The sequence below is a fragment of the Vipera ursinii genome (genome assembly GCF_947247035.1).
Source record: "Vipera ursinii genome assembly, chromosome: 1".
In the NCBI taxonomy this organism is placed as follows: domain Eukaryota; kingdom Metazoa; phylum Chordata; class Lepidosauria; order Squamata; family Viperidae; genus Vipera; species Vipera ursinii.
In genome coordinates this window covers 200,545,514-200,684,952 of record NC_139512.1, presented here as the reverse complement: position 1 = coordinate 200,684,952, position 139,439 = coordinate 200,545,514, and the positions used below count along the sequence as shown (strand labels likewise).

The 139,439-nt window shown below is 39.4% G+C and overlaps 3 protein-coding genes across 6 annotated transcripts in view; 1 reads left to right on the top strand and 2 right to left on the bottom strand.

Annotated features, from left to right (window-relative positions):
- Positions 1-17,771: 17,771 nt before the first annotated feature.
- Positions 17,772-78,607, bottom strand: TASP1 (taspase 1). Of its 3 annotated transcripts, none has more exons than XM_083369834.1 (14): positions 78,259-78,599; positions 76,944-77,157; positions 76,325-76,392; positions 74,003-74,071; positions 67,272-67,392; positions 65,799-65,883; positions 63,982-64,061; positions 59,469-59,575; positions 50,614-50,733; positions 48,223-48,301; positions 41,762-41,872; positions 29,192-29,302; positions 28,148-28,221; positions 17,772-20,874 (listed from the first exon to the last, which is right to left on the bottom strand). In XM_083369834.1, exons 2-14 carry the CDS (start codon positions 77,083-77,085, stop codon positions 20,782-20,784), a joined length of 1,260 nt encoding a protein of 419 aa, XP_083225960.1. In that variant the 5' UTR covers positions 77,086-77,157; positions 78,259-78,599; the 3' UTR covers positions 17,772-20,781. The 3 variants fall into 3 exon arrangements, 2 of the variants coding, with proteins under 2 accessions (XP_083225960.1, XP_083225961.1); XM_083369835.1 differs by having other exon boundaries at positions 78,285-78,302; XR_014493322.1 differs by lacking the exons at positions 17,772-20,874; positions 28,148-28,221 and adding an exon at positions 31,131-31,220 and having other exon boundaries at positions 29,260-29,302; positions 78,259-78,607.
- Positions 78,608-91,682: 13,075 nt separating this feature from the next.
- Positions 91,683-137,151, bottom strand: ESF1 (ESF1 nucleolar pre-rRNA processing protein homolog). Of its 2 annotated transcripts, XM_083379592.1 has the most exons (14): positions 137,085-137,151; positions 133,426-134,041; positions 129,665-130,044; positions 125,834-125,947; positions 124,900-125,000; positions 120,962-121,114; positions 119,505-119,619; positions 116,097-116,253; positions 113,022-113,183; positions 104,478-104,599; positions 99,376-99,469; positions 96,082-96,149; positions 93,384-93,533; positions 91,683-92,284 (listed from the first exon to the last, which is right to left on the bottom strand). In XM_083379592.1, the coding sequence occupies exons 2-14, from the start codon at positions 134,003-134,005 to the stop codon at positions 91,997-91,999; spliced, it is 2,484 nt and encodes an 827-aa protein (XP_083235718.1). In that variant the 5' UTR covers positions 134,006-134,041; positions 137,085-137,151; the 3' UTR covers positions 91,683-91,996. The 2 variants fall into 2 exon arrangements, with proteins under 2 accessions (XP_083235718.1, XP_083235717.1); XM_083379591.1 differs by lacking the exon at positions 137,085-137,151 and having other exon boundaries at positions 133,426-134,147.
- Positions 137,152-138,545: 1,394 nt separating this feature from the next.
- NDUFAF5 (NADH:ubiquinone oxidoreductase complex assembly factor 5) overlaps positions 138,546-139,439 on the top strand; it is a 22,614-nt gene continuing 21,720 nt past the window's right edge. Inside the window, exon 1 of the mRNA XM_083369894.1 lies at positions 138,546-138,900. Within this exon, the coding sequence (XP_083226020.1) occupies positions 138,649-138,900 (252 nt within the window). The 5' untranslated portion in view covers positions 138,546-138,648. The remainder of the gene's footprint in view (positions 138,901-139,439) is intronic.

Here is a 139,439-nt window from a genome sequence, read left to right as displayed (position 1 = left end):
AATGCATCACATACAGAAGGGCCTCTGAAAAAAAAATGTTCCAGAACCTTATTAAGACCATCTTCCAATAGGCTTTCACCGGCCGCCCATTCGTTCCCAGACTCAGCTGAAAATAGTGGCAATTACTTTTGAAGACCTTAAACCGGGTGGGGAAAACCTATAGCCTCTCGATACAATTAGACTACCATTTTCCTATCAGGAGATGAACAGCGTAGAAGTGTAATAAAATAAAATGTAAATAAATTAGCAGGGTTCCCTCAGCAATGGCTCATCGATGGATTTAAGTGGCAAAAAAAACCCCTCTAGGATGATGGGTTCTCTTCTTGTTTGCTTCTAATCAGGCTTTTCCTTCATTTTAGTTCATTTTCTGCCTAAATCAAGCCAGATTTGGGAGGGGCTCCTTTCGTTTGCCTGATTAGAACAAACGCATTAGTAAAAACCATTGTTCTATTGACAAATAGGGAATCGCAGTAGATAGTTTCCTAAGTAAATTTAGGATCAGCTGGACAGTTATCATAATACAGCTAAGTAGCATTTAAACGGAGTAAAAAATACTATGTAAGAGAGAGAGAAAAAAATCCTCAAAGCCAAATTAGGTACAGTTCACTAATGATGGAAGGACCCAGATTGTTGGGGGCAATAAGCTGACTTTGTAATAATGCCGCTTGGGGGGGGCCCAAAAGCCCTAATAAGCAGGCATATACATAGAATGAAGGCTATTGCTAAGCACATTGGTTTGTGCTTACATTGTAAGCCGCCCTCAGTCTTCGGAAAAGGGCGGGATATAAATGGGATTAAAATAAAATAAAAAATAAAAATAAAGAATCTAGTAACTTTTCCCATCAGCTAGGTTAAGATCAGAACATATCTAGAAAAATGGTAGGTTCATTTCGTTTTGGAACAAATATACCGGTAATAACATTCTATAAACTCTTTTTTACGACCCTATAATCCCTTAATTTGGGATAGAGTCGAGGTGACTGGATGGGGATGAGCATTTATTGGCCGGATGCCCTTCCTAATGCCACACAGAGTTTGCAGCAGATATTTTTTCTTTGCGCCCTCAGAGAAAAATATCTGCCGCTATGTAATATTGAACTCTCAACCTTCCAAGTGGGAGGCAAGCTTCTTCACACTAGGCAACCACGCCACTCTAAATATAACATTCATTCAATTGCCTAGATTTTTACATTTTCTGTTACACTTAAAGGGTGTAAATATTTCCCTCCCTTGAGTTTTGCAAGTGGGGGCATGGAGCATCAACAAGTGGGCTTTTTTTCCCCCTTATACCAATTAGAAAAACAATTGCTGCATTTTCAAATCCTTCCACTTTCTTTTGTGGAGAATCTACTAATGCATAACATAGAAAAATCCATCCTCAATTCCTCATTAAAAGAAATTCCAACAGGCAAAGAGAAGTGTAATTTGCAAAATTATCCACAAAGGCAAACACATTTTTTATGAAGAATGTCAAAGTTCTCCCTTTGCCTAAAATTTGCTTGAATACGGATAGCTGCCACATCTTTCTGGTATTTTTCCCCCCCTGCCAAACGTCACCCCATTCCTTCATTTAAAACAAAGGGGTGTCTTCTAGCAATAAATGGCTCCAACCTCAATGCAGAATTTACATTCTGGAATGGTTCCTGAATGCTAGAGGTGCAGGATTTAGCTCCATCAGCAGGAACTACCTTCATCTCCCGCCCAGATGTTCCTTTGCACAAAACAAGCCATTGGGCATCACCATTAGCCCTTGTGCCTTTAGCAATGGTTCAAATGAGCCAAAGTAAGATCAGCCAAAAGCATTCAGCTTAAGTGTAATTTGGAACTCGCAAACACACAGTTCTGACATTATCAAAACTGTTTATTAACTACATTCTACCAGTGTTTCTTAATTTCACCTGCTTTCAATTTTGGTCTCTCAACTAAATAAAGGTAAAGGTTCCCCCGCACATGCGTGCTAGTCATTTCCAACTCTAGGGGCCGGTGCTCATCTCCGTTTCAAAGCCGAAGAGCCAGCGCTTGTCCGAGGACGTCTCCGTGGTCATGTGGCCAGCATGACTAGACGCCAAAGGTGCATGGAACGCTGTTACCTTCCCACCGTAGTGGTCCCTATTTTTCTACTTGCATTTTTATGTGCTTTCTTACCCATAATGAGATTTTATCTCGGGACCATGGAGTTTCAGGACAGAGAGTATGAAAAATGTTTCAATGGCCAAAAACACAATGTTTACCAGATTGCTACTAATTACCTACAGTGAGGGGGGGAAAGTATTTGATCCCCTGCTGATTTTGTAGGTTTGCCCACTGACAAAGAAATGATCGGTCTATAATTTTCATGGTAGGTTTATTTTAACAGTGAGAGACAGAATAAGAAGAAAAATACAGAAAAATGCATTTCAAAAAAGTTCCAAATGTGTGCAAACGTGGTGGCCAACTACAAGAAACGTCTGACCTCTGTGACTGCCAACAAGGGTTTTGCCACCAAGTACTAAGTCATGTTTTGCGAAGGGGTCAAATACTTATTATTAAAATGCAATTTATCACTTTTTTCAAATGCGTTTTTCTGGCTTTTTTGTTGTTGTTGTTATTCTGTCTCTCACAAAATCAGGAGGTGATCAAATACTTTTTCCCCCTCGCTGTACCTGTTGATAATCTCAAAGTACTTAAGTGACTGACAAAAACTTACTAGAGGCTGTGGCTGATTTTGCTTGGCCAATTATTATTTAAAGTGAATCAAATCAAACCAATGATTGTTAACTATACCGTAGTTACTTTAAAAGACAATATGAACATAAGAATCCAAGCCAAACAGCTGGCTTCATCACCCTGCCCACCTAGGATTGCTGATTCCACTTGAAATGAGTCCAGATCTCCCCCCCCCCACTAAACTAGACTCGTGATCCTGACAACACTCCTACTGGGACTGCCAGCAGCTATGTTTTCATTCATATGCAGATTGCAGGGGGCAGTCTTTGATCTGGACACATGGCACATTTGTTGTGACTCAGGGCCAGCCTGTGGGTCCGACAGCCGGGTCCGATGTATCGGAGGACTCAGATGTGGGGGAGGAGGGAAACGAACCGGCTGATGATGATTTGGAGACTTTGCAGAGTCCTCAGCCGGGAACCTCTTCTCAGCTGTGTGAGCCCGAGAGTGCGGAGGATGATGACCCACAGCTGGCCCTGTTCAAGGACGCCCGACGCAGGAGGCAGACGAGCAGGGACAAACAAAGAAAGGCTATGAGACTCCTCGGGAGGAGGCACAGGGAGATCACGCCCTGAGCTCTCTATAAAAGAAGTGTTTGGGGAGGGGCTGGTTGCTGAAAGCAACTTTTCCGTTTGAGAAGTCAAGCTCTTGTATTCTTGTAACAGTGTAATTAAAACTTGGCAGAAGCCTTTTGGTCTTGGACGCTTTCCAGACTCTTCTTTTGATTAGGGGTGCGAGAAGAGGGCTGGTTCAGAACAGTTTGCTTTCAGCCACCCACCCCTTAATACTACGATGGAGCAGCTTCTTGCCGAGAATGCCCAGCTCAACCAGCAACTCACCTTGCTGGCCACTCAGGTGGCACAACTGCAGGCTCAGGTACATGCTGCCCCCCCACCCAGGAGGAAATGTCAGATAGCTATGCCGGATAAATTTGCTGGTAAACCAGAACTGTTTCCTGCCTTCCTGGGACAATGCCAGCTTTATATCAGCGTGAGAGCAGCTGATTTCCCCACTGACCGAGATAAGGTGGGATTCGTATTGAGCCTTCTGTCGGGAGATGCAGCTCGTTGGGGCACGCCTCTGTTGGCACAGCCTAGCCCTTTGTTGGATAACTTTGGGGGGTTTTGTGACCGTATGCGCCTCATGTACGAGGACCCGATTAAGGCGCAGACGGCCACCCGACGCCTGAAAGCTTTGAGGCAGGGTCAGCGCCCTCTACAGGCCTATATCAGCGATTTCCGGCTGCTTAGCCAGGATTCCGCCTGGAATGAGGCTGCGCTCGTGGATGCCTTTCAGGATGGCTTGTCAGAGGAGATGTTGGATGAGCTGGCCCGCGTGGACATTCCCTCAGACCTGAATGGGCTGATCCATCTTTGTCTGCGGATCGATGCCCGGCTGCAGCAGCGTAAGAGTCGCCGTGCCACCCCACAGACCCCTGCCGCCCCTGTTGTGCGTGAGCCCCCAGTCCAGAGGGAGGAGCCAATGGAGCTGGGTGCCGCCAGGTCCCGTCTATCGGTGACGGAAATGGACAGACGACGATCGGAGGGGTTGTGTTTTTACTGTGGGGACCCTGGACATTTGGCTGCTTCTTGCCCGAAGAAGCGTCAGCGGGCGTCAGTGACCAAGCCTGCCCCGAGAAAGTCCCCTGCTTTGCTATCGGGAAACGGCCCGAGCCCGATCTAGACGGTGTGAAAGATCGGGCGACCCACAACATCCACACCGAGCGACGTTGTTCCGACGGTGCCTGTGAACCTCCACGGCATTTGATTTTGGAGGCACGACTGATCCTTCCTGGCAAGCCAGAGGGGATTCCGGTCCATGCCTTAATTGACTCTGGGGCTACCACTAACTTTATGGATTCGGCCTTTGTGGCCAAATGGGCTGTTCCCCAGTGTCCAGTGGATCCGCCCATGCTTGTGGAGACCATCGATGGTCGAGTGCTCCTGTCCGGGCCTATCACGGCCGCCACGCAACCCGTGTGTATGGCCATCAGTACCCATGTGGAGGCCATTCAGTTCTACGTCACTTCGGATCTGCACTTCCCCGTGGTCTTGGGACTGGCGTGGCTCCGGGCGCATGATCCACAGATCTATTGGTCTCAGAACTTGGTCACCTTCCCAAGTTTGCAGTGCGTGGACCACACCCGCCATATCTGTGCCGGCCAGGTGGAGGGTTCCCCAGGGGTTTCCTTGCCTCCCGAACTGTCCGACTTTGCTGATGTGTTCAGCGAGTCAGAGGCGGACCAATTACCCCCGCACAGGCCCTACGACTGCTCCATTGACCTAGTCCCTGATGCGCCTCTCCCAGTGGGGCGTTTGTACTCCATGTCGGAGCCCGAGTTGGCTGCATTGCGGGACTTCCTGACGAAGAACTTGGCTCGTGGTTTCATCCGGCCCTCGTCCTCGCCAGTGTCTGCGCCCGTGCTCTTCGTCAAAAAGAAGTCGGGCGAGTTACGGCTTTGCTGTGACTACCGGAAACTCAACGCTATCACGGTGCGTAACCGCTACCCGCTGCCCCTCATCCCCGAGCTCTTGGACCGACTCCGGGAGGCTAAGATCTTCACGAAACTGGACCTGCGTGGAGCTTACAACCTCGTCAGGGTTCGGCCGGGTGATGAGTGGAAGACGGCGTTTGGTACTCGCTATGGACATTTCGAGTACACGGTGATGCCGTTTGGCCTGACCAACGCCCCCGCTGTGTTTCAGCATTTTATGAATGACATCTTTCGGGATCTGTTGGACCAGTTTGTTGTGATTTACCTGGACGACATCCTGATTTACTCCCCGTCGCGTGAAGCGCATCATCAGCATCTCCGTCAGGTCCTGCAGCGCCTCCGGAAACATCGGCTGTTTGCCAAGTTGGAGAAGTGCCAGTTCTACCAGGTGACCATTGATTTCTTGGGTCACCGCATTTCTCCTGAGGGCATCGCCATGGAACCGAGTAAAGTTGAGTCGTTGCAGAGTTGGCAACCCCCGCGTCGCATGAAGGATATTCAGCGACTTCTTGGATTTGCCAACTACTATCGGACATTCATCCCTGGCTTTGCTGCCTTGACAGCCCCCCTCACCCGGCTCCTGCAGAAGAAGACTCGGTTCCAGTGGAACGCCCCCGAACAACAGGCGTTCCAAGCTTTGAAGGACGCCTTCATGAAGGAGCCCATCTTGAAGCATCCTGACCCGCAACGGCCGTTTGTCGTGGAGGCGGACGCCTCCGACATTGCCATTGGGGCCGTGTTACTCCAGGCAGCGACGCCCAACGGTACCCTTTTCCCTTGCGCGTATCACTCACGGAAATTGAATCCCTCGGAGCGCAACTATACCATCTGGGAGAAGGAGCTGCTGGCCATCAAGGCGGCGTTCGAGGCTTGGAGGCATCATCTGGAGGGGGCGCGGCATCAAATCGAGGTCCGGACGGACCACAAGAATCTGGAAAGCCTGCAGACCGCTCGGAATTTGAACCAACGCCAGATCCGGTGGTCCCTCTTCTTTGCGAGGTTTGACTTCCGGGTGCGGTACATACCAAGCGGGCACAACCAGAGAGCGGATGCTCTGTCCAGGAAGCCCGAGTACACCCGAGTGGAAGACAAGCTTCCGCCCAGGACCGTGATCCCCGTCGAGTCTTTTGCTGCGGTGCGGGAGCCGGTGGATATACGGGCTCGGATCCGGGAGGCGCAGCAGCAGGAGGCGTGGGTGGCTCAGCGGAAGGAAGAGGTGGGGCCAGATTCGCCTTGGTCGGTCACGGATGGACTCCTGTATTATTGTGACCGGCTCTATGTTCCAGGAGGGCCACTCAGGGGACTCGTCCTCAGCCAATGTCATGATAACCCGGCTGCGGGGCATTTTGGCCTGTTCAAGACTCTGAACCTGGTCTCCCGTACATTCTGGTGGCCCCGAGTCCGACACGATGTCCAGTCTTATGTCACCTCCTGCGTCCCATGCAGGCAGGCCAAGTCAGTGACAGGGGCCCCGCCTGGTTTACTGCAGCCTTTGCCAACGCCCAAGAGACCCTGGGGGGCTGTGTCCATGGACTTTCTGACGGATCTACCCCCATCCTCCGGCTTCACGACAGTGTTTGTGGTGGTGGACATGTTGACCAAGATGGCGCACTTCATCCCCTGTCGCGGCTTACCGTCAGCTCGCGCCACTAGTCGCATGTTCATCCAACAGGTGTTCCGGCTGCACGGCCTTCCCGATAGAGTCGTCTCCGATAGGGGGGCCCAGTTTACAGCCCGCTTCTGGCAGGAGTTGATGCGGGCGTTGGACATTAAGGTTTGCCTCTCGTCCGCGCATCATCCTCAGACCGACGGGGGTACCGAGAAGGTCATCGGCATTTTGGAGCAGTATCTGCGCTGCTACGTTAACCTGCAGCAGGACAATTGGGTGGACTATTTGGCCATAGCCGAGTTTGCCTTTAACAACTCGCAGCACACCTCCACGCAGATGACACCGTTCTTGGCCAATGTGGGTTATCACCCTCGGTTTTTCCCCCTTTCTCCCGTGGACTCACCGGAGCCGGCAGCGAACGAATTCATGGCGGAGTTACAGGCGATCCATCGGTTGGTGCGACGGCAGCTGGAGAAGGCCAAGGCCGACTACAAGAGGTTCGCCGATCGGTCGAGAAGGGATACGCCTCCATTATCGGTGGGGGATCGGGTCTGGCTGTCCACCAGGAACCTACCATCCACTCGGCCGGCGAGGAAGCTGGACCACCGTTACCTTGGACCATTCCCAGTCGAGGCCGTCATCAACCCGGTCGCCTATCGTTTAACTCTGCCACGTTCCCTGCGCGTGCACCCCGTCTTCCATCGGTCCTTGTTGGTCCCCGAACAACCGGCTTGTCCACTTCGCCAAGCGGAACCTCCCCCATCAGGACCTCGTGATGGCGACAGCACCCCCGAGTACGAGGTCGCCAGCATCAGGGATTCCCGCTGGCTGAAAGGTCGCTTCCAGTACCTGATCGAGTGGAAAGGGTACGGGCCGGAGGACTTCACATGGGAAGACGCGACCGCCGTTCATGCCCCTGCGTTGGTGACTGCGTTTCACGAACAGTTCCCATCCCGACCGCATCCGGATCGGCAGACCCGGGGGAAGGGCCCTGCGGTGCGGGATAGTGTTGTGACTCAGGGCCAGCCTGTGGGTCCGACAGCCGGGTCCGATGTATCGGAGGACTCAGATGTGGGGGAGGAGGGAAACGAACCGGCTGATGATGATTTGGAGACTTTGCAGAGTCCTCAGCCGGGAACCTCTTCTCAGCTGTGTGAGCCCGAGAGTGCGGAGGATGATGACCCACAGCTGGCCCTGTTCAAGGACGCCCGACGCAGGAGGCAGACGAGCAGGGACAAACAAAGAAAGGCTATGAGACTCCTCGGGAGGAGGCACAGGGAGACCACGCCCTGAGCTCTCTATAAAAGAAGTGTTTGGGGAGGGGCTGGTTGCTGAAAGCAACTTTTCCGTTTGAGAAGTCAAGCTCTTGTATTCTTGTAACAGTGTAATTAAAACTTGGCAGAAGCCTTTTGGTCTTGGACGCTTTCCAGACTCTTCTTTTGATTAGGGGTGCGAGAAGAGGGCTGGTTCAGAACAACATTTTAAAGGTTGGTTTTAATATTTTGAGAAAAATGGCTTTGTTTTCACCAATGAGCTCTGGACAGCACTAGTATATGTACTTGTTAAAACTATACTCCGAACAAAAAGTGGGGGAGGCCGTGACCATCCGCCCTTACAAGATTTTTTTAATCACTCAGTAATAATTCACTTTGCCTGTGAAATAAGGTGTGCGCCTTTTATAAAAATAATTCCTTCCCCCCCCCCCCGTTTCTTATGTTCACCAGTAAATTGCATGGATGTTCTAATTCAGGGCTTTTCAACCTTTTCACCCATTGTACCATTTTTAGGATATGACAACATCCGAGTACCACGTCGCCTACCAAGGTGTCAAAAACTTGACCAAAAAAAAAAAGAAGGAAAAAAGTGATGAAGTACAGGTAGTCCTTGACTTACAACAGTTTGCTTAGTGACTGTTCGAAGTTACAATGGCACTGAAAAAAGTGCCCCCCAAGCCACAGCCGAACAAGACACCTGCCTTCCCGCTCGGCGGTGCTCTTCCTCCTGTCTGAGGTTTTCATTGTTGTGAGCATTTCTGTTGAGGATTGGCAGCGGGGTGGGTGGGGGTGGGGTGGTTGGTTTTTATTCCCCCCCCCTCTGCTGGGTGGTTGCAACAGGTTTTGGTCGCTTCACATGACCCTGGGACACTGTGACTGTCATAAATATGAATCAGTTGCCAAGCATCTGAATGTAAATTACAAGACCCTGGAGATGCTGCAACATTCCAGCTGATTGGCGCTTCTTCTGGGCTCAGCAGACGTGCTAGGATCAGCGCCGAGCTCCAGCTGGAGCCTGGCACTGATCCTGGAGCTTCCACTGAGCCCTGACAGCCCTGAAGAAATGCTGATCCTGGCGCTTCCGCTGAGCCCTGACAGCCCTGCACCTCCAGCCATCTCTTGCTCAGGCTTGTGTGGTGCTGCCATTCCCCTCCCCCGCTACTACTTTTCTAGGATGGTCGCATACCACCTGCCAGGTGCCAATGTACCACAGGTGATACCCATACCACTGGTTGAAAAGCCCTGTTCTCATTGATAACATGCAGGCAATAATAGTTTGCTGGCTTGCAAAATATTTATTTTAGGATCCTTCCTTTATTATTTTTTTAAACAAAAGATGGTGAGCATATTTAATATTCCTTCCTCCTCCTGTTTTCCTCACAACAAGCCGGTGAGGTCAGCTGGGCTGAAAGTGACTGTCCCAAGGTCATCTATCTGACTTTCCTGGCTAAGGTGGGACTAGAATTTGCAGTCTCCCAGTTTCTAGCCTTAACCACTAGGCCAAACTGGCTTTAGAGTCAAGATCCTACTTGTCTAGAATGTCAAAAGTATATTTGGGTAAAACTGGGCATTAAGCTTGTGGCATACTGGTCAAAATGAAACTGAAATTGCCTGGTAATATGTTTTTAAAAGGTAGTAAGGATGGTCACCTAGCTCCTGTTTTACGATTGAGTGTTACATTGAGCAAAGCTACAATGGCCAGTGAAGTTCACCATTAATTACTGTTGATAACTATGGCATATTGAAGACTCTGAATGTAAGAAATACCTAGTAAAAACATAAAGTAACGAATGAAAGAAAAATAAGTAGAAATTAAAATAAACAGAAGAAGCAACAGAGAGAGTATTGATGCTTTTGAAGTCTGACATTGGAGAAAACTGCTGAGACGTCTTTGGGAAAACAAAATGGATCATGAAATAATTTAACCCAGTTTTCACTCAAGGCACTAACGATCAGGCTCAAATAATCCTGCTTTAGACATAGTATACAAAGACCTAGCTCTCTGAAGGCTTTAATGCTCAGAAAGTTGGAAAGAAAGAGAAGAGGATGATCAGCAACAAGGTGGAATAAGTCAAATACAGTGGTGATGGGTGGCGCATCATTAGAAGATCTGAAGAACCTGATCATCATGGAGAAAATCTATATAATCAGTAAGAATAAACCTTTTTTCCCCCTCACTCTAATGAAGGAACTACTTCCCCCCCCCCCCCATGAACCAAATGTGGATTCATTAGTTGTGATAGGAATTGACTGACTGGCTTATTGTCAGTCTAACATCATAGGCTCAGAGAGTGACCAGCCCAAATTCACTAAGCTGGCTTTCGTGCCTAATTGCAGGACTAGAAAAGTCTCCTCATTTCTAGCTTTGTGCCTTAACCATTAGACGAAACTGGCTGTCAGTGATGATGTCAGCTTAATGGTATACAATCAAATTGGGAAGAAAATCAGTTAAAAGGCGAAAGGAAGGCTTTCAGGACTCTAGCCAGACCCACGACTGTGTGATCCTCTAGGCCAGGGGTAGGCAACCTTGGCTCTTTTATTTATTTATTTATTTATTTATTTATTTTAATTCCATTTATATCCCACCCTTCTCCGAAGACTCAGGGCAGCTTACAAGCTTAGCAGTAGCCTTCATTCTATGTATATGCCTGCTTGTTAGGGCTTTCACACACACCCCAAGCAGCATTATTACAAAGTCAGCTTAATTGCCCCCAACAATCTGGGTCCTCATTTTACCTACCTCGGAAGGATGGAAGGCTGAGTCAACCTTGAGCCTGGTGGGATGCGAACCTGCACTAATTGAAGGCAGCTGGTGTTACTTAAGGAGACATTAGCCCACTGCTCCACCAAGGCTGTCTTATGACTCGTGGACTTCCCAGAATTCTGGGAGTTGAAGTCCACAAGTCATAAAAGAGTCAAGGTTGCCTACCCCTGCTCTAGGCTCCCCGCACAAGGCCACAGAGCCATGTTTTGACTTCTTTTCAGAAGACCAGGGGAGTCGGAGTCTGCCTCACCTTTGGGGGTAAGAATATTTCACAGTGAAGGGGCAATGGCAGAGAAGGTTCTCTTCCTAGAGTCCACCAGTCGACGTTCTTTAACTAATGGGGTCTGCAACACACCTTCCCTACTTGACCCAGTGGGATGGGACAATGTAACGTTACGACAAAAGCGTGAAAGAAGTCATGAATATAACAGCGATGGGAGATTCTCAATGTGGTACAGGCCACTATTTGGTAGCATCAAAGATTCACTGGGGGGGGAGGGGAATGACTAGGACAGGACATGATAGGGAATAAGAACAAAACAGCGTAAGAACTGCATGAAGAGGTAGTACAAATCCTGTATCTAAAAGAAGAAAATTGCTGAAACAGATTCTCTCAACAGAATAAGTAGAAAGTGCACGTAAGGCAAGATGATGTTGAAGCTGTTGAGAACCAAGTAGAATAACAGAATGGGAAGGAACGTGGAGGTCTTCTAGTTCAAATCTCTGCTCAAGCCGGATACCCTGCTCCTTGGTGGAGCAGTGGGCTAATGCCTCCTTAAGTAACACCAGCTGCCTGCAATTAGTGCAGGTTCGAGTCCCACCAGGCTCAAGATTGACTCAGCCTTCCATCCTTCCGAGGTAGGTAAAATGAGGACCCAGATTGTTGGGGGCAATTAAGCTGACTTTGTAATAATACTGCTTGGGGGGGGGGGCGAAAGCCCTAATAAGCAGGCATATACATAGAATGAAGGCTACTGCTAAGCTTGTAAGCCGCCCTGAGTCTTCGGAGAAGGGTGGGATATAAATGGAATTTTAAAAAAAAAATTCAGATCAACAGTTGTCTAATCTCTTCTTAAAAACCTCCAGTGACAGAGAGCCCACAACCTCTGAAGCAAAAACATGACATAAAGGGGCACATAAATTTGTCATTACTAATGAAAAAGGATGTTTGATTATGAAATGATGAAGTGAAGAGGCACCGTGGTAAGTGAAAAAAGGATATAGGAATATAATTGTTGGGGGGAAAAATCAGGAAAAGACAAAGCTGTAGTGTAAGTTAAATAAAGTTTTAAAAAAAGGTAAAGCAGTTACAAAGAACATGGTGGGGAAAAAAAAGAGCAGCAAAGATTAAAAGAAGCAAAGAAAAAGCAGAATGTCAATGACTGCAGAATGGTTTAACCAGAATAAAAACATTGTTTTGGAAGTAGGTGGAAAGGTCTATAAAAGTTGCTACCCTGCAGAGTTAATGAAAGAATAGAAATGATGAGCTTTATTTTATTAACTTGTACATTGCTGAAGTCAGACACTTAACTGTCGTAGGTGCCAAGAAAAGCATTAAGTAAAAACAGTGTACTTAAAAAAATCCTAGTAAATTAAAAATAACCAGCCATAAAAATATTAACAATGATCTATAGGTAGTCCTTGACAACGACCAAAATTGAGCCTGCAATTTTTGGTCAGAAATCACTGTGGTCACTAAGTCAGTCATCATGTGACCTGACTCAATTTTGCAAATGTGTTTATGATGGCCTTTAAGCAAACAATATGATCATTAAGCAAACCAGCCTCATTAGGCAAATTCAGCATATCCAGCAGGCATTGTTTGCTGTTTTCTGCCGGAAAACAGCAAAAAGTCATAAAACATGGTCTTGTGACCATGGGACACTACAACCAGTTATAAATGTGAGCTGGTTGCCAAGCCCCCCCCCCAATGTGATCACGTGATCATGAGGGAGTGTAGTAGTCATAACTGAGGACAGGTCCTAACTTTTGAGTCTATCCTAACTTTGGTGATTGAGCAATTGGTCATTAAGCAAGGACTAGCTCCATCTATTGATTTATAGATCTCTAAAGTTGTTCTGAAATGGTTTGCCATTGTCTCATTCCTAAGATTGAGTGGGTGGGCAACCAGGAAGTGCAGGCCAGTTGGTGAGAGCTGTGGGTAGATGTGGGGTTGCTGTGAGTGGACATGTAGTATGGAATACAGGTGGGTAGGGGTACTTTGGACAGGTGCACTGTACAGGGTAGTAGGCAGGGGGTGCTATGGGCAGGCATGTACTAGAGTACCGGTGAGCAAGGGGTATTGCAGAGTACAAGATCCCGAGGCTTTCATACTCTATAGTAGGATTCCTCAAGAGAAAAAAATGGTAGAGACTTAATGGAGCAATTTACAACCTTCCCTGCTTTCTTCCTGCTGACTTTGCTTGTGGGAAAACAAGGGAGGTTGCAAAAGGCAATCATGCATCTGCAGAATGCTGCAACTGTCATTAAGTGCAAGCCAGTTGCCAAGTGCCCAAGTCACGATCACGTGACCGCAGGGGTGTTGTGATAGCCAGAATTTCGAGGACCAGTCATAAGTACCACACATTCAGTGCCACTGTAACTTTGAACAATCGTTGAATGAGTGGACGTAGCTTGAGGATTTCCAGTAATAATTTGAGGTGAAAACTAAGAGAGGTAATGCTGCAAGGGCTATTCTAGTGATAAGTATGGAATCATAGTGATATGTCCAAGAACAGAGCTGAAACAAATTATAAATATACTAGCATCCCCACAAAATAAACTGATGAAAAAGACAATATAAATGCCGAGAGAAAGCTGACAAATTGTAAGGCTGAGAATATACTGTAGATGGTACAATTGGGGAAATGTTAAAATTTGATTGCGGTTTGCTCATGGAGAGCCATCTATTTGTTTGTGAAGACTTCACCGCCCGTAAAAATTGGGAAAATGCTGTGACTGTTTATATAGAGGGAAAAACAAGAGTGAACAACTTCAGGGGGGGGATTAATCTATTAAATTCGACTCAGAAAGTGTTTGCAGAAGTCTGATGGAAAGAATATGAAAAATGATAATGAATAAAACTTAAGGCATGTCTTACTGCTTTCTGCCAGGCATGAAAAGGGAAGTTTTTGCTCTCCCTGAGAAATGTATTGAAAGTTGACTGCATATTAGTTGATTTAGAAAGAGCATATGATAAAAAGCAGACATGAATTCTATAATGCTTTGAGCAAGTTTGAGGCTAAAGACTAGTTGTTGAACCTGATGATTGGTCTACAATGAAATAAAATATACCTAAAGATTAATGGAATGCTTAGGAAATGTTAACATTAAAGAAATGGAATGATGTATGATGTTTCCTTGGTTTTTTAGGTACGGTACTTATGTATATATGTGTAAGAAATGGGGATCTTGGAGAGCTGTGTTGATGAAAGGCATAAGTGTGGATGCACCTTAATATGCAATCAAAGTTGTTTCATCGGTGAAGAACCTGTATGATTTGCAGTGAATTGTACCATGAAATGAGGACACTGAAAATAAAGATACTTGTAGCAGACCCAAGTTGACATAGAAAATAGAGTGAACAATTGTATGTTAGACATAGATAAGATAAAAATTAGAACAAGCAGATGAATTTATGTATCTTGGAGGACTGCTTGCTAAACATTTGAATAAAGTAAACACTCTTCCAGAAACTATTATTTAATTTATTGGAAACCAGCATAGGACAGTGGTTAAGATGCTGGATCAAGGCCGGGGGGGGGGGGGAATTCAATTTAAGGATTAATCCAAATTATCATTCTGCATAATTGACACTCTTCTTTAAAAAAAGGAAGATCATTTACTTCCTGGTTATGAAATAAATCTTCCAATGGTTCATATAATGCCATGCCAAGATTTACTTCTAGAAAACTGCCTGAATTGGTGCAACCTGGAGGAAGAATGGAATTCTCTGCAGTGTTCCGTGTCTGGAGAGGGAATGTTTTTCAAATGCTTAGTGGACAGTTTTGCCAACCCACAAGCAGGAAGTACGTGCTATTTTTAAATAATATTAAATAATCGGTGAAAAATATGCAGGGATCATATTCAACAATGTCCTAGAAGGGGCAAAGAGGGACTGCTACTAAGTTTAACTTGTTGCAACTAGCCAAGACTGATGATAGAGCAAAAAGAGGCCACATAGTAAAATTTGGCTTAAAGAGAGCAATTTGCATCCTAAACATTGCTATTTCTAGACAGCATCAACACCAAAACTAAACTATATTTAGGATCTATGTGTTTTATGTTGTGCAGATTCCGGAAAATTAAGATAGGTTTTATTTAACCTCATTAGAAGTTTCCATTTTTTTCCCGTGTACTGTACTGTATAAGACGCTATTTTTTCCTGCAAACACCCTGTTCAAAAATCAGATGTGTCTTATACAAGTGCAGCGTCTTATACATGGAAAAATAATGGTAACCTCCGCATCCCTGTGTGGGTTGCCATGCCGCCTGGTGCAGGTGTCAAGCCCCTGTGGGCTTGCCACTAACAGGAGGGGGCAGGGGGCAAGATCGTTGGCCAGCCAAACATCTGGATTTGCCAGCTCAGCTGTCTGGCACTCTGCCGAACAGCTGATCAGTGAGGAGAAACTCGCATGCCAGATCGTCTTATACAAGGGCGTGTCTTATAGACGGAAAAATATGGTATGTGTTTGCCTTAAAATTTAGTGACTGCCTGAATCTGCCCACAGAATCAGGATGATTCAAATCTCCAATCCTACGCAGATTGTTGTAGTTAAATGCAGTTTGAGTCTAAATTAATTTTGCCAGACTTAATGCTTTCCAGAAAAGCAAGGTAAAGCCAGTATTTCAATTTGGCTAAACTTTATAAATCACTTTTAATATCTGTACACAGAGGATGCTGTGTAGGAGTTGAAAATGTATAATTGGCTTACTTTATTATATTAAAGCGGGTGCCTCTGCTTTTATAAAGAAATAATGAGAATGTCTTTCAAATACATCTGACTCCAGATGTGACTTTGAGCTTTATGCAACCATCCCCATTAAGGGAAGATAATGTTCTGAAGGGGAAAGTTCAACTGAGGACAGACAAATGTGTTTTAACAGATTTGTTTCCCCCACTAAATTCCATTAATCTTTATTTTTTAGGATTTAGCCAGAGTAGAATCATCTGGTATGTAGTTACTGTCTCTCCCCCCTCCCCTTTACTTCTAAGCAAAACTGATTCTAAATGAAAATATGGCTCTCATTAATACAAAATGAATACTGGAAAGGACCCAAGTTTGAAGAATGTTTTTCCCTTAACTAAGAAGCTTTTGCCAAACTGCCCATCCTCATCCCTTAATTAAGAAGCTTTTGCCAAACTGCCCATCCTCATCAATTTAATGGATTAAAAATCTGGCCACATTGGCTGGTAATTTTGGAAGTTACCATCGGAGTATGTCTAAAGATAACAATCTATCATTGGTGCCAATCAACACAACTGATTCTCAGCAATGCATCCACACTGTTATCAATACCTACTCCACAGATTGTAAACCTCCTTGGAATATTACTCTTTTTGACACTTCTGTATCCATGGACCAACCGCAGAATCACACATCAGCTTCTATATTTTAATTCTTATTCATCATGCACTGATTGCCTCAAACTCTGCTTCAAGATAAGGTGTTGTTTTAAAGTGACAAGTATACAACTACTCTCTTAGGAGCACAGCACAGAGTTTCAAAACAACATCTTAACACTGGAATATCAAAAACATTTCAGAGGTAATTGTATGCTGTCAGAGCCCTTAGCAGTTGTGGATGTCAGGAAGATTATATACTTCTGCTTTCTCTCCAGGGCCTTGTCAAATACTTCAGTTAATTATCATTCTGAAAAAAAAAACACCTTTTCTTCAAGAGACACAGTAGTAAATGATTAGCTTTCATTCAACTGGCTTTCTTCCCTCTGTTTTCAGCAACTGGTTCCCCTTCCATTGCGGTCTTCTTCTCATAGTCATTACACTCTGGTCAGACTGAACCACCCTCAGGTTGGCTACTGGTTTTCTAAAGGGCTGTGAACACTGGCATTTTAATCCTTCTCTATGTTCCTTTGCCAGTTTTATATTTAATCCTTCCTCCTTTAGCAGACATGAGAACCAGTATGATTTTCTTGATTTCTTCTCTGGCTGGGTATAAGTAAGCAAGCAGATCTGTTTTTTTTTTCATACAAGTGGTTTCCTCAGCGAAAATGCAAACTGTTTTTGTCCAGATCAAAAACGGAGAATGATGTCCCTTTGGAACCGGGACAGACTTGAGGCCAACTTTTTAGATGAAGCATTTAAAGGATGGTGTGAAAACTAAAATGTAATTTCTCCAACCTCCAAATGTGCTGAGATTCCAACTTCCAGAACTCTCTATGGAATTTCAGCTTCCAGCTAGACAGAATTCACAGCAAATGCTAATTCGGTAAATTGCAGCTTACCAAGTTGCATTCTAGTGGCATACATCAAGTCAATAAATGTTATGATGAAATTTTAAAATTGCATTGACTTACTACGGTATGTGCTGGATCGGATAACTTGGTAATTCTATTGCAGAAGCTGGTTGCAATACTAATGGAATTCCAGGCTACAAATTATACAGAAAAGAGAATATAGTATTTTGGAGTAACATGAAATAACTGTTTTGCTCTAAAAGTTTACCAGAATATAATGATAGTACAGAATAGGTAATACTCAGGACTGGTCTGCTTTGTTATTAACATTCTCTGAGCTAAATTTATGGGTTGCAAATATTTCATTACCATCTTCATCAGGGCAGGACATTTGGCGTGTGAGATTCATTGGTTGGGAAGATTGATATAATCTCAAAACATGCAGAAAACAAAACATCTTTTTTTCTGTGCATCAACATCCCACAAATTATACTCACTGTTAAAATATCATTTTAAACAGTATTTTAAAACACTATCATCCATCATTTACATTTTAAAAACTTTAATATACATTCCATTTCCTTAGAATTCCATATTATTTTTTTAATGTTCACATACAATTTTACTGTAGATAAAATAGCATAGATTATATTCTTGTTAAAAAAAAGTAACAGAATATTACATCTCCAACCTGTCTACTGCCTCTACCAGTGTAATGGTTTGATTACCCTAAATCAACAGTTCACAATGTGTATTTACATGCAACTTCACATATTGTCATTCTTATAGCATTTCAATTTTCAAGTACAATTTTTCATTGAATGACATGCTATTAGAGACTGTGTGGGTCCCTTCTGTTGGAATTCATTCATCTTTGATATTTCTGTCTTGTTCTTAACATTAAATGACAATCCCTGGGGGTCTATGACAGTTTGCCATGGCCAACTCACCATGGCCAATTTGCCATGGACAACTCACCACAGGACAACTCAGTGCGGGATGAGAGTTACACTAATATCAAAGAAATGGTGGAATAGAATCATTAAAGAAAGGATGCAAAAGGAGGGACAGAATGAAAGGTGAATGACAAAAATTAAAATAATTTTTATTTATTTAAAATAATTAATTAGAATTGTTAAAGTGTCCTGCTGCGAGTTGTCCCACCGTGACAACTAATTTTTACTAATTTTCCAATTGAAGCTCTATGTATCACAGCACCACAGCTTCTCTTACCTAAATTCACATCCTGAAGGAGGGTTTAAAATTACTAGTTTCATTTCCTCATTAGCAGAAATTGAACTTTTACAACCTTTATACTGATTTATCTTTCATTTTTTTTCAAAATGTCTCAAGATCAAATATTTTAGTTCAATGTTGAATAATCTGTTTACTAATGAGCAGAGGGGGATAGGATCCTATCACCTACATTTGGTAACTTTTTCTGCTACACATACATTCCTTTTTCAAGGATATTTACGTGATACTATAAACACATCAGATTATCTACCTTGAAGTGTAATTTAATGACATAGTGCTCAAAACAGATGACTATAACATCCTAGTAGTAACATGTACATTTTCAATATTTTTATGACAGTGAATAAAAAAATATTTGCCATTATGAGAGTAGAAATATCATCAAAGTAAGAATCTGTGGTTGGATTGAGTTTCCTACGGTGAGTTGTCTTCATATAATGTGTTACTGGGCAAGTGATAAAGTCACGATGCAAGAATCAAGCAAATACAGTATGTGTCATAGGTAAGGGCTACTATTAGGAAAATCCAAACTATGTGCATAGTAAATTAAGTAGCATAACATATAATTCTCTCCCTGTCTGCCATCTACATATTTCTAAGGGTGTGTTAAACTAACTACTTTCTTTTTGATCAATATTAAAATAGACACAATAAAGGATCAATCTTTTTTTCTTCTTCAAAAACTGGCTTTTCTCAAACTATAAATAACTACTTCCTCTGAAGCATGAATGATTGAAAGAATGAGTGGCACGGCTGTAATGTACACTTTCAAATGAGTCTAGTGATAAGATACTGAATTTATGGACATACTGTGTCTCAGGACAGCTATTTGTGGCAACAATTTGTAGCCATCTGTGCCTCTGCTGAAATGACTAGAAACCATAGTGAATTGTATTGCTTAAAAAAAAATCAGATATCAACCATAAAATGAGTTCACCTTTTTTACGAAATTAGAAACAGTTGTAAACAAAATTTTCTTCTAATTATATTGAACTGTTCAGTGATGCTTCAGTTAGAGAAGACAAGTACAGTGCAGATGTTTAACAACAGTTTGGAGGTTGTTGAGCAAGTACTTCTGTTGTTGTTGTTCGTTGCGAAGTCGTGTCCTACCCATCATGACCCCACAGACAACAAAGTACTTATAAAGAGTGCCTATATCATCTCCTGGTAATATTCAAATAGCTCATTTGCTAGACTTTTTTTTTAAGGGATTGTCTTACAGCCATTACACCCAAATACATATCGGAAGAAACCTGAAGATCCTGAAACAATTTCGGAAAAATCTAACCATATTTACAACATACATTATATGAAAATATGTACCATCCATAGATTCTGGCTGCATAAATTATTTAAAAGGCCACTTGTAACACCACTTACATTACATGTAAATTTAATTGCACACATGCATACCCATTTACTTTAACTTTGGAATTTAAGGAACAGAAGAAAGATAGAATTAGGTTCCTCTACATCACCACTTTAATACGTTTTGTATTATCCAGTAATAGTTTATTTCTATATTATTCTCTCATAATATATTTAAACCAAAGAATAGCACTAACTCTTTCAATAAATGTTGTTCTTATGTACATCCCAATATGCAGTTATAACAAAGTAAAGACTTCATGACTGTACGTTACCTTTACAGAGCCTTTCATAATACATAAAAGCTTTAAGCTATGTAACATTTAAGCCAAAATAAGTACCAAAACTGAATAACTGAACATAAAAAAGTCTGGCTGTAACCTAGACTTTTTCACTGGAATCAATCCCTCTTTGCTAGAAAAAAAATATTATATCCCATTGGAAAATCAGGGTATGCTTAAGTAATCACAGGACCATCCTGAGACTATCAAATAGTGTTGAGTACATTCTGACACTTGTTTTATTTCGACTCACTTTGTAGTCTGTATGTTCTCAATATAACATCTGTGATCAGCATACCTTCTATTTTTTAAAACCATTTCTTTCTGGGACCTTATTGTCTTACAGACTGATCCAAGTAGCTCATAAAATCTTTTCTAACGTTAAAATATTTCACGCAAGTGAGAACCGAATTTCTTTTCTCCTGGGAGATGTGTTCTCATATACATTCAAACAAAATTTTAGAATCTAAAGCTACAGCAGCACTTGTTTCAAGTTAGGGTGCATGTGGTTGCAATAAAGTATATAAAATAATAGAAATCTCACTCTCTCTTAAAACACAAAGGATCTTATTATACAAATAGCATTTGTGCTGACCCCGTGACATAGTGGTTCAGTTCACTGGGCTTTCCAATCGACAAACTCCTCCTTCAATTGCTACCGACTGTCCTGCCACAGCTCCATGTGGAAGCCTTGAAATGTGAGTCTGTAAAGAAATATGTGAGAATTTGAGAGCTTAACAAGTAAAGCTGGACAAAAAAAACCTGATTAACAAGAATGAAATAATAAGCCTACATTCTTAAATATGCTGCAAGTAATTGCCACCATTCTACTCAAAGTGGCTGAGACGAGGCTGCGTTACAATTCTAGATGCACCTGAAGGACAATTGACTATTTGGAGGAATAGGGGACTAGGGTCACCTTGTGAGTGACTTATACTGACAAATGAATTGGCAAGACCATCTCAGCCTGTTGTAGTAAACACAAACCAGCTTCTGATATCATGGTGATGGAATGCCTACAAGGAGATACATAAGAGGCACCCTGGTAGTTAAGGGAGAACAGGGTCATTATGGAAGTGCTTCTTGAATCCAGGGGAATGGGGGAAGCATGAGATAAAAGACTCAGAATAACCCCACCATAGTTGCACTAGATATAAGTTGTGCAGGAAAATTATACTGCTATATCTCCCTACTAGCGAAACAGATTTTTCCAGAAATCCAAATGGTACTTGTTTTCTGACTTTGCCAATCCTTCAGAGCTTGACAATTCTTCTGAATTGTGTTCCTTTAAGAATTTTCCAATGGGTTTTTTCGTCGTATCAGAAGTAGTGTCAAGAAACTGATGCCAGGTGACTATTCTTTAGCAAGTAGGTCATTGGCTTACAAAGTCCCATAAAATTCCAATTTGACTCTCCAGGTTTTGAAGTCAGTGCCATCTAATTCCAGAGAAATATTGAATCCTTTTTAACACTGCCTGAATTCAGTGTTGGATTAGATGAGGGAAAATAAGATGAAATTTAATCCAAACAGAATGAAGATTCCTTTGGTCAACAGAAAACTAGATTAAGGGATTGGAGTTCAGCTTGTTCTGGATAGGTTTGCATTTTCCCCTGCAAAAAGAGGACATGGCCAAGGAGTGCAATTTGATCCTCAGCCCTAACTTGATAGATAACTAAGGAATTACGACAAAGAGCATAATTGCATCTGGCATGCAAACTATAACCATTCCTGGGCTGGTCTCATTGCATAGTAGTTACCCATAACCAAGTTGCTTTCTGTCTTGAGTGCTGCAATGCATTCTTATATGGGCTACTCCTGTAAAGTATCCAGAACTTGCAATTGGTAAAAAAAAATATGTAGGAATGAGACTGTGAGATTTCAGGGCAACATAATAGCAACACCAAAATATCAGCACTGGTTGTGAGATGTTTTCAAGTGCAAATTAAAATGTTAAACTTTGCAGCCCTAAATGATTGCCTGATGCACCACCTATAGAATATAGAGGGAATGGCCATGAGGGACAGGAAGAAGAGCCACCACAAAGGCAATGGTCAGATAAAAGGAGCCTGAGATTGGGGCAAGAATGTAACATGATTAAACATTTTGGACAGTTCACATGAAGGTGAAGGAAAGGAGTGGAAGCACATTCAGACTTGGAAGATTTTGTTACTATAGCTTTACCATATAAGTTGTATTAACCTACATATCATTGGTTTTCTAGTTTGGTCCATCTTGAAAGGATGACATAACCTTTCATGTTACAAATCTGTCCAGACATTAAGATCTCTAGAAAGTCCTTCTGTCCTAGAGAGCAAAAATTGCTCCTGCTATCAGAAATTATGTACTGTGTATAAAAAACAGCTCTCCTCTCTAGGGAGGATGCTATGGAATGCGTTCTCCCTAGAACCTACTGCTTCCTAAAATTTGTAAAAAAAACACAAAACAAAACACAACAACAACACACCACGTCTTTAGAGGTTAATGCCTTCATTGTCTGCATTTTGTTCATTTCATTAATTTTGCTTATTGCGCTTCTTGTAAATTTGTGTGCAATTAGAAATTGCAATCCTTCTAAGGGCTCATTTTAAACATAAAGTTGGCAAATAAATAAGAAATATACATGCATTTGAAATCAAAAGGATAAATTTAAGGCGCTGATCTATATTTCCTATTCATTAATACAGAATCTTAAGATTTTAGAATTGAACGACGATTGTTCAATAACTATGTAACGTTATAGCTGATTAAAAGCTGAACACACACACCACACAAGTTGTTGTAAGCAATATTAAAAAAAACCAATATTGTTATAGAATTATAAACGCAGGTATGACTTGGATGGAATTTTATGGAATTTTCTACTATAAATGTCTATTTTTCCTAAGCTACAACAATATGCTAAAAGAATGCAAGTTTTCATCAAAAGTAAGCACTGGACAAAAAAGTTACACAACACAGTGCAACTTGACAGTTCTAACGCCATATGGCAAATGTAAACCATGTATTCTCCATATTTAAAAAATATGTTTACTACTTCAGACAAGTGTTTTGGCTGACTTCTGCAGAAGTGCAACACACATCCATATAAACCAATGCCAATGCATTGCTGAGAGATGAGGCACTACGTTACCTGCGAACTGACAGAAAAACAAAGACTTTTGGTGGTTAGCTGTTTAATTGTAGCATAGTGACATTGGGGCATTACCCATAAATACCAGCAAATGAAAGTACTCCAGAACATCTTGCACTTAAGGCATTCAAAGAACACTGAGGAAAACATTTCCGATGTTTTGATAACACAAATGCCCTTCAGTGATAAACTACCAATAATAAATTACCAGTTAATAATAGAGAGTACTCATCAAGCCAATCTCCGGTAGAAAACCTCCAAAATTAATGATCTATGCATTGTTGTCGTTCAGACATTTCCTTTTTCACCTAGTTCTAGAGTAGGAAGCAACTTTATGAATCATTTATGCTAGCACTCTGTTCACTATATGATCCACCATTGCACGTCTGACAGACCATGCTCCAGGGTCCATATGAAACCCTCTAGTCAAGTGAAAGGGAACTTAGCACATCATGTGGGATCCTGCAACAATACCTGACAGTTTATGTGATCTGGAATTTCCTCTTGATAAGGACTTCCTCCTCTGCATTTTTAACCTTTTCTGATCCTTCTCTGAGGTCAAAGCAAAATCAGTCCACTCCTGTGTAATAGCTCTTCTGATATTTGAAAACTGCTATGGTATTTCAGCCACTTTTTCTCTCGTGTAACTAGAACCACATCCTTTAGCCTTCTTCATAGGGTTTAGTTTCCCTAATTCTAATCAGCCAAAGCTTGATGATTAAACGTTACTGAACCCTGGGCCATGGGGCCCTTACTGGATGTGGACATTTTGCCCACATCTAACTTTGGTGCTTACATTACAGTTCTTCTTTTCATGGAAATGCCCATGTTCTCACATATTTTGGTGATTATTCAATCTTCAGTTGTTTGTAGGGATACGCAGCTCTCCATTGCAAACACAGTGGCATAGAAAGTTGTCCTCCATTTTTTCAACAGTCTAATATTAAAATTGTTTTGAAGAATGGAAAAATATACACATTTCACAACATAAAACAATTAAAAACTACGGACAGATTCAGCATCCGTGGCATTAGCTCAAAGGATAAGGAACATGTTTAAAATTGGCTATTATATTTAAGAAACCCACCAGTTTTAGCAACTAAGCACTCAAAAATTAGATTCTAAATGAATTAGTTTAGAACTTGAAATTCTAGAGAATTTGGAAAACCAAATATAAAAATCCAAGGGGAATAAAAGAAGTGAATATGATACTCTTAACATGGATTTTAGAAATTTATCTTATTTTTGACTAAACAAGAGTTCTATAGTTGAAGCAGAAAGTATAAGTTATAAATAATACACATTTAGAAATAACCACCATTAGAATTAGTGAAGTCGTTACTGAATAAATACAGTTAAGACTGAAACTCAAAGAAAGTATTAAAGCAGAGATAAAACTGAGTTAGCTCCATTACGATGAGTGATTCTCCTTCTGGCAACCATGTAAAGCATTTGAGAAACAAAAGAGTGCGTACCCCACAATAATAAGTACTTCCATTCCTACCACCCATACATAAACCCACAATGAAATTATACCACAAATTCTTCCCTCAAGTGCTCACTTAAGTCTCTCTATAATCTCCAAGAAGATCTGAATGCAGATTTTTCTACATTACTTTTTCAATATGGTTTCAAAGAAACACACTGCTAATTTTAGGAAGCATCACATTGAAAGACAGAAATGGTACAAAAGAGTTAAATTGAACTGTGGCCCAAAATAACATTTCTACAAGCAAATGGATTCGTTCCTTCCAACCGGCCATTTTTCATCTTCCTCCTCAAAATGTATGTTAAGACTGCCTAAATATGGTTGATGGAAAAGATACAATAGTTACACTTACAAACCCTGTGAGTTATTATTTTAACTGAAACCATGATTGTGAACGATTTTATAAATTAAGCAACTCTTGATGCCGTCTTCTGTTACATTTTCCTGGAAAGCAATTATTGCCAAGGGATAAACTGCCAACCATGGTTAGTCAAAGACAAAGAAAGCAGGTACTTGAAAATAAAGTGCCAGTATGGTAAGCATTCAAGAAACAGAAAAATCAATAAACCTGTGAAGTGCAATTTGTTAATTGACACATACAAAAATTACTAGATTTCCCCCCCCCTAAAATTCCCCAGTGAGTTCCAGAATGTAATATACATTCTTCTAAGTTACATAGAAGAAAAAATTAGCTTGGCTAATAACTCCACGACATCTTAGTACAATACCTAAATATCACTTTAAGAATAAAAATTCCATCTGCTGAATTTTCAGACATCCAACAAGTACTTGTCTAAGAAACTTGAGAGGCGTTAAAGAGTATAATAGATATATATCACCTATACCACAGGTCTGCAACACGTGGCTCCGGAGCCGCATGCGGCTCTTTCAGCCGTCTCCTGCGGCTCCCAGTCCTCTGCCATGTGCAGTCCAAAAAAAAAAAAAAGTTGGACTAAAAAAGTTCAATCAATTCAAATATGCAGGGTAGGTGCATATCTCGCCTTGGCTCCACTCTTCAAACCCTGTTCTGCGCATGCGCGCATGTACGCGCATGTGCACACATTTTTTGCGGCTCCCAGTTTTTCCTTTTGTGAGGGAACTGGTTCTGAGTGGCTCTTTCACTGTTTCAGGTTGCTGACCCCTGACCTATACAGATGATAGAATCAAATAGATTCCTAATTATATTTAAATAGGAACGTTTTTTCAAATATAAATCACACGCACTAAATACAGTTGGGTGAGAGATACAGGCTCATCATCTGTTTCACAGTAAGTATGTGTTAGTTGCAATGGAATTAGTGTTTTAAAAACAATGATTGAGCACTATTACGGGCAGTCGGCATGACGCTTCTGTTTTATCCTGATATACTCACTTTCTGTCTTTTTGTCTGTGTTTTTTTTTAAAATGGCACAGTGTAAGTTGAACCTTCCTTGTTATCACTAAGTTTTCACACCTTCCAAGATCATAGAATTCTACCTTTTTCCAAGAGCATCTTATTTGTTGATCTCCGTGGGGGCCAAACATAGCATTTGTGGCTCAAGAAAACATTTGCAACCACAGGTTCAAAGAAAGAGAAGGGAGAGGGATTAACACTGCTGAGGGAAGGTCGTAAACATAATTTAAAAGTGAACCAAGAAGAGCAGCTGCATCTTTCAGCCCAATCAACTTGGCCAGCTGGAGAATTTGCCAGCAGTATGAAAACAATGCACACCAGATGTCCAATGAAAGATCGACAAGTAAGAAAATAAAAGATCTCTGGGCATAACCCTGAGCTATTAATCTTTTTAGCATCAAGGTCGCAGTGGGCACCATCAAAACAGATACAGCTTCAGCAGTTGCATTACTTCGAATCTAATATTTAATGTAGCTCTGTGCCAATAAGGTATTAATGCTTTTCTCCCACAGCATATAAAACCCCTATCACGCTCTGAAATTAATGTTGTTTTCTTTTAAATGTAGATGTGTACCATGAAATACTGAATGAAATCATAAAGGGGGAGAATGTGATTTGCAAGCTTTGTTTTCCGAGTTTATGAGAAATAATTTTAAAGGACCTCAGCTAAGAATACCAAAAATGGCAGTGCCTGTATGAGAAGCGATAAACAGTTAGTCCTTGATTTGCAACAGTTTGTTTAGTGACCATTTAAATTTACAACACTGCTGAAAAAAGTGACTTATCACCATTTTTCACACGACCATAGCAGCATCCCCGTGGTCATGTAATCAAATTTCAGATGCTTGACAAATGACTTGTACTTATGACATTTGCAGTATCTGGGTTCATGTGATCACCTTTTGCGACCTTCTGACAAACAAGGTCAATGGGGAACAACTGTGGCAAGAAAGGTTGTAAAATGGGGCAAAAGTCACTTAACAATTATCTCGCTTACCAACAGAAATTTTGGACTGAATCGTGGTCATAAATTGAGGACAACCTGTATTATAGTGTAACACTGCAAACTAACAAGGCAATTACAAATGGCCAAATTGAATAATTGGAAACTGAAGTGATTCTAGTTTGTAGCTTTAGTAATTTGAACGAGAGCTTGCAAATCTAAAACTGTGCCTTAGGCATGCCCACAATCTGATGATGCTGAACTACATCTTCAGCATATACAGTATTAGTTATGCTGGGACTGCTGGGAGTTGTGGTTGGCAACATCTGGAGGCCATATATTGTGCATCCATGCTATAAGGAACCTAGCCACAATGGCCTGCTTAATGGGCCATTCAGTGGACAAGTTTATTTTTCTTAGCCATTTTGAAAGCAAGTCTGTTTTTTTTTCTTCACCAATCCACTGTTTCGTCCAGCTCATTAAAACTTCATGACCTCAATTTCACCTCAGTTATGCATCTACTTTTGATAGCATTTCCTCCCTCTCATGCAAAGCATAGTTTGTGGTCAAAATTCTGGAGTAGTTTGAACTTGAGCAAGTAGTAATGGCAAACAAAAAGTTTTCTGCACAATCCTTTTAGTGTAACCTTTTTAGCTATTCATTTTCCATTTGTTTATTCTAGCTATTTCAATTATGCTATCGAAAACAGGCCAGTTCAAACATCATGGTTTGGCAACTTGGAGCATTCTGTGGGCACAACCATGAAAGAAAGGAGAAACAGCATGAGCCACTTGGCAACTTACAGACATAAACCATAGTTTGGCCGTGCTACCTGAGTTGCACAAGAGTTTCTGTGGCCACGGGAAGCCACATGACAAATTAAACAATGGAATTAACTTTTCTTCAGCTACTTTATTTTTACTTCAGTATAGGAATAACTTAAAAACCAGCCTGGTGAATAAAGTAAGGAATTCATTTTTAAGTGGCAACTAGTTTTCACAAGTTATTCTTTGTGGATTACCTTAGCTTTTCCATCCTGTGCTGACATATATCCCACACACATGCTTTCTGTTGTATGACTCCACAGGAACTCTACTGTGAGGAGAAAAAAAGTGTTTATTTACTAACTGAAGTATCCTGTCAATTTTCCCAATAAATTGCTTAAAAATAAGAAACAAGAGCCTCTTATTCTTTGAAATAAAACGGATGCTTGTTTGAAAGGTGTACGAAAGACATCCAATTTACTAGAGAGAGAAATATGTGAACTGGACTATTGGCTAAAGAAAATCCCCGTAAGTTCCATGTTCCAGTGCTTGAATGCCAGAAACACCAAAGCTACTTTTGCTTCCCTGTGCCATCCAAGGCAATTTTTAGACAGCGAGGAAATGTTTCTGCTGTCTGCATTAGCAGCTGTGGAGGGCCAAGTCCTTATTTGCTGGAAGGAAAAGAACTCATGGCTCCTTTTTTTAAATGAGAACTTGCCCAAAAATCATCATGCTGTCCCTCCTTCTATTTCTCCGCTATAAAGAGGGAATGATTTTTATCCTAGAAAAGTGATTCAAAGTTATCAGTCTGCCCCAGTCAATGGTTATGTGCGAGCGGCAGGCGAGCATGCGCACACAGCTCCATTTGCGCAAGCGGCGGGCACACCCGCCCACCGCTCGCACAAATGAACTTATGTGTATGTTCTCACCCGCCTCTTCTGTGGCCCAGTTCCAAACAGGCTGCAGCCTGCTAGTGGGACGCAGCCCAGGGGCTGGGGATCCTTGAGCTAGGAGAATAGCAAATGTCTCCAGAAGGCCTTGGTAATATTCAATACATTAGCTTATACAGTACCTCCCATTTAGTATTCTGTTCTCCACCCCCCGCTTCATACCTATTTCAGAAACCGAGACGTAATTAAAATGTAGTAAAATTTCTTCAGAAAAAAAATTAATAGGCTATCAATTGGTAAATATTTAAATTACTGTTTTTATTTTGGTTTTTCAAGTCATAGATATATAATCTAATTATTATATTTAATAATAACTGGATAACTTATTCAAAGCTTACTTCTCATACTTACCTAATAGAGACTGTTTATCCTGTGAGGAGTTAGGCTCTGTAGAACACCTACAAGAGCGGAGAACTATCACTCCTCCCAGAACACCATCTTCGTTGGCTAAAAAAGGTGAACCTATGGAGAATTGGGAGGCAAGGAGAGAATCATGGAAAATTAATCTTATTTCTTTTTTTTTAAAAAAAATGGATGCTGGCTGTCTCCCATAATATGTAAGAAATATAACCACCTGCAATGGATCAGACGGAAAGATGCCCTTCCTCTCACTGATTTTTTATTTTTTATTTTTTTACATCAGATAATTGCAAAAATGAAACTACTGCTAACTGACCATACATTTTCATCGTGTAGTAGTTCTAAGATATTTCAATATGGCCCAAAATTCATCTTGTCGTAACAATGTTTGATAAAAATATAACAAAATTTTGTCTTTTGTTTTCCTCTGTGTTTAATTTGCCTATTTCAAAAGTATACATCAAATACTGTCAGTTACTATAGTATCAAAAAAACCAAGCTTCTCCTGTCAAGATGTGCTAAAGGATATGGTCTTCAGAGGAAGATGATAGTTACTATACCACAAAAAGGACAATTCATATGAAGTTAAACAATAGGCTGTAATATACTGGGCCTACTATGTGAACTTTAAAGAAAGCTGTCCAAAGCCACTGCTATTTGTAATACTGTGCCCATTATGCTGAGAAATCCCTTTAAAATGAGCAAAACACAACTGGTTAACAAATGTTCCTTTCAAATTTGAAACATCCTTTTAAAAGGTGCTACACCAGAAGTTGTAATTAATTTTAAATTAGCCAGCTAAAACCTATGCATACCAGTTTTTATTTTTGGTTCAGCTTCAAATTAATGTCATATATTTTAAAATGTGGAAAGAATTTCATGGTTACGCCACAAGATTAAATGCAAATGTAACAAGTCAGTTAAGGGCAGAGAGTCTTTGATCGCACATTTGTTAAATATATATTTGCCCACATATCAAGCAACAATAGTGGAAGACTATATTTATATATTCCACTGATTTTAATGACACTTTTAAATCACAACCAACTTCAGCTGCATTGATTAATTTTACCTGCAGTGGTTAGATTGAAAGATGCCCTTTCACTCACAGTGTGAGTGCTTTTTTTTAATCAGATAACTGCAACAATGAAATTATTGCTAACTAACTATACATTTTTGTCCGGTTGTACTCATAGTTTTAAGATAGGCAATACATTTCAATATGATCTAAAAATCATCTTGTGTCAAAATTATATTTTTTCTTATGTTTGTTTTCCTCATGTTTAATTTGCTTTAATCACTGTATTTTTTATACTATAGTGTCAGTGATGTATTTTTTCTTTGCTACACAAACAAAACAGTCTGTTCTATGTTATTTACTTACAACAATAGTAGAAGGATGTGTTAAACATTTGACTTTCATCTCATGTTGCTGAGCAAGGAAACATTTCATCATTTTACAACCGTAAAATGTGCATTTAAGAGGACAGGAAAAAGAGGCTACCAGAAGGCCATGGCAGAACATGAGAGAATAAGGACCAAAACAACGTTGTATGGAGCTTAGTGAAACCCAGCAGCAATTCAAAAGTATTTTATTAACCTGCTTTTTCAAATATACTCAGTTTCTAGTAAAAGCAGCATTTAAACATTTCAAAAGTTATAAGACAATTATTTCATCCACATTTGTAAGAAGTCCCATAAGTCAGGGGTCCCCAAATCCCGGTCAGTGGATTGGTAACAGGCTGCAGGTAGCACACAAAACCAGGCACTCTCCAGTCCGTGGGAAAACCCTGGTGTCCAAAATGTTGGGGATCTCTGCCATGGGTTTTAGAACAACTAGGTTTCCCCCAAAGGCCTACTAGGCAATTGCTTCTCCACTATCCGTACTTAAATAGCTTATGAACTGAATACAGTAAGGTGTAACTGTTACCCAGTGATATTTTCTTTCTGCTCCTCTGCAGAAATACATATACAGGTAGTCTTCAAGTTACGAAGGTAATTGGGACTGGAATTTCCTTTGCTAAACAGCGGGGTTGAAAAGTGCAATGTCACACAATTGCATTGCTTAGTGACAGAAATCCCAGCAATCCCCATTGTTACCTTTAACCAATCCCCACTGATCATTAGCCAACGTCCATCCCAATCCAAGTCATTTCTGGCTTGGTCCCTCCTAGTCCTGAGCCTCAAAATGTAACAGGCTACCTCTTTTTTAACTCCCACTTACCTATCTTCCCCCCCCCCCGCTCTACCTGTGCTCTTTTGGCCACCCTCTGAGCAGCTGGCCATAGTGGTGACGGCAGCACCAATGGTGCTGGAACTGAAGAGACGTTTGAGGCCTTTAGCAGTCCCAGCCAGCTGCCTCTGCCATCCCTCAACCCTCTACTTGATGAATGGGCTGCCAAGAATATGAATTTTGATCACATCACCCTGGGGTGCTGCAATGGCTGTAGCTTAGAGGCCATTTGCTCAGTGCTGCTATAACTTCAAGTGGTCATCAAACAGATAGAGGTTAAAGAAAGATGACCTGTAATCAATTTTAGAAATAATCACTGAACATTTTTGGAAATAATCTCATTCTCCTCTCCCCCTGAAGAACAGAAATGCAATAGAGGTAGACTCTGGTCTAAGGAGATCATAAACACTATTTCTGAAGTTAAGCTACTAAACATTTCTGGATTGCATTATACACTATTAGACCAATGAAAAGAAGGACACTCAGATTACCTTGGTAATGTTGGAAAGGATATTTAGTATTTATGTAATAAATACATAATCTTTGACAGCCAGTTTGGCACAGTGATTAAGGCATCAAGCAAGAAACCCAAAGACTGTAAAGTTTTGTTCCCCATAGCAAACTGCAAGGACTAGTCCATCAGGAGCCATCAGGAGTCAACACTCACTTAAAAGCTCAATGTATATAAATATAAAAAATGTATCTACCTCTGAACTCTGTATTACTTGACTTTTGCAAAGCTTCTAAGCATATTCAAATCTATTAACAAGGAACCTGACGCATGAGTATTTTTTTCATCATGCAAATGTTCCACACTAATTCATACGCAAGAGATTATCAAAAATGTTTTTGCAAAACAGTGCATGCATTATTAAAAAAAGCTGACGTTTTTAAAAGTTTGAAAATACTTTACATGTAGTTTTAAAGAAGTACACATATTTCAATTTGTTAGGCTCCCAAATCAGCCTGCAAATAGAATAAACATTTACTGAGAAACTTGCATTCCACAAACTTGGCTGAATTTGAAAGGAATAGATGAGGTATAAAATCCTCTGTTTCTGTCCGAAAGATACTTATGTTTACAGAACACTATTTTCATTCTACATCAGTGTGTGTATTCCATCTTTTATCTTTATTAAACCAAAGGTACCTACATAAAAACAGTGTAATTCATGTATTCCGCTTCCAATCCAACCACTACTTAAGTCAAATGTCCTGTTAGCTATAAAAATAAGATGAAGAAAACACAGCTGCTACTAGGGTGGTCTTTCATGCACTTTTTAATAAAATTCTGAATATCCATTCAGGTATTCCTAAGTAAGAAGGAATATTTAAATGTCTCTCTGGGAAGTTGTATTTTGCAATAATAAGTAGATAAGAAATAAGACTCTGATGATAAAGAGAACCAAAGTCATAATGTTACGAGCAGGCTATTAACCTACTTTATTCATCAGAGATGTAAAATTTATACTATAAATTACAGTTCAAGCAACTACTGTATCAATAAAAAAAATCAATATTTAGAATATGCCCAGCATTTTTGCATTACCGTTTAGGTGTACTTTTGCAAAATGTGGTGTTGATTTTGAGATCCGACAGCTCTTAACAAACCCCATGCAGTAGATGTAGGATTTTTTGGATACAGATGGCATGTCTTTAAACACATTAATATTGATTGATGTTATGCATAAAATAACCTTTTTTTAACATTTCAGTTGTTTTAACTGTTTACCACTTCTATAATAGAGCTCAGGGGTCCAAACTCGCCGCATCACGTGACATGTCACGATGTATCATGACTTTTTTCCCCTTATCGAAGCTGGGGTGGGCATGGCTTCCACATGACGCATCCAGCCCGCGAGCTGGCAGTTTGACACCCATGATCTAGCTTACTAAAAAGGTACTGTTGTATCTATATAGATTGAATTATTTCTCTTCAATTACTTTTAAAGCTAGTCCTTGGCTATCCAAAATGTGATCACATGACCACGGGGACATTGCCAGGAGTGGCTGTACGTCACGTTTCAGTTCCATCATAATTTGGAATGGTAGTTATACAAACAGTGGTAAGTTGAAGACTACCTATATTAAAAACACGCTAATGTTTTACAATTAGGACAGAGAACAGCTATTTTATCTATAGACTGATAAATTAATTACTATTATGATAGTAGATAAAATAGAGATTACAGATGAGAATATTTCATAGATTTTAGATCATTAGAACAAAAAAAGAGAATCAAAACCACATTTAAAAAGCATATTTAGATAAAATAATTCACACATTCATATTATACATTTTAATTGTTCTTAGCTCTTCTGCCTAGAAAACTATTCCCTCTTTTTAAGGAATATTTTCTTTTTACAAACTTTTTACACAAAATGGAAGTAAAGCATGTGAGAGTAAATGGAATGCGTTGGGAATGATTCAGTGCTGAATAGGGTAAGGCAACGATGTATAGTGTCTCCTTATTATTGTATAAATCTGTATATGAAAACATGAGAAATGTTAAAGCATTTCAATGCTGTTAGAAAAGTAGTATATCTTAGGCAGTCTATCACATAGAACAGGGGTGTCAAGCTCAATTTCATTGAGGGCCGCATCAACACTGTGGTTGCCCTCAAGGGGCCGGGTGGGTGTGGCCTGGGTGGGTGTGGCCTACTGGGTGGGCGTAGCTAGAGTGCGTATGGCCTACTGGGTGGGCATGGCCAGCTCTACATCTTTCGCATCAAGGGTGCCTATGGGGGCTTGGGCAGGAGTGCCAAGGCAGTGGGGGCCGTTCCCTCACTGTTTCCAGGATGGCTTCGCGAGCCACATGAAACCACTTCGTGGGCCCAATCTGGCCCCCGGGCCTTGTGTTTGACATGTCTGACGTAGAATAAATGTTGGGTGAAAAGTAGAATTATGTAGCCCACTTTGTTGAACGGAAATGAGAATTGGTATATCAGGAGAAATGTTAAAGTAAGCTGAATTCAAAGGGACTAGGGAATTTAGATATACTGTATACCAAGAATGAACAGATTTTGTGAACCGAACACAAAAGTACATTCACTTCACAACAGTAAAAAAATTACGGATTTTAATTTTGTTCATATCAAGAGAATGTAAAATAATCAAACTGCAAAACATACAAAGGAGAGGAAGACTGAGAAAGTCATGGTTGAATAGAGGTAATAAGATTCTCAAAAAGAGACAGATTTTTTTTTAAAAAAATAATAATGTATGAATTGGTAAAAGTAGGGATAATTTGCAAGGATAGAAAATTATGGAGCAATATATGAATACTGTTGATGTAAAACAAGATTTAGTTCCATTTCCTTTTCTTTTCTCTATTGCCTTTTGTTTATTACTTCGTATTCTGCACTTTGAATAACCCTGCTTATTCTGAAAGTGAATAGGATAACAGATGTCTATGTATATATACTGCTCAAAAAAATAAAGGGAACACTTAAACAACACAATGTACTGTATTTAATAGTAGGATGTCTTATCTTCTGTTCCCTTTATTTTTTGGAGCAGTATATATTGTACTGGTGGTGAAAGGAAAGTCCGATGCTGTAAAGATGTTTTCTCCATAGGAACCTGGAATGTAAGATCCATGAATCAAGGAAAGCTGGACGTGGTCAAACAAGAGATGACAAGACTGAACATCGACATCTTAGGTATCAGCGAACTAAAATGGACAGGAATGGGTGAATTTAATTCAGATGACCATCAGGTATACTACTGCGGACAAGAATCCCTCAGAAGAAATGGAGTAGCCTTCGTAGTCAATAAAAGAGTAGGAAAAGCAATACTGGGATACAATCCTCAAAATGACAGAATGATCTCAGTTCGAATCCAAGGCAAACCATTCAATATCACAGTAGTCCAAGTCTATGCCCCAACCACCAGTGCTGAAGAGGATTAAATTGACCGGTTCTACGAAGCCCTACAGCACCTTATAGAACTAACACCAAAAAATGATGTCCTTATCATCATGGGGGATTGGAATGCTAAAGTAGGAAGCCAAAAGATAACTGGAATAACAGGCAAGTTTGGCCTTGGAGTACAAAATGAAGCAGGGCACAGGCTGATAGAATTTTGTCAAGAGAATACGATGGTCATAGCAAACACTCTTTTCCAACAACCCAAGAGACAGCTCTACACATGGACATCACCAGACGGTCAACACAGAAATCAGATTGACTATATGCTCTGCAGCCAAAGATGGAGAAGCTCTATACAGTCAGTAAAAACAAGAACAGGAGCAGACTGTGGCTCAGACCATGAGCTTCTCCTTGCAAAGTTTAGGCTTAAACTGAAGAAAGTAGGGAAAAGCACTAGGCCACTCAGGTATGAATTAAATCATATCCCTGTTGAATATACAGTAGAGGTGACAAATAGATTTAAGGAATTAGATCTGATAGACAGAGTGCCTGAAGAACTATGGACAGAGGTTCGTGACATTGTACAACAGGTAGCAACCAAAACCATCCCAAAGAAAAAGAAATGCAAGAAAGCAAAATGGCTGTCTGAGGAAGCTTTGCAAATAGCTGAGGAAAGGAGGGAAGCGAAAGGCAAGGGAGAAAAACATAGATATGCCCAATTGAATGCAGAATTCCAGAGAATAGCTAGAAGAGATAAGAATGCCTTCTTAAATGAACAGTGCAAAGAAATAGAAGAAAACAATAGAATAGGGAGGACCAGAGATCTTTTCAAGAAAATTGGAGAGATGAAGGGAACGTTTAATGCAAAAATGGGCATGATAAAGGACCAAAATGGCAGGGACCTAACAGAGGCAGAAGAGATTAAGAAGAGGTGGCAAAATTAGACAGAAGAACTATACAAAAATGAGCTTAACGACCCTGAAAATCACAATGAGGTGGTCACTGACCTCGAGCCAGACATCCTTGAATGTGAAGTGAAGTGGGCCTTAGAAAAGCTGAGCAACAACAAAGCTAGTGGAGGTGACAGTATTCCAGCTGAGCTATTCAAAATCTTAAAAGACAGTGCAGTAATAAGTGCTACACTCAATTTGCCAGCAAATTTGGAAAACTCAACAGTGGCCACAGGATTGGAAAAGATCAGTTTACATTCCAATTCCAAAGAAAGGCAGTGCCAAAGAATGTTCAAACTATCGCACCATTGCACTCATTTCTCATGCTAGTAAAGTCATGCTTAAAATCCTACAAGCTAGACTTCAGCAGTATGTGGATCGAGAACTACCAGAAGTACAGGCAGGATTTCAAAGAGGCAGAGGAACTAGAGATCAAATTGCCAACATACGCTGGATCATGGAGAAAGCTAGGGAGTTCCAGAAAAACATCTACTTCTGCTTCATTGACTATGCTAAAGCCTTTGATTGTGTGGATCATAACAAACTGTGGCAAGTTCTTAAAGAGATGGGAGTACCAGACCATCTTATTTGTCTCTTGAGAAACCTATATGTGGATCAAGAAGCAACAGTGAGAACTGGACACGGAACCACTGATTGGTTCAAAATTGGGAAAGGAGTCCGGCAAGGCTGTATACTGTCACCCTGCCTATTTAACTTACGGTATATGCAGAGTACATCATGAGAAAGGCAGGGCTAGATGAAACAAAAGTTGGAATTAATATTGCCGGAAGAAATATCAACAACCTAAGATACGCAGATGATACCACTCTAATGGCAGAAAGTGAAGAAGAACTAAAGAGCCTCTTGTTGCGGGTGAAGAAGGAGAGTGCAAAACTTGGGTTGAAACTTAACATTAAGAAAACCAAGATCATGGCATCTGGCCCTCTCAATTCCTGGCAAATAGATGGGGAAGAAATGGAGGTAGTGACAGATTTTATTTTCCTGGGCTCCAAGATCACTGCAGATGGGGACTGTAGCCAAGAAATTAAAAGACGCTTGCTCCTGGGGAGGAAAGCCATGGCAAATCTACACAGCACACTAAAAAGCAGAGACATCACCCTGTCAACAAAAGTGCGTATAGTCAAGGCTATGGTCTTCCCAGTTGTAATGTATGGCAGTGAAAGTTGGACCATAAGAAAGGCTGAGCGCCAAAGAATTGAGGCCTTTGAACTCTGGTGCTGGAGAAGACTCCTGCGAGTCCCTTGGACTGCAAGGCGATCAAACCGGTCAGTCCTACAGGAGATCAACCCTGACTGCTCTTTAGAAGGCCAGATCCTGAAGCTAAAACTCAAATACTTTGGCCACCTAATGAGAAGGAAGGACTCACTGGAGAAGAGCCTAATGCTGGGAAAGATTGAGGGCAAGAGAAGAAGGGGACGACAGAGAATGAGGTGGCTTGATGGAGTCACTGAAGCAGTAGGCGTGAGCTTAAATGGACTCCAGAAGATGGTAGAGGACAGGAAGGCCTGGAGGAATGTTGTCCATAGGGTCGCGATGGGTCGGACACGACTTCGCAGCTAACAACAACAACAATATTGTACTAAAAACTTATTTGTGTGTTTAGATTTTTCATCTCTTTTATACTAATTTGAATATTTTTCTAAGACTTTGATATAAACGATCTCCCAGTCTTCCATTTTCTTCCAACACTGCCCTTAGGAATTTCATCCTTCTGTAACATTTATTTAGATTTTACAGTGAATTTTTCATTCATTTAAATATGGCTGCTACTATGTACCAGCCCTGTGATTCCGTAAATGTGAATTGAGGAATCTGAAGATTCAATCCTTCATTTCACTACCTTCCAGATAATCTATATAGCAAGGCTTTTCAACCTTTTCACCCATTGTACCACTTTTAGGATATAGCAACATCTGAGTACCACCAGTCGCCTACCAAGGTGTTAAAAACTTGATGACCCCCCCCAAAAAAGGAAAAAAAGTGATGAAGTACAGGTAGTCCTCGACTTACAATTCGCTTAGTGACTGTTAGAGGTTACAATGGCACTGAAAAAGTTCCCCCCAAGCCACAGCCGAGCAAGACACCTGCCTGCCTGCCCAGTGGTACTCTTCCTCCTGTCTGAGGTTTTCATTGTTGTGAGCATTTCTGTTGAGGATTGGCAGCGGGGATGGGGTGGGGTGTGTGTGCAGCAGATTTTGGTCACTTCACATGATCCTGGGACACTGTGACCATCATAAATATGAATCAGTTGCCAAGCATCTGAATGTAAATCACAAGTCCCTGGGGATGCTGCAACATTCCAGCTGCTCGGTGCTTCTTCTGGGTTCAGCGGAAGCGCCAGGATCAGCGCCAGGCTCCAGCTGGAGCTCGGCGTTGATCCTGGGGCTTCTGCTAAGCCCAGAAGAAGCACCGATCAGCTGGAATGTTGCAGCAACTGATGCTGCCACCAGTTCAGCTCATTCCCCTCCCCTGCTACCACTTTTCTAGGATGGTCGTGTACCACCTGCTAGGTGCCACTGTAGCACAGGTGGTACCCGTACCACTGGTTGAAAAGCCCTGATCTATAGCTATAAATGCCTTACTGCTTAAGAGGAAAGAATTTGTAGGCAGAGACCCTTCTACGAAGCTTGATACAGGTTTTCATACAAGCGGTGGAATGAATATTATCTTTTATCATTGGTAGGCAACATATAAACAATGTGGTAGTCTCACATTGCAATGAACAAGGACATGCATTCAATTTTGCAGTTACTATGATTGTTGGCCAAGCAGGGACAAAACTAGCCAGAGAAACGATTGAAGCCTGGGAAATGGGCCCTTTGTCAATCAAAAGGAATTCTGGTTTACTACCAGCCTATCAGGTTCTTAGGAGCTAAGGGTGCTGTGGCACAAAGAAACAACTAGCGACTTAGTAGCCAGCCATGAACATCCTAATTAACAAAAAAAGCTACATACAACCAGGAACCATATAAATACACTATGCAGAACAGACCAGGGCACATATTCTAGAGGGAGAGAAGTTCCCTGATGATGGGCTCTAATACGAGCCGAAAGCTTGGAAGAATAAACCTTTGGTCCTGGTGACAAAGTCAGATTGGATTCTGCAACATTATCCTGGTACACATATATTTATCTTCATTCCCAACACATAAGCTGTACGTGGCCCAAAATGTTTGAAGACTACTTCAAAATAGCCAATAATTGTCATTTGTCTGCTTGTTAGGTGGTTTTAAAAATTGAATGGAAGTAATTTGCCTCAGGGAGGCCTCCCTCTATCATGCCCACACTTACATTGCTACAAAAGGTATGATTTAGTTTGATATTGTAATTTATATTGTCTACTGAGCATATGAACTTGACTATAGTCAATGACTATAATAAAACTGAACTACTTTGGGGGTATAAAGGGAACTGTAAGGAATTTTCTTCATATATAGCAAGCCATCTTGTGATGTAAAGAAACCAATGGCCTATATTTATTTTTGCATGATATTATCAGAGGCAGCAGCCATATTCTAAATAGAAAAATACAAGTTGACTTCTAAATGAAGGAATGAGTTGCAAAGCAGTGGATTACAGTGGAAATAGTAGGATTTTAGGAAAGGATTTTGAATGTTAAAATGAGGATCAGGAGAAAGGTTTGTCTGAAGCAGTACCGGAATCAGGAAGGATTAAAACATCATCTCTCTCTTCAAAGGCTTGAAAACATTCCTGCTCAGTTGAGTCAGAACTAACATAGAGCAGACCGGCAAAGACACAACATCCATTCACTCTGTGACTAGAGAGTTCTAGCAAAGTGTTTCACTTCATTAGAAGGCAAGTTTATCAATCATCACATTCCCTTTTCTCTTTTTGCATTATCTCTATATATAGAAAAGCAAAATTAAAAGCCCTTTAAAATGATGCATGTGGAAGAGACTGTATATATGTAATACCTTTATATATGTATATATGGGGGAAAAACCTCCTCTGATTTAAAAATTAAAGAATACTTCCAAAGTGACCTATCTGGAATAAGATTCATTTTAATCTGGTGTATAAAGCTTAAATTTACTTACTGAACTTCTACAACAAAAGAACCAATTAGAAAACAAAAGGAAGGACAGAAATAACCGAATGAAAAGTAACGGGTGTTTAAATTCTATGGAAGGTTTCTCCTCCAACTACCTGCACTTTTTAAAAACCTCATCAGAAAACATATTCTACCAATATTTAAGAAAAACACCCTCTTTTCCCAAGTTTTTCATTGCTAAATCAATTTATAATAATTTTGAATTTAAGTCTACTTATATTTCTGTTGCTTTATACTCTTTTATTTTCTAAGCTGTCTCGACTGTATAGATAAGTAGAACAACAAAATAAGCAGAGCGACAAGGCATTACTTTCACAACAGAGCAAAGCTTACATTATTCAAAGAACAGGGGAAGAAACAGTACCCTAATGAAATCTCACACAAGTATTATTAAGTCATTTGTTTCTTAGTACCAAAGCGTTTCATACATATGATTGTTATTCAGGCTGTAGATGGTGCCACATGACTCTTAAGACAGGGCTTTTCAACCAGTGGTACGGGTGCCACCTGTGGTACATTGGCACCTGGCTCGTGGTATGTGCCCACCCTAGAAAAGTGGTAGCGGGGGAGGGGAATGAGCTGAACCGGTGGCAGCACCGCACAAGCCTGAGCGAGAGACGGCTGGAGCTGCAGGGCTGTCAGGGCTCAGCGGAAGCCCCAGGATCAGCGCCAGGCTCCAGCTAGAGCTCGGTGCTGATCCTGGTGCTTTGCTGAGCCCAGAAGAAGCGCCGATCAGCTGGAATGTTGTAGCATCTCCAGGGTCTTGTGTTTTACATTCAGATGCTTGGCAACTGATTCATATTTATGACGGTCAAAGTGTCCCAGAGTCATGTGAAGTGACCAAAACTTGCTGCAACCACCCAGCAGATGGGGGGGAAATAAAAACCAAACACACCCCCACCCCACCCCCGCTGCCAATCCTCAACAGAAATGCTCACAACAATGAAATCCTCAGACAAGAGGAAGAGCGCCGCCAGGCGGGCAGGTAGGTGACTTGCGGGACACTTTTTTCAGTGCCATTGTAACTTCGAACAGTCACTAAGCAAACTGTTGTAAGTCGAGGACTACCTGTACTTCATCACTTTTTCCCCCCATTTTTGGTCAGGTTTTTGACACCTTGGTAGGCGACTGGTGGTACTCGGATGTTGCCATATCCTAAAAGTGGTACAATGGGTGAAAAGGTTAAAAAGCCCTGTCTTATGATACCAAAAGTATTATTCTGCAACAGAATTATCTTTGTGTTAAAAGAAACTGAATATACCCTAACGACCAGCAAAAATATTAGGGAATAATCTTTTTTAGATTAAAAAAAAATCATGTCCTGGCCTACAAAGTAGCACAGAACTCTTGTTTTCACTGCATTAACATGGCTAGAAACAATTAGAAGCCAGTCTCAAATTAAATTTTATACTTACTAATAAACTTGTTTTGCATAGTTTCTAGCAGAGCTTGATGAGCATCTTCATTCTGCAAAGCACATGAACATTCTCTGGCCAGTAATGTCCGTACAAGATGCTCTCCACAACCTACATAAAGAATATATGCATATAAGCATGGTTAATATACATGTGCAAAACAGAAAAATATCTTTATCTTAACTAATAGTTGTATGGAACTGCTATAGTACTTTTTTCAGAGAACAAATCTCAAAAGATTCTAATGATCCAGAAAGAACTTGAAAATAAAACCAACGAAAAATCAGAACCCATAATTTAGGAACTGAACAGAGAGTATTCGTTCTTCACCATTTAGTCTCCCAGGATTATTTTCAATATAGTAAAGGTTATTATTTCAAGCATGATCCATTGGTTTTACATGCAAAAAAAGCATATGTGTATTTAAGATTCAGTTAGCAACACGTAGGTGGCTATTTTTTTCTCATTCATGCTTATTTAAATTTCAAGCCACTTGTGTTATGTTATAAATCAATAATGAAGAACAATGTTATGACATATAAACACCGAAGCCAAACTCATCAACATAGATAGATAGATAGATAGATAGATAGATAGATAGATAGATAGATAGATAGAGATAGATAGATGATAGATAGATAATATTCACTTTTTAACATTTTCAGTAATTAAGAAAACTAAATAGCTTATTCCTGCATTGCATGTCTACAAAAAAATAGTATTCAAGTTAATACATTTTTCCCCCATTTCTTCCTCTTAACAGAAACTTCACCAAAGAGACAGGACAGGGTATATGTCTAATTCACTTCCCTGTCCCTTCAGTAAAGTTTCTGTTCTGGTGAATATTCTTGAATTTCCAAGAGAGTCCTGTCATTTTTTTCCATCACACTTAGGGAAAACTGTGTGATCAACCAAAGCTTACTTCTCTATGTTCTCTGAAAGAAAGCACCAGTGTTAACTACTACAGACATCATGTCAAGATATTTTACTGTAGAGATTTACACAAAGAACCTACTTTATCATAAACAGATGCTAACCCAACAGTGCAGTACTTAACGAAGGATCACACTTGCCCCAGCCATCTTTTCAAAGTGCTAAAAGGTCACTCCAGAATATATCTTGCTGAAAACAGACTGGCACCTTTACAGTGACAGTACCCGACTCCTACCCTCCAAACAGTTTAAATTTGTCTTTCTGGAACAGTTTACAATGCTATCACTACATGCTGCTGACTAAGACCCATAGATACCTCCACTATTTTTCTTCCAAAGCTAATTTTTAAAACAGGGCAAGGAGGCATGAATAGACCTGTGGGGAGCTATATTACACGGATTATTACTGCTTATTAAAGCCCGCCCTCAAAGAAAAAGTGTTTCTCAAAGTATATGCAAACAAGGAAAAATCCCAGAACTTTAACCGATTCTAAACTTTAACATCACCCTGTCAACAAAAGTGCGTATAGTCAAGGCTATGGTCTTCCCAGTTGCAATGTATGGCAGTGAAAGTTGGACCATAAAAAAGGCCGAGCGCCAAAGAATTGAGGCCTTTGAACTCTGGTGCTGGAGAAGACTCCTGCGAGTCCCTTCGACTGCAAGGCGATCAAACCGGTCAGTCCTAGAGGAGATCAACCCTTACTGCTCTTTAGAAGGCCAGATCCTGAAGCTAAAACTCAAATACTTTGGCCACCTAATGAGAAGGAAGGACTCACTGGAGAAGAGCCTAATGCTGGGAAAGGTTGAAGGCAAGAGAAGAAGGGGACAACAGAGAATGAGGTGGCTGGATGGAGTCACTGAAGCAGTAGGCGTGAGCTTAAATGGACTCCAGAAGATGGTAGAGGATAGGAAGGCCTGGAGAAACGTTGTCCATGGGGTCGCGATGGGTCGGACACGACTTCGCAACTAACAACAAAACTTTAAGGGGGTCAGCTGAAGGTTCTTTGCCTCCAAGTTTGCAGGGATTGTTTGGGGAACTAAAGAATACAGCTGGTCAATAAGGATACACTGATTTCACTGGCAGCTCACTGATTAATGTAAGCGTCTTTGTGCTGCTTGTTTTCTCTTTTACCAACCTAACAACGTAAAGGGTAAAGGAGTCACTGTGGATTTTACTCCGTAGTCGTTGCTGACGATAGAGGGCAATGCTTATCTGTCTGAAGAGGTTTCCACGGTCATTTGGCCAGCATGACATCAGTGAGTGCTGTTAACTTCCCACCGAAGTGGTACTTATTTATTTACTCACTCGCATTTGTATACCTCCAAACTGCTAGATTGGTAGGAGACAGGGACAGGAGCTTGCCCTGTCTCGAACCTCTTTAAATAGTCTGATAGTTTCTCTCTAGCCCTCAGTAGGATTATTGAGAAGATTAAAGACTTCTGACTGATGTACTACATCTGTACCATTTTAGGTAAAAGCTCAGATGTCTGAACATTCCCCCATACAAAAAAAAAATCTCCACGCACAAACCTAGTCTTTTAGCCTCATCCATCTCTACCAGCATAGTTGGTACCACACAAACAGAACTTGTTCAATCAAGAGGAGTGCTTATTGAGCGTTTTGACCATGTGTGTGTGTGGGAGAGGGGTTGGAGCTGGGCGAACAAATCTGGAATCTTTTTGCCATCAGTGGGTATCCCGTGAAAGAGAGGCAACAGACATAACTGGATGGCTACCAAGGCTCACTCTTGAAAGGGCTGTGTGAGAGTGTCTTTTATCACCTCATGACTATATTTGCCATTAGCCTTTTTCATTCAGTAACAGGAATGTGATGAAAACATGGAAGGGAAAACAATGTTGAGGACAGGAAAGAGGAGTAACATTATAGGACTGAGCAGTTAGCCCTTCCTTCAATAATTGGGAAGGTCCACATTCAAAAATAAAGAGAATCAATATTAACTGGACCATATCAAAAACAATCTAGATTCAGGTGTGGATCACCTGTACCATGTGTCACTGGGGCCTCATATTTTCACTGTACAATTATTTCTAAAGCTAAGAAACATTTTTAAAACCACCTATGTGCATTACAGTACGGTAGTACTCAAAGGTTAGGAAGTCTTGTAGGAGGTGCATGATTTTGTGCTGGCATTCTTCCTGGAATCTTAGAATTAAACATGAAAAGCCCGAAAACTTCAATGGCTCTTGATAACTTTCTTACCAGTTTTAACATGACCTCTGGTTACTACTATATGCAATATTTTTCATTTCAGTTTATCACAAAGCCCAGCACCTACCCAAATCCCCTTTAAGCAGATTTCTTAAAAAATTAAAATAACCTCAAAAAAATCTTTTTTTAAAAAAAACACACCAACCACAATATTGGGCAAAGTAAAACTTATTATTCAAGTCTAGCATCTTAGAATCATCTACCAATGGAACCAAGATGGCATAGCAAAGAACTTCTGTAAAGCAAGGCATTTCAGAGCAGTGTGTCAAAGAAATTGTTTCTGCTTCTTTTGATGAGATTTCCTTTCAAGTCAGGAAATTAGAAGCAGGTGTGACAGAGGGCATCTGCATTCATACAGCACACTGAAAAACACACGTTTTCAATTTTCAGACATGAAAGCAACTGCTATTGAGTGGAGGAGAAATGAAAAGCCAAGCTTCTTTCTGCAAGCCACATGCAAAAAAGAAGGAAGCTCGGAGCAAGTTACACCACATGAACTATTGTTAAATGATCAGCCACAGCAGCAAAATTCATGGAGGATCTAGAGAAATTCATCTCTCCTTGTTAGCGGTACCATTATCTACTGTGCAGCAATATGGACAATTTTGGGCTTGTACTCCAAAATGGCACCCATCAATATTTCAAAACTTTGTAGTAACTATTTTGAAGAAAAAAAAAACAATTCAGTCACATACAAGGAAATGACAACTGAGATTACAATGAACTGAAGAAATGAATTCAAACAGACAAAAGCAGAAGTTTCTGAACGTGAAGTAGAGAGCTAATTCTCTGGATCACAAAATGGCAGAGTTAAAAGTCATACTGACTTGACTCAGATGGAAAAAAAAAATCAACCAGCTTGAAAATTGTGATAAACAACAAATCTTGGATGTTTTATCTGTGTTGCGGACACAGTAAATAAGAGGTTCATGTTGAAGTGATCTGTTTACATGTTCTGATTCAGAGATATTAGAATTGTTAAATATTCCTAATAATGGTGAGCAATTTACAGCAGTCTTTATGAAGTACTTCAGTGAGATTTTTTTTTTACTGCAGTTGGAATATATACTGGAAACTGAAGCCCCTTACCATGAGTGTTTCTGTTTCCATTAGTCCTATAGTGGTTAGATTTTAAAATCTACAACATCAGATCATATCCTACACTTATCTCAGGTGGTGGGATTTTCTGAATGGAATGTAAAGAAGATAGTATTTTCCCCAGGTCTCTTCCCATTGCATTAGAAACCTCAATTTTCCAGTAAAGCTTGTTTGGCAGCAAAATGAAATACAAACTTTAAAAAAAACATTTTTAAAATATTTTTTATCCTGTTTTTATTAGTTTTTTTAAATAAAACAACCTCTAACATATATCAGTGGGAACTTAAAATCTGCTAACTTAGATTGGCAAGTCTTCAAAATTATAAAGGAACAAGAAACAAATGATTCAGAGAGATTTTTTAAATACCTGTAATAAAATATTTTAGTATCTGTATTGCATTTATTAATTACAGATTTCATGTAAATGTTTTTGTCATCCCTATAATTTCTAATGTATTTTAATATAGCTATGCTTTTATAACAGTACTGTTCTAAATTTATAGAAAATGTTACAAAATTATTTGTCCTTGACTTTTTAGTATCTTGATCATTAGTTGATCAAATAGGTGATTAATACTGCTCCTATTACATATTTAATCACATTGTACTAATACTGTCAATTATAGTGTTTCCAACACGGCACTTCAATGCATTATTAAAGGATTGACATTTTATAAAAGAGATGAAAGGAGTTTGAACATTTTTTTTCCTTTTGTGTAAAGATTCTAAAATTTGCTAATTGAGAATGTTTTTAAGACGTACATTTGTGGTTGTATCATGTTTTTTTATTTTAAAAAAGAATCAAAAGCCTAAAGAAGAAAAGTTAGAAAATAAAGTTAAGGAATTTTTGAATACAAATGTACACAAGGTAAAATATAGTGGAACTATGTAAAGCTTTTATGTTTATTAAATTATAATTAATTAATCAATTCATTCCCTTTACACAATGCAGAATATTTACTGCATTGCATAAAGCAAAAAAACCAGGAATGAAGGGAATAATAATTCTTGACTTACGACTGGTGGCTTAAAAACCATCTCGGAAAAAGTTACTTACGACCTTTCCTCAAAGTTATTACTGTAATGGCATTCTGAGCACTTGGCAACAAGCTCACACATACACAACCACTTGTAGCATGCTATAATCAAGGGACTGCATTCTGCAATGTTTTCTGTCATGTTCTAACACAAACACCCATTGGGTAAGCTGGACTTGGAATTATGACATGATTTGCTTAACTGCAGTGACTCACTTTAAAACCACTGTAAAAACAGTCATAAAATCGAATTCAGTCATGTGGTGATTCAACTTATGAAATCATACTTTTCCCATTTTACTTAAGCCAGCTCCAAAAAGAAAGCAAATAAGTAACTTCAATGAAGTTTGGAAAGTTAGTTAGTTAGTTAGTTAGTTAGTTTGTTTGTTTGTTTATTTATTTATCTATTTATTTATTTATTTATTTATTTATTTGATTTGATTTGATTTGATTTGTATACCGCCCTTCTCCCTAAGGACTCAGGGTGGTGAACAGTGACATAAATGTCAAAAAGCACAAATACAGAAAATTGCAAATAAATTAAGCCCTACTGCCCAAATGTAGAAGATAAGTTAAAACCACAATTAAAATTAAACCCGTCAGACCAGACCGGATTGCTTAAATAGATATGTTTTTAGATCACGTCGGAAGGAGCGAAGGTCGGGAGCCATCCGGAGCTCAACCGGTAAATGGTTCCATAGGTCAGGCGCGCCCACAGAGAACGCTCTCCCCCTGGGAACCACCAAGCGGCATTCTCCGAACGGTGGCACCCTTAGGAGGCCCCTCCTATAGCGAGTATAAATAACCAAATTTCGCAATTCTGTTTCAAGATGTAATTTTGTTTGTGGGAAATCACTATTATTTAGGTTCTAAATTATTGTCAAAGGAACTGTCTATGTTAAGTATATATTATCTGAATTGGGGGGGGCAAACATTCTGTAATTGTAGATAGGTGATACAGAGACAGATCGATTGATAGACATGCTTTATTTCTGAAATATACAATTAAATTAATTGCCCCACCTCCCATATTAAGTAGCTGAAGATTTCCAGCTGAAGTAAAGCACATTAGAAATATTTAGACATTTCAAGATATGCAGCATCAATATATCTCAAGTATTAGCATATACATTTCAGACAAATATTTATAAGACTAGTAAATACCTGAGGTACTCACAGCTGTAGAGTAAGGATTCTGAAATCCCATATTTTCAGCCCAGCAACCACATCCATAAAGAGCTGCCTGATAGAATAGGAAGAGGATTTTATGTAAAATCAGAGTTTAATCAAATGTTAGAAAATGACTTTCAATACAAACACAAGGCTTGTGCAAATCATCTGACGAGGTCCCTTATTTCTAAGCCTTCTACTTCTCATGAACACTACAGCTTCCCTGCAGAGGACATGCTGAATCTTTTTTTAATACTTGATAGAAAAATCCACAATAAAATAATTCATAAAAATAATACTCAACAAATACAATAAAACAAAATATTATAAGCTTAAATATTGGACAAGAATACATTATAGTCCCAAGAAATTTAATCTTTAGGATCTTCACTAATAAAATTCATAAAAGGATGCTACATTTCATAAAAAACCTCTTAGTTCTGCATTATCTTTTAATATGCTTCTGTATTAAATTTTCCATAGATACCATACATTTTTATTTTATAATGGCACATTTTCAATATAATTCACAATATTGGTATATTATCAGCAGGCAATTAACATATAACATTCTTAAACTGTACTCAGAAAAGGTTGTCAACAAGCATAATTTTACTTCTTCTACAAATTGCTTTGAATTAATACTGGTAATTACCCCTCTCTCCAAATTCCAAAAGATATTTATCTAAGGCACCCCTACTGAAGATCTAAAACACCTCTTTTTCACTGCCTTTCCAACAATTTAGGGGGGTATGATTCTGTAAATCTATTATGTATACAGCAGTACAGTACAATTTATAAATTAACTTCAATTAACTTCCTACATTCTAACAAATGTAGGAATGACTCAGAAGGGTTATCTCTGCCAAATTCTTTCCCACACTGGTTGATCCATGTTTTTTTTAAGTCTGCCTCCAGAAGTTATTTAAATAATTGTTTAAGATGGTTACACAATTATTTTAAGAACGGTGTAAATTTTAGAGCAAATTTGCTGAAACCCTGGCAAGAAAATGGGAGAAATATCCCATTCACTGACTTTTACGGTGAATCTTCATTCAGAGATATATGCAGAAAGAGGACAAATGGCAAAATGAGTGTCATGCCACAAGCTCTGCCACTTTTATAAAGGCATTGGGATATTGCCATCATGTACAAAAGGGGCAGAGCTTATGCTGCTGCTCCAATGCTCGCTTCCTCGTTTTGCAAAATTATCCGATTTTCCCGTTTCTGTTTTAGTGGTTCAGACTGTATCTCAAAACCTTTTTCATAAATCATGAAAACTCAGAAAATGAATGATATCAGTCTGTAGGCTTATGTACTGTATACTGGTAAATGGCTTGGTTTGCTTCGTATCTTGTCATTTCTTCCAGAGCTCAAGGTAGCTTACGTGGAGATTTTATCTCATTTTATCCCCACCACATCCACCACGTAGGCTACGTTGGACTGAGAGAGTGACCACTCCAACATCAGCCAGTGAATTTTCATGACTGAGATGGAATTGAACCTGGGGTTCCTGATTCTGGTCGAGTTTCTTAGCCATTACGCAACACTGATACAGAGAAGCCGTGAGGTTTCCTTTGGCAGGAATTTGATTAAAAAAAATCCCTGCCTTGCACAGCCTCAACAGTATTTCAGAAATTAATGGAATAGTTGTGGATAAAACACCCGGTTAGAAACCAGGAGCCTATGAGTTCTAGCCCCTTAGGCACCAAGCCAGTTCGGTGACTTTGGGGCAACCAGTCTCTCTCACATCACTCTATGGCAGACATGTCAAACTCACGACGACATATCGGGACTGTTTTGCCATTGCCGGCAATGGGGTGGGCGCGGCTTCCGGATGACGCGTCTAGCCCGTGGGCCGGCAGTTTGACACCCCTGCTCTATGGCATCCTAAGGTGCCCCAGGCAACGGCAAACCACTTACAAAATCTTTGCTAACGAAACTGAGGAAATCTGTCTAGACCAGACATGTCAAACTCACGCAACGTATCGGAGCTTTTTCTCAGTTGCCGGCAATGGGGAGGGCGCGGTTTTGGGATGATGCATCCGGCCCGTGGGCCGGCAGTTTGACACCCCTGGTCTAGACAGATGCCAGAAGTCAACACTGACTAGAAGGTATTTAAAAACAGTGGAATAGGAAACATAGTTTCCAAGTCAAATTTTTAACAAGCAAGCAGGATCACGCAATAACAGATCTTCAAATATCCCAGGCCCAAATCTAAAATGCATTATATTAAGTGCTTGGTAGGCTCCCACTGAGAGTAGATTATCATATAAATGTCTTAACCAGAACCAGCATTATTTTCATCACGTTAAAGAACGTGCTGTCTATTTGACACCAAGTGTGGTTCAAAAAATTGAAGATGCACTATCAGATTAAGCCTACCTGACCCACTCTCCCAGGATGTTTCAAAGCTAAGCCTCCACTGGAAACGGCAGCAGCGACATTTCCTTCTTGATCAATAACAACTGCTCCAACGGTGTCCAATGTTTCTGACTCATTTTCCTATCCAACAGGAAAACAAAGAAAATGAGCAGTAAGGTATTTTTTGCAGTTGAAGACATATGGAGCCTAGAGCCAAATAACTATCAGTGGGGGACAGGACTATTTACTTTTCTTGAACAGATTGTACTTGCTTTACATCCAGTCATTGAGATTACTTGCTAAGGTCAGTTTTGCATCTTAAGATATGAAGTTTATCTACAGGACAGAAGGCTGACTCGGCAATGACTCCAATCAGGGAAATAGTTTTATCAGCTTGTTCCAAATAAAACTTCATTAATACCGAAACACCTCTAATGCAGTATTTTCTTCCTCTGAATAAGCAAAATAAGACAGAGCTTTACTCAAAATGTATACAAGTCCCCAGGTTAAAAATGTCCCAATTTAAGGACATCTTATAGTTATGTTAAGAATGGAGCCTATGCAGCAAAATTCCAGTTAAATACACAATGATTCAAATTCACAACACTACTTACACGGTAGTTTAATATTGTTCCAGCCTACATACAAATTCAACTTAAGGACAGACTTTGGGAATGGAACTCATTCTTAAGCTGGGAGTTGCCTATAGCATGAAGATACTTATGCAATGCCTTTTACCACATTAAGTACATTACAGTGGCGTTTGAAGAATAATTTTTTAAAAATTACATTTTTTTCCTGCTAATAGTGATTAGGGTTAAGCAAAGTTGTTATTCTCTTTCTGATAGTCCTTTTCTTTTTCTCTTTTGGATACTGTTTGCTGTCTCTTCTTCTTTACATAGCAGGGTACCAGGAATGAGATAGCTAGGAGTGGTCTGGATCAGGGGTCTCCAACCCCGGGTCTATGGACTGGTATTGGGCCGTAGCATGCCAGGAACTGGTCCGCACAAACAAGCAAAGCCCCATCCATGGAATGCAGGTAGCACACAAAACCACATACTTTCCAGTCCGCGGAAAAACCTTTCTCCATGGAACTCTTCCCTGGTGCCCAAAAGGTTGGGGACCTCTGGTCTGGATCATTACCAAAATGCTTTCAAAATCAGGCTCAAGATCAAGTGAAATTAAGTCATCGGCTGTAAATTACCCAGTTCTGAAATGTATTTTTTTTAATAAAATGTAAGCTCTATTGGACTCAGATGGAACTTACTGCTCAATGCAAATCCAGACAGAACAGCAGTGAAAGGGGTATGTTTTTACAATTAATCCCTAAGTACCCCAATTTAGGGCTAAGTTTTTCTGAATATACATTCACTGATAACTGAATGAGATTTAATATATTCCTGGATTTTTATCTTGTTTTATCCTTAAGATTACTACAAAATCTGATATAATCAAATACACAATGTATTTGTTTTTAAAGTAATCATTTTTAGAGGCTACGGCTATCGGCAAAAACAAAGACTAGAGTTCCAACCATCATTTTACTAATTATCAGCTGGACTTTCAAAGGATCTTCTGCCAGAGCTTCCCATTACAAGCAAGTACTGCATATGAGTTTCGCATCCAAATTAGTATAGTGGAAAGTATAGTTGTATATATACTTCCTTCTAATGAAGATTAAAGTCCTTAGAACAAAGACACTCCAAGAAGCAACCAAAGGCCATCATAAATCCTCTTTAATCTGAATGACTTTGGTTCCAAGAGAGAATAAAAGTTGTAAATCTAGTTCACTGCATTTTGCCATGCAGAAGCTCAAATAAGTTATGGAAAATGAAGTGTTTATGAAAACATATGAGAAGCCAATTATAGACCATTTTGGACAACCAAACCTTCTATGGCTCGTGACCTTCTTGCTTTGCAAGTTCTCTAGACTTCTTAATCAAAATGCCAAAAATAAAACAAAATGAAATGAAAACACCATTTCCTGCCATTTTGAACTGAGAATCAAGATAAAAACTGCAGTGCGAGTCTTAAACTGCCCCTTCCTGCAACTCCCTCTGAAATCCAGGGGGAATAACAGGGGTGTCAATACTGGGGATATGATCCTATCTATATTCCAATGACATCTCTCATCCATTAGTAAGACTCTAATCTGCCAAAAAATATTAAGTTCAGCTCTTGGAAACCTTGCTTTACTTAAAAGCTGTTGTAGCTTTGGATAAATCTAACTTTTTTCATTCAAAAGAGTGGCGTTTTTCTTACGCGTTTGTCCTAGATGGTTGTTGGTCTGCTTGTTTTTGCATGGCACTCATCTAGTTTTTAAGGCAAAGTTATCCATGTGTGATGCCTCAAGCTGTTTTGTTTATCAGCCATCCTGCTTGGAGCCAGATGCAGATTTGGGCTGAAGACTGACTGACCTTAAATCACCCTGCTGCTTTCTATGTTTAAGGGAGGACTAGAACCTGGCCTTTTCCACCTCTAATCTAAAACCACTAACCCCTAAAACCACTCTATCATGGTGGCTCTTTTTCCACTCCTTTTATTTCCAAGTGATTTTTTGTTTCAAAATCATTTTCAACATTGGATTCTGAAAAAAATAAAAATTTCCCTATTAAAAATCACTCTATGGACACCAAGTTTATTGTACACATATGGAAACTAAAAATAAATGGATCTAATACCAAAGAACTAAGCAAAATAGAGGAAGAGAGGCTTATATTTCTAATAATGGAACATACCAAGGGCAACCACAGCATATACATTCCTAAAATCCCCAAACTTCAGGAGCTGAAGCAGGGAGGGCAATAGGAATAATCTAATCCACACACACACAAAAAATGCTCACAGCTGTTAAGACTGCAACCCTTCAGTGAAACATCTGCATCCTGAAGACAAGTATCTAATGCAGACATGTCAAACACAAGGCCCGGGGGCCAGATCCGGCCCGTGAAGTGGTTTCATGTGGCCCGCGAACCCATCCTGGAAACAGTGAGGGAACGGCCCCCGCTGCCTTGGCCCTGGCCCAGGCCGGCCAGGAGCCAATGTACAATTTTGTGGTGGTCATCTATGCTGAAACGCATTCAGTCTTACCTTCACAAGGCCAACTGAAAACAGTGAGGGACCAGTCCATGCTATGTCAGCACTGCCCCCTGGGCACACACTGGGGAGGTATCACCCTTTGTGAGGAATGAAGAAATGCACCATCGTCTGGAAATGGCCAGCACATGGCCCTGCCTACTTCGGGCAGGCTAGGGGCTCGGCAGCGTTGTGCTTCTCTTCAGATCTGTGCCACCCGGCTCAGCCTCTCGGCGCTGTGAGGAGAGGGCCATGTGCTGGCCAGTTCCAGGTGATGGTACATTTCTTCATTCCTCATGAAGGATGACACTTCCCCAGCTGCGTTTCTTGCCTGTTTTTCTCCCTCATCTCAAATATTTTCCCATCACTCTGTTCTTAGGAAGGAAGGAGAGGGAGGGTCTGAGGGAAGTCCTGCCTTAGTCCTTCCCTGCTGCCCTTTCACCATCCCCTTGCCCCCTCCTCCTGGCCTAACCTGGGTGGTCTCCCATCCTATTGCTAAGGAAGCTTTGGAAACAAAGCCAGGTCTCCTCACATGGAGAGGAAGTGGGCCTCCCTCTTGACATTGCCCTCATACCCATCATGAGCAACCTGGCTAAGGAGAGCAAGCACAGCAGCTGGGCACCCCCTTGGGGAAGTGGGGGTGGGCTTAGTGCTGTGGGTGCTTGAGGGCTAGGCTGGGCATTTGACCTCCACATCACCGTCCAGCCTCCCCCCCCGCATGGCCTGAGAGGAACAGTGAGGCTCCTCCAGTGGACCATGCCTCGGCACTTGCCCCAGTCCCATCTCCTGCCAGAGACCCTCAGATTTGTCCCACTCCTGCCCAGGCCCCCATAGGCACCATTGACGCGAACAATGTAGAGCTGGCCATGCCCACCCAGTAGGTCACACACGCTCCAGCCATGCCCAACCAGTAGGCCACGCCCACCCAGCCCCTCAAGGGTAACCGCAATGCTGATGCGGCCCTCAATGAAATTGAGTTTGACACCCCTGATCTAACGGCACTGTTTTTAAGGCTCCTGCAGCCATTCAATATTGTGCCAAACATTTGGTAGTTATGATTTTTAAAATTATATTGATTTAATGGCCTTATGCAATTATTACATATTTTAATTTAGATCAACTGTTACATTTAATACTTAAACTTTCAAATTCATTTGAACATAGATATGTTAATCCATCAACAGCTCTTACCCCTTGAACATTCCTGTAAAACTGCCCCCTATGTTATTGTTATTGTTGTTAGCCGCCCTGAGTCCTTCGGGAGATAGGGCGGCATATAAGTCCCAATAATAAATAAATAAATAAATAAATAAAATAAATAATCCTCCAAAGTATTCAACATTTATTTCCTCTCCATTCCAATGGCATCACTAGCCGTGCCTGTTGCAGGTCTCACACCTAGCTCTAACCTTTTATATAAAAATACATTGGATCTCAAGAATAGGAAGCAAAAAGGCAACATAGCCCAGTCTAAAACTAGCAATCAGAAATACATTGTCTGCAAAGTAACATTAAAAAGATATGTATATTTATACGGATGCCCGTTATGTATTTTCCATGTCACCATTTAAATAAGAGAGATCAACCTTATGGTTTACATTCAGAATCCCCATGACTGAAACTCATGAGGATTCTGGAAGACAGAACACATTCAACAGTAAAAAGGAAATTTTGTTCATTCCTTTCTCCCAGAGCAGCCCTGCGATGACTAAAAAAAAATGTTCTGGAGGTATTAAAAGCAGGGTGGATAATAATCAATATTTTTTATTGGATTTTTTCTGATTTAAATTGGATTTTTTTTAATTTTTATCAAATTTATTTTAATAAAATGCTTTTGGAGTAAAAATCTATCTAAATATAGTTTTCTATTTAAGATACATTAATAATTTAGCTTATTCAGCATGAAATGGAGCTTAGCTATGTAGCATGAGGCTGTATATTCTGCAATATTTACATTTTTGGTAAACCCATTCAATGAATCCAGGCTCTGCAAACTGAGATAACGTGCACTGCATTGATGCATTCACACAATTTCACAGGAACTATCAGATAAATCGTAAAACAAAGTTCAGGAATATTCCTTTATCCCATTGTTTTGCAAATCTATGTACATTACAAACTGTATGATTGTTTGCAAAGAAATGAATCTGTACCAGGCTCTGAGTATTTTAGTTAAATAAAAGAATTTGAGTAGTTTTCCAACTATGTGTGATTAACCTGTTAGCCTAAAATCGGTTCTGATATCGCTGTTCTACTAACCTGACAGCTTATTATTCTAAACAGGAAACCTTCATTTTGTTTGCAAATAATAATATTAAAAATTCTGACTACCAGCAAGAACGAGTCCTTATATTTAAAGAGCACCTGTCATTCCAGATCCATCATGGCAGCGCCTGTTAGCAGGCATCCACTCACCTGCTGCCCGCCACGTCCCTCACCTTGTTGTGTCACTGCCACATCATCAGCCGTCCCATTAAAGTGAATGGGATTGTCGGTGAGTCAACAGCGGGTCAGAGGAGGAGCCGCTGCGGGACAGGGATGACTGTTGCTCTTTAAAAATTATGATTTAAATCAAGTTGATTTAAACCAAGCCTTTTTACTAGAAACTTAAATCGTGATTTAAATCAACTTAAGCTTGTAAGCCGCCCTGAGTCTTCGGAGAAGGGCGGGATATAAATGGAATTAAATAAATAAATAAATAAACTTGATTTAAATCAAATCCATCCTGTATTAAAGATTCCAAAATTGGGGGGGGGCATTTTATCTAAGAAACAGAGACAAAACGTATCTCTGGGAGCCGATGATTCAGTGTCAACTTCTGGTGACTGCCTGGACTAGTCCCTTTGGTTTTTGGAAATGTTTCTCTTTACTTGCTTCCTAGGAGAAAGTGACTGGTCCAAGATCACTTAGCTATTTTTGTGTACAAAGCAGGACCTGAAGTTACAGTCTTCTGGTTTCTAATCTGGTGTCTCAACCACAATACCAAACTGGCGCTCTCTGGAAGCTCATTGCTTACCAATTTCCTCAACAGTAGCGGGAACTAAATTATTTTTTTTGCAAAGGGAAGCAATTGTTCCTTTTATAGAATATTAATTCTGTTCCTTCCTCATATCAATTAAAGGGGGGGGGTTTAGCTAAGAAATCACTTGTATTTCAGCGGCCATAAAACTTAATCCACTTACTATAAAATTCAGTGTATACTGCTTGTTATGAATTGTTCAAGTAAAACAATCCAGATTTGCATTTAATTATGCACCATAGCCATATGACTAGAATATTGTTTTATGTCAACTTCAACATCTGGCATCAAATCATAAAAGAGGTGAAAATGCTGTCAAGTACATTTTCTTGGCAAAGTTACAGAAGTGGCTTGTATTGCTTTCTAGGATGGCTTCTTAACTCTCTCCATCTATGACTCCAGAAATAATTAGATTATTGTAAAACAAAGAGGTGGCATACACAAAAGCATTGCTGGCAGTACTTTATAAAGCATGTGTCTCAAACACCTGGCCTGTGGGCCACAGCTGGAGCACTGAGGCCTTTTAGTCCTCGAAACTACCAAAACCCATCCTGCCTCATTGTCTTGTCCCACATGCAGGTGCCATGCAAGCACATGATGCTGTGCACATGAAGAGAAGGAACACTGCCGGTGATATCACCATTTGTCTGTGCTAGCAGCCCATATCTTTGTACGCAGAGCAACACAGCAGTGAGGTATGGGAGGACAAGCAAGTTGGAGATTGCAACCAGGGCAATGCAGCTTCTTACTGCATTATAGTAAGCAACGTATTTTTGCTTTTAGTAATAATTACTGTCCTTTAGTTTTTGTATTTTGTTTATAAAAACACACAATTTTAATTATTAATAAAAATAATATTTCTCGCATTTTGCAGAAGTTCAAATACTGCCCACTAATTAGCTCATTTTATGCAATGCGGTGTTCAGATTCATTTAAATTCAAAAGTCCTTCGTATAAGGTATCAGAACAGGATCATGACATCTCGGGTACTGATATTGCAGTTCTACACATAAATTTTATAGCATTTCTCAATTCAGTTGTGAATGTGGCAACTGAATGTTATAACAAGATATGATATAACAAGATGTATGAAATCTCAAATAACAGGTTGATAAGCTCATGTTCTGGCATATTGGAAGCATTGACTTGCCCTTTATAATATGAATTAATACCATTATCAACCTTCCTGTAATACTTCTAAGGATCATTGTTTTCTTAAGATATTTTTTTTTAAAGCCCAAAATAAATACCTGAATAATATATAAACTTTTTCTCTGAATCACTTTCCCCACAAAAGGAGATAACAAAGCAATATGTTCTGCAGATGTTCTTGCACATCTTAATTCTTTGTGGCAAAATATGTTAAATATATATTCAAAAGCTATATTCAGCAACAAGAAAATCAGGATGCTGAAATTAATCTTAGTAAACAAATATCAACCTGCCTTTTGACTAGAGGACTATTCTGGATCAGTCAATGCTAGATAAATGCCCAGACATGTTTACCTACCTGATATTTAAGGTTTCAGCCCTTTCCAGATCCACAGAATATGCTTTAAACTGAGAAATTTTCATCAAAATCTTAAACTGGAGAAAATGTCTCAACAGATATTTATCTTTTCATTTTGCATTTGTCATGCACATTCTGAAAAAGTGAAAATAGTAAAATACATCATCAAGCTATAATGGTGCAGTAGACTTGCTCTCAGATAAAATAATGGCTTGGATTCAAATGTGTGTGTAATGGCAGCTCAGAAAAAAACAATGATACTTAAAATTAATCATAACAATGGCTTGTAGTTGTGATTAAAGTGCACATATTTTAATGGATCTACTCACATACATGATTTTTTAAAGCTAAAGCTAAAGGTAAAGGTTCCCCCGCACATGCGTGCTAGTCGTTTCCGACTCTAGGGGCCGGTGCTCATCTCCGTTTCAAAGCCAAACAGCCAGCGCTTGTCCGAGGACGTCTCCATGGTCATGTGGCCGGCATGACTAGACGCCAAAGGCGCACGGAACGCTGTTACCTTCCCACCGGAGTGGTCCCTATTTTTCTACTTGCATTTTTACGTGCTTTCGAACTGCTAGGTTGGCAGAAGTTTTTAAAGCTAGCATGTTATATTTCATTTTTTTCACTTATTTCTTACTCAAATTTAGGCATGCGCACGCACACACACACACACATCACACTTTCAAGATAAAATAGTATTATTCAGAATGCAGAAAGGGTTGACAAGAGAAAATATAATTAAATTTAAATACTGATATAGGCTTTCACAGCTGGTATCTGTTGGGCAGCGTTGGACTTCAGGATTTAGTATCCGTGGACTAGATAATAGATTTCATGATGTTTCCTACTGAGTAAAAAGAGTACTGGTCAGTACTGACCTATTTTAGTTAGTAGGTTACAAGCACAACTAAAGTTCAGTGTAATCTCAGGCAAACTAGGTATCTAATCTAGGAACTATTTTGGAAACCAACATATTGTTGCCTGTATTTTACCAACTGTAAATAGAGAACATACTGACACACACAGGTATAAGAATATTATATTGTATTGCCTAGATCCGTGTCCATGTATGCAAGGGCTTTTCACAAATACAATCCGACTGATTGCTCCTCAAATAAACAAACACTCCAAAGAAACATTAAATTAATTAGAAGAATCTAGTATATGAAAAAAGCCACACACACATTACATCATTTTCAGTTTATTGAGCTCTTAACCTTTGAACTTTGTTAAAGTATTAAGAATGACTAACATCTTTCTCCAGATACTGACCTTTTCACTTGTTTGTCGTCTTTTCTTCAGCTGAAAAAGATTTGTTTCTACTTTTTCAGCCAGCTCTAGTTTCCTCTTGTTCCTTTTAAAAGCTGCTAAACTAAGTCCTGTAAAACATTTAATAGCATTTACATTTCTGAAGAACTAAAACTATTAACGTTAGTAAATGCAACTCTTCTGACTTTCACCCAACAAACTCAAGCATATATCCAGCATCTGTCTATTGATTTAATTCTTTAACTAGCAACACAATCCTATACAATTTTAACCAAAAGACATCGTTTTTAAACAATCAGAAAAAAAGAAGAAACATGTGATCCCGATATATGTAATTTCATAAAACTAGGACATGAACAGTGCTATAGTTGATACATTTAAGAAAATAAAAGTAAATTAAGCAGATAATAACTGCAATCTCAAATGCAATGAAATAAATTGGTTAGCAAGACTCTGAATTCTTCCTTCTCCAGCCTTCAAACATTAAAATAGTAAACGGATGGTCTCAAAGACAATCTCTAATAACCTTTTCAGCTCTAATTATGTCCATTTGTCTGAGTGATGCAATTTTAATAGGGGCGTTAAGAAATTGTTACTTCCACTAAACACAAGATTGCCTGCCAACTTTTAAGGATCTGAATTGCTACCTTGCCCTCTTTAGAAAAACCCTTCCCAGACTAAAATTATCATGTGTACATGCCATTGCAACTGTTTATATTTTCTCAAGTATTTCTCTCTTAACAAAAACCAAAGAAATTCAGCTAGGAACCATAAGCAGTCTACCACTTAGACACTGAAGAGATCCATCTTTGCAGGTTCTTAGCGTATGTCATCGTGGGTCATCAGGTGATGCCTTGAGATCAGTGGAGACTTTCCAAACTCTTCTTTATTATTGAATAAGAGTGTTTTGATCTTTTCTCTCCACACTTTGTTTCTCTCTCACAAATATCTAGGTGAATAACCCTGTTTAGTCTTTTTGAGTCTCTCAGCATCTCATGGTGTTAACAAAATCGTTAAAATGCAATTTCCTTAACTGGGACAAACTTAAGGTTTTTAATTTACATGAATAGCTGCTCCCTATAAGGTTGCCTATTTTCCCAAGCAATCAAACCACACTGCAGTTTTATGCAACTTTCAGCAATAGTCATAAATCTGAAATATCTATAAACCCTGAAACCTAAATGATTTTAAGAGTATTCCCTTCCCCCATGAGTAAAGTGATGTCATTCCATCTTCAAAGAATGATTCACTGGATAAGAGACCTGCTGTTTAAACTCAGGTATTTCACTGACTGCTTTATTGATATAAACAAGTTACGGTAAGCGTTTTATTCTATAATGAATAGAAAAATTTGGAAAATTGCCTTTTGGTGAAAAATACACACAATCATACAAATTCTTTGTAGTGAGATAAATGCTACTATTTCACTACAGAATATGGAACTTTATGTCTTGAGTAATTCAACAGAATCACATTGCAATCTTTTTCCAAGATCCTCAAGCCCAATTAACATCAGCTTGAGTATGTCTTTAGATGCTATGTTTTCCTTTAGTTTTTGAATGCTGCAATTTCTGGTGCCAATTCATATTAATTTATCTTTTTGCACACTATCTGTGCTATACAGTATAAAAGGAAAAGGTTGCATTGCTAGCAAATGCTGCTGCATAATCAGTAATTGATGAGAAAGGAAATAAACTCTTGATGTTATCAGCAGAGTTACTAGATCCTGGAAGAGTAATGCCTATTTACATGTACAGATTTGACATCTGGCCCAATTGCAACTTTGAATTTTATGCCTCTGTCCTTGTTGTGGAGCTTGCTGTTGCTAATGGGAATATGTTTTAGGTTGAGGAGTTGTGTAAACAATTACTTTGCCTCAGGAAATTGATCAAGAAATTCTCTGAACAGATTTCCATCTTGTTTCAGTTGCTTTTGTTGCATTCCTACTGCGACTGGCCATCTTGCAATATCGCTCCCAGGCGCATATGTCAAATACACAGAACTTATCTGAAGAGGAGGTGTCATCTTCTCTGCATTCTACTCAACAGAAAATTGGCTATCTGCTAGAGTGCCATTTCTATTTTTCTAGATGCCATTATATTAGGAATTCTCCTTGTTTACCCATTCAGTTGCCAGGCAGACTTTAATAGATTGTAGGAAAAAGGTGAAGTGAATCATATCATCAGTCTTATCTCTCCTATACAGTGCATCACAGTCTATACGGAGAGGGGGGGAAATGGAAGGTTGGCACCAGTTTTAAGAAGAACAGAATTCAGCATCTTCCTATTTTGGATTGAAGGGAAGACAGTGGTCTCTAATTTTGTCCCAGATTGAGTTTAAAGGTTCTGCCAATGCAGCCAGCAACTGCTATTTCTTCTATATACTTGATCACTCTTACAGTGCTATTTTCCAAAACTCTGCTTGAAACATTATATACATTGTTCCTCTACCTTCAATCAAGTCAACTGAATGTTAAGAAATGCAATTCAGATTCATTGTGTCTGCAGTATACTGAAATTTAACAGAAAAAATTTAATTATAAATTTAACAATGTTAGAAATCATGATCACCCTGCCTATTTTATTAACAGTATTAAAGCAATTATACTTCTATACCTGTGTAATATAATCATTTGAAGTATTTTAGAAGCCCTAAAAATATTAAGTGTAATCACAAAAAAGGGGGCATATATCTAATCCTTAGTAAAGCAGTCCAGTTATGATCAATCATAGAGCACCCCCTGGCAGTCATTTCTGGTGTATGCTGAAAAGGCTATGAAGATGAAATAATATGAAATTCTTTCAAAGAGAGTGGGAAAGCAGAACTACACAGAAAACACTATATATGACAATTAACGCAACAAAAATATTTTTATTGCAACCATAAACTCATAATGCCTCTGTACCAATGAGAAATTTAAATATTTTAAGGTAACATAATGGTACTCTGTTGTTGCTAACATTTCAGTAGGCTTGCTCAAAATGACAGATTCCAATCTCAAAACTGTTTTGATCCAACAAACCAGAGAATGATTCTTGATTATCTATTTAAGTAATATCACATTCAATTTAAAGTGGAAATTCAGGAAAGATACAGGCTTGCGGGCCAGACGCGTCATCCGGAAGCCACGCCCACCCCATTGTCAGCCAATGGCAAAATAGTCCCGATATGTCTCGCGACATGCAAGGAACACTTTCAAAGAAGAAATTATTTTTCTCTTCTCTTATACAATTACCATGATGTAAGGAGATAAAGTGAAAATAAAAACCAAACATAATAAAGGAAATTATAATAGAAAATTAACAGCTAATATCCATTTGTGCAGAATGCTGTGAGTACAGTTAAATACTACTGGGATGGGATATTCTACAATGAAATGATTTTTAAAGAATCAGAAAATATGCCTTCATAAATTACTAATATATTCTATATAGACTTGAAAATAGTTCTATACATGGTGAAAATAAATTATACAAATTATATGCAAAAATACATCATCATTATCATTATTGTGGAAAGTTAAAATTTCCCAAACATAAATAGCAATGGCACTTTCAATAATCTCAAACAAAATATTTATTTTGCAGTAGTTGTAACCTGCTTCATCCCAAAGGATTCTGAACGGTATATAATATCAAACAAATGTAATGAAGACAAGATATTTAACAGAAATCTTCGTATCTGCAGTGTTTTAAAGATCTGTAAGATACAATTGTAAATCTTACGTTTTTTTTTCCTTTCTACTCTTGCAATCCTGTGATCTTCAAACATTTTCTCAGTAGTAATTGAAAAGTCTGCTCTATATTATCCATAATTTAACCACAAGCTGAATAAATCACCACTTCTAATCAAATAAAACAGCACCAGTGATAATTGTAATAATTAATTATTCTCAAATGTATATGTCGCCCAACTCTCAAAGGCTCTGGGCAGCTAACCATCATAAAAAAACATTAAAAACAATAAAACAGAAAAGGACAAAAATGGAGAGATAACAAATCCAAACGGGAACAAATTAAAAAAAGAAAAAGGTGTTTTGCTCACGCTCATCAAAGCCCTTTGTGAAAAGCCAGAGCTTCAGGACCCTTCAAATTACTAGTTCTGAGGGACTTCTTGGATCACAGAAGAACCTCACTCCAGAAGACTACAAAGGTGGTGGGCTTCCAGAGTCCAGAAAGATGGCAGATGGAGCACAAACCAGTCCTGCCAGATCAAATTGGCCATACTATCAGACAGATACTATGGCAGGCAAGCAGTCCATCGAGTAACTAGGTTCTATGCCAGGTAGGCCTTTATAGGGAGCAACCCACAGCTTGAATTTTAATATTGAAAAAAATATTATTATTTAACTATATTTGCTATAATGACTTTGAAATAATAGTTATGGTGCAATCCCCCCTATAAAAGGGCTGATGTGACTATGGTCTATTGGTATGACTTGTACCTAAACAATTCCACTTCACTGGTTTCCGAGTGTCCCTTTAACACTTTCAATAGTAATTTCCAATAAACTCACTTGTTGCCATGACTCCTGGAGGACAGGCTGCTATCCCATGATCCACTGCCCATCTGAAGGCTCCCTCAGCAACTAAGAAACTGCAAAATAAGAGAGAACGAACAAGTGGCTGGGAGAAGACACTCTGGCAGGAAATATTTTCATATCTTTCAGTATAATGGCAAACTATTTAACTACTTCCTAGCTAGTAGAATTGTTCTAATTAAGTCAAAGCAAAATTGCAGGAAACAACAGAAAACATAATATTCTTTACAGTGTTAAATGATGCACAGCCCCACCCTAAGCAGGTTTGTTTTAGAAGTAATCCAATTATCACTGGCATCTACTCTTTTAATAATCTCACAATCTAAGCCACATTTTTGAATCTGTGAAGAAATACTACAGGTCCAAAATACTTAATTGAGAGGCAAATTAAATGTTATTAATGTTGAAAGGAGAAGCTATTACATGCCTTGGCTTTCCAAAAAAACCCTTTAAACAAGATTTTTACTGAAATCTAGGAACTCAATGCTTATAGTGACTCCCTAGGACTACCAAGAAATTTCAACAAGTTGACAAAGCAGATGGAATTCAGGTTTTCCACATGCTATAATAAAATAGAATTGGATATTCAGAAAATTATTTTTTCCCCTCGTACTTGGAACACCTCTGTAGAAAACAGACATTATAGTTTATGTTCAATTGCTTATGAAAATTAAAAGTTAGAAAATATTATTTCCAGAATAAAAATTATCATGACCATATACATTTCAATCTCAAATCAGCCAATTCTTGAAACATGTGTTTTGTTTTGAACTTGGAACACTCAAACAGCCTTTTTGAGTGTTCCAAGCTCAAAACAACACGTGCATTCCAAGAGTTTTGTTCCAAGGTAAAATATGCTAATTTAAAAAATTTAAATCTGCCAAATTTTTGCTTGTAACAGAGTCTATGCTGATTTTCTGCACTAACATTACGAAGAAAATGACCAATGGATTGAGTATTTTTTACAGGAAGGGGACATAGAAAATATAATTTCTGTCTGCCCGGATGGCTGTTTGTCTCCAAGCCAAAATGTGCTACCTAAACAGAAAATGGCTGAAATTGTAGCTATTTCACCTTGTTAAAATGTTAGGTAAACACCACAAGTTCTTAAAAGATTCTGGGGTATGGAGGCATATTGATAATTTTTTGTTTCCTAAAAGGAATTGTTAATTTTTGTTTCCCCAATATCAATTTAAATAGGTTACTTTGATCAATTTTGGTAACTGTCATCTACTTGGATTTGGGCCTTAGGGTGTGAAAAGTATAAGTTTGTTCTGGTACCCATTATTTTTGAAGCGAATATAGGGTGATGTTCAAATTTGGTTCTGTTGGAATACTTGAACCTTTTCAAGTTATTGTATCAAAACGCAGCCAATAGTGAATGTTCTGATGAAATGTTTAGCAGGGCTATTTTGTTCTGTGCTCAAAATGAAATATATTTTCTATTTTGTCTATACCCTTAAGTGAAAGCATACGTTAAAATTTTATAAATCGGGAAGTTAAAGGAGATGAAGAAATCTATGTTTTTAAAACAATATTTAGTTTGACATTTACTGGACTCAAAGGTTAAACATCAGAATAGAAGCTTTGCAATTGTGTAAATATATATATATAAACAACCACAGTGAAAGAAATTATGAGTACAAATATTATCCTTAATTTTGAATTCTATTTACAGCCATAGTAAAATATATAAACCAAGCTTCTATCAATAAGAATAACTTTCAAAAATTGCATTACAATTAAGGAGGACGAAGAAACAATAAGAAGAAAAAGCAGAATAAAGTAATTACCAAGGCGGAATTCTGCCAGCAGATAGTTTTCCCTTCTGCCCTTCACATAATAATTTATTTGCCACGGAGACTGGATTTTTGATTCCTGAAAAACACAGTTTATCTAAGAGAATTGCAACATTGTGTTACAGACAAATTGCAATACATTAAACATATGCCTTACTTTTTTTTCAGATTTTGGTGTTGAAAGAAACTGATACTAATAAGAAAAAAGTCAGACAAAAATTTATTTACTGAATCCTATGTTAAAATGAAGGACGCGGTGGCTCAGTGGGTTAGGACGCTGAACTTGTCGATCAGAAGGTCGGCAGTTTGGCGGGTGAAATCCCGAGTGCCGCATAAGAGTGAGCGCCTGTTACTCGTCCCAGCTTCTACCAACCTAGCAGTTCGAAAGCACGTAAAAATGCAAGTAGAAAAATAGGGACCACTACAGTGGGAAGGTAACAGTGTTCTGTGCGCCTTTGGCATCTAGTCATGCCGGCCACATGACCACGGAGACGTCCTCGGACAAGCGCTGGCTCTTCGGCTTTGAAACGGAGATGAGCACTGGCCCCTAGAGTTGGAAATGACTAGCACACATGTGCGGGGGAACCTTTACTTTTACCTATGTTAAAATGATGATGGAAATCATGTCACCCACACTAGGGCCCTTTTTCTCAACAGAAACACATATTAAAGGACGGATTGACTCGTCAGTATTAAAGATTAGAATATAATTTTCTCTCTTAAAACAAATTAAAACACACAATCATATACATATGAACAATTATCATTTTCCCTAAATGAATATTGCAATGTTAACTTACACTATAAGAGAAAGCTTTACATATATATACTATTAAAGTGATACATATTCAAGAATTCTATCTACTTTTACTGTATTCATTTTCAAAGATATACCAAAATAACTGTAATATGTTCCCTGCATTTGTTTTTTAAAAAAGGCCAATGAACATGAACAGCGTGATTCTAGGCAGTATTAGTATGTTCCAAAAACAGATATATTAAGCCAATACAAAGAAAAACCAATTGCCATCCTGATTATCTAAAGTCACACTTATTTCAATGGGAAACATTCTACTGATTTAATATTTCTTCTATGTTCTGAATTCAGACTATATTTTCTGTGTTTCTCTCTCTCTCTCTCTCTCTCTCTCTCTCTCTCATAATAGCATAACTATTTCAGGAAATTTCATCTACCACGAATCATTGCCAAGAACATTTCAAATGCATTTATTTGTTGTTGTTGTTTTTAAAAAAAAGGCCAATGAACATGAACAGCGTGATTCTAGGCAATGTATAAAAAATCCAAAATAAAGCAGCAGTAATAATCACTAGTATGTGACTTGGCTCACATTTCTATCAACTTACTCATTTTGGCCTCAATGTGAGATTGGTTGTGACATGACTAAATATATAGCCAAAGATCCTTCTGGTATCAATGTTACATCTTTGAGACCCTAATCTACATACCACTGAGAGCTCCCACTGCTCCAAAATTTAGTGATTTTCCATCCATAATACTGGCATCACATTCAATTTCACCTAGGAGGTTTAGATTAGATCCCATTCCTGCATTTGTAAAGGGTGAATCCTATAAAGAAATTTAAAGAAAAAAAAACATATAAACAAAACATTCATATTATCACAACAAACAACTTGGGTCAAATTATTGTTATTGAGCCAATGTGTTGCCAATACTCAGCCTGCTAGTTTTAATTCATGATCGCCTACAGAAAACAGAAGAGGATGGGAGTAAGACAGAAAAGAGGAAAAAAAAAACTGAGGGCAAGTGAAAGCAGAACTATGAAGTGGATAAAGGTGGAGAACGTTTTTGATTTGATACACAATTATTCATCTGAGATACAGATTCCACACAGGTATGTTCTGGGTTTTCTTTAAAAACCCATTTTTACCATTCCATTTTCATCTAGGCAGTATAGGTAGCGAGACCCCTATTGCTGTCACACACTGAAGTTAAGGGACAGGATATCAAGTGAAGAGCCTCCCAAATGACAATAGTAACAGCCAAACAACTACACAAAAGCAAGAGGAGGAGCAAGGATGGGAACGGACGTGTGAAACCTCCAATCTTTTACTCTATGAATTCTGCCATGTGGCTATAGTCAGAAACTGTATCTAAGCACTGGATCTAGAGAAAGTAGTTCTGGAACATGCGGGCGCATGTGCGCACCCACACACATCATTCATCATGGGCTTCATTTTTCTCCTTCCTAAATGAGAGATGCATCTACAATAAATAGAAAGTCCCTGTGGAGAGAAACAGAAGGAAACTCTACTGCTTACTGAAGTTTCAAAATAAAAAATGGCTTTCGCTAAATGAAATGCAACCAAACTTTCGTAGTACAGTCAGAAGGAACAGAATTATTCAAGCAATCCTCTTTGGATCTACATGGGTACGGAAACAGTTTTCAGATATGCACATAGAATAATTCACGTACAAAAATTTGCCAAAGTGTACGGATTTGTGCTCGGTTCCCTCAACACAGCAGAAAGGCATGTCTGATACTACACACTGTATGAGAAGCTTTCAAAATGCAGACTCCAATGTAAATTGGCCTGAGAGCATTGTGCAAAATAAATGTGATTATTTTTGGTTCAAGATGCAAACATTGCTTAGAATCCTCACTGCCATATATGCAGCTCCATTTACACGTCAAGGGGGTTCAATCTATTCTTCCATCTCCAATGATAGTATCAAGGACTTTAATTTTATAACATGCCAAATCCGGGAGGAAGAAAAGGGTGTTTTGTAAAGCACACTGGGCTTCACAAATGCAGATATATCTGAAATTGCATTTCCCCCCCTTTTTTAAAATTAGTTTTCCAATATTACAATAGTATCTTTAAAAAGCAACGTGGTGTCTGGGTTACAATAGTTCCATTTCAGGCAAATACATATTATTACAAATCTCCAAATTGTTGTAACCAATACTTCCTCTCCGTTTCCTTTAATACATATTATCTCTTATCTAAATTAACATACTTCTCATTGCTATCCATCAGTCATTTAATAGTTTTCTTATATTTGTCAATACTTTGGTATATTTTATATTTTAACATTCCATCTTTGAAACATCAAACACCTTATATATTTTTCCAGCTTTAATTTTACAGATATTAAAATTAAACATTTAAAATTTCTCATTTTCATATTGCTAAATAACCTCCTTTTCCTTTACACAATTTTCTCTAATACCTAGTAATGTAAATACACTTATTTATCTCATTTCCATATCAATGTTAGTAGTACAATATTAGAATGGTAGTCATTAGGATACCAATTGCAAGGAGGAGGACAATATACTGTAATATTATTTCTCATTTATAGTTTCCACATATTAAAAATTAACCAAAATTTCTTCCGTTTCAACATTTAATACATCCTTTCATGTCACTACATCCAAGTATATTAGTTACATCCTATCATTCTTAACATATATACATCTTAATCCATGTCATTTAAAGAGCTCAATATTTCAATGTTAGTATTCATACATGTGTTTTATTTTTTTTAATTATTCAGTATTTTTATCTACTCATCAAAACAATCTCTCGTAATCCAAGTACAATCCTGTCTATTTTGGTATTATCTATTTCAGGCCTCTTAAGGATGTCCATATTTCTTCAATCTTATTCTTGCTTTCTTCCTTTGCCATGTCATTTTTCGCTTCTTTGCTTCAGGGTCATCAAAGCATTCTTGTGTTGTTATGTCATAATTGAAGTAGCCCTCCAGTCTCCATTTTTGAAGAATTGAGGTGTCCGTTAACACTGCCAAATCTTCTCATTATTTTCACCTCTTGATATAATTGTCCTGGACTGAATAAAATTTTTTCCACCTGTTTCCCATTAAAAAGTCAAAAGTCTGTGTTTGTTGAATAGTTAATTCTTCTGCCAATGTATTTGATTGTTCAATTTCTTCTGTTAAGTTCTGTCCCGATAAAATATTAGTTGTAGTCACAGTTTGAGTTTGTTTCTTCGAGATGCTTTCTAATTCTTTTCCAAAACCTCTTATTTCATCGCCAGCTGTAGAAAGGAACTGATAAGTTTGGTAAGATATTTCCCACATAGCATAGATTTGTTTTTGAAACTGTTCCATGGTGGCGTTTCACATCTGGTGTTCCACGGTTAATCTTATCTTGTTTTTCTTAAATATTTTCTTGATTTTTTTTTAAAGAGAAAGTCAGATTGCAATTTCAGGTTTAGCCACTAGGTGTCCCCCAAGTACTTTGAAAGTTCTTTTCTTTTAGTCTGTTTCTTTTTTTCAACGTTTTTTTTAAAAAACACCCCTGAGCTTGCTCGCCGCTTATTTGAAGGGAGGGTTGAATTCCCCCCTCCCTCTCCACAGGGGGGAAGGTACTTAGCAGCTTATTTAGGTGAAAAGAAGATTAAGCTATAAGAGAGGAATCTTACCCCTATCTCTTCCAAGCTGCTTTAATGTTGCCTGGTGGTAAGTGTGACTTTGGCTGTCTGCAGCCTAGTAATTGGCCATATTTCTATGGTAAGTCTTTCGTCCGCTGGTACGAAGGGAATGCAGGCATTAACGGGGGGTTGCGGTTCCCCCGCATTTTTGCAAAAGCCCCTTCTATCTGGTCGCCCCTCCAAGGCGACTCTTTGCCCCTTTTAGGACCCCCCAGTGATACGAAACTGGATGTGGAAGACGAGAGCCGTCCTCCAGACGTCCATGCCAGCTGGCTTGGCAAAGCGGAAGTCTGAAAAAAAAATCTTAGAACCCTTGATCTACTGGCAAAGCTGTAATGTTAGAAAAGTTGCTTTAATCGAGTGATTTCCCCCCCTCCTTTGAGGTCCCCTCATGAAATTCTCACAAAAGACCAGGTTTTCACAGAAAAAGAGTTTGAAAGACCCTGACCTGTTGCCCAGTTCATGCCCCAAAATGCTTTATTCCCCACCCCCACTTAGCTGTTTATATTAAGGTAGATAATTTTGGAAGTTTTTTCTAAATGGCAATTTTTCCCCCCTAGGCCAGAGGTAGGCAACCTCGGCACTTTTATGACTCATGGACTTCAACTCCCAGAATTCCTGAGTCAGCTAACTCAGGAATTCTGGGAGTTGAAGTCCACGAGTCATAAAAGAGCCGAGGTTGCCTACCCCTGCCCTAGGCCTTGCCTGATTTGTTATTCATGTCAGTTTTTAAAGTACTCTCCTCTCAATGTGCCAGTCAGAAGCCTTTGAGGTGAAAAAGCCTTGTTTCCCCCTCTTCCTTAGCCATATATACATTTCTAAGGGAAGGGATTGTATGTCATTGTCAAGACAAATTCTGGAGAATACAGGTGAGTTGCCTTCAGAAAGAGATGGTTACAGAAGGGAATGCAGGCACTAACAGGGGGGTTTGCGGCTCCCCCGCGTTTCTGCAAAAGCCCCTTCTATCTGGTCGCCCCTCCAAGGCAACTCTTCGGCCCTTTTAGGACCCCCCCAGCGATGCGAAACTGGACGTGGAAGACAAGAGCCGTCCTCCAGACTTCCATGTCGGCTGGCTTGGCAAACCGGAAGTCTTGAAATTGCTTGAAATCAACCCAGACAACACGTTGTTCATTAAGCACTAATGAACTGTAATAATAGAAAATTAATAAAATACTTTTTTAAAATTTTTTTTAACAACTGTTGAAACCAAAAGACAGAATACTGGAAATCAGAAAACCCCCCAAACTCTATGAAAAAAGCTACTTCTTGTTTACTGAATTCATTCAGATGTACAATAAACTATTATCCTCAGGTAGGGGAAATATCTAGATTGCTGTTAATATATACCCTCAATTAAAGGAAGATTTACGCTACTGTTCTAAATTCTTTTTTTCACCCAAAGTTTGACCTGTGGTCAAATGTTATTAAAAGAATTTCATACGAGCCATTAAGTATACAAATGAATGTACCTTGTTAGAACCTAATCAGAATCTCTGCTATTTCCTTACAAATTGTCTCTTACATCTGTACATAAACACAAACTCCTGTTCTAGGTATTTACACCAGGGATGCAATCAATACAAGAAAATACCTTAAATCAATATACTATAAATCCACAAGCTTCCACTTCATTATATACCAGTAGAATTAATTACTCATAGGCATTGATTGAGAAGGAAAAAAACCACATTCAAACTGCAGGTAGTCCTCAAACTGCAGGTAGTCCTCAGCTTACGACCACAATGTCTGTTGCTAAGCGAGACATTTGTAAGGCGAGTTTTGCCCCACTTTACAACCTTTCCTGCCATAGCTGTTAAGTGAATCACTGCACTTGTTAAGTTAGTAACACGGCTGTTGGCTTCCCCATTGACTGTGCTTGTCAGAAGGTCACAAAAGATGATTGTGTGATCCCAGGGCACTGCAACCATCATAAATACGAGTCAGTCACCGAGCATCTGAATTTTGATCACGTGACCATGGGGATGCTGCCCTAAGTATTTCGTCCACTACGGGCCACGGACAATTTAACTGAGTCCAACATTCCGATACAATGTGCATCTTAAGTCCTTCAGGGATATAAGATCCATCTTGCTCCAAAACCAGCTGTACAACTTCACCAGAATCTGATCCATTGCGACTTAAATGTGACTCCTAAATTTGAGGGAAATGTCGATTTCCTCCCCTTTTTTTTCCTTACAACAATTATATGTGGAACTGCAAATTTGAGGAAATTTTTAAATAAATTAGATATGCTTTATGCCAACAGAGTGGGAACTAAAGAGGTGACCCCTTTCCTCCTCCGATTAATTCCAGTTTTGATCTATTTATTACCTAACTGCTTCTGGCATTTGCTAATCACTAGAAAAATTAGACGGCATGCCTGGTCATAATCCAGATGAGTTTATATGTTTAAGAATTGCATTAATACTTTATGACATTCTTTTTACAAAACACAGTTGTAGAATTTGGATTAAGTAAACAGTCCATGTACACTGTAGGATATAAAAGTGTCTATCCTTTCTTTACTCTAATGACCTGGGGAAAGAGAAGAATTCAGTTGCCATAGAATTTTGCCAGTGAGAAAAACTAGTCAAACCTTTAGCAATGTGCAGGAAAAGAAACATCTTGGGAAGAAGGGACTGCATAAATATTCTTAAAAATGTAAAAAAAACCACAACCTAATTTGGTGGAGAAATTACGCTTCGTGAACACTGAATTATCAAAAGGGATCAGTTAATTCAGATGCAGCAAGCATATAGAAATAAAGCCAAAACAGGAAGCTATCTGGCTACCAGCTCTATTTATCTACTTATCTCCATAAAAATCCAAATCAAACAATAGATCCTGTTTCATTTTAAAATCAATTAATCCTGAAGCTTTCAGACTGCCACTCTCTAACTCAGGGGTCTTCAAACTCGGCCCTTTTATGACTCGTGGACTTCAACTCCCAGAATTCCTCAGCCAGCATGCCTGGCTGAGGAATTCTGGGAGTTGAAGTCCACGAGTCATAAAAGGGCGGAGTTTGAAGACCCTTGCTCTAATTTGATCATTGTTAATTCATAAGGTGATGGTAATCTGTCTCACATGTAACCTGCATCTGCGTGACCCATCTGCCTTCTTTTCTTTCTTTCCCCCCTTGCCTCACTCCAACTTAAATTCCATGTCAATATAGCCACTCTACGAATCTGGCAAAAGTGAGCTGCAGTTCCCAAAAGCTTGGGCCTTTTAATAAACTTTATTAGTCAAAAAAGGGGCTACCAGAGTCTGATTTTTTTTTGTCACCATATAGACTAACATGGCTCTCCTCCTACAACTTTATATTTTTAAACTACCGTAGCAAATTCAGTTGATCCAAATCTTAACTAAAGGTGTACCATTATAGTTGCCATGAATTTTTTTATACTGAAAAATAAAGGCATACATTTCCTAAGAAAATATATTCAGGTTCCCTAATGACTTCCTTCACCTGATGTGAAGCACACATAAAGGAGTTTAGCCTCAGTTATCAATGAGAGAAGAAAACTGGAACGCTCCCAAGATAATCAGCCCATCACTTTCTTTGATAACAGAGGAAACAAAATGCAACAAAAGAGCAGTAACAAGTTTCCAGAATATGAATGGCCTAAGAGTTCTATTAGAATACATCTTACATATTAAAAAAAATATATACGTTGTCAATCAATACATATAATACAAGACAAAATGAACAGCAAAATATGGTCAAACTGCCATCAAAAGAACTCCTGAATAAGTGCAAGTACCTCTAGTTCAACTAGCGCTGCAGTCACTGCATCTGTTACAAGAGCCCCAGCCTGTAGCTTTTCAATTGCCTAGAAGACAGAATTTTAGGTATAAAGTATTGCCTCTTACATATTTTGCATACTAATTTTTTTTCTACACAATAAAGCCCAGTGAGTCATTTGGTCCCAAAAGAGAATTGTTCAAAGTTTCAAAGAGTGGATAATGACTATCCTTAGGCGAAACAGAGGACCCACACTTTCCTTACATTTGTGGTGTCTCTTTATCTAACATATCTGACTACATTGTGAACATCCTTGTTTCAAAGAAGAAATTTAATGAATTTACTTTAATTGAAGTTGATGGAAGTGACTAAAATGGCAAAAGTAACTACCTTGATTAAAGGAAAGTCTTTGTCTAGCTAGCTCTTCCACATAGCTTTTCTATGTGACAACCACTTTTGGACTTTTTGCTGAAAACTAAGAAATATTAATTTGCGGATTTGAATTTTAGATCAAAAGGTTAATGTATTTTAATCTGTAACTGCAGCGAGGAAAGTTAAGTTATTCTTTTCCTATTTTTCTTTTATTCCCCTACACTTTTCTTTCCATATTTTCCTTAATTCCTTTTTTATATTCTATCTTTTTGTAGATATTTAATAAAGCATATTTTTAAAGGGATATGAATAATAATCCTATCCTGTATTTGCACCAAATAAGTGCAAGTATTTCCCATTACATGAAATAGGGAACAAAGCAGAAAATTACTAATTGATTACAGATGTTTTTAAAATAAATTTCTGTTCAAAAACTGATTTTTTTTTACCAAGCTCACTGCATTAACCTAGCACCACATTCAGCAAAAATCTTTTTCAGTTTGACATTTGTTGTGCTACCTTCTGAGCAGGCAACTATGCGGTATTCCAAAAACGGAAGCTGAAAATTACCGAAGCAGTTGATAGAATAGAGACAGAGATATCCCTGGGAATATTTTACTCCAGTATTTCACATCTTCATTAAATCCCTAGGGTATGGAAGATGCAACTGAAGATACTACCGCTATCCTAAAATGTTGATAATAACTTTGAACTCATTTCCTATTCCATATCCAGCTGGATTTCTACAGGTCCGTTAAGTGTAGCCTCCTAATTATATAATCAAGTGGCACATTTTCAAATACTGCTTATCATTTTGGGAATTCTTTCATTTGGTATGTTTGACTTGTAACAGAAGTTATACAGGATTGTTACTTATGAAGGAAAGCAGTTTTAGAGCTCAGTCAACGTTATTTCTAAGTCAAGAATAAGTAATAAACCGCCCCCAGCCAGAATTTGTTGGACTAAATAGTTCTTCTTTCCAGACCACAAGCCATGACAGCCGCTGTCCATCACTATCTGGAAGACTATAGACTTTACACTGCCATCCTACACAATTACTGCATACTGAGATGAAGCCATCGTGGCACAGAATCTTACAAAATCTAATAATTAAAGTTACATACTGATAAAATTGAAGATCAAAGCAGGTTATAATTAATATATCACTACTTATGACATATATTACACCAAATCCATGGTGAAAAACATTAACCAAAAACAATGATCATGCAAATCTCTTTATTGCACATGCTTATACTTGGATAGAAGTCTCATTATATCCAGCAGGACTTACACTCAGATAAATGCATACAAGGTTGTAGGACTAATAAAGTGTGTGGTTTTCTTATTTCAAAACATATTAAACTTGCAGATTGGAAAAATAAAACAGTTGAAAGATCAAGGCATCGCCAGATGTTCCAGCAGCTAAACAAACCAACCTAACTCCATAATCTATAATAAGAATAGGCACTCTAGTACCCTCCAGATGTCTGTATTCAACTTCCACCGATCCAGACAAGTATGACCAATGGCAAGAGACTGGGAGGGGGGGGGGCTTCAATATAAAGCAGCTGGAGGACATTAGGATGCCCAGTCATGGTCTAAACTTTCAACACAACAAAGACTGCACTAATACAAGTTATTTCTTCCATAAGTGCCAAGTGTCTCCTGAACTCTTCAAAGAGGTATTGACTAAAAAGTTCAAACTTGCTATTGTGCTGATTACATGTTTCATGCAATACAGAATACAAATAATTTTTCTTATATACACAATTTGTTAAATAATTAAACAAATGGAATTATTTAACAAATTGTATATAAGGAAAATTATTTGAACATATGAATATATATGGCCTAAAATTTTAAAGAATTTTTTTCTTTAAAAAATAGTGCAATTAGGAATTAAGAATGACTGAGAAGTAGAAGTAAAGAGATAACATTTCTAACAATTACCTTCTAACAATCTTACCTTCCGACAGGCTCTTTTGCACACATGTTTATATTCTTTGGCTTTGGATTCAGAGTGATAACCTGCACCTGTTATCAAGGGATATGTAAGAGAAGATGGGTAAAAGTACCGTAAGCAGAATAATTTTGTTTTAAAGCTTTTTCTAAAATAAACCTTTCCATATCAAAAATATGTCTACCTTGTAAGAGCACTACAAATGCACACTCTTCAGAGGGCAGCGCCTCTGTTTTCTGACGAAGGGATTGTAGCCTTCAACTTAAATGCCTGCTAAGTCTTTTTTCTAAAAGCAGGTTTTCATGCATCATGCTATAAATCTATCCATCAAAAAGGCATATTTAAAAAGGAGGCAGCCTTCTGATTAACTGTTTCCCGACAAATGAGAGCAAGCAGACACTGTACTCCCTAATTTAAATTAAAAAAACTGGATTACCATAACTGGAAGGAAATGAGCAGATTATAGTTCAGCCACAATTGGCCTAAGAAACATGTCATGAAATATAAATATACATTCACCATTCTTTTCCCAATTTACCTGTGCTTCACGTTTCCCACCTCTCCCAAAGTGCCATATATGGTACTAAAACATTAACATCTACTGTTGTGACATTCTGACATGTACCTGCATGTACAAGTACAAATCCCACTCGTCTCACTTTTTGAGCCGGTTTGGCTTCATGTTCTTTTACCATCGTCCTTACTGCAGTGGCATGAGCTGACACAGGAGGAACTTCTACTGAGCTTATTCCCTTTTCCATGATCATACTTCAAGGCTATCGTTTCTTGTGGAACAGAGCATGCTTCCATCCAAGAGAAAACATGGGAAAAGAATCTTCCTGAAAATAAAATCAAGCAAAACTATCTCATTATTTTATCTATTTTTGGCTAAGAAGGATTCCATTCAAGAAACACAGTCTGTTCAGAGCAGCTGTGTTGAAACCAACCATTACCCAAGTGCAAGAATGTTTTTTCATATCCATGACTACCAGTAACACCCTGACAAAAGTCCATATATTCAGCAAAATTATACAATATGAGCATGTATTAATTTGCTACTTATTAAGCTTTATACCTATTTTTAACCTTAAAATGAACTAGTGATAATGTTACATTTGTATAAGCCTCCACAGATTTATTAGGAGTCTTGCCCACTGGCAGAGATTAGCAAAAACCAGTTCCAGGCAGAATAGTATGATTCCTTTAACAACTAAAATAATGCTATCCCCCAGAGTGTCATTTTCCTCTACTCTCTCTTAACTTGTATTCTTTCACAAGATTTTAGTAATGCCGCAAAACTGCTACACTAATATTACTTGAGTCCTGAGTATAAGCAATCATTTAGAAGCTGAGAACCTTCTCACCTCCACATAGTTTTGTGCAAGAATTACCAGATTGCACTACTAGGGAAACTCAAACAGGCTACTATTTTATATTTGCACTGAAATCAATCCTAACCTTAGGATTTGAATCCTATGCCCTTGATAAGAACGACACCTACATCAGAGTATAGCGTCTGTGGAGAGAGACAGTGTTAAGTGTGTCCCAACAACTGGTTACGAAGCCACAGAACATGGCCAGGGAAAGTTCATGCCCAAGAGACCTTAAACACAACCTGTTGTTTCTCTCCTCGATCCCATCGAGCATCTTACTCGGAATCAAACCGGCTGAGGCCACATTCTAAGAAGAAAACACCAGAAAATGGTGGATCTTTTTTACGTCCCTTCCTTCCTAAAAGCTTTTTTTTAGGAACACGGAAGAAGCAAAAGGATTCGCTCCCCAAGATTGTCATAGCAACCAGAAACATGGTGGCCCAGAGCCGGAAAATCTCCAGCCCCGCCATTTGGGTTTGGTCATCTAAGGCGCTGCCTTGCCGAACAACAAGGACGCATGCAAGTTAATCTCCCGCTTTAGATGAAAGCTTTGGCCATCAGCTCTACCTCCATTTCCGTGAGGCTTCACTCACGGCCAGGCTGGACCCTCGGCTAGGCAGGTAAGTCCCCGAGACGAGACACACCATTAGCTTCCTCCCATCACCCTCGTGCTTTGCCTCCACCCCGCACGGCTGCCATCTCAGGCATCCCTCCGGCCTGACTTGCGGCCCCGTCTCTCTCCCTCGCCAGCCGGGCACGGGGCAGGAGTCGCACTCGGATCACGTCACTATCGACGCGCCCCTTGCCTCGGAGCGTGACGTCATCGCCCGCACCCCCAGGAGGAGAGTGGGGAAATACCCTGCTGCCTGGCCGGCGGGGGTCGCTCCTTCGTTCTTCAGCTCCGGCCGGGTGTCGTTACTAGGCTCGGCTCGTCCTGGAGGCGGGCGGGCGGGCGCGCACACCCACGCATTTATCATCAGCCTCTCAGCGATATTTGTTACATCCGGGTGGGGCGGGGTGGGGGGGGAAAGCAAGGCGCTCGCGCGCGCGCACGCACCCATACGCTCCAAAACTCCTATCAAGAAAAACGGCCGAGTCTTATTTCCCGATCACTTCCGGTTCCGAATTGAATGTTTCCCATCAGGTGCGAAGGGCGAGAGTGGCGGAAACCGAAACGATCTGAGCCGCTTTTTTTTCTTGATAGAAGAAAAGGCGGGCGATTTAAAAAGTTTCCCTTTTTACTCTTATTAATTTAAAACAAGCCCTACCTCTTTTCCAAAGGAGAAGAAAAGGAAGGGGGAGAGTAACTTTTCAGCTCCAGAATGTGTTTCCAGGTTCTCTGCAGGATTGTTTTTTTTTTTGGAGAAGGTTGATTTTTTTTTTAAGGAAAAAAAAGTTCGTAGATTGATCAATCCACAAATACACTTCGCACACAAACACATACATCCATTTCAAGACATTAGTCTTTCTTAAATGAAAAAGTTTTTTTATTGGGACTGCATAAAGAGTTGGCCACAAAAGGAAGAAACTTAAATGGAGTAATGCTACATGTCTATGCAAATTTATCTGAAAGGAATCCTCCAGAGAACAAGGTAATGATGTGCTATATGTATGTACTTACAAGCAGTTTCCTCCCTCGCAATAAGTTGCATTGAAATGTCACTGAAATACTACAGTAGCCTTGTTTTCTTTTGACAAACCTTTGTTGAGAATCCAGCTATCTCCTACTTGCAGTCTAAAACTAAGCGCAGCATTTCAACCTGCAGCAATAGTATTGTCCATTTTAATTCTCTGATACTCTATTTCCACATGGTAGAGTCCCTGGTGCTCTCCGAGCTTAGTTTTTTCTTTGTAGGCAGATGTTTTGTCACCAAACCAGGTAACATTTTCAGTGCTAGAAGGGAGTAGGATTTGCACTCAGTTGTGGGTGAAATGTTATCTCCTTGGTAGTTCCTTGATTGGGGTATCATTTACTGCTTGACTGTTTGCCTGGTATTAATCCTGGGCCTAACCCTAATTTATCTGAGTGTTGATTGCTGGTGAGGAAGCATCTGATCTTTTTCTTTCCTTTTTAACTTTTTTATTGATTTTTTGATATGTAAACATTGCTTCTGTACCTGTTGATGGCTGATTTGTCTGAGTGTTTGGATTTAGCTAGTCTAGAATACAGTTCTCAGTAGAAATTATGGCTAAATCTGTTCATGTGAAATTAAGGTGTTTTCATGGTATCTTCTGACTGCTAGTTAGTGTTCATGAATGCACTCTGCTAGTCTTCAGCCTGTCCTACATAGTGCCATGTGAATGTGCTTTTTCACATGACAACTGGACTTTCTTGCTTTTCTTTGAAGACGTTTCACTTCTCATCCAAGAAGCTTCTTCAGCTCTGACTGGATGGTGGGGTATGGAAGGATTTATACTCCTAGTAGACAGCTAGTCATCTGCATTCTTTTAAAGAGTTATTGAGGCCACCTAGAGGTTTATCTCTGTGATTAGGTTCACCTGAGCAGTGCAAATGGGTGTGGAGCCTTCTTGGAACTGCTGAAAGGACTGTGTTGTAGACTGGAGATAGATGATGTCGTATCCCTCCCCCTCTGTTGAGAGAGGGCTGTTCAGTTTTGACATAGATGGCCTCTTTGACCCCTCTTTCAAACCAGCGGTCCTCTGTCCAAAATGTGAACTTTGCTGGTCTTCAAAAAAATGGCCTTTGTCTTTTTAACAGCCGATGGACTGCTGAATCTTGTCCTGATGGGTTTGTCCTCCTATGTTGTGCCATGCATTTATGAAGTGGTTGTTTTGTTTCCCCAATGTACAGATCTGCACATGGCTCTCTGTGTTGTACTGCATTGTACTGCATATACCAAAACTGAGCAACGTGGTATAGAGAGGACCGCTGGTTTGAAAGAGGGGTCAAAGAGGCCATCTATGTCAAAATTGAACAGCCCTCTCTCAACAGAGGGGGAGCGATACAACATCGTCTATCTCCAGTCTACAACACAGTCCTTTCAGCAGTTGTAACTGGTTAGGCATGGTGGGGTAGGTATATAGCAAGTTACATTAGATAAAAGAAAATTGCCATACAATATAGTATGCGTGTTATGGGGTTGTCCCAAAGGTACTTTTTCAAAAGACAACTGGACTTCATTTTTCATTGAAGATGTTTTACTTCTCCCCCAAAGAAGCTTCTTCAGTTCACTTCAGTTTGCTTCCGAGAAGCGAAACATCTTCATGGAAAAACAAAGTCCAGTTGCCTTTTGAAAAAGCATGGTATGGGTGGCTGCCTTCTACTGGGCCAGCAATAAGCCTTGAACACTTGTAATGTAGTACATATTTTTAGTTTTGCCTGTTTTTGTAAAATAATTACAGTTTCAAAGGAGAGCTCACCTGGGATGGACCTGGCCAGAAGTGCAAAATGACAAGAAGAAAACAAAAGCAGCAACGGTGGGTGAGGGGAGGGGGAAAAGAGGCTCCTACTTGTTGCCAAAAGTCAAAAGTGAACCTTTCCAGTGACTTGGGAAAACATGGAGGGCACGTCTGTTTTTAGTTGTTCATGCTCTACTACATGAAAGGGCCCTTTTCCTGATAGTCTGCCAGCACAAAATGCTTTCTTCAGCTAATCACCTTCTTAACAAGACCAAAATGCTACAGCCAGATTTTTCTGGATCAGCCAAAATAGCATTCTTTCTTAATCTTGGTTTTCTAACACCGGCTCACTATTCTTTTTAGTGGCATGGCAGTACGTTTCTGAGTAATATGTGGCCTTCTTTATTCTGTTTTCTCAGTTTTAGCTTTATGAGAGCCAAACCCCCAAAGATTATAAAGGTTCAGGCTGGAATTCTCTATGTTTGCACACTAACCTTAGCAAAAGCAGCTGTACGCCTCAACTTTTAACCACGAACAGCTCAACATGTAATGCTTAGCTTTCACGCTACTATTTTTGTTCACAACAATGCTCCTGCAGGATATTTTTCTTGCTAATACAGTAGACAAAATGAAGCAAGAACTTCTGTTACTACTCCTCGTTCATAGTAGCTAAACATTAAAAAAACTTAAATGTCCAACTCACTCTGGCAAATGAAAAAGTTTCTGGAAGTTTGGAAAGTAGGTCTTGCTCTCTAGCCCGTAAATCAAGTTGCTTTCAGACCGAGAATGATTTGCTGTACTAAAAAAATAAAATAAAAAATGGCAGTCTGGTTAATTAGCATAACCACTCTGGCCAGGCAAGCAATGTATGAAATGGAAGAAACCAGGAAGCCGGTCAGAGTTGTCCTATTGTGGAGATGGGCAGCACATAAATTAAATAAATAAATAACAAACCAGGAAGAAAAATAAAAAGATAGACTGTAGATCACTGGCTCTTTCGTGCTGTCCTGATTTGGCTTTGCGGGAATATTGATTCTATTCTCCCGACTCAGTCAATCCATTCATGCATACGTTCTCTGATAATTGACTATCTTTTGGAAAATCTATCCCTGTGATCTTCCTTTTCTTGATCTTCTAGTTTAGCTTTAGGGTCTGGTTTCCTCATTATCTCTACCCTCCAAGGTGGTTCTTGCCAGCCTTATTTTCCAATTATGTAGGAACTGTGTCCCTAAACAAATACGCAACAACCAATCGCTCATGCTCGGTTTACTTCACACATTTTCTTTTTAGCGCCCTTTGAATTGTAGGCGGTCCTCGACTTATTACCACAATCGAAGCTAAACATTTCCATTGCTGAACAAGACAGTTCTTTTGGCCCCATTTTCGACTTTTTTTGACACAGTTCTTAAGTGAATCAGTTAAGCAGTTGTTAAGTCAGTAACCCGTTTTAAGTAAGTCTGGCTTCCCCAGACTTTGCTTGTTGGAAGATCGCAAAAGGTGATCGTATGACCCTGTGACACTGCAACCGTCATAAAGCCATGCCAGTTGCCAAGCATCCAAATTTTAATCATGTGACCATGGGGATGCTGCAACAGTCAGTCCTAAGTGTGAAAAATGATCATGTCACTTTTTTCATTGCTACCTGTTAAATCCCAACTGTTTAACAGCAGATTGTGAAGTTGTAAATGCAAATGATGGTGTGTGTTTTTTTTAATTTGCTTTTTTAAAAAATTACACTCCCTGGGGTTACCCCTTCACATATACTATGCAGTGAGATTGTTGCAGAATTAAGAGACTCAGACCTCGGAATCAAAAGAAGTTTGTTTTATTTTGCGTGCAAAAGGTTCAGATTAGAAAGCAAAGGCAATGTCTGAACAACTTTCCAGGAAACAAGCAAGTACATTTATCGTCTTCAAAAGTCACAGAACACGGAAATGTAACTTATGAATTCTGATTGGTTACATGAATTCTAAGCCCCCTTCTAGCTCATCCCTAGCCCCTCTTTGCAGTGTGAATTTCTAGCTAAATATTGTGCAACCTTGCTTCTAACAATGGTCACAGGTGTCTTGCTAGCGTCTAAGTTTCCTGTGCTATGTCTGTGGTCGGCTACAAGCAAGACATATGTGGTTAGCTGTAACTAAATTCTGTGTCAGCTATGCTAAAGGTGTTCCAGGGGTGAATGTGTGGTTTGACATTTTCCATTTCCTTCTTCTTCTTCTAACTAATACACGCATTTTTCTTTATGCCTCACTTTTGTGTCCTACCTCACATTTATGACATACAGCATTCATATGTATTCTTTCTATCTTTCTTTATAGCCTGCCTCAAGATGTGGGGCTGGCCTACCCTTCAAACATCAGTTTCCAGTGGCTAAACCAGGGGTCAGCAACCGGAAAAAGGAAAAGAGCCACTCAGAACCGGTTCCATCACACAAACAAAAAAGTGGGAGCTGCAAAAAGTGCACACACGTGTGTCCACTCACGCGCATGCGCAAAATGGGAGGCACCTGCGCGGCAACGGGTCTCCCCTTTGGAGAGGTGCGCACTGTCCTGTTCGGAGACCTGCTGCGTTCATCAAACATGGACGAACGCGGCAGCTGTGCAAATGGGATGGCGGCGGTTTGGAGAGTGCGCGTGCACCTCTCCCAAGCCGCCGCCGTCCGTAGACCTGCCGCGTTCGTCAAACATGGATGAATGCGGCAGCTGTGCAAACGGGATGGCGGCGGTTTGGCAAGTGCACGCGCACCTCTCCCAAGCCGCCCCCGCCCGTCAGCAGGTCTCCGGACGGCGGCGGCTTGGGAGAGGTGCGCCCGCACTCTCCAAACCGCCGCCATCCCGTTTGCACAGCTGGAGAAGACTCACTGGAGAAGAGCCTAATGCTGGGAAAGGTTGAGGGCAAGAGAAGAAGGGGACGACAGAGAATGAGGTGGCTGGATGGAGTCACTGAAGCAGTAGGCGTGAGCCTAAATGGACTCCAGAAGATGGTAGAGGACAGGAAGGCCTGGAGGAACGTTGTCCATGGGGTTGCAATGGGTTGGACACGACTTCGCAACTAACAACAACAACAACAATAGTCCGTAGGGATCACTTTCAGGTGAACCAGATTCCTACATTTGTAAATGCTCTTGTGCAGGAGAGAATATTGACTGCAACGGATTATTATGCAAACTTCATTTTGCCTCCCTCTTCCAGGGGACGGCAATACTCAGGAGTTAGTAGAAACCCAAGTATAAACTAAGTATACTCTACCTGCAATTTTGAAAAATTTCAAGTTCTTTCAATATCATTTCTGTGGCTACAGCTGGTTGCTGTTATTGCAGTCATTTATACAGCTAGTATTCCGTGTTTAATTATTTAAAAATGAAGTGTGAACATTTAACATCAACATGCAACACCATCTTAGTCATCTCCAATACTGTAAAACTTCAAGCAGAAAAGGCAGGTTGCAAGGCCTGTAACATTTTTGGCACTTTATATTTTATATTTCATTCTTTAGTACCATTATTTATTTGAACTATGTGTCAGTGTGGCTTAGTCATGTTGTTTTTGGAGGCTGTGGGAAAGGGAATAAAAGCCAACTGTCCCAGTTGATTGGAAACGATACATTTAATTCTGGAGGGCAGAAATAATAAAAAGCATGTGGGCCTATTTATCTCTGCTTGTCTGATCTTTTTCTTTATATTATTACTAAATAAATCAAAACTTCTTGTGGTTCCAACCGTAACCTAACATCTGTAAGCATCTGATTTACATATTTAGTAATCACTATTATGGCTGCCAACTTTGAAAGGAAACGACTGGATACTAAATCACATTTTAAATGCATAAGCATGCACATTTTCCGTTACTTTTCACTGAGTTTTTAACATTGATTAGTTATCTAGCTAGTCTTTTTCTCTTATTTCCTCAGTTTAGAAAACAATTCACTTCTTTATGGCTGCAGCAACGGGGAAACAGAAGCACAGCATTCCTGCTAAACAAAATATTACCTGCATTTGCCAAATGTTGGTTAGCTTGATAGCCCAATTCAGCTAAAGCAAGGCTAATGAGACTTTGAAGTAAACAAGATTCTGTGAGGTTTGAAAAACAGGACAGCTTCCAAGCATGAAATACAAACTGAAAATAGCATAAAGCTATTTCACCTCATCATTATTCTGCTTTCCTTGGGGACAAACAAGACTTGGCATTCTCTGAACCCTCCTTTAGAGGGAGAATCATACTTTATTGGAAGGAAACAGTTGAAATTATTAGTCAGTCCAAAGCCAGTATAAAGGTGACAAAACCTTGAATTAATGAATGTCTCAGTGATGATTGGGGATCTGAAGCTGCCAGTCCAATGAAATAGATGAATTGCTGAGTGAGTAGGCACATAGGGTAGCTGGCCATAGTTTTCCAATTATTGTGAGATGCACTGTATTGTTATTGTTTGATTGTTTGAATGTGCTTGTTGTCCCCTTCAAGATGACTTTGGGCAACCTTGCAAAATCAAACAATACGGGAGAAAAAACTTCCATAGTAACACAAATAGCGAACACTCAGGAAGCACAAATCCTCTGTCCATATTCCTCACAATGCATCTGCCCATCCACCTATCTAACCCAAGGCATGTCCAACACTGGAGCTTTTTAAGAAGAGATTGGACAATTATTTGTCTGAAATGGTATAAGCCAGGTTTCCTGCTTGAGAAGGGGGTTGGACTAGAAGGCCGCCAAGGTCCCTTCCAACTGTTATTTTGTTTTTTCTGAAAAGCCAGGTTTTTAAAGAATACCTAAAGATGGGCAAGATGGGAACAACGTGGATTTCTAGAAAATATTGTTCCAAGGGGCAAGTGCCCCAACATAGATGATTTGCCTTCTAGGTTCCATTAGGTGACGTTTGATTAAGGGGACCTAAGCAAACCAATCCTATCAGAACACACAGGATAGGCAGACGTTATGAGAGGCAAATGGTACTTTAGATAAGTGGATCCTATGCCATATAAGCCTTTATAGATTGTGCCCAGAAGCTAACTGGCAATTAGTGCAATCCACATAGAAGGGTTGTTAACCATGGATAAAGTGAGGCTTGTCCATCACAGCTTGTGCTGGATCAGCTGACACTTCCAAATAGTCTTTAAGGGCACCCTATGCAGAATAAAATGCAGTAGTCCAACTGTGAGCTAACCGAAGTATGAATGACTAGTGAGAGTCCAGAAAGATGCCTGGATTACACTCCAATCCTGAGTGAGGCAATGCCACCCAGCTCAGGACTAAAAGTGGAAGATTCCCGGCATTGGACAAGCAATATATTAATAGCCATTCAGTCTTACTACTTCCTGACTTTTATAGTCCCCAGACACTGGGACAAGACCTATAAAGCATTGTTTATTTAGCCAGGAGTCATTTCCAAGGACTCAAGTAGATGTCCTCCACCTTCAGAACATATTGCAACTGCCCTGAGACAAGGTCTAGAGTGTGACCTCCAGTTTCAATCATGGCCTCAGTAATTTGGGACAAATCTATGGTTAGCACGATAGTCATGAACCTCTGAGCTGTTCCAGACTCAGTGCTTCCTGGAGACAAAATCCCCAAGGATTTTATGTATTATCTGTTGCAGTGATGATGTTCTTGGAAGTGATTGTATCAACAAGGTGATCTAGCACAATACTACTAATCAATTTATAGCTATCCATGTGAGCAAGATAATAAGCTAAGTGAATTCTCTTTTTTAAAAAAAAGAACGTAAAAAGCATTTCCAGGCAGTAGTGAAGAAAAAAAAATCTGTAATCCTGCAATATTTTGTAAAGACAAGGTGAGACATTCAGCCTGACTTCTGAAAGTGCGAGAGAAAGGTAATAATTTTTTCACGATTCATTCCAACGTCCCTCATAGACACCATTCAACCTGCTACCTTTTTTTCCCCCAAGCCAAATTTCTGTTGGAATGAACAAATATGTGCCAGACTAAACATCCAAGTAAACAAGGGCCCGAGGGATTGCTTAGTTTTGCAAGGCGTTTCTGTTCCAGTTCTATTATTTAATACATGTTATCATTTTTAAAGTAAGAAGAAGAACTTAGTCCCAGAATCTTTCACAAAGGGTTTTCCTTTTAGCAAAATGAAACAATAACCAATGATTAAAACCTATCACAGAAATCCCAAAGCCATTATCATATATTGATTTCTAGCAGGAGAGGGACAGGTTAACTAAATACAGTGGAAAAAAGGAAAATCGGGACATCTGTCATTGATCTCCTGCATCCTGCTTGATTTCAACTATACCTATACTCTGGGCAAGGAAAACAAAAAAGCAATTGAAGCAAACTGTGGGCTGGGATTTGATTATTTTCTTTCCATATTTAATAAGTAGAAACACTTTCTTTGCATACCCTCAAGATACTATTCTAGTGCCTCAAGGGGAAGGAGTGTGCAAATTCCATTCAGGACATTATGAATAACTTACAACTGGGTTGGGCGATTAATTTTCTCATGAGGTCACATGAGAACCTGGGATTGTTGTGGAGGGCCACCACTCTGCTGCCAATGCTGCAGGCCGGATATGGACAGCCGAAGGGCCAGATAAAATGCCTAGGCTTGACTTATCATTTATTGTTCATCCATATCTCACCGCATCGGCCCATTATGATCCCGAATAAGGCATGTCAGACCAGAAATTCTTTAGGTGTCTTCTAGTTCTTCAGAAGAACACATCCAAAAAATATTACTTGTACGATACCTGCAGGTGTACAAAAGCCCTAGAACAGACATGTCAAACACAAGGCCTGGGGGCCGGATCCGGCCCGCAAAGTGTTTTCATGTGGTCTGCGAAGCCATCCTGGAAACAGTGAGGGAACGGTCCCCACTGCCTTGGCCCTGGCCCAGAGACCCTCCTTCTGCCAGAGACCCTCAGATCTGTCCCACTCCTGCCCAGGCCCCCATAGGCACCCTTGATGTGAACTATGTAGAGCTGGCCACGCCCACCCAGTAGTCCATACGCACTCTAGCCACGCCCACCCAGTAGGCCACGCCCACCCTGGCCATACCTACCCGGCCCCTTGAGGGCAACCGTAATGCTGATGCGGCCCTCAATGAAATTGAGTTTGACACCCCTGCCCTAGAAGGTCGGGAGGGGGGTATCAGCTCTATAATAAATCTAGTGATAATGATAGCCAGGATTACAGAAAGAAATTTTTTGTCAAGCTTCACCCAAACCATTTTTCAAAGGTGGACTAGGAAGCAGAGATTCAAAAACACAGATCATTTATAAACTAGTCTAATTAAATAAAGTACGGTACTTGATGCATCTAAGCCCTTACAGCATTTTTAAATAAACACTCAACCAATGAGAGAACAACATAAATCCACTTTATGAAACATTAGATTCGTGGGATATCCATTGGCTCGCGTGTGACTGACTCTTGGAGATATCTCTTGGCACTGCCAGGTTTTTTTTCTATATTAAAACATACATTTTAACGAAAGAACCAGAAAGTTGTGATATTATTTGGAGCATTATATAGTATTTCTTTCCAAGACTGCCTTTAGGCCTCAGATTGGCTCCAAATGTTCCTTGAAAATGATTCCTGGTTGCAACTTAGTGCTTTGTTTGGGAGTATACTCAACAACCCCAAAAGGAGAGACAAAGGCACATGGAAATAGGGAGAAGAAGCATTATGCAAAAGCTGGGTGATAGAAGGTACAGCTGAAACATTTTTTTTAAAATCAGTGACTTGTCAGCGATCCAAACATGCCATTTGGATATTTAATGTAATTGGCTATATATCTTCAGCATCTATTTGTTAATAGCCAGTGACAGCCATTTTGCAAAAGTACCTATAAATTCAAAATGTCATCATCTCCCTAACAACTCTTCAACTGAAGACTAGATTAAAAATAAGATTGTAGGAACAAAGATTGGCCTCCAGTTGCCCTTAACTCTAGGTGTGCCCCCCCCTTAAACTGAGCATTTTCTGAATATATGACTTCAGCTTCCAGTTCTCTCTCACTCACTCTCCCCCCTCCCCTCCCCCAGTTGTCTAGTAGCACCTAAAATTTGGAATAGGTTTTCACGACGGAGATTTCTGGCCCTAGCAGGGCTGACCTTCACACTGGCAATGATTACTTTAAGTCAACATATTAAGTTTTGTAGATTTTTGACAACTTGCATTGTTATCATTGTTCTCCACTGCTGATTTTAGACTGGTTGATTATGTCTTTAATAGAGAAGGACAGGGAGGAAACCAATAGTGTGAGAGAGCAGGACTCCAAACAACAACTTTAAATGCTCTTGGGGAAGCAAGCTACTTTTATGGCTGGCAGATTGTAAACCATGGGTGTTTTATGCATTTCCTCAAATGAAGAAAGGTAGAAACTTTGCCATGAAAATGTTCCAAGTAAGTCCCAGGTTGGACAAGTCCAAATACCTGTAGTTCCTCCAGCATGCTCATACGTCAGATCCAAATGATTAAATCTTCCCTAGGAGTTTCCATAAGCCAATGCTTTTAGAATGAAATTTCCAAGCAGTCAGCTGTGTGCTGTCAAAGGTGTGATTCAAGCATATATTTCAAGCCAAATTGTATTATAGCCATTTGTCTTGTTGCTCTCTCTTCTGAGGCTACATGGAGATATGTGTGTGTGTGTGTGTGTGTATAGATATAACAAACACGGAGCCGAACAAAAGCAGCACAACTCACCAGTTCAGGTCTAAGGCTGGCAGCTGAGACCAGCCCATCCACTCAAAACACATCCCCACCCAATCAGAACATAGCCCCCATTCAAAACACTCCCACCCAATCAGAACACAGCTAACCCTCCACCCAATCAGAGCACACCTCCACCCACAGAACACACCCCCTCTGGCAGTTTAAAAAAGAAGAAAAAACAGCCACTACCACACACTTCTCCCAGAAGAACGAAGCTGAAGTCACCAGCCTGAGGATGACGGATGAGATTTCGTCGAAACGTTGCCCTGATACCTCCAATTCTACGTGGGAAAAAACCCAAGTGACCAAAGATCTACATAGATAGATATAGATATATACCAGTGGTGTGGGATTCAGCTGGTTCACACCAATTCAGCAGAAGCGGTAGCTAATTTTTTGTTGCCTAGGCCCAGAATGGACTTCCGGAAGCGGCATCCACACAGAGAACCAATTGTTCACATATTTGAATCCCACCACTGTATATATCAGACATGTCAAACACAAGGCCCGGGGGCTGGATCCGGCCTGCGAAGTGGTTTCATGTGGCCTGCGAAGCCATCCTGGAAACAGTGAGGGAATGGCCCCCACTGCCTTGGCCCTGGCCCAGAGACCCTCCTTCTGTCAGAGACCCTCAGATCTGTCCCACTCCTGCCCAGGCCCCCATAGGCACCCTTGATGCGAATGATGTAGAGCTGGCCACGCCCACCCAGCAGGCCATACACACTGTAGCCATGCCCACCCGGCCCCCTGAGGGCAACCGCAATGCTGATGCGGCCCTCAATGAAATTGAGTTTGACACTCCTGGTATATATGCATTCAAAACAATAAAAATCAATATATCTAGGAAAAGAACATTCAACTTCAACTGAGATGGGGAGGTCAGCACTCCACCTCCATGTGCCACAGTTCAAATGAAAGGTACGGTCAGCCTCAACTCACTTGTTTTTAAGTTTGGTATGATAGCTGTTAGGCTTTTAAATGGGACATAATCTTATGCAGAATTGACTTGGGAGGCCGGTGTGTGGTGTAGTTGGTTCACATGGTGTGGTAGGATGGAGGGTTTGTTGTCACTGTGTGTTAGGGGGAGAGAGCATGGGGGGAATCTCAGCTAATCTCAATGTACACATGTTGTACTTTGACAATAAAGGTTTATTATTATTATTATAATAGCTAAAGGCATATGGAATATCAAACTGAGCTCAGCTCCAAACGATAAGATATTGAATCCTTCGCTATGGGTTCAAAATGGATCAAATATCACATGCAAAAACTTCCTAGGGTATCCTAGTTTTGTGAAGCTGCAATAAAAGTTAAGCATGCCCTCCTTGCAAGAGCACTCCCCAGTTGCGTCTTCTGGCATCAGAAGGGAAGAGAGAATACTTCAACCAGTATGGAGAGCAACCTGTTTCACAAATGTTAGAATAAAGCAGCTGCTCCCAATTTGTTTCAAAAATAGAGGATGGCATTGCTTGTATGTTTTTGCTTGGCAATCAAGCCTGTTTCATAAATTCAGTCCTATTGGAACAATTAATCAGTTAAGACAATCAAGCCTTTGAGTGCAGATATGCATCTAGCAATTCCCAGAAAGGAAATACTGAATTATCTAAATCTGGGAGAACACTGATTCTTGTTTGCATTGTCAGCCATTTACCACGTCCTGTAAAATTATAGCGGAAGATATTTTGAAGAAATAATCTGTGTATTAATGATTAGCCAGAACTCTGAATTGAACAGCAATTTGGAAATGTACATAGCTTATCAGATTCCTGATTTCAATTTTTTTGTGTGAATCAAAGAACTAATGTAATATTACAAAAACTATGACAATCTTTTGATAGTGCAATACATCTTTGGAAATTTTTTGAGAACTGAATTTTTAAAAAGTATCCTACAACTTTAAGCACTGTGTTCTTATTCAATGCTAGTCACAGTAATAACAGTCACATGCTTTCTATTTAATCCACTTTATTAATACGATTACAAATATCCAAAATATTTTCCCCATTTAAAAATGTTCCAAGAACCAAATTCTACATCGTATTATGAAAGAAAGCAATCTCCTTTTTTAATATAATCAAAATAAATTCTATTTGCTTTTTAGCATAACTTTATTTTGCAATTCCTGTGGCGCGATTTTTATAAGCATTGAACTTGAACTGAAACAAAAGGTGAAGAAAGGTTCAAGGACCCAGTGGTGTTTTTTTTTTTAGCCTAAAATAAATTGTGTCTTTCTTCTTGGAAAGTCCATCTTCAAACTCTTCAGTCAAGTTACTTATTTTTCTGTTTCTTCCTTGCCTGAAACTGTTCTGTTTTATTCTTGACAGATTTGACCAGCATCGACAATGCAGGATCTAGAGATTTTCTGGCAACAGTTTTCTTCTCTGCCATAATGTCCTGCTCTCCTTTTGCCTCAGCTGACCTTTGATGCCTTCGGCGAGCTTTCTCCTCTAAAATCTTTTGTACTGCTTTTGTTTTCTTAAAGTTTGGATCGGAAGGATCCAGATTGTACAAATGGGAAGTATACATGGCTTGAAATCTGTCATCGTCAACATTTACCTGGGAACAGCAATAAAAGGAAATTTTACTTGCCAAAAGAAAAATGAGGAGAAAATTGTTAACTGTACCATGCAAGAAAGATGTTGCTTAAGAGGACATTCAATGACCTTTGGACTCAGGGAGCAATTCTCAGGCATGTTAAATACACAGAGCATGAATTTGCCAAGAGACCATATATCTCACAATATGCTAAACATGTTGGACCATGTCTTACCTACATGAAAATATCATTCATCAAATATCTCCCTGCAGTCACATGTCCGGATTTTGGCCCTTGGCAACATTCTCACATTTGCAACCAGTTGCAGTGTTCCATGGTCATGTCTTCAGTTTTTAATTTTTATTTTTTTATTTTGCCAGTTTCCAGCAAAAAAGCTGCCTATTTGGGAGAATGGTTTCATACTTATGACCACATGATTCACTTAATGATCACTATAAAAACTATAATTAAAATCGGGTCTGCTCATGTGGGTGCCTCAACTTATGTCTGTCATGACTTATGACCAAAATTCTAGTCCCAGTTGAGGTCATAAGTTGAGGACTACCTATGCATTCTTTTTACCTTCTTACTATTTCTTCTGGGTCTTCTTAATACAAGAACAATATAGAAACCAAGCCCATGTTCCTCCTCCTAAAACATATGAAGAACAGCTTTTTCAATCAATCTGTATTCCCCTAGGTCAGGGGTAGGCAACCTCGGCTCTTTTATGACTCGTGGACTGATCGACAAGCTCAGTGTCCTAACCCACTGAGCCACAGTCTCTTCCTATTCCACTTACCTACATTCTACATATTCATGGAAAGACAAGCGCAAAGGAAGAATATGTAGCTTTCATTCCCATTATGCCCAGCTAAGATTCCAGGAGTAAAAGATTACTTAGGCATTAAGTGATATGGGGCAATATCAAAACAATGGGAATGATAATAGTAAAATATACATTCATGTTACTGCTAAGCTTGTAAGCCGCCCTGAGTCTTCGGAGAAGGGCGGGCTATAAATGGAATTAAAAACAAATAGCCATGTGGTTCTTAGTATATATTAAGTCAAAATGATCCGTGTGTTTACTCCATTTCAGAAAAGGGAAGCCCATTCTGTTACCTGGAAGTCATCTGTCAGCAGTTCCTTCTTCTTCATTAGCAACTTCTTTTTCCTTTTGCTCAAGTTCTGCTGTTCTACAATCTTGTCGTAATTGAAGTGGCACTTTTCCTCCTCGGCATCATCCTCCATCACCAGCAAAGCCATTTCAGCCTATTACAATCAGAACAGAGGGGCCCTGTTTGTATCACACTTCAAGTAATACAGATTCCAGATGTTTCTATGTCTCAAAGACCGAGCTGCTAATGCAGGACTGGGACAACCATAATAGCCGATCTATTTACAAAACATTGTTATTAGCAAGGATAAGATCGCTTTTATTATAAAAGGGAAAGAAAGAAAAAGCAATTAATAGCATCACCCTCACTGCGATAAGACTAGATTAAGAATTCTAATCTCTGTGGTTTATTTGTTATGCTTTTAACCCGTCTTTCCTTTGAAAAAGGTAACGTGTCTTAAACTTCCGAGCAAAATCTAATTCAAATATCAATCACAGGAAGATTGACTGCTTGAAGTTTTAACATAGTTGGTGTCATGTTCTCCAGATATATTCCAACATGGCAGAGCATGCAAGTGGACTGTGTGTACTTGGGCTTATATTTGAACACAATATTTTAGTTGCATCAGTGGGATTTAAGCTCCTGCTCTGAAGAAACCATTCCCAACCTGAATATTTGCCAGAGATGTGGAAGAATTCTTGGAAACTATCTTATTATGGGAATTCTAGCAGTTGAAACCATCTATTTTTCCACAGGCTAATTTCCTTCCATCAGTCAATAAGCAAGGTATTATTTTCTACGAATTAATAGGAAAAACAAGCAGCTAATCTTTTTAGCAATTTGAGAATGGCATACTTTTTGGCATATCTACAAATCAAATATTTGCATTTACACATGGTAGATATAAATATTCTTATTAGACATGTTCAAAATATTTCCAAGTCAAAATGTTCCAGTTGCAGATAATCATCTTTTTGAAGCATAAAAAAAAAGACAAAATGCATGTCACACTACTATATTCTCATTGGCATACAAAAAGAATCTAGCAAACCTTGCCTGGTCCTAAACTATTAATCATGGTTTTATTATTGTTTAAATGGGAGGCCACCAGGAAACATTAGGATTACAAGCTTCACTGGAAAAAAAACACTGCAAAAAGACAATAGCAAACTAGTTCTACAGTGCTACAGTAATACGATATGGAGTTTTTCTTCAAATCACTAGAAGTTTTCAGACTTCACCAGTATCGTAGCATGACAATCAACATCTGGCAACTGCTAAAACATGATCACAAATAGCAGTCATTTCAAAGTTGCCATGTATTGTTTCAAACATGTGCAGTATCATGACATTATGTGGAATGTCCCTGAGGAAATATTTTCCATTGCCTTTCATTTGGATGGTGGTGATGTTTAAACTGATTCAGACTACATGGCAAAAGCTGGGAACATCTTGCAACTATAGACATTTCAGAAATGAGAAGGAAGAAAGCTGTGTTTCTGAGAAAGTCATCCTATGATTATCTTGCCACACTGGCTAATACAGGAGAATCATTTCACAAAGTGACATCCATTTTTCCAATGAAACATCTCGTTTCTTTTTTAAGGAATAAGAAATAAATTCTATTTTTGTTATTAGGGTTTTCCCAGCCACTAATTTCCATTAATAGTCATTTTAATTAGGAGGTTGTTCTGATTTCATGCAACATAAGCTGATTTTTGTTTCAGCACACTGAGTTGTGGTATTAATGTATATCAGGTGTGTCAAACTGCCGGCCCACGGGCCGGATGCGTCATGACGAAACCGCACCCACCCCATTGCTGGCAATGGGGAAAAAGCTCCGATATGTCACGCGACGTCACGCGACGTCACATGTTTGACATGCCTGATGTATATTAACAGTCTGAAGATGACATACAGCTCATCATTATATCAATACAAAGCCAATTAATAAATGCACTGGCAAAGTAACGTGAATTGTGGTATTTACAAGTAGTTTACATCTGATTTTTCTCAGAGAACGTTTGCAATTAACCCAGTTTAGATTTAAAAAAGCGATGTTTGTGTCTTGACATCTGCTCCTCTCTCCTACCATTTAGACATGGATTGGGATAGCAAGACAGAAGAGTCCCCAATTTCTCTCTTAAGGGATTTTAAACAGCTCCTCTCCCCAACCATCCCTTTTCATTTGATCCTTCCTCTGCTGAGGGACCAAAATGGCAATAGTGAAAAAGGAAAACACACCATGTTTGGACACTGATATTCTTTATTTAGGCTTGTTTGTTCAACTTTCCTCATCACCGGCATTCGCCAGAGGTAAGGCTTCAGCAAAAAAGAAAAACAGCTAACCCTTTAGCACTGCTAAAGCCAATGTTTGTACCAGTCTTGTTACTATCGGATGGGAAAGGCCCACATGAGACACATTTCTAAGCTAGGACAAGGATGTAAGTACCATTTTTTTGTTAAAAAAAAGAATAAAAGGAACATGTTGGTTAATTCCTGAAAGTGATTGTGTGTCTCAAAGAGTGTAGATAGTCTCACATCAGTTTTCAGCCTTAGGGATGTAATTGTTTGTCTTCATATCTGAGGTAATGATATCTCATGAACAAAAGGCAGGTTCCTTTTATCCCAGACAGCACAAGTACTATTAAAAGTACTCATTCCTATAACTAACGTTAGTATTTCTTTAAAGTGACTCCTACCTTCTGCTTTTCAGCATCCTCATCCTCTTCTTTAACAACTTCTCCCTTCTTTAATGTTTTATTCAAACCTAAGCCGAAATAAATGTAAGTATTAAAACACATGTAAATAATGGTCTCCTGAGATAATAGAAAACCTTCTGGAATATCAGGCTTTAAAAACATAATAAAATTTATCTGTGGGAAAAAATAAGAAAATGAATCATCTTCGTGAGGGAAAAAGTTTAGTCAGAGATTATTTTCCACAAGACAAAAGACTCCTGCTATAAAGGGTGGCCTAAAGTATTTTAAATGAATAACATTTACCCCAATAGGACTTTTTTTATTTCTGAGATACTTGTGGGGTAAGAAATATAGATTTCACAATGGTGCAAAGTCTTTTGAAAAGTGAGAAAAAGAGAGAATACATGCTAGACATAAGAAAAAAAAATCTCAAACCATGTTTCAGGAAATAAGCAAATGTAACATCGTGTGCAGTAAACATTATGTAAAAGCTGTTTTTTTCTTCCTTTCTCCCTTGGCAAGCACATAGGAAATATCTGTAAGTAATTTATTCAAGATGCTTGTTCTTGTATCAAAGCTATATGAAAACTTTTTTTAAAAAGCAAACCACAATGCTTTGTGTCTACCAATACAGAGAGACTTGGTTTCCAAAGCTAAAAAATAATAAATTCATCATTTTGCAGAGGGATTTTTTTTGTATGCTAGAAAGCTGAATATATTAACTATACAAAACAATCTGACTTTTTTTTCCTCTTTAGTTTCTATAAGCTCTGGTTTATAAGCCTATTTGTTCTGAAATCAATGGTTGCCCATAGTCCCAATTCATACTATCAGTTATCACTTTTAAAGCCTTTTGAAGTACACACCATGTATAAACCGGTATTCATCACGCAACAGCTTCAAAAAATCATTTTAAAAGGCTCTGTTATAAAGGTAAAGGTTCCCCCGCACATGCGTGCTAGTCGTTTCCGACTCTAGGGGCCGATGCTCATCTCCGTTTTAAAGCCGAGGAGCCAGCGCTTGTCCGAGGACATCTCCGTGGTCATGTGGCCAGCATGACTAGACGCCAAAGGCACACGGAACGCTGTTACCTTCCCACCGTAGTGGTCCCTATTTTTCTACTTGCATTTTTTACATGCCTTCGAACTGCTAAGTTGGCAGAAGCTGGCACGAGTAACAGGCACTCACTCTGTTACGCAGCACTCGGGATTCGACCCGCCAAACTGCCGACCTTCTGATCGACAAGCTCAGCATCCTAACCCACTGAGCCACCGCGTCCCTCAGCTTCAAAAAATCAAATCTGCCCCACCTAGTTTGATCATTTAAAAAGGCTCTGTTATAGGTACCTCTGTTTCACCAGATGTGGGGCAGAAAAGAGACATTGTCAGTGGTAGGCAGAATTTCATGGAAGATTATTTCCTTGGAGGAAATAATAAATAATAATAATTAATAATAAAGTCTAAAGATGTTTTAAAAAAAAACAGCCAAATTAGTATTGTTCCACTGGGCATTTTACTTTTAGATTAGTTTAATTTAATAGTCCCTATAATATATTAGATTTCTATTGTTGATGCATAGACCCATACATGCAAGCACTTTCATGCACACACCCTATTCTTGTTCTGATATTGTTGTATCCTAACCATTGTGCATTTGGGGCTACAAATAAGCAAGCAAAAAACCCCCCAAAGAATCTACCTACACTACTTAATTCATAGGTTTAATTAAAAACATTAAAAACACCATTTAGAGTGCTGCACGACGTCTGTAATGTACTTGTCTTGGCATTATTTTATATAGAAGCAATTTCCTGACAAGGCAAATTACTTTTGAAATCAGGAGTTAGTCAAAGCAGCTTCCAGAGCATAAAATGCAAGGATACCATCTCTGAAGATTAAGGAACCCTGCTGGCTACACCTTATAAATTCTATTAACAGTTTCATCGAGATGAAAGTCAATCGCATATAAAAAGGCTATATAACGCACGAATAGAGATTGATTCAGAATCGGAGTTCGTTAAAGATTGTATGATAAAATGGGCTCAGAATATTCAAGAGCCCATAATGATGGATACTTGGGGAAAAATTGGGTTAGAAATGTAAAATTTACACAAGCGCAAAACTTAAGAGAGAATTTTTATAAGATGTTTTATAGATGGCATTTAGACCCTAAAAAGTTAACATGTATGTATCCAAATCAACCACCTAAGTGTTGGAGATGTAATAGTGAAGAGGCTACTTGTTATCATTTATGGTGGACATGTAAAAATGTTAAAGCCTTTTGGATAAAAATATGGTGGATTCTTCAGAAAGTTTTTAAGAAAAAGATAAGATTTACTCCGCAGTTATTTTTATTGGGGATTATTTCGGATTGTACCGTTATAGAAACCAAATTAATGTTACATTTAATAACAGCAGCCAGACTTTTGGTGGCGCAACACTGGAAGAAAGAAGATTTACCTACAATAGAACAATGGATACTTAAAGTAATGGATGTGGCTGAAATGGCAAAAATTTCAGCATATTTGAAAGAACAATCGCAAGAAAAATATATTTTGGAATGGAGAAGATAGATTATATTCAAAACAAATATGGGACTAAAAAGTTTCAAATAGCTTATGAATAATTTTTAACAATTATAGATGTGTTATTATAACTATTTTAGTTTTGTTATAAGGGAGTTAAAGAGTTGAAGGTTTGTTAACGTTTTAAAAGATATTTAGCATATGTTTGCATAAGATTGTTATATATAGCACCCTGTATTCTGCTTTGGGAAGTCTGGGGGGGAGGGGAGGGGGGAGGGTTGAGGGGGAGGGAGGCTTTATTATTAAATTTTGTAAAACTTTTCAATTAAAAAAAACAACAGTTTCATCAACAGAGCTTGAGCATCGTTCGGCAGCTAAGTCCTGAATTTGCCCTATCAATGTACTATAAAGCATTTTTGGAATATAATCACATTTCACTTGCATTTTTTTTCTATCCTCATTTGATATGATTTACTAATTCCATCCCTTTCCAGCAATTTCAAATGAACCAATGGCAACAGTAGCAACAGACAAAATCGGAGAAAACTGTTATTTCTGCATTCATTGCAAAAATGATCCATTTGTTTTTCTGCTCTTGCTCCTATTTTTAATTAGCAAAGAACGATTAAACAGTTTGTTTTAACACATATAACAAGTACAACGCCGCCAAAGAAGCATCGAGTGACTGCTTTTGTCACAGCTTCTTGGATAAAACATTTGATATGTACTGTGTCATCTAACAATATGGGATAGCAAATCTGACATCTAACCTGGTCTTCCAAGTTCCTCAGCAAAATATGGATCATTCAAATCAACATCAGATGGGCATTCATCTTCAGTCAGCATTTCCTTAACGGCAGCAGCCTGAAACAAAATACACTCTATTTTCAGTATTAAATACTAGTAATATGATTAAATACATCAAGCATAAAGTTATTCAAAAGTAATCCCAAGGCGCAAACCCTTCATAGAGGAAGAAAGTGATTTCAAACAAATGTTTTGCTGAAATTAACACAACCAAGGACCATAGGCGTCTATATACTTCCTAAGGACAACTCAAGAAGTATTTTATAAGGAAATGTATGATGAAAAATTGAATTGCTAGCACAAAATGATGCAGGATTGCCCTACAAAAAACACTTCTAAGCGAAGTGCTTATTAATATGAAGCAATGCAAAAAGGTGAATACAACCATTTTTGTTAGTGGAGAATGTGTAATCCATTTTGTTCATTTTCATAAGAAATGAAACTGGTCTTCCCAGTTGCAATGTATGGCTGTGAAAGTTGGACCATAAGAAAGACTGAGCACCAAAGAATTGAAGCCTTTGAACTATGGTGCTGGAGAAGACTCCTACAGTCCCTTGGACTGCAAGGCGATCAAACCGGTCAGTCCTAGAGGAGATCAACCCTGACTGCTCTTTAGAAGGCCAGGTCCTGAAGTTGAAACTCAAATACTTTGGCCACCTAATGAGAAGGAAGGACTCACTGGAGAAGAGTCTAATACTGGGAAAGGTTGAGGGCAATAGAAGAAGGGGACGACAGAGAATGAGGTGGCTGGATGGAGTCACTGAAGCAGTAGGCGTGAGCCTAAATGGACTCCAGAAAATGGTAGAGGACAGGAAGGCCTGGAGGAATGTTGTCCATGAGGTCGCAATGGGTCAGACATGACTTCGCAACTAACAACAACAACAAGAAATGTTGGTAATTCAATAATTTTCAAGGATCAAAAAGTTGCATAGGTCAAATTTGTCAATGTTCCTTGAGCTACAAACCCCAAGGATAATTCTGAAGTTCTGAAACATACCAAGATATTATGCAGGGACACATATTTTTATTATGTTTAAACTCTTTGTCTTCTTTGTCTTGTTCAATGTTCATAATAATTCAGAAAGACAAGTTTGAGGCAGCTGAACACCATGAAATGAACTTCATATCTGCATAAAACACAATCCTGGATCTCTCTATGAATTGGATGCCTTGCAAACTTCTTAGTGCTACAATACTTTACAACTGGCCACACGGGAGTTCACAGGAATTGGTCAAAAACATTGAAAGGGAATCACATTGCCTATCTTTATGAACTATTAAACTAGGCGTCAGTTGGGCTTCATGCAACAAAATAAGTTTATTTTCATGCCATTTTGATGAGTCACTGTGAAACTTGGGAAATAGACTATCTTACAGGAGACTTGAAGAGTTGGGGAAAAACAGAACTTATGCTATGAATTCGTCAAAAAATCAGTCAAGGACATGCACCTTGCTTAAAAAGCTCTTCTTTGAGAAGAACATGGATTTATTGTTGGATTCTTGTTTTGTCCTACATTTTGATGCCTCATAAACTCTTTAGTCAAGAAAGGTAGGAGAATCTACAATATTCAAATCCATTCCCTATATTCTATCTAGTGAATGAAAACTGTGGTAAACAAGACACCAGGATATTTGTAGGAACATTTTCTTTTTTAGACTAAGCTACTATTTATTCATATCACAGCTCCTTCTCAGAATGAATAAGCCCTGGAATGCAACGGAACGGAATAAAAAGCAATAGCACTTAGACTTATATACCGCTTCACGGTGCTTTACCAGCCCTCTCTAAGCGGTTTACAGAATCAGCCAATTGCCCCCAAGAATCTGGGTCCTGATTTTACCGACCTCAGAAGGATGGCTGAGTCAACCTTGAGCCGGTGAGAATCAAACTGCCAAACTGTAGTCAGCCGGCAGTCAGTCGAAGTATCCTGCAGTACTTCATTCTAACCACTGCACTACCACGGCTCATGGAATGGAAAAAGGGGGAAAGGGTTTTCTAAAGCCTAGGAATCATTTCAACTACAGGTGTCTTGAAGAAAGATGGGCAAGATAGGATAATGCTTTCTAAAAGGGTATTTAGAAACACTGCTTAAGTTTGAGATTATGCTGAGATAATCACAACATGATCGGGTGAAGGAATGGAATGACCATAGTACAAGACTCAGTTAAAGAAACATTTGACTTAACGTTTACTAAATGGCTGCGAGCAAGTCGCTATTTCTTATTTTAGTGACTCTCAGAGTTGCTATGAAGATAAAATGACAGGCCCATTTACAAAGTCGAGAGCTTCACTGGAGGTTATTAATATGAAGAAGTTAATAATTAGCTCTTAAAAATACATAGCAGCATGAATCTGTGTATGGGATGGAAGGCTAGAGGCTTCAAGCCTCTCTCCCTGAAGCATTCTGCATCTTCAAAATCTGATCCCACTCACACCTTGCTGTAACAACTTGGTAATTCCTACTCTAACTATTTTCTAGGAAACCCCTCACCTGGTGTATCTGTGAGACAATAGACTATTAAAATGTAAAAATGATAGGGAGGGGTGAGCTTACGTAGCATAAAGGTGTGAGACTAGGTGTTTCACCTCCCTCGTCTGGGATACAGATCACTCTTACAAAAGATAAACAAAATCAAACTTTAACAAGAAAAGACATGGCACATGAAACCCCATTTACCTTTAAGAAATTTACAAAAACATGCCATGTTCTAGGCCAGGGGTAGGCAACCTCGGCTCTTTTATGACTCATGGACTTCAACTCCCAGAATTCCTGAGTCAGCTAGGAATTCTGGGAGTTGAAGTCCATGAGTCATAAAAGAGCCGAGGCTGACTACCCCTGTTCTAGGCTGACCATAAGATGAAACTAATCTGACACACAGCATGAGGTAGTAATATATGTCTGAGGTTGCACAGATTTACATATTTATACGGAGAAACAAACATAAGAAATTAGAAGGCTTAACTAATACCACATATGAACATAAAAAAAATATCAAAATTCTTATGCAATTTTCCAGCTAGACTTTATTTATTCCTTAGAGGTGAATGGATTTCTGAAGTAAAAATTCTTCTCTGGCTTTCTTCTTTGACTTTTTGAGCTTCCTGTAGATTCCAACCTTTAATCAGGGGCTCAAAAGAACAGAGTTAGTTTTCTCTTTTTTCCTGGCCCCATTACTCAACTTTTCTCTTTGATCTAAAAGGATTAAACATTTCTTCAGTTGAAAGGGTGGGATTGGGCAGAATCTGACTGTATACATGGACAGAACATGCTTTTCTCGCTCATAAAGATATGCACTTTACGTATGTCTGAGATGTTTACCTTGGCATAACTGTCTGATATGAGGCATTGACCCTTCTACGTGTTTCATGGGATAATGTATAGCCCACTTTCTTAATTACAGAGATTATACAAATAACTCAAAATCATAATAATCATAAATACAAATTCAAGCATTGTGTCTTTAAACAGATGGTTATCTAATGTTGCTACAAAAAGTTGCTTGATCAACTTTTCCAAAATAAAGTACACTCTGAAACTCAGTTTATAGAATACAAAATTTTGGCTGACACATTCTGAAGAAAGAAATCCATATGGAATTAACACATCCTCAGAGTAGAAGATTAACCTTAAAATAAAGAGATGACTGGAATTTCTACTTTTGATTTCTCCATGAGAAAACCTAATCATGGAGACTCTACCAGTTTGCTAGTTGAATCCCAAAATATCTATTTCTTTGAAGAGCTTTCCAGTGTTAAAAAGAAAACAAAAATCTATTTCACTGCCTAAGATTTTTTAAAAAGACATCATTTTTATTCAGTTGGCAGTTCAAGATGATTTTTCAACAACACTAATGAACATTCCCTTTAGTGATGGAGAACTTATCAAGGACATAGTATCAAGGAGATGTGTCTGGAGACATAATACATTTATTTTTTCTTTTAGTCGTAACATATCTTTCATTTACAAGCTTACCAAAGGCAAAAGAAAAACACAGTTTTGATTTCTTGATGATCAATCATTTGCCTGCTCTCATACTCTCGTTAATTGCAGTTCAAGTAACAAGAAAACTGTGGGGTTTCAAATTAACTTTCTAGCAGATAAAAATTCCTTAGAAATATCAAGGGGCTCATTGAGGAAAACGTTCCATATCAACCAGCCAGGCTACTAAGGTCACTTGGAGGCATTCTCAAACATCCCACTGCATGACAAGTGGCAATTGGGGAAAACACAGCTCCTCAGAGCAACACCCTACTAATGGATAGCTCTATTTAGAGAGGATCATCTCACACTCACACTGCTGTCTTTTCAATTCCAAGCAAAGAAAACTCATTTCCAAGCTCCACAACCTGCAACCCTTGGACAAACCTCAAATTATCTTACACAAGAGAACTCTCATTTCCGAGCTCTAAAACCTGCATCCCTTGGACAAACTTCAAATCTCTTACACAAGGAGTTAGTAAAATGTCTCTTCTCTGAAACTTCAAAAAGAGAAAGGGGAAGGGGAAGAGTGTCACTGAAAGAAAAGAAAAGTTGTCATAGCAAGAATGTACCCCAATGGTTATTGGTCTACGGATTCAACCTCTGCTTGCTTCAACACTGTCAAAAGGCTTTCCACGAAAGAATGTAGCCCTGAACAGATTAAACGTAGCTCTGGTTTAGAAAAAAATAGTATAGCTAATACTAAATATAGCTAAACATTTGAGTTTTGTTAATGTTGGTCAACTGAAATTATTATTATGCATTTCTTTCTCTTTTTTTGCTGCAAATCATCCACGGCTTTCTTTTTTCTCTGAAGGTGAGACATACATATATTAGCAGCGAATGAAGGATAAACAGATGAAAGACAGTTAGCACCCAATAACCACGGTGTCCCTTGCAGCGTGCAGCTACACATTAGGAATGTTTTGAAAAACAGTCTTACCTCCCAATAAGCCTAACCTGATAGGAGTCCTAGCATAAGGATCCCAGATAAAAGATTTCTGTATACTAGAGTAAGTACAAGCTCTTCAGGATTTTTCCAAAGATAGAAACCTTTCAAATATTTAACTCGGGGCATAAATTACCTTTTGCTTTTTCTTCATCTTCCTTTTCTCTTTCTTCTTTTCCAGAAATTGCTGCCAGGGAGTCAGTTTATCCTTGCCTTCTAGCTTGTTTCTTACCATTTCCTCAGCATTTTCTTTCAGACCTGTAACCAATGAGAGAACACAAGACAGCAGCTCTTTACACCAAACCAGGTTTTTTTTTGAAATCTGAATGGGAGAGCATATTGCATGAGTGTGAAGCTGTGGCTTCACTAAGAAGTAAAAAAACAAAAAAAAACCCAAAGGAACAAACAAAAAACCCACCATCGGTGGTGGCTTGTTCTGATTGGTCTGACTGGCATTTACTAAGTTGGATTCAACCCAGTTCTTATTCAGCAAGCCAGACAAACTAGTCCTTTTGAACCATTCTTTGCCATATTCCGTTGGATTCCACCCAATTTTCCTTCCTACCCAATCTATAGATTGTAGAAAGATTGGGGTTTCCAATACGTAAATAGGAATCAGTATATATAGTCACCCTCTTTCCAGGCTTGGTATCTGTATATTGTTGGTAACAACGGCATGAAAACAGACAGCAAAAAATGTATTTAAAGAAGGACTGAAGCAGAGAAAATGAAAACCTGTCATTTTTTTTTTTTAGATAATAGCGGTCTTCTCTTTTGAAGTACTTATCTTGCAGCTGAATTCGGAAGGAATCCAGGTAAACCCATGGAAAAGAACAATATTTCCATCAGAAGAAAATGCTACATTTTTTTCTCCTGGTTTAAAATCTAGAAAATGTCATTCATAGAGTTTTTATTAAAGCCAGATCTAGTGGCCTGCACTTGGGACTATCCTAAGAAATACTAATAAGTTTCAGATGGTTGAGGAGATGATAATCTCTTTTTTTGACTGATTTGCCAGAAAATGAATGTTTTCACCTTCTACCTTAAACCCTTCAATTTTCTAGGCATAATTTAAGGAAGTGACCATGAAAACAAGGCCTAACTGGTCACAGGAATAACCACTTATGTTTTATTCATCATTTTAGATTTATATTGGTTAAACATGTTTTAGGTGACATGTATTTTTACTTCACAGACTGCAATATTTTAGATTTATACTTGCATGGTTAATTAACCTACCAAGACCAAGCAGGATACCAGATTTTACATGCATATGTGAGCACAGAGGGTTGTTGTTATTGTTTTTTTAAAAAAAAACCTAGTCTAAAATCAGGCCATAACCATATTATGATGTATTAATTATACCTTTGGTTATACCTTTACACGTACTTTGATTACAGAAGGGCATCTGAGAATGCTTAGTTACAAAAAGCGTCTCCTATAAGAGGAAATTCAGGATGCAAAGCTTCGATGCGTTAAAAAAAACAGGCAAGAAACCAGTTTCAACAAATCATTGTAAAAGGGCTACATTAAAATATGAAATAGTCCAATTACCTTTTTTTCCATTTGAATTGAGAAGTTGTCTTTTACAGAAACTGTTATGTGAGCTCTTTCTTTTTTCACATGTATTCCAGCGCAGTGATTTATTTCATATAAGTCACTATTTACCTCAGTATCTGAACTGAGAAAGTATAACTTGCAATGGGGAGGACTGCCAGGATAACTAATAAGCCTGGTTTGACAACAGAAATGCAACGGCGGCGTATACATGGATGCACAAGCCACTGACACTGAGCAATCCAGACTTTCATTTCTCAGACGTAGCTTAACAACAACTATGACTGTTTAAAACTGTAAAAATGATCTCAGCAACAACTATACTCTGCAAAAATAAGTTGTTCTTTAAAGCTAATCTGAACAGACAAATGGAGGAAAGACCTATGCTTCTGTCCTACTGGTTTCTCAATCCCAACAATAGAGCTCTTTCGTATCAGGTGTTTGAAACATGATGCAGTGTGCAGTTTATGGTAAAAGGTAAGCTAATTTTGGATCAGCACTTTTTCCCCCTCCTTTATAGCATGCCAAAACGCAATCAGCCTGTTTTAACCTATCTGCTCTTTGTAAGAAAAGCTACAATAGTTATGGTTAGCAAATTAACAGATCACTGAGATAACTACAAAAACAAACGGATTTTTACATGTTGATGGCAGCCTCAAAATGTTAGTTTAAAAGGGCAAGGTTAGGTGTTGAAGCATATTTTTCCATAGTACGGTTCCTAAAAAACTTGAAAGAGTTTTTCCAGAGAATGAAATCAACTGCTCCATTTGGAAGAAGACAACTTGGATGTAATATGAAGCATAAAGGGAATGAACCTCTGCCATAAATTAGATTGTCTTACAAGCCACTTGCCAAACCATGTCCCAATTTCTCTAAGCAACCCACAATGTGCAAAGTCGAAGAACTGTTTAGAGAAAACAGAGTAAATGGTGAGAAGTTGCAGCATAGGCTAGATTCCTACGTGTTCATTTGTAATTTTAGAACAATAAACTTTCCAACCGAACTGTCACAAAATTAAATCACTGTAAATAATGAACTGAAAAGGCTTCCCCACCCCAGCTGTCTATAAAATTTTGTTACTTTAAAAAATTTGAAACATTTCCACCAAGAGAGAGGAGCACATCTTCAGCACATCTTAATTTTTTTTAGCTTTCACTTAAGCAACAATATCTCACTGCAAGGTGGGACACAGATCTTTTCCTAAAGTGAAAAGGCAGACATGAGATTTAGAGCAGAAGACATGAAAATGTGTCTAGAAAAAGCAAGCTTATTTTTTCCCCCTTTCTGCATAAGGATTCTGCGTATGCAAATGCAACTCTCCACAGACCTTGTACAGGTGATCCCTGACTTATGGTTGGGTGGGATCAGAATTTTGATCACTAAGCAGTGCAGTCATTCAGCGCAATTGCACCCAATTTTACAACCATTTTTACTCTGGTTGCAAAGTGAATCACACGGTCATTAAGCAAAACTTAAGCTTCTCCAATTCAGTTTGCTTGTCAGATGCTGGCTGGGCCAAGTGGCTCCAAGAAGCTACACCCATCATAAATCCGATTGCCAAGTGCCCAAACTGCCATCATGTGACACAGGGGGGGGTGGCAACAGTCATAACTTTGAGGACCAATTGTAAGTCACTCTTTCCGAAGCTGCCATAAGGTTGAACGGTTGTTAAATGAATTGTTATAAGCTGAGGACTACCTGTTTTGCTCCCCTTCATGGATTACTGCCTTGTTGTGGCGAAGGGGCTTGCGTAATTCAATGAAGCTATGAGCTATGCCGTGCAGGGCCACCCAAGACGGAAAGGTCATAGCAGAGAGTTCTGACAAAACGTGATCCACTGGAGAAGGAAATGGCAACCCACTCCAGTATCTTTGCCATGAAAACCCCATGGACAGTACAAAAATGACCTCCCGGAGGAACGCTGTCCATTGGGTCGCAATGGGTCAGACGTGACTTCGCAACTAACAACAACAACAACCTGTTTTGCTGTTTACTAGGGCGACAACTCTCAGAAAGACAACTACAGTACTGTATTTGTGAGCATAACCATTCTGCACCTGCTAAACTCTAATAAGCCAAGCCACAACCCTTCCGGTGGCAGAAAGACTTTCTATCCCTTAAAAAAAAAATAATAAAAAAAAATCAGCAGAGCCTTCACACTCTCTCTTTGCTACTCATAGACAACTAGAACCAAGCTTGTAGCTGACAAATTCAACTTACGGCCAAAACAATGCAAAGCATTAAAAAAAAAAAACCTATAGATGTGAACCTACATAAATCTCTTTTGTGCTCATGTTCTCTCTCCATATACCGGTATTTAAAATACTTTTTTTTTTATTGAAAAGTTTTACAATACAGTTTTCCTTTAAAGAACCCCCCCTTCCCCCACCCTCCTCCCCCCTACCTCCCCCTACCTCCCCCCTCCCCCCCTCCCTCCTCGCCCCCCTACCTCCCCCCCTCCCCCCCTCCCCCCCCGACTTCCCAGAGCTAAATACAAGGTATATATATATAAAAAAGCAATCATAAACAACCATATACTAACAATTACAAGTTCTAAAATCCATTACTCTCTAGCTTGTATAGGATAAAACAAGCCTTAGCAATATTAAATATATATAAGAAACTAAAATAGAAAAAAGAAAAAACAAAGCGAAGGAAGACTTATTCGAATGCTACGTAAAACTTCTTAACCCTATACTTGTTCTGGATAAACTCAATCCATTTTCTCCATTCCATAATATAATGTTCTTGCGAATGATCTTTCAAATAGGCCGAAATCTTCGCCATCTCTGCCAGGTCGGAAACCTTTAAAATCCACTCTTGTATAGTTATACAAGCTGCCTATGATGCTAAAGTGGTGATTGCTGAACAAGAAGTCTTGGTTTTAAAAGAAATTCCTCCAAGGATTTTAAGGGGAAGGAAGGACTATACATTTCTCGTGCATGAGCTTAAGCAAAGAGATATAAGATTCAGATGGGAGATTCCAGAAGGGCTGATGGTGATGCATGAAGGTAAAAGGTACAGGCTGATCACTGTGAAACAAGCGCGTGATTTCTACAATAATGTCTTAAAAGCAACCCCATTAACGCTTCTGGAAGCTGGAAAGGGATCTGGAGAAGAAGAACAACAACAGGAGGAAACAGAGGAAAATGGTGCTGGAGGAGATCAAGCTACAACTTCTTTGGATGATCCTAGAGAGCAAAGAGTGACGCGTGCTGCTTTAAGACGAGCAAAGAAAATAAAAGAACAAGATCAGCAAAAGTCTTCAGATTCTTCACAACGCATTCATAGCCAAGCTGTGGGAGGAGCACGGCCTAAAGAAATTAGTCCTATCAAAGCTGTGGTCCAAGAGCTTTTTGAGGATATACATGGCAACTAAATTTTTAACTTGGAATGTTAATGGACTAAATTCACCGCAGAAGAGGAAGAAAGTTTTTCAATATTTAAAACAATTTAAGATAGATGTTATATGTTTGCAAGAAACGCATATTAGAGTTTTGGATCAAAAGTATTTAATGAACTCGAGACTGGGTGCGCAATTTGTTGCTTCTGCAGAGAATAAGAAAAATGGAGTGGTTGTTTATGTTAAAAGTGCCTTAACAGAGGATTTAATTGAAGCAGATAAGCATGGAAGATATGTTATGATTGAGCTGTTGTTAGAAGGTAAAAAGACGCTTTTAGTTGGACTATATGCACCAAATCAACAACAAGCTGACTTTTTTAGCTTACTTCACACAAAGCTTACCCAGTTGGATTATAAATCTTTTATTTTTATGGGGGACTGGAATGGAGTTATGGATGTACAGTTGGATAAGGCTGGAGCTTTTAAGCGCATTCCAAGTCATGCTAGACTGCCTAAATCTTTTTTTGAAATGAAGGATGACCTGGAATTGCGAGATATCTGGCGTGAGAGACACTTGCAGGAGAAGGATTATACTTTTTACTCTGATAGACACCAATCTTTTTCGAGGATTGATTTTATTTTGTCGACTAATGATTTTTTTTTGAGAACTAAAAAGGTGAAGATTTGTGCAAGAACTATCTCTGACCACAGTCCAGTTTGGTTGGAGATTGATAAGGAAAAAAGAGATAGGCGCTCATGGCGTGTGAATGAGAATTTGTTTAGAAGCCAGAGAAATGTGGAAGAATGCAAACAGCGGATGAAGGATTTTTTTGAGATTAATATGAACAAGGGTACCTCTATGGATATGGTTTGGGATGCTAGCAAGGCCTATATGAGAGGGGTGTTGATACATATGAATAATAGACATAGACGTGTAGTGGAGAATAGAAGGAAAGAACTGGAGAATGAAATAAAGGAAAAAGAAAAGGCTTTGATTTTGAACCCAGAGGATGTGAAGATCAAGGAGGCTATTAGATTGTTAAGAGGACAATTTGATAAATTAATGGCTGATCAAGTGGCGACCAATCTGCGGTTTGCTAGGCATAATACTTTTTGCAATGCCAATAAACCAGGCAGATGGTTAGCTTATAGACTGAGGAAAAAACAAAGGGCATCTAATATAGATAAGATTGAGTATAAAGGAAGGGTCGTGTTTCAACAGAATCTTATTAAGGATGCTTTTGTGGATTTTTATTCGAAATTATATACTAAAGAGGGCATTAATGCAAAAGATATTGATATGTACTTGGAGAATGCTAGCATCCCGGTTCTTACGCAAGTACAAAAAGAGGGGATTAATCAGCTGATTACAGAAGAAGAAATTTTTACAGCTATTAAGGAACTGAAGGTGGATAAAGCACCAGGCACGGATGGCTTGACTGCGGCCTATTATAAAAACTTACAATTAGAGATGATAAAACCGTTAAAGGAACTGTTCCAGACAATCCAGAAGGGGGGAAAGGTGCCACCGTCTTGGAGAACAGCTTTTATCTCTTTGATTGCGAAGGAAGACCAGGATGCTACTTTAGTTAAAAATTATAGACCGATATCGCTTTTAAATACAGATTATAAGATATTTGCTAAGGTTTTGGCTAATAGACTGATGAGGGTTCTACAACAGGTGGTTCATGGGGATCAAACGGGGTTTATTAGTGGTAGACAAATGAAAAATAACGTGAGACATATAGTTGATGTGTTAGAGTTTTTGGAAAGGCACAACCAGATCTCTGCAGCGCTAATCTTTTTAGATGCTGAAAAGGCTTTTGATCAATTGAATTGGCAATTTTTGTTGAAAGTTTTAGATAAAATGGATTTTGGGGAAAAATTTCTACAACCGATTAGGGCATTATATCAAAAACAAACTGCCCGAATTATAGTTAACAATAGTCTGACAACAGCATGTAATATTGAGAAGGGCACAAGGCAAGGGTGTCCGCTATCGCCCTTGTTATTTGTGTTAACATTAGAGATATTATTGGTTAAGATTCGGAATTCGGATAAAATTAAGGGGATACAAGTCGGAGATCAGGACTATAGATTGAGAGCATTTGCAGATGATCTGGTTGTTACAGTGACCCAGCCAGAGAACTCTGTTGTGGACCTGATGGAGATAATAACACAATATGGGAAGGTTTCTGGATTTAAAGTAAACATACAGAAAACTAAAATTTTGGCTAGAAATATGACAGTTTCACAGAAGGCTCTCTTAGAAGGATTAACTGGATTTGAGATTGTTAAAAGGGTTAAATATCTGGGGGTGACTTTGTCGCCCTCTAATACAAAGCTATATAAAAATAATTATGAAAAACTATGGGGGAAAATTCAAAAAGAATTGGAGAGTTGGGAAAAATTGAAATTGTCTTTGTTGGGACGGATTGCAGCAGTGAAAACGAATGTCCTGCCCAAATCTTTATTCTTATTTCAAATGATACCGATTCTTAAGAAAGATTCTAATTTGGAGGAATGGCAGCGTGGTATCAATAAATTTGTGTGGGCAGGGAAAAAGCCACGAGTTAAACTTAAGATTATGCAGGATACTCGTGAGAGAGGTGGCCTTAAATTGCCTAATCTTAAATTATATTATGAAGCTGCTGCATTAGTAGGAATAAGCGATTGGATTACTTTGACGCAACCGAGGTTATTAAATCTTGAGGGCCATGATTTGTTGTTTGGCTGGCATGCATATTTGTTGTATGATAAGAAGGTAGATTCTGTGTTTAGGATGCATATTTTAAGACAGGCACTGCTGAGAGTTTGGAAGAAGTACAGATACAAGTTAAGCAGCAAGATACCATTGTGGGCAATTCCAAAACACGCAATAGAAAATATACATGCTGGTTTCAAACACGATGAGACTACTTACAAGGAAATTTTAAGTTTGGAAAGGAATGTTTGGTGCCTGAAATCATATAATTTCTTGCGAGAAGAGAAGGTTGTTCAAACTTGGTTTCAATATATTCAGTTACGGGCCAGGTGGAAAGAAGACCAGAAAAATGGATTTGTAATGACTGATGAAAATTTGATAAAGCAAATTAGAAATCAGGGACCAGCACATATTAAACGGATATATCTTGCATTGATAGAGATCGATTCAGAAACAGAGCTGGTTAAGGATTGCATGATAAAATGGGCCCAAAATATTCAGGAAGTTATTACAATGGACACCTGGGAAAAGATTTGGGTGAGGAATGTAAAATTTACACAAGCTCAAAATTTAAGAGAGAATTTTTACAAAATGTTTTATAGATGGCATTTAGATCCTAAAAAGCTTGCAAGTATGTATCCGAATTATCAGCCTAAATGTTGGAGGTGCGGTGATGAAGATGCAACATATTTTCACATATGGTGGACTTGTAAAAAGGTTAAGGCTTTTTGGATAAAAGTCTGGTGGAATATGCAGAAGGTTTTTAAACGGAGGATAAAGTTTTGCCCACAATTTTTTTTGTTGGGAATAATTGTCGACGCTACAGTTGTGGACTCCAAGTTGATGTTGAACTTAGTTACGGCAGCAAGACTTTTGATAGGTCAATATTGGAAGAAAGAGGAACTGCCGACTATACAAAATACTTTTAAGTAGAATAATTTTGACTCGATATTGACCAGTCATTAGTTTGATTGCTGCGATCAGTGTATACTTTAATGATGGAACTTACAAGATATTCAGGGAGAAGAAATCAGAAATGGACAACCAACGCTATAACGAAAGAAAGAGCAACCTACCAGGAATCCATTTAATTTCCATTTCCATATCAGTGTCTTGAGACTTCTTTTCTTTTTCATGAATACTCCGAAGAAGTTCTCGGTATTTGGCTATCTGGTCTTCGTCGTCCTTGGAATGTTCTTTAGGTTTACCACCATCCGCGATATCTGTTTCACCATTACCTTTAAATAAAAGTGAAATGAGAATCTTTCCCAAAATTTGTTATGTAAAATTGAACTTAAATTAGCCATATTTGAAAGGGGGGGGGGAAATCAGGCCCAAAACAAGGAGCATTCTCATAACTTGCAGAGCAGGCTGCAGATGAAGTCTGGAGTTTTCTCCCTCCACGTCAACTATCTGGCAACTAAGCACTCTACCCTGGTTTTCATGTTAAATAATTTTTTTTTTAAAAAGAGATTGTTCTGGTATCTATTCCAGGGTTTGGAAATGAACACTCTCCAATGACGCTTTTCATGAACGCCACTTATTTGAATTTGAATTTTATTGAATTTATATACCGCCCTTTCCCGTACGACTCAGGGCGGTTTACAGGGTATATAAAACATCAATACAAAAATTAAGAACAATTAAAAAAAGATTAAACTAAATCCCTGAAAAAAATATAAAACCCCCGTTATTAAAACCCCAATTAAAACTCAGCCTGGGCCGGAAAGCTCGAAGAGCCAGGTCTTTAGGTCTCGGCGAAATGGGAAACTCAACGACTTAATTTATACATTCAGTTAAAAAAAATAATACTTTTCCTTTTAAAGAAAACTCTAGATAAATGCAGCTAATCGGAACAAGATAGATGGCTTTCTTCTCTATGCAATACTTTCAATAAATATACTGAATATACTGTTTCCATCAGATTACACTTTTCGCTTTGTTCTTTCTCTTTTGCTGTTTTTGCTTAGTCTCCAATAAATATACTGATGAGAATGTTATGTACAATACTTCGTGATTCATACGGAACATGCTAAAAGAATGGCCCTACATTTTGTGTTATTATGTTTTCAAAATCGGAAAACATTCTCGGCTGAAAGTATGCCAGCATATATCTTTTGTTTCATGATAAAGGTTTAATCAAGAGTACTCAACTCTGATTAGCAATGAACTTTTCATATGACTTGTAAGAACCGGAAAATAATGCAGGAAAAGTATTTTCCAAACCAGTGTTAACCATGATAAATCAAAACTATTCCCTCTGAATGCCAATATAGATGCAGAGCTATACAAACATTTCTGATCGGGGGGGGGGGGGGAAAATAGCAGAAGCACTGCTATACTTGTGCACAAATTTAAAAGTTTACATTGTATAAGTATTAGGATGCTGAATAATAATAAGGTTTGATTCTACCATCAGCAATTAAAGAACTTTGGGTACCTGAGGAACGAATGAATGAGGCTTGGGTAGTGATTATAATATTAGCACTGAGGTTTGTTAAACATCTATTTATTTAGCATATTACATAGCCACCTCATGAAAACATACATTTACGTAACAATCTAAAAACAATGAAATAAATAAAATAAAAAACACAAAACCCATGTGATTTGAGCTTATATATCCACCTTGTTGGCTCCCCATGGGATAGCCAAGGTTGATGGAGAACCCATGTTTAAGGGCCTTCTGGAAGGTTAACAAAGATAGGGCTAATGTCACCTGCCTGGGTCCTGCCAGATGGAACTCTTTTGGAGATCTACATTATACCCCTCCTGCTGGACCCACTTCCCTTCTGCATACAGAGGAGAGCTGACATCTCCTGAGGGGTGGAGAAATGGGGCTCAGATCCTGAAGATCTGCGTTCCATTCCTGCAACCTCCCAAAGGCATTTCTTTTCACACATAGAAGGGAGCTGACATCCTTTGGCAGGCAGCTCTTTCAGCCAGTCCTTAGAGGTAAGAGGAAGCTGAAATCTAAGCAGAGAGTGGAGAGGTAGCATAAGATACAAGAGTGTCGGATGTGTCGAACAAGTGAGGGAAAGCTCAGTGCTGGCCATATAGAAGTCTCTCTCCCTCAAGGGCTGAAAATCTTGCTTCGACTGTGGCCTCAAGGATTTTCAACTCCTAAGCAAAGTCTCCCAGGGTCTCCCTGCACCAAGGCATGCTGCGCTTTTTAATCTGAGATTTCGTCCACTTAGCAACCACAGCTGGGAGTGCTGGGATTGCAATCACCAAGCGAAGCAGTCACAGGTCCCCCTCACTTAGTGACTGCTTCACTCAGCAACCAAGATTCTGGGCTCAGCTGTGGTGGTAAGTCGAAGACCTTCCTTTCACCACCTACATCAACTGATCCGAGTTCAGAGCTCGTAAGTGTCAACGCTGCTAACATCGAATGTTATTGCTTGACGAGAGATGAAGAAGTAGCCATTTCATATGTTAAACTTGTGTCTTGCTTTAAGAGATTGGATTAAGGTTGGGAGGGGGGAAGAGGAGGATTGTTCCTCAAGGCCATCTGAAATTAAAGAAGATAAGAGCTTGGCGGGTTTTCTAACGGAAGGGAAACTGATTCTTTAAATTAATAGGAGAATATGGTAAGTGACAAAATTAGAAAGGTGGAGAATTGTGTTTTAATATATTGTGCAAGGGGGCGGAGATTTCAGATTCCAGCTTCCTTCGAGCAAGCATTTGCTGTTGTATTAGGCTAATAAAGGACTTTTAAGGTAAACAATGCCTCAGAGTCACTTGAAAAGCCCATACTCGGAAACTTGACAATAAAGCTCTGTTGTTTGCTTTAAAATGAAAGGGAACAATTCCCATTTCCTTATGTCCAGGAAAAGGGAGAACAGAGGTTGGGGGGGGGGGGAGGGAGCCTGTAAATCAGAAGCTTAAACAGGTTTATTCATAGTAGATAATATGGTTTCCCATAGCAACTACACAATGCTTGTGCCTCAGAAGTTTCAAATGGGACCCCTAATTGGGTACCGCTTGGGTGTTGGTGAGGAAGACTTAAAAAAAAAAAGAACTGAATGTTTGAGTTGTGAAAAGCATAATTTATCCATCAATAACTTTTAACAGCGATCGTGACAATAATTAGTACAATATTGTTTTAACATTCTAAGCTGCTTAAATAAACCTTTATTAGTTAGCAATACCTTTTTCTTTTTCATCCTCCTCCTCCTCTTCCTCTTCTTCCTCACTTGATGAAGCTAAATAAGCTTGGAAATCCATGTCCAGAAGTTCATCTTTTTTAAAATTTCTGCTCAGAGAAGTCACCCTTTCTTGATCTGTCTCGTCCCACGTAATGTCTACCTTACCAAGAGGCGAGATAAATATGCTGCAACTTATTATTGGAAAGATGCATTGGAAAGTCAAATTGAAATTGGCTCCTGGACTTCTGTCAACAAGTTTGCTTAACAACAGTTTGCTGGATAAACTTCCAATGATTCCTCACGTGATACGAAGCCATCAATTACAATGGCTAAGCTTGTGCAACATGCTGAGCTGAAACCAAGACATGCCCGTATTGTTTTAGCACCTTATATAAATTCTAGTCAAAATGTATACGCATGCTTGCTTTTTCCAAAGAAACCATCGTACAAATTGCCCGTCATAATTCTGGGCCATAAGATATTCAGCTGTAGTGCTAAGAACTGCAATTTACAATCAAACAGAATCCAGCAAAATCCTACTTTCAAAGCACTGGCAGAATATTATTGAATATTATTGAAACAAAATGTATTGAGTAAGAACAGAGCCTTGGTGGAGCAGTGGGCTAATGCCTTCTCAAGTAACACCAGCTGCCTGCAATTAGTGCAGGTTCGAGTCCCACCAGGCTCAAGGTTGACTCAGCCTTCCATCCTTCCAAGGTAGGTAAAATGAAGACCCAGATTGTTGGGGGCAATAAGCTGACTTTGTAATAATGCTGCTTGGGGGGCGAAAGCCCTAATAAAGCAGGCATATACATAGAATGAAGGCTATTGCTAAGCACATTGGTTTGTGCTTAAATTGTAAGCCGCCCTGAGTCTTCGGAGAAGGGCGGGATATAAATGGAATTAAAATAAAATAAAATAAAATAAACCTATAGAGATGAATGAGCCAAGAGAGGGATGTTATATCCAGCTTTCCTTATAGGTTCTTCAAGCAGCCCTAACTTTGGATGGGACACAGCAGCTAACACTAGTGAGAGAAGAGTGCCAGCAACTGCACGTATTACTTCATCCTTATTTTCCTTTCCTGGAAATTTATCAAGAGGCTGGAATCTTTCACTCACTTGGGCTCTGTTAAAATAACAGTAACTGGGACTGAGATAAGACAATGGCTATGATCTTTGGAGATAGGTAGGAAATAGGTTACTAGGACAAGAGACCCAATCACAGAAAGGTTTGTCCAAAGTATTTCCTGTTATGGAGTCTTTCCAGATAATAACTACATGCATTTGGTTATTTCGGTCCAAAGAACTAAGTGTGAAAACAAGCTTCCATTTTTAAATTAAACATTCAGGTTCTTCTAATATCAGCCTTGCAGCTATTGATAGACGGTTCATTTATAATCTGAAACAGGACTTCTCAAACCTAAACCCCATGGTGGCCATGATAGGAAAGGATGGGAACTGTTCTCCACCCAGAGAACCAAAGTTTCCATCACTGATTCACTGGACTGAAGACTAAGGCAATGAACCCATGCATGTCACTTTAAAAAAGGCTCCCCTTATTCTACTACTAATAAGAAAAGGGGGAAAAAATCACTACAAAGGATATACAAGCAGTCTTGGTATATAGTACAATTTATCCAAGCTTAACGAAGACCAGACCTCAGTAAACAAGTAAAGATTTTCATGCTTCAATGGGGTTGCACAAGTCTGAGTGGGTTTTTTTGTTACTTCATGTCTTCCCAAAATGGTAGGATGCCTTTTGTGCAAGCGTAGGTTGTGCAAGCTTTGTCAGGGTTCGGTTGTCTCTTCAAATAAATTTGCTCCTGCTGCTGCTTCAATCACGGGGTAAGCTGTGAGCCATGTGAAATCCCACAGATGCGAAATCCATTAAAAAAAGAGGAACCCACAAATACTCTCCAGAGACCATCTTTATGGATTGAAGTGCCCGTGGAAGGAAAAGGACAGATGCAGGCTATGGAAATTTCAAAGCCCATAGACCAGGGGTAGGCAACCTCGGCTCTTTTATGACTCGTGGACTTCAACTCCCAGAATTCCTGAGCCAGCATGACTCAGCTTGGAAACCTCTCCCTTTCCCCTCAGCGTGGCTGGCTCAGGAATTCTGGGAGTTGAAGTCCACGAGTCATAAAAGAGCCGAGGTTGCCTACCCCTGCCATAAAAAATAAAAAGGTAAAGGTTCCCCCGCACATGTGTGCTAGTCGTTTCCGACTCTAGGGGCCGGTGCTCATCTCCGTTTCAAAGCCGAAGAGCCAGCGCTTGTCCGAGGACGTCTCCGTGGTCATGTGGCCGGCATGACTGGACGCCAGAGGCGCACGGAACGCTGAACGTAATGTTCAAGTACACAGATCGTCCTCGACTTACAACAGTTCATTCAGTAAGTTACAACGGCACTGAAAAAAGTGACATGACCATTTTTCACACTTAAAGACTGTCACATCATCCCCACAGTCATCTGATCAAAATTCAAAAGCTTGGCAACTGACTCATATTTATGACGGTTGCAGCGTCCCAGCATCATGTGACCACCTTTTGTGACGTTTTTGACAAGCAAAGTCAATGGGGAAACCAGATTCACTTAATAACTGGGTTACTAACTTAAGTTACTAACTCAACTTACCACATTTAACAACTGTGGTAAGAAAGCTTGTAAAATGGGGCAAAATTCACTTAACAACTGTCTCACTGAGCAACAGGAATTTGGGGGGTCAATTGTGGTGGTAAGTTGAGAACTACCTGTACAGAGCAATAGAAAAATAGAAATAGATATAATAAAGTTATTGTTCTTTGTGATTTGTTGCAGTAGAATGAAAGCCCCTATTTCAAATCCCGTTAGCTCTTCTAAAACAGCCTTTTGTGATACTGTCATGTTTTTAGACAACATTTTAGTTTTTTGTATATTAACCTTAAATCCAGAAACTTTCCCATATTGCGTTATTATCTCCATCAATTCTACAACTGAATAATCAGGCTAAGTCACTGTAACAACCAGATCATCTGCGAACGCCCTCAATCTATAATCCTGGTCTCTAATTTGAATTCCCTTAATTTTATCCGAATCACGTATTTTAATCAGACTTTTGTATCTTGCTTTCAAAGGCAGTCCTTAAATTACAAAAAAATTAAGCAATGTAAAGCTGGCACGATGTCTTCATTAAATCAGAATTATAATAAACTGCTGCCCTATTACTGTATGTCATCATATAAGTACTATTTATTATCTTCTCCAAGAAGAGCAGAGGAAGGAGTCTATTTTGCAAGAACAATTTATATTGCGTCAACACATGTGGGTTGTTTCCCCCTTCTATCTACCCGGTGACCACTGCTATATTTACAAATGAAACTCACAAAGCTAAACAAATTCTAAATAGCTATAAAAACATTGCTAAGGTACCTTTGATGTTGCCACAGCAGCGGATGTGAAGTACTTTGGTTTATAAGCAGCCACGTCCACTTCAGAGGCTATGTCCTTTGGCTCATCATCAAATGTCACCTCATCTGGAATAAATCTTAGCAGCCAGAAATAAACAGCTCATTATTAAACAGCTATTAAAATGTCTCAAAGGGACAAAACTGATAGGCCTAATTTCAAATTAGTTTTAGCTGTGAAAAAAGCAGTGATTCTGGATAAGAGAAAGGGGAACGACAAACTGAAAGGGTTAGCCCAGGGGTAGGCAAACTTGGCTCTTTTATGACTCGTGGACTTCAGCTCCCAGAATTCCTGAGACAGCCATGCTGAGGGGAAAGGGACAGGTTTCCAAGCTGAGCCATGCTGGCTCAGGAATTCTGGGAGTTGAAGTCCATGAGTCATAAAAGAGCCAAGGTTGCCTACCCCTGAGTTAGCCCTTTGCTCAGAGCGGGAACTGAAAAATGATACTGATCCTATCATCATCATCATCATCATCATCATCATCATGTGCTGTGCAGAGCAAATCTGGCAGCAAGGGTTTTCCAGCAATTTTGATCATTTGCAGCTATCCTATCATTAATAATAATCTGATCCTATCGTTAACGCTAAAAACATTTAATCTGGGGGACAATCCTGACCAACTGCCAGATTCCAGGTTTTTCTCCAGTGGAGAAGGAAGGACTCAAGTTCAGTGACAGAGGAAACAGCTTAAACCTTAAATAAGCAGTGTGCTCTACATTGTTGTTGCATTATCATATATTTATCCTATTTATTTTGTTTTTTAAAGGTTTCTCTTTCTCCAAATATTCATTTCCAATATATGCATCTTCTCTCTGTTAAGAAACTGAACATTCAGTGGAATACTCAGAAAGCACAAAAGAATGTGGGCAATCCATACATTAATCCAATCCATACATTAATCCAAAAGTTGTGGACCATATCAACAGGCAGACACAATTTTAGGTCTTTAACCATCCCCTTTTATAGCTTTCTGCAGCCCTCCTGTTATGCCTGATCATAGTTTCAATCCTTCCTAGCCAGCATGCCTAATAAGCAGGAATTGCAAGAGTTGTGACTTAATATTTATTTATTTATTTATTTATTTATTTATTTATTTATTTTATTTTATTTTATTTTATTTTATTTATATACCGCCCTTCTCCCAAACTGGCAGTTTGGATAAAACTGCTTTAAAGCACAGATAGCAACTATACCAAATGTTCAGTATTTTACATGGATTTGAAATACATGTATCAAACTCAGTTTGGTCAGAATACCATCCAGAGAACAAGAGGAAACTAAATATTTTTTTCTGTAGGAGGGAATCCAGATTACAATCAGAGCCCTGAAGGCAAATTTTCACATTCCCCTTGCTTGGTAAGGAGAAAGGTAATCAGAAGTTTGTCAAACCAAACTAACTCTTAAAAATAAATATATGATACCTCAAATCCACAAAAGAATAGCTGCTTTCAAATTCCAATCCATCACACTCTTCATATATTTTATTGGCTGTTTCAGGCGAGTCACAGTCAATTACCGCATAGAAATATTTCAGGCGTTTGAACTGATAGTCTCTTAATTTCTCCTTATAAAGGCTACAAGGAATGAGAAAAATAAGCGTGTGAGAGACAGGCGGTTAAGAAGTTTGTTATATAAAGAAATAAAGAAATGTTAGAGAAAATGAGGCAGCGAGAATCAATATATTATCATCTAATTTCCAGCTTAAAAGGGAGAAAGCATTTGCTAGGATGAAAGCATGGTAATAATGGATATTCCTAACCCTCTCGGTATTTGCAGGGATAAGTGAAGAATTTGCAAGATTTCTGTAGCTTAAATTCTATACGTCTGTTTGGTAGTCCTCTGTTTGTAGTTTGGGATATAAAGAGTCAATTTATCTGCAACTTACAGTCACCCAAGGGATTTTCCCCCCACATTCTTCCTTTGAATAGCAGTTCCCCAGGTCATACCTTTTAAAATGTCCCCCATTTTCAAAAGCATCTGCTGTCTGAGACATACCAATTCAGTGTTACACAAAACACCCCGAACTATTAACAATCTTCTTTGAATCTCAAGCCATAGATCTTTCTTTTCTACATTTATTTATTTATAGTTTTCTACATTATAGTAATGTACAGCACACCTGTACAGAACGGATAACATTTATCAGCCAAGAATCTAGATCATTAGGGCTAAAACAGGCTTTTTTTAAAAATAGGCAAGATGTAGCATGAGTTTTAATGTACTTATCTTCCATTAAAAAAAAACAACTTTCAGAAACAAATTTATTTTTATTTTAGAAAAGCATTTCTTTTGCTCTCCAAAAGAAAAACACTGCTACTTTGGCAATGTCATCCAATTCTGTTTTGAGATGTTTATAAACGCCAAAAATCATTTCCTGATAAAATCCAAATACATATTAATTCAGTTAGTTCAAAACACGGTGGCCTGCATGCTTTTGTGCAAGTCTACATTAGCACAAAATTTGCTCTCTTGCAGGATTCTGCATTGATTTGCTCCAGGAGCTAATTCAACGTGCTGGTTGTCACCTTTGAAGCCATACATGGCCTGGGACCAGGTTATCTTTTCCCGTTTACATCTACCTGACCCACCCGAGTGGGGAAGCTGGCGATGTTATGAGTCCCCTCTCCTAAGAAAGCCTATCTAATGGGACCAAAAAGAAGGGCCTTCTCTGTAGTAGCTCCCTTCCTGGGGAACATCATCCCTGAGAAAGAAAATTGGCCCCCACAATGACCTTCTTTTGAAAGGCCCCGAAGACGTGGTTTTGCCAGTGGCCCTGGGGACATAGAGCTCGTCAAGTGGCTGGTTTGATTGTTGTCACCAAAGAGGGTGGGGGTTTATTGGGTTTTGCACTGGGCTTTTATTTCTGTAAGCTGCCTAGAGTCACCGTGAGTTGTGCGGCTATTAAAATGTTCTTAATGAATATATAATGAAATAAATAAATATTAATAGACTACATTTTTGTTCATTCTATACTTTTGACTTATCACCTAAAAATGGAAAGTCCTCTGGAAAAGTGGCTATCGTGGATCATCTGATAGCAATCGCACTTAGACTTATATACCGCTTCACAGTGCTTTACAGCCCACTCTAAGCAGTTTACAGAGTCAGCCTATTGCCCACAACAATCTGGGTCCTCATTTTACTGACCTCGCAAAGATGGAAGGCTGAGTCAACCTTGAGCCAGTGAGACTCAATCTGTTGAATTGCTGGCAGTCGGCACTCAGCAGAATTAGCCTGCAAAACTACCTTCTAAACTTATAAGTCAGGATGTGTACTAATAGTAGCAATGAACAAATAAAATAACCACATTTTGTCTCAACACACACACACACACCCCTTTTCGATTTTATTACTGAAAAGTCAGATATACCAATGCCAATAAATTAGAAAGCTCCATATATTGGAGAAAGATTCCACCTTGTGGTGAAACACATTATGCAACATTCCAGAGTTATTTCAGAAACGAGAAGCATCCAGCTTGTAACTACAGCTTCAAAGATACATTAAGAAACCCCCCCCCAAAAAAATAAATCATAATTTATTAAGATACAAGGACAAACTTTGGAAAGTTTAGAAAAAAGACATAGTACCCACAACATCTTATTGGGAATTTAAATTTGGAGAATATGCAGCAATGGCAAAACTAACAGTATATACACACACACATACACAAAACAGAAATTTAAATTTAAACAATATAAATTACATATTATGCAGCATGGTAAATAAAAAGAATATGGATTCTAAAGTCTATGCCACGGGTGTCAAACTTGCTCTGTGACGTGATATGACATATCGCGACTTTTTTTCGCAATGCTGGAGCCAGGGTGGGCACAGCCTCCGCATGATGCAACCGGCCCACAGGCCAGCAGTTTGATACCCCTGGTCTATGCCAATAGGAATTGCAAATTGTTTAGAGTCTAAAGAAGGAAGAAGTCAGAAATTAAATATTTACCTTTTTTTTTAACAAGGGTTTGTTTTGTTGTTGCTCAATATTTATAAATAATAACATAGTGATTTGGCATGAAGCTAAAAATTTGTACTATACAATACTGTTATAAATTAAACATTGAAAACAAATAAATGTGCTCTATTTAGTATCTTTTACTAAAGTTATATTGAACATTAATTTATAACTTCAGTAATTACCTGTCCATTTGTAAAAAATATTTTTTTCAAAAATACATTTTTGTTTTAAATAAAAATTAAAAGGAAAAAGAATTGAGTTCCTAACTCAGTGGTAAGTGCACTTTGTTAGAACAAGTGTTCATAATGCCTCCTTAAGTAACACCAGCTGCCTGCAATTAGTGCAGGTTCGCATCCCACCAGGCTCAAGGTTGACTCAGCCTTCCATCCTTCCGAGGTAGGTAAAATGAGGACCCAGATTGTTGGGGGCAATTAAGCTGACTTTGTAATAATGCCGCTTGGGGTGTGTGTGAAAGCCCTAATAAGCAGGCATATACATAGAATGAAGGCTACTGCTAAGCTTGTAAGCCGCCCTGAGTCTTCGGAGAAGGGCGGGATATAAATGGAATTAAAATAAATAAATAACACACTGCACAGACAAGTTACGTTTTAGTACACTTTTTTTAAAAAAAGTTTTTTAAAAAAGTTTACAATTTATGATTCAATTCCAACATGAATAAAAATGGTGGTAGCAGAGTCTTGTATGGCAACTGTTGCCCACAGCAGTATCTGTAAGTTAGTGGAATACCGCATACTCCCTTTCACATTCCTAAGGTGTCTTAGGAAGCAGAGAAGCAGACCACATCAACAACTGCACCCACTCACTCAAGTTTCCAGCAACTAACATTGAGAGATATACTGCTGCCAGTATATCTTATTAGTGGGTATAATAAATAATTGTCGTGAATATTGCCATTGCCTTATTTCATGCTGAATTTATCCAATCGCTTTTAAAGTCAACCAAGTTGAAATTCTATAAAACCATGCACTGTATTCAAAAGTATTTCCTTTTTTCTATTCCGAATTCTTCACCATTCGTGTTCGCTGAACAACTGTCATGGGCTTCCCTATACTTGCCATTTTAAAAACTTTTTTCTTTTAAAAAACAAATGATGGACTTATTTTTATAGGCACTTATGCCAATCGATTATTGCTACTTTATGCCTTCCATTCTTTAGCAGAAGGAAGGAAGGAAGGAAGGAAGGAAGGAAGGAAGGAAGGAAGGAAGGAAGGAAGGAAGGAAGGGAGGGAGGGAGGGAGGGAGGGAGGGAGGACATAGCATATGAAAGCAACTCTGGATCAAAGCCTGATGGACTATGTAAAAGATACTCAGGCACTTAATGCATAGAGAAAAGGGTACGCAAAGAATCATCCAAAATTCAACATGAAATACCTGTCTTTTTCTGTGACATTTGGAGGAAGGCTTAATAATTCTACGGGGCCTTTCAGTTCTTCCTCTTTCATTCTCTGTTTTCCAAACTCTGAAGGGTAAATCTAAAGAGTAACAAGAAGAAGATACACATCATATACCAGCTTCCTATCTTTTCCTTGCCATCAAACTACCAGGGTTATGAAAAGAAGTTCACATGGAATATTTACAAAAAAAAACAAACCCAGACTATCACTAAAGCTATGAAAAACTAAACAAAAAAAGGAAGTCTCCATTTTTATTTTGTATACCCACTAACACAAACGTGCACATTATCTATAAATAACGTAATTTCAACCAAGTATTTTCAAGTGATTCAGAAGAAGAGTACGAATACCTTAGCAGAAAAGCTAATTAAGATTCTAATGCATACTTATGCTGCTGCTAAAAAAAAACGAAAATACATAATCGGAATCTGAATGAATACACAGACAAAATACAGTATTTCTGAAGTTTAACTTCGCGTAACGTTCAAACCTAAGGATGAATGTCCACGCTGGGTATTTTTCATTTGCCTACTTTTTCTACCCTGAACACATTAGGAAGACCCAGTCTTCTGGAGAAGGCTCTAGTATTGGGAAAGGTGCAGGAAACCAGCAGGATGGACTGTGTGACAATGATCTAAACGTCTAGGGTGGGAACAGATGCTAATGGAGGAAATCTATCTACAGTATACGGTTGCTAAGAGTTGATGCTAACTTGATGGCACATAATCAATCCATTTCTCTTCCTCTTTGATCAGGATGCTGCAGCTGCAGTCTTTGCCAGGGCTGTAGCCAAAGGGAAAGAAGAAAGTGCCGTTTCCAAAATTCCTACCAGCCTCTAATCAAAATGATAACAAAGCATTGACTCCCATGGCTGTTGATGATCTGAATAGGTATTTATTGCGAGGGCTTACCTTTACAGAAAAAATAACACCCCCTTTGGGTGTAAATGAGTTAAGCAAAGCCAGGAGGTCCTTTGCTTTCAATCGATCCCAATCCATGTTACAAACTGCCAGTCTGTGTGTGATCTGCATCAAAGGAAAGAAATTTGTAACAGGATAACACAATGCATGGAATAATAGGATTTCTTTAACCAGGGGAAACGGTTGGGCCTATCATTCACACAAAATTCTGCTGTGAATTTAGGTTTCTGTCTAGCAGGGGGGAATCACACTTTAACTGGAAGGCCACAAAATTTCTTGCCTTGAAGAAGATGAAAATCTCAAAATAAGAATTCAACGCTGCTCTCTCAATCAAGCCCCTAGCTGAAGAAATATAGATCACTTCCAAATAAGTTGAAGCCACTCCTTAAAACAACAGTAACCGATAACACAGATAAGACTAGTCCGTTTAAATACACAAGACAATCCTTTCTGGTGATGCTATCTTTCCCGGCATAAATGAACTAGGACAGGGCTTTTCAACCGGTAGTACGCATACCACCTGTGGTACTCTGCCACCTGGCAGGTGGTACGCGATGTGGTAAGCGGGGCAGAGAGGAATGAGTTGAAGCGGCGGCAGCACCGCACAAGCCCGGGAGGCAGCTGGAGCTGCAGGGCTGTCGGGGCTCTGCAGAGGCACCAAGATCACCGCTGGGCTCCAGCTGATCGCCGCTTCCGGGAGAGGAGAGGATATAAAAGGAGGTGTCTTTGGCGGGAAAGGGACAGCGAGGGGCTGCCTTGCCCCACCCCCTGGATGCGCCAAGGGGAGGTGGCGAGCGCCCAGCATCGCTGCTGACCATCCCTGCTGACCACTGAGAAAGGAAAAAGGTAGAAGCGCTTCCCTTTTCCTCGAGATGCCAGCACTCACGCGCTTGCCGCCTTCTCTGTGCACTCCCCCCCGGGGCAGAGCAGAAACGAGATGGGGGCTCGCTGGCTCCAGGTGGATGTAAGGCCCCGTGAAGTGCGTTCCAGCTTTGATGGCCCCCCACTGGTAGATCAGCGCCACGCCTGCTCACTGACCTTGCCTCGAAGCCAGCAGGCTTCTCTTTCATCAGGACTGCCTCTGCCTGCGTGGGATGGCTATGGCCGGCAGCAGCATTGCCACTGGCAGTGCTGGCAATCTCTCCCCCTCCCGTCATCCCTTCCTGAGCACGGAGGAAGGAAAGAGAAGCAGGGGAGGAAGGAAGGAAGGAGCGAGCTGGGAAAGAGACTGCCTTCTGAGTGCTTTGCAGGTTCGTTTTTTTAAGCTGCAAGAGGCTCTGGGCAGGAGGCTTCCCATTTTGACCCCTCCTCCCATCATTGCCTCTGCCTGAAGGGCCTCCCCGTGGCTGTCAGCTCACCTCTTCCAGACCTGTGCACATGTGAAGGAAGGAAGGAAGGAAGGAAGGAAGGAAGGAAGGAAGGAAGGAAGGAAGGAAGGACGGACTCAGGGAACTTGGTTGGAAATGCCCAAGTTTGAAGGAGGGCTGTCATGGCTGAGCAAAGCCCAGGATCGCCAGGAGCAGCTACAGCTGATTGGCACTTCTGCAGGGCTATAGGGACTGGGCAGAAGCCCAGGATCGGCACACACTTCTGCAGGGTTGCAGGGGTGAGACAGAAGCCCCAGGGTCGGTGCTTCTGGTGCATACGGAAGAGAAAAGGTGGAGAGGGAGAGAGGAGAGGCTATAAAAGGATGTTCTGGCAGGAGAGGGAGAGAAAAAAAAGAAGGGGGGAAAGAGAAGGGGACTGAAAAAGATAAGAGAAACGCAGCCTTGAAAGGAATCAGCTGGAGGTGCACAGAAGAGAAAAGGAGGGGGGAGAGAGAGGAGAGGCTATAAAAGAAGGGGAAATGATATAAAATAAGGGAGGAAAAAAGGATATAAAAGAAGGGGGAGAGAAGAGAGGATATAAAAGAAGAGGATATAAAAGAAGGGGGAGAGAAGAGAGGATATAAAGGAGAGAGAAGAGGATATAAAGCGGGGAGAGAAGAGAGGATATAAAAGGGGGGAGAGAAATTTGTTAAATGAGCTTTGCCCCATTTTATGACTTTTCTTGCTATAGTTAAGTGAATCACTGCAGCTGTTAAATTAGTAACATGGTTGTTAAGTGAATCTGGTTTCCCCACTGACTTTGCTTGTCAGAAGGTTGCAAAAGGGGATCACATGACCCTGGGACACTGTGAACATCATAAATATGAATCGGTTGCCAAGCATCCGAATGTAAATCACATGACCCTGGGGATGCTGCAACCGTCATAAGTGTGAAAAATGGTCATAAGTCAATTTTTTCGGTGCCGTTGTAACTTTGAACAGTCACTAAGTGAACGGTTGTAAGTCAAGGACTACTGGTACTTTATCACTTTTTTCCATTTCTTTTTTTTTTTTTGGTCATCAAGTTTCTGACACCTTGCTAGGCGAGTGGTGGTACTCGAATATTGCCATATTCTAAAAGTGATACAATCGGTGAAAAGGTTGAAAAGCCCTGAACTAGGAGAAATTTTTTTTAATTTCACATACTTCTAGGACAGGGGTAGGCAACCTTGGCTCTTTTATGACTCGTGGACTTCAACTCCCAGAATTCCAGAGTCAGCTGTGAATTCTGGGAGTTGAAGTCCACGAGTCATAAAAGAGCCGAGGTTGCCTACCCCTGAATCTAGGACAAGGACAGACAATCTTCTGAATCTAGTGTTTAAATCTGGATTAGATTTTTAAAGGTTCTGTGAGCCCAACTACAGTATTTTGTAAAAAAATGGTGATTACAAAATGACCCTAAAAGAAGTACAATCAATAACAAAAAACAGGGGAAGCATCCCTCTCCCCCTCTTTTTTCTCTCTCTCTATCAGACAGAAACTGTCACAAAGAGAAATGGACAAGCAGGAAAGACATACAGAGGGCAGACACAGCAAGAGAAATAGCAAGAGTCAGAAAGAAAAACAGACCCAAGCCAAGAGGGAACAAACATAAACCCCACAAAGCCCAGAGAAGAGACTGACACAAAGAGAAGGCAGCAAATAAATGCACAAAAGCAGAGAGACAAAGGCATGGAGAATGTATAAAGACAGGTGTGTGTATTTGTGTTTCCCACTCTTAGTGATTGAATAAAATAGCTGTAAAGATTTGAAATACTATATGATATTCATGCTTTAAGTGCCTTGGGGTAACAGTGGAAGATTCCTTTCCTATCTATCCAATTTACAGACTGAGAAAATGTTTCCACCATACGTGATGAGATTGCCTCATTAATATATGCAAAGAGGAAATTGTTTGATAAGACACCCCAACCTGGTTTGGATGGGCGGACGCAGTGGTACCTAGAAGTGGCAGGTTCTACCAGCTGAAAATATCATGCAGGCTGAGAGATTGGACTGTAGAGATAAGAAACTAATGTACAAACTCATTTCACATATGAAGCTCTTTGAGTTCAGTTCTACTTGGACCATTACTGTGTTCACCAGTCATGTGGGATTTTTCAGGTGCAAGGGAAATTGTGCACAATACCTTCCTAAGCCCTAGCAAGCAAGCAAGGGCAAACCACTTTGGAAAAAGCTTGCCAAAAAAAAATCCTGCAAGGATTTGCCCAGGCAGTCTGGAGAATTGGATATGACTGAACGGAAGAAAAAGGAAAAGTAGTTTGGATACTGCAAATAGCAATGAAATAGCACATTAAAATAGTTGGCCCTTAAGATCCATTAAACAGGGCAAGCATCCAGTAGTCCTCCAAATGTTGTTGAAGTAATCCGTCACCCACGTTCATTGACTACCCATAGTTGATTCAACCCAACATCCTAAAGGATCACAGATGATTTACTGTATCTTTAACCTTACCTGATCTGTTTGTGGGGCATCTTTCCCCAGTTCTCCCCATTCATGTATAACTTCTGGATCTTTGGGGAATATCTCCAAGAAGTCATCTTCCTCTTCATCCTCAGAGCTGGTTTCAAGATTGCCTTTCCCCCTAGCCAAATCTGGCCCGCTGTCACTCTCATCGCCCTCGGTTTGACTTTCATTTGCTGATTCTTCTTCATCATTTTCTGAACGGCTTTCCTCTCCATCATCTCCCAAATCACTTTCCTCTTCCAGATTACTGCTGTCCTCTAATTTATCTTCCTCTTCACTCTCCCCGTGGCTTTTTGAGTCTTGCAGATTAGAACTCTCTTCAGCTTCACAACTTTCATTTTTCAGAGGTGCCTTTTTAACATCATTTGCTAAATTAAAGAAAGCCAACAAGACGTTTCATATACTTGCATTGTAATTCTACTGCAAAAGAATTCATGACAACAATAGTTTTTCCCCTATTTCCCACACTAAAATCTACTGTTTTTGCAGAGAGAGAGAGAGAGAGAGAGAGAGAGAGAGAGAGAGAGAGAGAGAGAGAGAGAGAGATTTGGCAAAATGAACATAACTTTTTACCCAATAACAACTTACAAATAGCATGTTTATAATAACTGTCAAAGACAATTACCCATTTTCCCTGAGCAGTTAACAGAAATTCCCATAATAGTGTCACCTCAAAAAGCCAAAAGTGCTTTAAAACAAGTTAGCTGGTTTCTCCTGCTTTGTCTAAGTCCTTATTTTTTTTGTCTAAATAAGCACATGAATTGCAATAAATTAAGGTGCTGATATATTAGCTACTTTGCATTTCTAAAATAGTGTACAGATGTAAAGATGGGTACAAATGTATATTAAGCCTATTTTATTTATGTAGTTGGATGGATGGAGGGACAGATCGTCATGGAAAAAAATGTGGGTTTGCTAGGAGTCAAAAAAAAATGACACGATGACATACAATTAATCAGTATATTCAGTATGAATGAGATCTCTGCCTTAAGCCAAAATCTTCCAACCAGAAATATGGCAATAAAATAAACAGGCAAATACCAGAATTACAATAAAGCAGGATGAGAAGTAATACCTTAATAATATCATTAAAATCACTATATTCAGTGCCTCATTCCAGATGTGAGGGTACTAACACAGCAGATCTCTTTACCCAGCAATTTTCTTTGGGACAGTTAACAATCATTTTCTGGCTAAATTCTACAGTTTTGTGGCTATTCTCTTCACTTGAACCCAGGCATATCTTACAAACCTGGGAAGTCACCAGCTACTTAATCATGTGGGTGGTATAGATCAGAGCACTGTTTTCTTAAACTATCCGTGGTTCCATAACAAATGAAGATGCTTTGTCAGCTAGTTCAAATATTCAAAAGAAGCATATTTTATGTTTTGGATCAGGTATGTCAAACTCGCGACGTCACGTGACGTCACACAATGTATTGCGACTTTTTCCCCATTGCCGGCAATGGGTTGGGCGCAGTTTCAGCATGACGAATCTGGCCCGCGGACCAGCAGTTTGACATGCCTGTCTTGGATGGTTTCAAATTCACTAGCCATAAAGCACAGGGAGATTCTGGCAGCTCCCCTCATCCAAAGTCAAACTGAAACTTAATAAATTTTGGTCCTCAAAGAGGTTTCGAAGAAAAGTCACAAAGAATATGAACTTTTACATGCATAAATATACCTTAAATGTTTTTTCAGCATTCACTATAACTAAGACCAAATGTCCAAACAAATGGACATTTATCTAGACTTCCTTTAAGAAATTTCATTTCAGACATTGATGAAATAAGTTGTCATATACAAGCTCAGAGAAAGCCAGTTTAGTGTAGTGGTTAAGACATCAGACTAGAACTGGGAGACTGTTGAGTTCTGTTCCAGAAGTGAGTTCTAGCAATTGACAGAAATCAACACTGACCTGAAGTCATTAAAAAAGGCATCAAGCTCAGACATCCCATTAACATTTAAAAATCCAGTCATTTAATATAAGAGAAATATCAAGTACGGTATTACTAAAACATGCTTTACATGAAAGAAAAATTAATACTATTACTGTGTTGTGTTCTGTGGCCTTGAAATTTTTAATAATGGTTTAGGGAAGAGGTGCCAGACAGAATTTCAAGAGGTACAACTAAGAGTGGTTTGTGTCCCTTAGTGACAAGCCACAAATCACAATTACTGTTGTAGAGGGTGCAAACATTAATCAAACATTTCCGAGGGGTGTAGGGCATATAAAAGGTTGAGAATCACTATTTTACAGGAACATACCTAGTGACATTGCAACTGCTATGGAATAGATTTCTTTGGAAAGATACCCTTCTGTAGCCCTAAATAGTGATATCCTGCAGGCTTTACAGCTAGGTAGATATTCTATTTTAAAAATCAGATTTATCTGAACTGCGTCTTCCAGAGATTTTACCAATTTCACTATTGATTTTATTTGTAAGTACACATACAGGGATGCGGTGGCTCAGTGGGTTAGGATGCTGAGCTTGTCGATCAGAAGGTTGGCAGTTTGGCGGGTCGAATCCCGAGTGCCGTGTAACAGAGTGAGCGCCTGTTACTCGTCCCAGCTTCTGCCACCCTAGCAGTTCGAAAGCACGTAAAAATGCAAGTAGAAAAATAGGGACCACTGCGGTGGGAAGGTAACAGCGCTCCGTGCGCCTTTGGCGTCTAGTCATGCCGGCCACATGACCACGGAGACGTCCTCGGACAAGCGCTGGCTTTTCGGCTTTGAAACGGAGATGAGCACCGGCCCCTAGAGTCAGAAACGACTAGCACGCTTGTGCGGGGGAACCTTTACCTTTACTTACACATATCAGATCAAACAGAATCCTTTTAAAATTATGCTATTAACAGATGATTTGTTAATAATTCTGTTATACTAGAACGACTAGTATTAAGTTAATTTTGCTATAATACAATACATCAATCTGCAGCCACACAGGGTCAGGCTATTCAGTTATGTTAGTAGACAAGATAGATAAACACATCCGGCTCTTCCATCTGCATACAACATCTTTGGAAACAAGGAAAACAAGAGAGGGCAAACAAACTAGTTTCTCAATCTTAATGGTTTCAGAACCAGTCAGGGCTAAATTCAAAATATGTTAACAACCCTTGTCACGTTCTGAAATTAGTAGATATTTTTAATAAGATGATTTAATTCGGGTGATTCAAATTATAGCAATTTATAATTGTTATAAAATTCCTGTTTTGAGAAACAAAGCATGGTATGCAAAGAGAGGTTATATATCTCCTGGGTTAACTTACTAAGATTTGCTTATCAAAAGCAAAGCAATGAAACTTACCTCCCAGGAGACAGTAAAGCTGATGCAAACGACAACTGCATTAAACCAGGGGCGTCAAACTCAATTTCATTGAGGGCCGCATCAGCATTGCGGTTGCCCTCAGGGGGCCGGGTGGGTATGGCCAGGGTGGGCGTGGCCTACTGGGTGGGCGTGGCTAGAGTGCGTATGGCCTACTGGGTGGGCGTGGCCAGCTCTACATCGTTCGCATCAAGGGTGCCTATGGGGGCCTGGGCAGGAGTGGGACAGATCTGAGGGTCTCTGGCAGGAGGAGGGTCTCTGGGCCAGAGCCAAGGGAGTGGGGGTTGTTCCCTCACTGTTTACAGGATGGCTTCGCGGGCCGCATGAAACCACGGATCTGGCCCCCGGGCCTTGTGTTTGACATGTCTGCATTAAACCAACACCATTCCCCTTTTCAGCGGCCTGAATTATTTTACTTACTGTAATTTCCCATTGCTTTTTCTTTTACAGTCTTCTTGGAAGTTTTTTCACATAAGGTCTCTTCAGAAATGCCATAATTGTTTGGCTTTGGGGGCGCCGCTGCAAGGTCTTGTGGAATTTCAGTTGCTTTTTCCCCTTTTATATCCTTTGCTGGTTTAAATGATTTGCCTTTTTGATCATCGCTTTTTAAACTATCTGACGGTGGGACAGATGAAACCTTGTCGGCCTGCTTGCTTGTTTGCCTACCAACTGAAGACTCTGTGGAGTTTTTCCCCCCTTTAGATTTGACCTTTTTCAGATTTGCTTTCTTTTCACTCTGCTTACTCTCAGTCTCTGAAATATCGGAATCTGAATCAGAAAGCTCATAAAAACGTTTCAGGTCTTCTGTAGAGGTACGATTAATTGGTCGACCTCGTTTATCCACAGTATATTTCAACTTGAATTTTTTGTCATGAAACATAGCCCGAAATCTTGAATCAATTTTGATCTTGCGGTCCTTTTCTGGCATTTCCCAAAACCGAGGGTCTTTTGTGATGCAAGAAAACCGCTTGTCACTTGCGAGTTCCTTCTTAGATGCCATTCTTGCTTTTTTTAAAAATGCAACAAACCTGAACTACTGAAAAGAAAAAAAATAAAGTATTATTATATCATAAAATAGGAAACACTATCCTCTAAAATTAAAATAGTTCAAATTATCATTCAGTATAAATTTACTCCACATATTCTCCCATTGATCAGGCATTATATTGTATCCAAAAATTTTAGCCCATTTAATCATATGTCGTTCACATTCATTCATGGTCCATATTCATTTTCAATAAAAGTTGTTACATCTTAAGTGATAACATGCTCACCATTAGTGTACAAATCCTATTCATCTTTTCATAAGATGAAGTATCATTGACATCTGATACATTTCCAAAGATTTACGAGGGAGTGTCAATTACATGATAAAAATGCAATCAATATGAAGACAATATTTATCGTCTTTGGTGAACATGTAACAAAGCTAGGAATTATTGGGATCCGTTACGTACTTTAATTCAGAGAATTCTTAAAATAAATGTACAAATAAAACAGATTTTCCTTTAAGACTTGGTTGATAAATAAGACTGAAAGAAAGTATGGGATTTTGTTTCCATATATGACAATAGCAGCGAGACTTTTATTGTGGACAGATTCCTACAATGGAAAAATGGATGAGATTAATGAAATTGGCTGAGATGGAGAAATTAACTACTTTGGTTTAAGAAAAGACTGGCTTTTTGTTTGGAAACCACTTTTGGATGTTTTGCTTGAAACTGAAATAATGGAACTTCTGGAATTTGAAGATTAGAATTGTTTATGATTATAAAAATATTGTGCATTATTAATTTCAGAATAACAGGTTAATCTATTTTATATTTTTATCTGTACTGAAGAAAGGTGGAAGTTACTCTTTTTCTATTTCTTCCTTTTTTTCTTTTCTGCACTTCTAATTTTGCTTTTTTTCATCTTTTCTTTGACTGGCTCATTTTTTCTGCTTCCTTATATTTTATCTTTTGTTGAATGAATAAAATTATAAAAAATTAAAAAGCCGCGTTCCATAAGACTAAAAACATTATTTTTGATCAGGTTTTCAGAGAAGCATATCATAAATAGGAAAACACATTCAATCCTCCCCCTTCCTTTCTAATGTTCAACCTTCTGTAAAATTGTAGTAGTTTAATTTAGACATCATCACAAAGTATATGAATATAGGCTGATCTGCTTCTCCCAGGAAATGGGGCAGATGGAATAGGAGCCACATTTTCACAAAAGTCTCCTAAAAAGTAAAAGTAGAAAACTGAAATATCTCTGATGGCTGTTATACTAATGTGAAATGTTTCTTTCAGGGAGATTCACTAATTTTCTTGTTTTAAGCCATTCAGCAAATTAAGATAAAAGAACTGAGTGGTTTCAGCTTACCCTTCTGCTGGTCTAGTTATGCCATCTCAAAGATGGGATATTATTGCCTGGGGGAAATGTTTTGAAATTAATAATTCATGCAACTATTGTACTGCCTACTGACTCAGCAGTACAGCTTGGATAGCTGTCAGAATGCTACCATCCCAACTCTGGGGAACCGTGATACTACCCATCAGCAGAATACAGTAGTTTTTAAGATATTTTTCCTGAGATGTGTAGCTACTACAGCCACTGAGTTTCTGCTCTAAATAGTTCAAATCATAGCGTGATATTATGTTGCAAAAACGCAATAGATATAAAACATATTCAGTTAACAAATGCAGCCAAACAAAATTTTACATAAACATCCTCTCAGACCTAATATCTGTGATTTTCAATTAGGAATGCAATAAATTCAGCATCTAGGCCCTGTGAGGATCTGTTTGTTGCCGTTAGAGCCATCCAACATTTTTAGGTCAATTAAGGATAACATTAGGTAGCATGTTACATCCACCTATGTTGAGGCACGTAGGTTTAAATGACACTGAAAAAGATTTCAAATTGCTTCATCCTTTGGTTCCATTTATATGCATATTAAACCTAACCGAATCGAATAAATACGTGCTATGCATTTATCACTGTGTATGTTACACTTACATTGTTCATTAGAAGATCAAAGCAGTACAGTCAAGATCCTTTCTCATATTACCTTCCACTGATATATTGTGGGGTGGTTAAGACTTAAACACTGGCTAAAACCAAGCAATAAATCTGTAGTACTGAGATTTGAAGACAGGGCCTTCATGATCCTAACCAATACACCACGCATGGAAATAACAGGTACTAGTGTATTTTATAGTGACAGATTTTATTTTCCTGGGCTCCAAGATCACTGCAGATGGGGACTGTAGCCAAGAAATTAAAAGACGCTTGCTCCTGGGGAGGAAAGCCATGACAAATCTAGACAGCACACTAAAAAGCAGAGACATCACCCTGTCAACAAAAGTGCGTATAGTCAAGGCTATGGTCTTCCCAGTTGCAATGTATGGCAGTGAAAGCTGGACCATAAGAAAGGCTGAGCGCCAAAGAATTGAGGCCTTTGAACTCTGGTGCTGGAGAAGACTCCTGCGAGTCCCTTGGACTGCAAGGCGATCAAACCGGTCAGTCCTAGAGGAGATCAACCCTGACTGTTCTTTAGAAGGCCAGATCCTGAAGCTGAAACTCAAATACTTTGGCCACCTGATGAGAAGGAAGGACTCACTGGAGAAGAGCCTAATGCTGGGAAAGATTGAGGGCAAGAGAAGAAGGGGACGACAGAGAATGAAGTGGCTGGATGGAGTCACTGAAGCAGTAGGCATGAGCCTAAATGGACTTCAGAAGATGGTAGAGGACAGGAAGGCCTGGAGGAACGCTGTCCATAGGGTCGCGATGGGTCGGACACGACTTCACAGCTAACAACAACAACAACAACAACAACAAAGTGTATTTTAATGGAGAATCTAGCAACGCAGCAGCTATTCCTCGTTAGTTAACATCAGCCAACTACATTCTAGTTTATCGTGTTGCGGGAATCAGAGGTGAACCCACTGTTCACTTAACAAAGATTTAGCATAAACAACGTGCAACGCGAAGGGAAAATGAAAGTGAAGGTCCGATTAGCTATACCTGAGCCACAAGGCAACACAAAAGAATCTCACAACCCCGTAATGCTCCCCAATAAAAATCACACTTACTTAATTACGCGTCAATTGCGCTAGTCTGCCAATATTTCCACTCGCCTCTACAGACCTCGCGTTGATCACACGGATCGAAAAGACTTCCGGGCGCAGAAAATGTACGTCATTTCCTACGGCGCCTGGACAGAGACAAATTTATCTTAAACTTCGTAAAGAACTACTACGGTACGTTAAAGGGAAATTGAGTCTCTACTACTTCGGGTCGTTTTTTTAAAACATCTGGACTTTAATGAACTCCCTCAACAACTTTATCGTTTTTGTTTTTATAACACACATCCAAGAAGCACTGGTTGAACGTAGGCTGTAATTTAGCCTTCAGCATAGACCATGGAGCAGATTTAGAAATGCAGTTGTAATTCGGTTCCTGTCTCCGTATAACAACGGGACACAGAAATACGACTTACAGTAACACTGTAGTGCAGGGGTCTTCAAACTCGGCCCTTTTATGACTCATGGACTTCAACTCCCAGAATTCCTTAGCCAGGCATGCTGGCTGAGGAATTCTGGGAGTTGAAGTCCATGAGTCATAAAAGGGCCGAGTTTGAAGACCCCCTGCATTTCACCATAAATATTGGAGCTCAGAGATGCAGTGCTGCAATATTTTAACTATACAACGAGGCTGAAAGAGAAGCTTTTAAGGCAATTACAACTTGGGTTTCTTAAGATACGATTTGCACGCCTCTATAAACTCTGATTATAGATTGGGTAATATGAAGCTCAATATGTCACGTAAACAGAGCCAGTGAGAACACTTATGTTTCAGGGTGTTGCTGAATCCTAGCAATTGGCTGAGTTCAATAGCTACAATGCATTAAATGTGTAAATAATATAAACAGAACTTCTAAATCAGTATCTGGATTATTTCCCTAGGGTGCAAGTCAGCAGAAATTGCAAACTATAATTCTTCCTAGAAGCCAGAAGGAAAGTGAATTGGTGGTTCTGAGTGTCATGCAAAAGCAGGCTAGGATTGGTTTCACACCTCATGCTAAATCCTTGTTTGTTTATGGTTTATTGAATAAACCAATTGGTTGGTTTCGCACATAATGTAAACTCGTGTTTGTAACTGCTACACGCACCTACTGCTTTTCCTTCCCTTCTTCCCGAATTTTAACCCACTTGCACAGTCAAGAAAGCTTGTACACTCCATAGCACTCTTGCGACAACTTAAGAAACTTCGCCGTCAGAGTTATTTTAAAAAATACACGAGAGTTTCCGCTACGCAGTGTGAATGAGCAACTCCCGCCTCCCATTCATTTCAAATAGGTTTGCCGCCTCCGTCTAGCTCAGGGGTAGGCAACCTCGGCTCTTTTATGACTCATGGACTTCAACTCCCAGAATTCCTGAGCCAGCCAAGCTGGCTCAGGAATTCTGGGAGTTGAAGTCCATGAGTCATAAAAGAGCCGAGGTTGCCTACCCCTGGTCTAGCTCCAAGCTAGCGGGCAGAAGTGACCTGAACTCGACGCAGGCGGATATTGCGAACCCGACACCCGTTTGTTGCTCTCTCCCTCTCTCTCTCTTTTCTAGCTCTAGTAGGCTTTGCGAAGCTGGCGCCGGCGGAGCAATGGAAGCGAAGGCGTTTCTGCGGGCATCGTGCCTTTGCCGTCTGCGGTCAGCCGCGGTGAGAGGCACACCTACTACTAGCGGGCTTTGGTTCCGCCGCCGCTTCGCCCTTTCGGCGCCCGGGGTTGTGGGGTCTCGTCCCGCCACGGGGCCTGGAGCCCTCAGCCCTTTCGACCGGCAGATGAAGAGGAAGCAAAAGAATTGGGCAGCCGGGCAGCCTCACGCGGAGCGCTGCGAGTACCTGCGGGAAGAGGTAGAGGCGAGAGGAGAGGGCGCTCCCTATTCTTGCTGTGCCTTGGAAAGTATTGAAAATACTCTAGCACTGATGGTGTTACCTAGTTAGGGCAGTGAAACGTCTGCAAGAATACAAGCAAGCTCAGAGAGCACCAAGGATCCTCTCACTTTACCGTTCTGTTGTCGGAGAAAAGCTCCAAGCAATCTGGCCTCCCAAGTATTGCTGGGGGAATACATGTGGAGCCTGAGCAAACCTTTTAGCTAGCCTATTTTGATTTCGTATTGTTCTTTAGCAATTTTTGGGTGTGTGTGTGTGTGTGTGTGTGTGTGTGTCTGTGCTTTTCTTAACTATTCCGGCATGGTCGATTTAGTTTGGGATATTTTCAACATTTGAATACCAATTCTCTTGTGTTGGTTAATGACCCCAATAACATTAAGTAAGTCAATTGCTGGGGTTAGATTCAAGGTCATTTTGATTTTGTTTTCACTTTGACCTTACTTTGGTGGTTGAGATGTAAAAACTTTTGATTTGCTAACACAGCTCTTTAGTTTTGTGTA

What these genes read in the sequence shown, in the direction of transcription:
- TASP1 (XM_083369834.1), bottom strand. Translation starts at nt 77,085, where the DNA reads ATGATCATGGAAAAGGGAATAAGCTCAGTAGAAGTTCCTCCTGTGTCA. An exon ending in GCAAAAGAGCCTGTCGGAAG is followed by an intron (nt 74,072 to 76,324) that starts GTAAGATTGTTA and finishes TCTGTCTTCTAG; the next exon opens with GCAATTGAAAAGCTACAGGC. An exon ending in AGCAGTGGGAGCTCTCAGTG is followed by an intron (nt 65,884 to 67,271) that starts GTATGTAGATTA and finishes TGTGTTTTTCAG; the next exon opens with GAATCAAAAATCCAGTCTCC.
- ESF1 (XM_083379592.1), bottom strand. Translation starts at nt 134,005, where the DNA reads ATGGCATCTAAGAAGGAACTCGCAAGTGACAAGCGGTTTTCTTGCATC. An exon ending in CTGCTGTGGCAACATCAAAG is followed by an intron (nt 116,254 to 119,504) that starts GTACCTTAGCAA and finishes CCTCTTGGTAAG; the next exon opens with GTAGACATTACGTGGGACGA. An exon ending in AGATGAAGAAAAAGCAAAAG is followed by an intron (nt 99,470 to 104,477) that starts GTAATTTATGCC and finishes ATTTTGTTTCAG; the next exon opens with GCTGCTGCCGTTAAGGAAAT.